At 37.3% G+C, this 142,870-nt stretch overlaps 12 protein-coding genes, 2 long non-coding RNA genes and 3 pseudogenes across 15 annotated transcripts; 8 read left to right on the top strand and 9 right to left on the bottom strand.

The window, feature by feature from the left end:
* The first annotated feature begins 7,231 nt into the window (after positions 1-7,231).
* Positions 7,232-9,594, top strand: LOC126616814 (probable protein phosphatase 2C 24). The gene is made up of 5 exons (XM_050284938.1): positions 7,232-7,338; positions 7,619-8,124; positions 8,217-8,528; positions 8,658-8,763; positions 8,855-9,594. The coding sequence occupies exons 2-5, from the start codon at positions 7,645-7,647 to the stop codon at positions 9,178-9,180; spliced, it is 1,224 nt and encodes a 407-aa protein (XP_050140895.1). The 5' UTR covers positions 7,232-7,338; positions 7,619-7,644; the 3' UTR covers positions 9,181-9,594.
* Positions 9,595-26,697: 17,103 nt separating this feature from the next.
* On the bottom strand, positions 26,698-31,498 carry LOC126616813 (methylsterol monooxygenase 2-2). Its single transcript, XM_050284937.1, has 7 exons — positions 31,312-31,498; positions 29,581-29,718; positions 28,246-28,391; positions 27,957-28,076; positions 27,638-27,850; positions 27,461-27,541; positions 26,698-27,023 (listed from the first exon to the last, which is right to left on the bottom strand). Exons 1-7 carry the CDS (start codon positions 31,339-31,341, stop codon positions 26,942-26,944), a joined length of 810 nt encoding a protein of 269 aa, XP_050140894.1. The 5' UTR covers positions 31,342-31,498; the 3' UTR covers positions 26,698-26,941.
* An 8,062-nt stretch (positions 31,499-39,560) lies between these two features.
* Positions 39,561-41,711, bottom strand: LOC126616812 (uncharacterized). Its single transcript, XM_050284936.1, has 2 exons — positions 41,248-41,711; positions 39,561-40,288 (listed from the first exon to the last, which is right to left on the bottom strand). Exons 1-2 carry the CDS (start codon positions 41,597-41,599, stop codon positions 39,759-39,761), a joined length of 882 nt encoding a protein of 293 aa, XP_050140893.1. The 5' UTR covers positions 41,600-41,711; the 3' UTR covers positions 39,561-39,758.
* An 8,237-nt stretch (positions 41,712-49,948) lies between these two features.
* On the bottom strand, positions 49,949-50,404 carry LOC126616811 (uncharacterized). The gene is made up of 2 exons (XR_007621258.1): positions 50,200-50,404; positions 49,949-50,166 (listed from the first exon to the last, which is right to left on the bottom strand). It is a non-coding gene; the product is annotated as an uncharacterized LOC126616811 (long non-coding RNA).
* Positions 50,405-54,486: 4,082 nt separating this feature from the next.
* LOC126616810 (uncharacterized) lies at positions 54,487-55,705 on the bottom strand. The gene is made up of 2 exons (XR_007621257.1): positions 55,043-55,705; positions 54,487-54,750 (listed from the first exon to the last, which is right to left on the bottom strand). It is a non-coding gene; the product is annotated as an uncharacterized LOC126616810 (long non-coding RNA).
* A 2,235-nt stretch (positions 55,706-57,940) lies between these two features.
* Positions 57,941-60,777, top strand: LOC126616809 (probable inactive 2-oxoglutarate-dependent dioxygenase AOP2). The gene is made up of 3 exons (XM_050284934.1): positions 57,941-58,394; positions 58,938-59,262; positions 60,296-60,777. The coding sequence occupies exons 1-3, from the start codon at positions 58,021-58,023 to the stop codon at positions 60,551-60,553; spliced, it is 957 nt and encodes a 318-aa protein (XP_050140891.1). The 5' UTR covers positions 57,941-58,020; the 3' UTR covers positions 60,554-60,777.
* A 7,033-nt stretch (positions 60,778-67,810) lies between these two features.
* LOC126615514 (uncharacterized) lies at positions 67,811-71,863 on the bottom strand (annotated as a pseudogene).
* A 1,280-nt stretch (positions 71,864-73,143) lies between these two features.
* LOC126616806 (metal tolerance protein B-like) lies at positions 73,144-75,841 on the top strand. 2 transcript variants are annotated; one of them, XM_050284930.1, is made up of 2 exons: positions 73,144-73,312; positions 74,606-75,841. In XM_050284930.1, the coding sequence occupies exon 2, from the start codon at positions 74,606-74,608 to the stop codon at positions 75,770-75,772; it is 1,167 nt and encodes a 388-aa protein (XP_050140887.1). In that variant the 5' UTR covers positions 73,144-73,312; the 3' UTR covers positions 75,773-75,841. The 2 variants fall into 2 exon arrangements, with proteins under 2 accessions (XP_050140887.1, XP_050140888.1); XM_050284931.1 differs by having other exon boundaries at positions 73,172-73,312; positions 74,705-75,841.
* A 557-nt stretch (positions 75,842-76,398) lies between these two features.
* On the bottom strand, positions 76,399-78,742 carry LOC126616807 (ras-related protein Rab2BV). Its single transcript, XM_050284932.1, has 3 exons — positions 78,603-78,742; positions 78,284-78,479; positions 76,399-77,212 (listed from the first exon to the last, which is right to left on the bottom strand). The coding sequence occupies exons 2-3, from the start codon at positions 78,446-78,448 to the stop codon at positions 76,727-76,729; spliced, it is 651 nt and encodes a 216-aa protein (XP_050140889.1). The 5' UTR covers positions 78,449-78,479; positions 78,603-78,742; the 3' UTR covers positions 76,399-76,726.
* A 1,431-nt stretch (positions 78,743-80,173) lies between these two features.
* On the top strand, positions 80,174-82,001 carry LOC126616808 (uncharacterized). The gene is made up of 4 exons (XM_050284933.1): positions 80,174-80,417; positions 80,515-80,620; positions 81,567-81,687; positions 81,808-82,001. Exons 1-3 carry the CDS (start codon positions 80,243-80,245, stop codon positions 81,643-81,645), a joined length of 360 nt encoding a protein of 119 aa, XP_050140890.1. The 5' UTR covers positions 80,174-80,242; the 3' UTR covers positions 81,646-81,687; positions 81,808-82,001.
* A 996-nt stretch (positions 82,002-82,997) lies between these two features.
* LOC126615513 (subtilisin-like protease SBT4.9) lies at positions 82,998-83,736 on the top strand. Its single transcript, XM_050283330.1, has 4 exons — positions 82,998-83,093; positions 83,177-83,268; positions 83,350-83,441; positions 83,532-83,736. Exons 1-4 carry the CDS (start codon positions 82,998-83,000, stop codon positions 83,585-83,587), a joined length of 336 nt encoding a protein of 111 aa, XP_050139287.1. The 3' UTR covers positions 83,588-83,736.
* A 46-nt stretch (positions 83,737-83,782) lies between these two features.
* Positions 83,783-90,539, top strand: LOC126615512 (subtilisin-like protease SBT4.4; annotated as a pseudogene).
* Positions 90,540-92,016: 1,477 nt separating this feature from the next.
* LOC126616805 (peroxidase N1-like) lies at positions 92,017-93,784 on the bottom strand. Its single transcript, XM_050284928.1, has 3 exons — positions 93,325-93,784; positions 92,812-92,974; positions 92,017-92,603 (listed from the first exon to the last, which is right to left on the bottom strand). Exons 1-3 carry the CDS (start codon positions 93,736-93,738, stop codon positions 92,182-92,184), a joined length of 999 nt encoding a protein of 332 aa, XP_050140885.1. The 5' UTR covers positions 93,739-93,784; the 3' UTR covers positions 92,017-92,181.
* A 9,597-nt stretch (positions 93,785-103,381) lies between these two features.
* On the top strand, positions 103,382-111,929 carry LOC126616804 (subtilisin-like protease SBT4.3; annotated as a pseudogene).
* A 4,585-nt stretch (positions 111,930-116,514) lies between these two features.
* On the bottom strand, positions 116,515-117,883 carry LOC126615511 (uncharacterized mitochondrial protein AtMg00810-like). Its single transcript, XM_050283329.1, has 2 exons — positions 117,856-117,883; positions 116,515-117,748 (listed from the first exon to the last, which is right to left on the bottom strand). The coding sequence occupies exons 1-2, from the start codon at positions 117,881-117,883 to the stop codon at positions 116,589-116,591; spliced, it is 1,188 nt and encodes a 395-aa protein (XP_050139286.1). The 3' UTR covers positions 116,515-116,588.
* Positions 117,884-121,333: 3,450 nt separating this feature from the next.
* On the top strand, positions 121,334-124,907 carry LOC126615509 (subtilisin-like protease SBT4.4). The gene is made up of 9 exons (XM_050283328.1): positions 121,334-121,443; positions 121,693-121,784; positions 121,879-122,128; positions 122,821-123,304; positions 123,385-123,482; positions 123,556-123,774; positions 123,858-123,969; positions 124,057-124,267; positions 124,342-124,907. Exons 1-9 carry the CDS (start codon positions 121,334-121,336, stop codon positions 124,905-124,907), a joined length of 2,142 nt encoding a protein of 713 aa, XP_050139285.1.
* A 7,378-nt stretch (positions 124,908-132,285) lies between these two features.
* Positions 132,286-134,598, bottom strand: LOC126615508 (uncharacterized). Its single transcript, XM_050283327.1, has 3 exons — positions 134,594-134,598; positions 132,434-132,851; positions 132,286-132,348 (listed from the first exon to the last, which is right to left on the bottom strand). Exons 1-3 carry the CDS (start codon positions 134,596-134,598, stop codon positions 132,286-132,288), a joined length of 486 nt encoding a protein of 161 aa, XP_050139284.1.
* Positions 134,599-142,870: the final 8,272 nt, after the last annotated feature.

Below are 142,870 nucleotides of genomic sequence, written 5' to 3'. Positions count from 1 at the left end.
TAAATACATATAAATTTCTATTGACTTTATAAACTCCATCTTAAGTCTTGAGACTCTCATAAATTTGTTTAAAATAACGAATATCGCATAAATTTAGCCAAAATAGTCCTAAGATTGTCATAACTGCTCACTTTGGTTCTCGAGATTTAAAATCGATAGAAGTGGTGCACCATCAATCAATTTGGTCATTCTGTTAAAAATCTCCTATAAATAAGACTAAAATTGTGAGAAAAAAAACTTTCAAATTGTGTCAAATCATTTTAGCACATTGTTTGATATTTTTGTCATTTAGGTCCTTATTTAATAGAGATTTTTCATGGATGACCAAAGTAATTGATAGTGGACAAACTATGCAACTACTTCTATTGATTTCAAAATCAAAGACCAAATAGAGAAATTATCTAACCTGAAAAACCATTTTAACTAAAATGCCAACTTCTAAAACCCAATTGAATAGACCCTAAAGCATCTTCTCACCTATTAACAAGGAAAATCTAGCCAACCTATAGGCTTTGCAACTAATTTCGTCTAAAATGTGAAAATCCTATGCCATAGAATCGTTTCAACAGCAACTTACAAAACTATTAAACAAGAACATATAGTAAAATAATTTGATTAAGAATTGTAACCTCACACGCACCATGTACACATACACATACACATACACGTGCACACATATATATACACATACACGTGCACGTACACATACACGTACACATATAAAAACACCAAAAGAACCCAAAGGCATCATCGATCAGCTTGCCTCCGAAGGAACTGAGTCGATATCACATTCTTCTTTTCTTCCAAATCACAGTATTATAATCAATTCAAATTTGTTCTGACCAAACCTAATTGCATGTAATTAACACGCTTCAAACAGAAACGATGCAAGTGTATTTGGTTGTAATAAGTTGTATTATTTTCTTTGGTCAATGTCCTGAAAAATTCTATTGGTCATGATACGTGTATATAAACTATCAAGTGCATGATGGTTCAATATTCTAGTGGATAACGTGTTGAGTTTTCACTCATGCATTTAGAATTTGAAATTCTTCGTCTCTAAAATTATTTAATAATTTCAAATCCTCTTTATTCTCTTAATAATACTAAATATTTTTTTAAAAGAAAAAAAATTAACTATCTAGTGCATCGTATGAATACCAAAGAAACAAAGTAAATAAAATAAAATAAAAACTGCGGCTTGTCTCTAGTCTCTACCTATATATAGTCAATAATTTGATACCAAATATTGACTCTCTGCGTAAGCTTGTAACTGATTTTCAAAGATCTTTTTGTCTTTGGCCTATTACTTATTGTGATATTTAATCAAAACTGAAACAGCAGAGATACGGAGAACACAGAACAACACTAACATTTCCAAAAGGAAACCAAAACCTAAAGCTAACATTTCAAAAATAGAAACCGAAACCCAAAGCTGTCGGAACTGAAATTTAGTGCCAAAATTACAATTTCCAATTTTCCATTCTAGATCCAAATATTCACTTTCTTTTCGTCTATTAGTAATGAATTATTTATCTCACTGCATAGTAATGAAATTTTCTTTCTCAACCAAAATTAGAAGAGAGTTAAAAGATATTTTTGGCTTTTATAAATATAAAATTATGAGCAATAAAGTAATTTTGCACAAATTAAATTTTACAATTTTTCAGAAACATCATCTTTATATGATCTTAACAAATCTCTAATTCAAAAAAAAAAAAAAAAAAAAAACTCATCCACTATTTCCACGTTCTCTCTTTCCCTCCATCTCTCTCCTTCTCATTTAGAAACCAAATAAAAAATTGTCCACACACAAAGTGTAATTTTAAAAACGATAATCCTGATTTAGTTACTCGTATGGGGCTCTGCCAGATAAAAAATTTGAGAGCATTTTTACTCACCATCCTAAGTATATATTCACTATACAATTAATAATTTGTCATGTGTCTTTTTATTTAATCTTGATTAATTTTTTCAAACTTGAAAAAATAACATTTAATGCACCTGGTAGCGATTAAATGTATGATAAGCATAAACTACAAATTTACAATTATAGTGGTGAGCTCCATAGATTTTGAGTTGCCAATGTGTCGAAACCCTCGTTCTTCTGCAGAAACAGAAATGCATGCAGCTGAACCTAAAATCTTCCACCCTTCCTCTCTCTCTCTCTCTCTCCTCTCTCTCTGAGCGCATGACATAAACAGAGCCAAATGTTACGCTTCCCGAGCTCGGAAAACTACACGCCACTTCTCGCAACCCTCCGCGTGTGACTCGTCTTTCCAACCCACTACTCACCCCTCGCAGCCCCCCACGTAACCCAAAAACCCGAGCAAAACTCCTTTACCATCACCGACATACGTGTCCGAACACAGCAGCCACGTACTGAAGCCATTGCATGCATGACGCTCTCTTCCAACCCTCTTTGCGACGTGTCCTACATCCAAACCCCCTACGTAGCAAAAACAAAGACCCTCCGAGTAGGGTTTTGCTTTTTTAGGGTTTCATGACTTCAATGTCGGAAACAGGGTTCTGATTAAGCCGACCGAATCGGATCGGACCGGACCGTCTCCTTTGCATGAAGGAAAGCATCAGCACTAACTAGGGTTAGTTAGTTCAGTTTGGCCTCTTTATCACGTGGCATATTTAGGTACAACTGATTGACAGCGAGGTTTTATACGTGGAGATTAACTTAAAGGGTTGTTAGAAGCTTTTGTCTTGGTCCCCTCCTCAATGGTCCGAACTGCACCCAGACAGCGTTCTCCACGTCATGCTATGGTGCTTGACCATGTGTTAAACAAATCATGTCTGGTGAGTATTATGTGGCTGCCTAACTCAAACTACTATAACTTTCTTTGATTTAATTGTGTTATAGGTGGAGAAATTTTATAGTGTATGCCATTTTTTACGTTATGTTTGGTAAAGAACACCAGAATTCATATTAGATCATTGATAAAATAAAATAAGTTTTATATTCAGTAATTCTACTTTTAACTACATCGAGACTTTTATAATAAAAATCTCACACTTTTCTTGCTATACAGGTGGTACAATGCAAGGTGGGAGACGTACCGATGTTGATGGTATAGAAATTTGTCCGTCACTGTAAAATTTTGACATGTTATTAATCTACGTGTTAGTAAAGATGATTAAGTTTTAATAGTTTTTCGACTTAGGATATATCAATAAATGTCAGTACGTTGTTAAGGAAATTGCTTACAGAGACAAAATATTTTGCGCGACGTTATACTTTCTCTCTCAGGTCTCTCTCTTGAACACTCTGCAACGAACTAGACAAAACAGAACCATCGTTTCCGATCCGGAGGGTTTTCCCCGCCCCTGATCTTTTCTTTAATTTCTTGTTATCTTAGCTTTTCGGAAATAAGGAGTTTTATTCTCTCATCAAAACTGTTTTACGTGTTTAATTCCGGTGTTAATTAGCCGAATTTTATTGCTCGGAAATGAGTCCTCTCTTCACGACTCCATAATATTGTAGATTTTTGAGTTCTCCCAGTTTCAGAAAGTTGATCATCTGATTAGGTGTTGATCCTTTAAGATCTGTGGAATTACACAAAATGCTTGACATTAATTTTAGAATTTTCATTGGGGTTGGTAAGATCTGTTTCTTACAGATCAAGAAGGAGAAGCTGGTGGTATTGTGAGTCTTAGTGCTTTGAACTCGGTGGAGATGGAGTCAATGTTTGGATACTCATCGGAGTGTCGGGAGGAAGCTGAGTGGTATGCCTTCTTTTTGGTGTCGTTGTCTCTCTCTCTCGAATTTGAGGCAAGTTGCCGGCCACTGCCAAGTTCCGAATCTAGCACTATTATTGCGCGCTGAAGATGCTGATCATTTATTCGGCTTCTAATGAGCTGATATTGGTACTGATTTTTTATCACCTTTTCTCCTTTGGATTTTTTTATTTTTTTCATTCTGAATATCTGGTACTCGACTTTTACAAAGCGAAGAGTCAATGCGAAGAGTCTTATTGACTGGAGTTGCATATTCTATATTTGGTATAAACCCTTGTAGTTAGGGTTGTTGTACCTAATATCGAAAGTTTTAAGTACCAAGAATTCCACCATGTTAATCTAATTCAACACGACAAAGATTCCTCTACAATATAATTCTTTTCCATTAGAACAACTGATATTCTTGATACTTAATTAATGTACACGACCTGTTCTAAAAAAATGTACAAATCATTGAAAATTCTGGGATAAAGTTTTATACAATGAATTTTTTACTCTTCGAAACAATTAAGATTTAGTTTGAAAGCGACATTTTTAGATTCCTAAATACACGTAAGTTACTGTCAAAATCCATAAAGAAAAAGATGTAATACTTTATAAACAATATGATAATTAAAGTTTGCAAGCGCCAAAACACTTGAAACGTGTTCCCGGCTTTGGATGAACGATAGATACGAGATTGCGACACGCGCATTGACTATGACACTGTCTCGAGAGATTTTTTCGTGTATTTTTTGAAACACAATCTGGTACACTATATATCTAATATATTATTAGAACACTCAGAAATATGTTTCCGTTTGTATTATGATATATGGTTCGTCATTCTTTTATATTTATTTTTATAAGAACATTTATTTTTATAACAAACAAAAAGAAGAAATGTTAAAAAGATTCTTTTAAGGTGAAATTCCTTATAAGCTCTTTATAATTCTCTATCATTTTACAATTTAAAATTAATTTTTGTGGTAACATTATACATCATTGTGCCTAAATTTGAGTTAATAGATAATTTATAGGGAATTTCATTAGCATTTTTCAGTAGAAAAATCTTTCCTCCCTTAGATATCCAAGAGGGGTCAGCGACGTAGACACCTGGTCCCACCCCTCCATTTATTCTCCTCTACGTAGAGCCATTTGATTGGACCACATGTCCCAACATGCATAGAAGTAAAGGAAAATAAAAAAGAGTAATTGTCGTTTATCACAGTAGGAAAGTAACGAGAGTCTTGTATTCTGGTACAACTTCATTATTACCAGAATATTTAACCATTTAATCCACCTAACGAAATGATTATAAAATACAAAATAATTTTAAGCTTAGCATGTTGAAGTAAATTACGATAAAGTAAAATTAGGATTCAAAATAAATGATTTCACACAAGGCTGATTATATTAACAACCCACAAATTGTTGAATAAACTCCACAAACATAAAACATTCCATATTTACTTTTTCACTTAAAAATTATCTTAATACATCGCACTTACTTTCCCATAATACCCCCACATCCTATATTATCAATATACATCTTATATTTGTACATACACCCCACATTTTTTAAATCTTATAACACTCATTTTTAATTTTCAGGGATTGAATCTAACCATATGAATACTAGAAGTTTAAATAATGCAACAAACGCATGAATAAATAATTATCGATGTCATCAAAATCACTAAAACAATGAAAACTATGAAGTCTTACCTCATGTGAAACTCCTGAAACATCGATTTCGTGTTCCATTCGTCAAAAACATTTTTTCTTAATCAACATGTTTGATAGTTGAGAAAATAAATAATACGCTAAAAGTAATTTGGGGTATATTTACAAATCTTTATTTTTTTTAAACCTAATAAGGTCAAAATTGTCATTGCATAGTAGAGTAAATAAGTCATTTAATACTAAATTTTAATATGAAGTGCATTCAACATTTTATGGGGTGTTAATATAAAAATCATTCACACAATCATACAAGAGTAAGTATCCATTTTAAGAGGAAGTTAATAAAAAAAAAGTACAAACATTTTCGATTAAATTTGAGAGTCGTTCGAACTAAATAAAAACTCCCAACGCAAACAGCAAGACAAAATACACTAATATCAAACATAACATCAGTAACATTAAGTATGACGATTTATTGATATTTTTCTTTCAAAATTTAGATGTCTAAAGTTTAAATTTTGAGATGATGGTCAATTGTTTTCTCTTCTTCAAAATAAGAATAATTTTAGAGAGAATAAATTCATAGATAAAATTTTATAAACTAAATCACATTGAAGTTAATAATTGGATTTATGATTTGAAGTGTTAATAAACATATTCATTCTCAATGAAAAACACATTATCAATTTCCATATCATTTAATCTACAAAATTAATCTCTCTAATATCATTCTGCATATTTAATATATCTAACATTACTCTTAAAATAAAAATATCACTGAATGATTGAAAATATGATGATTTTACGGGAGTAATAACCACGAGAATCAAAGGGTATAAGTACACAAAACTGTGCAAAGGGTGTGGGAAAATTGTTTTATATTAAATCAATGTGACAGTTACTTGTCATCTTTCACAAAATAGATAGAGAAACGTGAAACCAGATTCCATTCAGACACAAAAGAACTGAGCTCAAGAAACAGATGATTCGAGCTATTCAAATTTGATTTAACGACTACAATTATTAATTTTTAGAGAATTTTTCTATTTGTAGTCTTTTGATCAAATTTCAATGATCCGGATCATTTGATTCTTAGGCTTAGATTTTTTGGATCCGGTTTTGAGAAATGTGAAGGAGATTGTTTGGAACTTTTTATCACTTCACATTTTATAGTAAAATTTTATTATGTTATGTCCAGAACATGTATGTCAGAGAGTTTATTATTGATTTTATGGTTAGTTCTCGATATCAATGCTATAAAACATTGGATTGAAAATATGAAGTGGCAAAAAATCTTACAGTTAAAAGAGCCTTCTTAAGATTTATCAAATAAGTATGGCATTATAAGTGATAAAAATACATGATGACTAACTTTGTTTAACAAATGATAGCATTTATATTAAAGGAGAGGAGAGTGGTTTAATAGCTTTATAGTTGATTAACGATAATGTGATTCAAATTTATTTTATTAAGAATTAAAATTAAAATTTATTATGAATACCTTGAGACAATAGTCGTTATGAGTAACTTTAATCATCCCAATTTAATGAAAGCGAGGGACACATGGCTACACCTGGTGAAATTTGGAACGGAAAACGAATTTAAAAAACTCGAAGAGAGACCACGCGCAAGACCACATGCGTGTCAGGAAAGCAAGCACCCTGCTGTCTTGACTGTCAGTTCTTTATTGGCCCACGTATCCCCGCCCTCCGCGTAGTAGGTACACGTGTTTAGTCTTGACGGCCGAGATAACACCTATATAAGAAGATCGACGGTGGAAAAATTTACGAGTCTGTTTGGGCAGAAGAGTACTACGTCACGCACCATTTGTTCCTGCCCGGCCTGCCCCTGACGACATCGGGCAAGAGAGAGAAGCCAGAGTTGAAGGTCCCTACGTAAAAAGCTGGGGTGGGCCCGGTGACTCAGGTAGATAAATATTCATTGTGATTAGAATATAAATGGTATATTACATGTTTTTATATAAATAATAAAAAAAATTAATTATTAAATTTTTAATACATATATATCATCATTCGTATAATAATTTATAATGTATAACCTACGTTCGATCACACTGAAAAATCTCACCTGAAAGGCTCGTGTGCCCTTTATAATCTCCTCCCATGACCGCGCCAGCATTCTCTTCCGATTAATTTTCTCATTTTATTTTTCAAAAAATAAAATAAAAAATTTCCCCATTTTCCAGCTTCATCATGTATTGGCAATTTTGAAATGGCGGAGACTTGCTACGGAGTTGTGAGCGAAAGCGACTCGGCGTCGAATGCCTGCGAGACCAGTTCACGAGCTGCGAGGAGGAGGAGGATGGAGATCCGGCGGTTCAAATTCGTCTCCGGAGTGGCCCCACCGGCGCCGGAGTCACCGGAAGGTTCGGAGAAGCAGAAGAAAGCCGCGTCCCGTACGATGTCGTTGCCTTCTCGGGAGTTGGAAAGCGCCTTGCTGTGCTCCGGTTCTTCGGACGAAGAGAAAATCCCCCCGAGTCGAAAGAAGTCAACGAAGTTCCGAGCGTCCACGTCATCGAACGTTACAGAAGCTTCGAGGGAGATGCTCAGATACGGTGTGTCCTCCGTCTGCGGCCGCCGTCGAGATATGGAGGACGCTGTGTCCGTGCACCCCTCGTTTTGCCGACGCATCCGAGACTCCGCCGCTCAGTTGCATTACTTGGGCGTCTACGACGGCCACGGCTGCTCACATGTACTTAAAACGACTCCATTCTCTTTCTTCCATAAATGACTTTTAATTAATTCTTGTTTGAAATTTATTTGGTCGTTTTGCATTTTTCCCAGGTGGCGACGAAATGCAGAGAGTGGATGCATGAGCTGGTGAAGGACGAAGTGGAGAGCATGGAAGAGTGGAAGACAGCGATGGAGAGGAGCTTTGTGCGGATGGACAAGGAGGTGGTGGCGTGGGGCCGCGAAGGCGGCATCGGAGTGAGCAATTGCCGTTGTGAGCTTCAAACTCCGGAGTCCGAGGCTGCCGGATCCACCGCTGTCGTCGCAGTCATCGCTCCCGATAAGATCGTCGTGGCTAACTGCGGCGACTCGAGAGCCGTGCTCTGTCGCAACGGCAAGGCCTTTCCTCTCTCTGTTGATCACAAGGTCAATTGCCTTCGTGACATTGTTTATTTCCTGTTTGGCTGCTGAGAAAAATGTGGAATAATACATGCGAGTCCACTTTTTTTCGATGGACCTGCGTTAATTATTTTTTAAATTTTGTTACTGTAACAGCCGGATCGCCCCGATGAGTTGAATCGGATCCAGGAGGCGGGTGGGCGGGTCATATACTGGGACGGCCCACGGGTTCTCGGAGTTCTGGCGATGTCAAGAGCCATAGGTACGTAAAAACTATAAAACGTCCCCAGCAAAAAAAACCTTGTGGAGGCGACCTTCATACGAGAGGATAATGGCCATCGTCTTCTTTGCAGGCGACAACTACTTGAAGCCGTACGTGAGCTGCGTTCCAGAGGTGACGATCACGGACAGGACGGTGGAGGACGAGTGTCTGATCCTGGCGAGCGACGGGCTGTGGGACGTGGTGTCGAACGAAACGGCATGCGGGGTGGCGAGAATGTGTCTGAGAGGGAAACGGACGGCTTCCGCGATGGAGCGCGCGGGGGCGGAGGCGGTGGCGAAGGTGGCGTCGGACAGGGCGTGTTCCGACGCGTCGATACTGCTGACGAAGCTGGCATTGGCCAGGCACAGCGCTGACAACGTGAGCGTTATCGTGGTGAACCTCAGACGCAACACGTAGACAGTCTGCGCTGCTAGCTGACATGTGGCAGGGGAACTTTTTATTTTTTTTTTTTATTTTTTTATTTATTTTTATTTTGGAGTCGAAAGTTTAAAGTCTAGCTTTGGGTTAGGTTACTTTAGTTTTTGCTCAAGGTTAGGTAACTTTAGTTAATCCCATTGGGTCCCGGGGGGTTTTTCTTTAAAAAAGGTAAAGAAAGAGGTCTGTCTTGCAAATTAAGGAAAATATGCCGACCGGATCGAAAAGCTTTCTTTGCCTGGTCTCTAGCGTTTTTAACGGAGTCTGTCACTCTGTCTTTCCTAAAATCCCGACACGAGTTAGAAGTTACTTCTAAATTCGGGGTAAACCGGAAAAAAAAACCGGTTTGTAGTCTTATGAAGTATATGTAAATGTTTTCGTTGGTCTTTAGTTTCATTATGTGTTTTGTGTGTGTTGAAATTAATCATTTTGATCGTTCAGTAGAAATCGATAGTGTGTGGAGAGGGTTTCAGGAGAGGGTATTTCGATACTGAACGCCGGTGGCCGGTTCAAAGGGGAGAAGGGATCTGATACTGATTTTGATTTGGTGCAACGATAAATGCTATTAGCCACTTGAACTTTTCAATTCGGAAATGGTTTAATTTGGGTATGTGATTCCAAAAGTAATCGTTGAACTTGTAACTAGACGTTCTATTTTACAAGTGGAGCCAACTTGGGAAGTTAATGATACTATTTTAAAATTTCTTTTGGTACGTGGTACTGACTGCCAAGTTCTAAGTTCACTGTCTAGTTGATGTACTTGAGAGGATCTCCCATTTCCTCTTTATGATTGTTGTCATCTTTTCTGTGTTGTCACCCACATCGATATGTTTGGTGCAATTTTTTTAACAAAAAAGATATTGTACGTTAATCTACATAGAAAGGGTAAAGTTTTGAATCTGAAATGCAGTGTATCGAAGAGGAATGTCCTAACCAACACTAAGGGAATAATTGTTTGGTGCATTTAAATTCCAGAAAATATTGTACTTTGAACGACAAGCAAATTAGGGTTTGCTCTAGAGAGTCACTATGTACGTACCTGCATTTGAGGCTGTGAAAAACTTTTGTGAGATACTGGAAAATTGGGTTGAAGATATATGAAATCGCTTAGAAAAAGGGACATCTCCTGTATTTCGAAAGGCGAAGACAAATACAGTAACTTTGCAAGCGTACATCGACAAAAATTGAGAAGGTAAATAAAATTTGAGCATAATCATCTGATAGAACTGCTTTCGTGGGCAGATCTCCGACTTCCAATTGATGTTTTAAGGCTCATCGTTCAGTATCTCTAGTATTATGATTTTGTTCGTTTTGCCGCGGTCTGCAAGACTTGGCCTGAAGTTGTTCTTGATCATGGCATACTTCCTATGTCGGGCGCTGAATTATACACCATGGCTAGTGACTCGAGGTTACTTCCAACATCTGGGAAAGCTGGTTATTCTTTTGCTCTGTGATCTCTCAACTATGCAAACTTACTCGATCTGTCGGAAAATTCATTGAAGCTGAACACCCACGAACACTTCACGGCTGCTCTGACTACTTCTCCTTCTGAGTGTGATTTTTTCGGTTGGGAAAAATTACAATGATGACTGTACATCACAGTTGTAACCTAAAAAGCAATCAAAAAAATTTACTGACGTTGTATATTACTGCATTAACCGACTTCTTTAATTTTCATGCAAAAACATGTTCCTACTGATATATATAAGGTACCCCCTCCTCTCTCGTTGATTACAAGCAAAGATGGTGTCTCAAATTACAAGATTACTTTTTGGAGAACCGGAGGACCCGAGTTTTCCCGCTCCAACCAATTCCAAGACGCCAAATCAAATTACCATCAGTGGGTGGCCGGAGGGGCAAATTTGATCATATCACAAGGGAGAAAAAGAATAAAGGGGCAACTGCTTCTTTCATATGAAACAGGAAGAATCAAACGTCCATAAAGCTAAATTTCCAAAGATTCCACATAAACACAAGCTCTAATGAGAAATGAACACTCGAATGTGGGTTTATTAACTTTTAAACCTGTCAAACAATCAGCATGAAAGTAAATAGTTAGACCAAAAGGAAAATAAAAGGATTAAAATTTTGAATTCATATAGTTTGATCCATCTACTTTCCCTAAATGTTCAGAGATAATCTTTGCAATCACTATACTATAAGGTAAACATACAAGTGCAACAGACCTGTAAAAATTTCCAAATGCTGTAATTAAGTGGCAAATGCTAAATATTTAACTGTCCACGACTCCATTTAAACCGGAAGTGAGAAAAGATAAATATCCATGGATACCAAGGACTAGCCCTAGTTTAATAGGACCCAATGCTGAAGAATCCTAAGAAAATAGGAAAGTCTTATGAGATTGCGTGAATTATGAAATTATTCTCATTCCTAAATTATCTCTTAATTAGCTTTTAAAATAATTAATTAATATCTGGATTTCTTGTCCTCGTGGATTTAGATTTTCTTGTTGAATTAGGATAGATTTATGGGGTGTAGTCAAACTCGGATTTGGGAGAACTTTAAAATCCTAGTGTAGTCAATTAAAAGATTTTAAAGGATTTTAGAATCCATTCAAATCTACGTGTAGTCAATTAAAAGATTTTAAAATACATCCAAATCTAAGTGTATTAAAAAATTAAGAGTTTGGAGGATTTCAATAAATTGTGGATTTTGTGGGATTTGAGAGCAAAAAGTATATATAACAAGACTAACAAGAATCCAACCTCACCCCCTAGGATTTCAAATCCTTCCACCACAATCCATTCAAATTCTTTAAAATCCATATGAATTTTGTAGGAGTCTTTAATCCTCTTAAATCCTATCAAATCTATCACTTTTAAAATCCTTTAAAATCCTTTAAAAGTGATAGATTTTATAGGATTTAATAGGATTTAAGATGATTAAAGACTCTTACAAAATTCATATGGATTTTAAAGAATTTGAATGGATTGTGGTGGATTGTGGGGGAAGGATTTGAAATCCTAGGGGGTGAGGTTGGATTCTTTTTAGTTTTGGTTATATATAGTTTTTGCTTTCAAATCCCACAAAATCCACAACTTTTTAAAATCCTTTAAAATCTTAATTTTTTTAATACACTTAGATTTGGATGGATTTTAAAATCCTTTAAAATCTTTTAATTAACTACACCTAGATTTGAATGGATTCAAAAATCTTTTAATTGACTACACCTAGATTTTAATAGATTCTAAATCCTTTAAAATCTTTTAATTGACTAACTACACCAGGATTTTAAAAGACTTTAAAATTCTCTCAAATCCAAGTTTGACTACACCCCTTAGTTTGACTACCCTTAAAAGATTTTAAAGGATTTTAAAATTCATCCAAATCTAAGTGTACAACAACAACAACAACAACAAAGCCTTTTCCCACTAAGTGGGGTCGGCTATATGAATCCTAGAACGCCATTGCGCTCGGTTTTGTGTCATGTCCTCCGTTAGATCCAAGTAATCAAGTCTTTTCTTAGGGTCTCTTCCAAAGTTTTCCTAGGTCTTCCTCTACCCCTTCGGCCCTGAACTTCTGTCCCGTAGTCACATTTTCGAACCGGAGCGTCAGTAGGCCTTCTTTGCACATGTCCAAACCACCGGAACCGATTTTCTCTCATATTTCCTTCAATTTTGGCTACTCCTACTTTACCTTGGATATCCTCATTCCCAATCTTATCCTTTCTCGTGTGCCCATACATCCCACGAAGCATCCTCATCTCCGCTACACCCATTTTGTGTACGTGTTGATGCTTCACCACCCAACATTCTGTGCCATACAACATCGTTGGCCTTATTGTCGTCCTATAAAATTTTCCCTTGAGCTTCAGTGGCCTACGACGATCACACAACACGCCGGATACACTCTTACACTTCATCCATCCAGCTTGTATTCTATGGTTGAGATCTCCATCTAATTCTCCGTTCTCTTGCAAGATAGATCCTAGGTAGCGAAAACGGTCACTTTTTGTGATCTTCGCCATATTGCTCCGGTCATTAGTGTGGATAAGTATATAAATGGATAGAGATAGGAAAGCAAACACAAGATGTACGTGGTTCACCCAGATTGGCTACGTCCACGGAATAGAGGAGTTCTCATTAATTGTGAAAGGTTTACACAAGTACATAGGTTCAAGCTCTCCTTTAGGGAGTACAAGTGAATGATTTAGTACAAATGACATTAGGAAATATTGTGGGAGAATGATCTCGTAACCACGAAACTTCTAAGTACCGGAGTGTGGTATCGTCTTGACTTTCCTTATCTGTCTCATAGGTAGATGTGGAATCTTCTCTGGAAGTACTCTTCCTCCATCCAGGGGTGGTATCTGTAACTGGTGGAGATGCACAAGGTAATGTATCAATGTCACTTGAAGCTTACTTGTAGTTTCAGGCTTGGTCAAGCGCGATACAAACCATGTAGTAGGAGTCCCCCAAGTCGTCGAGCTAGGGGATCTGCTGAAATAGGTAACAGACAAGGTAAGCAATCAGAGCTCCGGCTGATTGTTCACATTCTCCCTATCTTGCAGGCAGCATGAAGGATAAAGAGAAGAAAAATGAGAAGAGATGATATGGGATACTTTTGCTTTTGAAGAAGTAACTTTCCACAGGCTTATTCTTGAACTGGGCTGGAGGGTTTTCTGGTTTCCTCCAAAGTATAAGGCCGACTGAAGAATTTGAGGGTCAAAACAAGTCCATCAAATCTAGAGTACGTTCGACCCTGCTGATATGGGATACTTTTGCTTTTGACAGAGTAGTGGATGTATCGGCACGTGTGCTGTTACGCTTGTCTCCACATGCTTCCTTGTATCCTTCTCACTTGCCCTATCTGTTCCTCAGGCAGATGCGGTATCTTCCCTGGAAGCATAAGATGTTGAAGATGAGTACTCGAGAGCAATGCCAGGGTAGGGGGTTCCAGGCAGTCAGTTCCTGGCTGGAAGCTTGATTCCAAGTGCTGACTGATTGCTCTCTTTCTCCTTGTCTTGCAGGTAAGAACAAGGCCAAAGGAAAAGACAGGGAAAAAGCATGATATGGGATACTCTTGCTTTTAACCCTGATGATATGAGATATTCTTGCTCTAGTATAGCTTGTTTACAGAGGTATTATCGGGGGGAAAGAAAGCTGAATATTTCGAAAGGCTTCGTTGGGAGTGCCCTCTCAGATAAGAGGAAGGGTTGAGCATTTTTGCAGGTCTGCCTGTCCGTTGGGGATGGAGGTCGACATATATAGGAGTCTCCCTAACATCAAGTAATAATGCTATTCCTTTACCCTGCTTGGTCATAGCACGGTAGTGGGAGCTGCCAGCTTCACAAGTTTTAACTCTGTCAGAGCACTTTGAAAAAGTGGTCTGTGGTATCTGGAAAGCTGATGTTGCGTGTGAAGATTACAGACAAGCTTTATCCAAGGAGATCCGGCTCTTGAAGTTGGGAAAGTGGTGCCTCTTCGGTTTTCGAACAAGCAATCATGTCGGGGATCTGGCTCTCGAGATTCGGAGAACGATGCCTCTTCGATTTTTGAGAAAGCAATCATGCTGGGGGTGTGGCTCTCGAGATTCGGAGAGCGGTGTCTTCGATTTTTGAGAAAGTAATCATGTTGGGAGTCTGGCTCTCGAGATTCGGAGGGCGGTGCCTCTTCGATTTTGGAGCAAGCAATCTTGTTGGGAGTGTTTTCTCGAATATGAGTAAAGGTTGGGCATGTTTGCTAGTCTACCTTGCCACGAAGCACAGAGGTTGACACACAGGGACTTTCCAATTATCCAACAGTGGTACTGTTCCTTTACCCTCTCTTCGATTTTTGAGAAAGTAATCATGTTAGGAGTCTGGCTCTCGAGATTCGGAGGGCGGTGCCTCTTCGATTTTGGAGCAAGCAATCTTGTTGGGGGTGTTTTCTCGAATGTGAGTAAAGGTTGGGCATGTTTGCTAGTCTACCTTGCCACGAAGCACAGAGGTTGACACACAGGGACTTTCAAATTATCCAGCAGTGGTACTGTTCCTTTACCCTCTCTTCGATTTTTGAGAAAGTAATCATGTTGGGAGTCTGGCTCTCGAGATTCGGAGGGCGATGCCTCTTCGATTTTGGGGCAAGCAATCTTGTTGGGAGTGTTTTCTCGAATGTGAGTAAAGGTTGGGCATGTTTGCTAGTCTACCTTGCCATGAAGCACAGAGGTTGACACACCGAGACTTTCTAATTATCCAGCAGTGGTACTGTTCCTTTACCCTTGTGGGTAATAATATGGTAGCTAGGCCTTCAAAATTTATGTGTCTAAACTTTGTTAGTGTTGTTTCTTTGCTATTCTTTTACCCTTCTTGGTCAGAGCGATGTAGTGAGAGTTGCAAGCTTCACGTGTCTCGACTTTGTCAGAGAACTTTGGCAAAGTTATATGTGGTACCCATGAGCTACTGTTGCGTGTGGGAAGTGGGTGATTGAACAGTACGATTCATGTGCTTTCTACTTCGCCAGAAATCTTCGACAGAATGCCCATAATTTCCGCAAAGCTGAGTGTGCGTGTGACAGGTGCTGACAAGGCTGGAAAAGTAGTCTCAACTTTGTCAGAGAACTTTGGCAAAGTTATATGTGGTACCCATGAGCTACTGTTGCGTGTGGGAAGTAGATGATTGAACAGTACGATTCATGTGCTTTCTACTTCGCCAGAAATCTTCGACAGAATGCCCATAATTTCCGCAAAGCTGAATGTGCGTGTGACAGGTGCTGACAAGGCTGGAAAAGTTGGTGCCTCTTCGATTTCTGAGATCGGCCCTCGTGGTCTCTGAGCAGCCCAGCTTTTGAGAAAGCAAACCTCTTCGATTTCTGAGATCGGCCCTCGTGGTCTCTGGGCAACCCAGCTTTTGAGAAAGCAAACCTCTTCGATTTCTGAGATCGACCTTCGTGGTCTTTGAGCAGCCCAGCTTTTGAGAAAGCAAACGCCTCTTCGATTTCTGAGATCGACCCTCGTGGTCTCTGAGCAGCCCAGCTTTTGAGAAAGCAAACGCCTCTTCGATTTCTGAAGCTTCGTCGAGTGCAGATTTTTATAGAGGCTGACATTAAGTTCCAAAGCACACTTGAATATCCACCAGTAGAAGCTCCATTCTTGCACTTCTAAGATCTTGATTTGTCCGACCTCTTCTCTCTTCAACACCTTTGAAAATGTCTGGCCCCTCCGACCGTCGTTTTGACTTGAACCTTGTTGAAGAGGCAGCCCCGCCTTCTCCAGACAACATATGGCGCCCATCCTTCGTCTCCCCTACTGGTCCTCTTACCGTTGGGGATTCCGTGATGAAGAATGATATGACCGCTGCGGTAGTGGCCAGGAACCTTCTCACTCCCAAAGATAACAGACTACTTTCCAAACGGTCTGATGAGTTGGCTGTTAAGGATTCTCTGGCTCTTAGTGTTCAGTGTGCAGGTTCTGTGTCTAATATGGCCCAACGCCTATTTGCTCGAACCCGCCAAGTTGAATCATTGGCGGCTGAAGTGATGAGTCTCAAACAGGAGATTAGAGGGCTCAAGCATGAGAATAAACAGTTGCACCGGCTCGCACATGACTATGCTACAAACATGAAGAGGAAGCTTGACCAGATGAAGGAATCTGATGGTCAGGTTTTACTTGATCATCAAAGATTTGTGGGTTTGTTCCAAAGGCATTTATTGCCTTCGTCTTCTGGGGCTGTGCCGCGTAATGAAGCTCCAAATGATCAACCTCTGATGCCTCCTCCTTCTAGGGTTCTGTCCAGTATTGAGGCTCCGAATGATCCCCCTCCGGTGCCTTCTCTTTCTGGGGCTCTACCGACTGCCGAGACTTCTCCTAAGCAACCTTTGTGAAGGCTCCCTCTTGTTTGTTTATTTTGACTTAAGTATATGTACATATTTGTAATTTATCGGGGATATCAATAAATAAGCTTTCCTTCATTTCAACGTATTGTGTTAAATCACCAAAGCCTTCTTCGCTAAGTTCTTTGAATTTTCTTTTGTTGAAGCTTGTATGTTGGAGCTTTGTGAGTGGAGCATGTAGGTTGAGGTAGTGTTCCCTTAATTTCCCGAGCGAGGACAACTTCTCGGTTGGAGACTTGGAAAATCCAAGTCACTGAGTGGGATCGGCTATATGAATCTTAGAACGCCATTGTGTTCTGTCCTGTGTCATGTCCTCCGTTAGATCCAAGTACTCTAAGTCTTTTCTTAGGGTCTCTCTCAAAGTTTTCCTGGGTCTTCCTCTACCCCTTCGGCCCTGAACCTCTGTCCCATAGTCGCATCTTCTAATCGGAGCATCAGTAGGCCTTCTTTGCACATGTCCAAACCACCGTAACCGATTTTCTCTCATCTTTCCTTCAATTTCGGCTACTCCTACTTTACCCCAAATATCCTCATTCCTAATCTTATCCTTTCTCGTGTGCCCACACATCCAACGAAGCATCCTCATCTTCTCTACACCCATTTTGTGTACGTGTTGATGCTTCACCGCCCAACATTCTGTGCCATACAGCATCGCCGGCCTTATTGCCGTCCTATAAAATTTTCCCTTGAGCTTCAGTGGCATACGGCGGTCACACAACACGCCGGATGCACTCTTCCACTTCATCCATCCAGCTTGTATTCTATGGTTGAGATCTCCATCTAATTCTCCGTTCTTTTGCAAGATAGATCCTAGGTAACGAAAACGGTCGCTCTTTGGTATTTCTTGATCTCCGATCCTCACCCCTAACTCGTTTTGGCCTCCATTTGCACTGAACTTGCACTCCATATATTCTGTCTTTGATCGGCTTAGGCGAAGACCTTTAGATTCCAACACTTCTCTCCAAAGGTTAAGCTTTGCATTTACCCCTTCTTGAGTTTCATCTATCAACACTATATCGTCTGCGAAAAGCATACACCAAGGAATATCATCTTGAATATGTCCTGTTAACTCATCCATTACCAACGCAAAAAGGTAAGGACTTAAGGATGAGCCTTGATGTAATCCTACAGTTATGGGAAAGCTTTCGGTTTGTCCTTCATGAGTTCTTACAGCAGTCTTTGCTCCTTCATACATATCTTGTATAGCTTGGATATATGCTACTCGTACTCCTTTCTTCTCTAAAATCCTCCAAAGAATGTCTCTTAGGACCCTATCATACGCTTTTTCCAAATCTATAAAGACCATGTGTAAATCTTTTTTCCCATCTCTATATCTTTCCATCAATCTTCGTAAGAGATAGATTGCCTCCATGGTTGAGCGCCCTGGCATGAACCCGAATTGGTTGTCTGAAACCCGTGTCTTTTGCCTCAATCTATGCTCAATGACTCTCTCCCAGAGCTTCATTGTATGACTCATTAGCTTAATACCCCTATAGTTCATGCAATTTTGTACATCGCCCTTATTCTTGTAGATAGGCACCAAAGTGCTCGTTCGCCACTCATTTGGCATCTTCTTCGTTTTCAAAATCCTATTGAAAAGGTCAGTGAGCCATGTTATACCTGTCTCTCCCAAAACTTTCCACACTTCGATTGGTATATCGTCTGGGCCTACTGCTTTTCTATGCTTCATCTTCTTCAAAGCTACAACCACTTCTTCCTTCCGGATTCTACGATAAAAAGAGTAGTTTCTACACTCTTCTGAGTTACTCAACTCCCCTAAAGAAGCACTCATTTCATGTCCTTCATTGAAAAGATTATGAACCAAAGTGCTCGTTCGCCACTCATTTGACATCTTCTTCGTTTTCAAAATCCTATTGAAAAGGTCAGTGAGCCATGTTATACCTGTCTCTCCCAAAACTTTCCACACTTCGATTGGTATATCGTCTGGGCCTACTGTTTTTCTATGCTTCATCTTCTTCAAAGCTACAACCACTTCTTCCTTCCGGATTCTACGATAAAAAGAGTAGTTTCTACACTCTTCTGAGTTACTCAACTCCCCTAAAGAAGCACTCATTTCATGTCCTTCATTGAAAAGATTATGAAAATAACCTTTCCATCTGTCTTTAACCGCGTTCTCTGTAGCAAGAACCTTTCCATCCTCATCCTTGATGCACCTCACTTGGTTTAGGTCTCTTGTCTTCTTTTCCCTTGCTCTAGCTAGTTTATAGATATCCAACTCTCCTTCTTTGGTATCTAGTCGTTTATACATATCGTCATAAGCCGCTAACTTAGCTTCTCTCACAGCTTTCTTCGCCTCTTGCTTCGCTTTTCTATACCTTTCACCATTTTCATCGGTCCTATCCTTGTATAAGGCTTTACAACATTCCTTCTTAGCCTTCACCTTTGTTTGTACCTCCTCATTCCACCACCAAGATTCCTTTTGGTGTGGGGCAAAGCCTTTGGACTCTCCTAATACCTCTTTTGCTACTTTTCGGATACAACTAGCCATGGAATCCCACATTTGGTTAGCTTCCCCCTCTCTATCCCACACACACTGGGTGATTATTTTCTCTTTGAAAATGGCTTGTTTTTCTTCTTTTAGATTACACCATCTAGTCCTTGGGCACTTCCAAGTCTTGTTCTTTTTTCTCACTCTTTTGATATGTACATCCATCACCAACAAGCGATGTTGATTAGCCACGCTCTCTCCTGGTATAACTTTGCAATCCTTACAAGTTATACGATCCCTTTTCCTCATTAGAAGAAAATCTATTTGTGTTTTTGACGACCCACTCTTGTAGGTGATCACATGTTCTTCCCGCTTCTTAAAGAAGGTGTTGGCTAAGAAGAGATCATATGCCATTGCAAAATCCAAGATAGCTTCCCCATCCTCGTTTCTCTCCCCAAAACCATGGCCACCATGAAAACCTCCATAGTTGCCTGTCTCCCTGCCCACGTGTCCATTTAAATCTCCTCCTATAAATAACTTCTCCGTCTGAGCAATTCCTTGCACCAAGTCTCCAAGGTCTTCCCAAAATTTCTCCTTCGAACTCGTATCCAACCTTACTTGAGGTGCGTACGCACTAATCACATTGATAAGTTCTTGTCCTATTACAATCTTGATTGCCATGATTCTATCTCCTACCCTCTTGACATCTACAACATCTTGTGTCAAGGTCTTGTCCACAATGATGCCAACACCGTTTCTCGTTCTATTTGTGCCCGAATACCATAGTTTAAACCCTGAGTTTTCTAGATCCTTTGCCTTACGCCCAACCCACTTAGTTTCTTGTAGGCACATAATATTTATCCTTCTCCTCACCATAACTTCTACTACTTCCATAGATTTTCCCGTCAAGGTTCCTATATTCCACGTTCCTAAACGCATTTTGCTCTCTTGAACTCTACCCTTCTGTCCTAGCTTCTTCACCCTTCCCCGTCTAATAGGATCAAAGTACTTCTTTTGTGTGTCCCATGTAAAGTTGATAGGAGCATATGCTCCCAAACAACTTTGAGTGGAGTCGTTCGAAAAGAAGTTTCTATAGCCCCCTTGCTCATTTAACACTGCATCCGGGTGCCGATGGAGATACAGCGACCCTTGCTCACTTATCACTGTGCTCGGGCCACACAGCGCGCCACTTACGGGTGACGCCCTAGCTTTAGCGCGATTTCGTTCTGGATTCATTTTCATAAGGATTCGACGTGATCATGGAGTGCCGGCTGTCGACTACCTGACGCCCTCCCCCTCCTCCTTTATCCGGGCTTGGGACCGGCAATGTAAGATAAACTTACACGGCGGAGTTCATCCAAATCTAAGTGTATTAAAAAAAAATTAAGATTTTGGAGGATTTCAATAAGTTGTGGATTTTGTAGAATTTGAGAGCAAAAAGTATATATAACCAAGACTAACAAGAATCCAACCTCACCCCCTAGGATTTCAAATCCTTCCACCACAATCCATCACAATCCATTCAAATTCTTTAAAATCCATATGAATTTTGTAGGAGTCTTTAATCCTCTTAAATCCTATAAAATCTATCACTTTTAAAATCCTTTAAAATCTTAGTTTGACTACATCCTCCTTATTTTCTGTTTTGAGTTAGCCTTTCATCTTGTAATCTATACAGACCTCCCATTTGTACAAATCTAACAGATAGTCCTCCGCAATTGGCATATAATAATCTCATAGAATTGTTACAGTGTACTAGGGCAAAGCAGTTCACGGGCTTCCAGATGATGTTTTAAACCTAATCGCTCGATGTTTCTCGTTCTATGATTTTGTTCGCTTTCGTGCAGTCTGCAAGACTTGGCGTGAAGCTGTTCGTGATCATGGGATTCGAGGTCAGCTGCTGAATTATTCAGCATGGGTAGTGACTCAAGCTTGCTCCAAAGTTCGATGTCGAAATTCAAGCATGGGAGATGGTCCATTGTGCTACCGTCCTAAAGAACAAGTCATGCTAGCTGGTCCTACAAACACAACTAAACTATATATTGCAGTCGGTTTTTGGTTAAGGAGTCCTACGGAAAACTCTATTGGTTAATATATTATCGAAGTGCGTCTGATTGGAAGCCAACTTGTGTATGGCATCATGGGCATGTTTTCGAATTTGATGAGTCGCACATGAACTCGGTCGAGATTGAAAATGTGGAAGAAATCTTTGGAGACAAAACATTGTTTCTGGATTGTCCATCATCAATAATAACAGAGGTTCAAAAGGAGAAATTACGTTCTTATCTTTCTTTTTTCAACTCTATTGATTGAAACCTTATTTTTTTTCAATTTTACATATCAGGATAATTAAATTTTATTTCTAAATTATTTATTTAGTGTTAAAAACATTATATTCGATATATTTATTTTTATGGCTAAATTTTGTATCATTTATTTTTATTTTTAGTTTGTACCCATTTTAATTTGCAACATTTTTTTTTAAATTGTGCCAATTTTCTATTCAATTTTAGTTTGTTGTACCCATATATTAATTTCTTTTTGTGTCCATATATTTTCAAACTTTTATTTGTACTCATATTTTTTTGACCTTTTATTTGCACCCATAATTTATTAATAATGTACCCATTTGTCTTTAAAAATGTACCATTTTGTTACATGTAAAATGTACCCAATTTTTTTTTTTTTGTAAGTACCATCTCTTTTGTGTAAAATGTACCCATTGTTTTTTTTATATGAAATGTACCCATTATATAAAACGTATCACCTTTTTTTGTATAAAATGTACCAACTTTTTGTATGTCAAATGTATCGTATAAAATTACCAATTTTTTGTATGTAAGATGTCATTAATATAAGTAATGACAAATCATGGGTTTTATTTAAGTATTTTTTTTAAAATATTTTCAACAAATTATGGATTTTATTTAAAATCTCATTAATATAAATAATTACAAATATCAAATTTTAATTTAAAAATTATAATAACCTACATAGAAATGCATTATTGCATTAATTTCAGGGACTTCAATAAAAAACCGAAAACCAACAAGGTTTCAATCGAAGAACGTTAATAAATAGGAACCGCATCCAAAATCACCCGGTTCAAAATTTGAATCAAATTAGAAGGATGCTCCACAGAAATTTGATGAGGACAATCTTAGTTCAAACATATGACCTCAAGTGCAGCTGTTAACGGACATGTTCCTTGCAATCTACACACGAATAAAAAGGAAAAAAAAAATTAGCTAAAGAACTACAAGCAAGTTGCTTCGGTTTCTTTATTTCGAAGCTCTTTTATGTTAAAGATTGTGGAGGAGTGCTGGGCCAATCTGGGGGTCGGTCCGCTGCCGGGGCAATGGGTTCAGAAACTTAACGCCTGTCGGGTCTCTCTGTCCAGGTGGAGCCGGACTAAATTCCATCAGCGGAGCCAGCAAATTGAGGCGCTCTCTAGGCAGCTTGTGGAGCTTCAAAAGCAATGGGGAAATAATTTTCAGGACATTCTCGAGAAGCAAAAACAAATGGCCGATCTTCAAACGCAGGAGGCTAGCTATTGGCATCAACGGTCCCGCGTTAAATGGTTGCGAGAAGGAGACTCAAATACCAAGTTCTTTCACCATTCCACTTTACAACGTCGACGCCGAAATATGATTCTAAAGCTTAAAGACGATGACGGGCATTGGATTGAGCACCCTAGTCGGATTCGCCAGATGGTAGAGGAACACTTTCAGACTCTCTTTAAGTCTGGGGGATCTAGGAACTGGGGGGATTTATTAGAGTGTGTATCGCCTGGAATCACGGAGGAAATGAATAGGGATTTAATTGCTCCAGTTTCTGATGAGGAGATTCGGACTGCGGTGATGAAGATGGGGAGGCTGCAAGCTCCTGGTCCTGATGGTTTCCAAGGGATTTTTTACCAGACGTTCTGGGACACTTTGAAGACTGATGTTCAGTTGTTGATTCGTGCTTTGATGCATGAGGAGGTTGTGCCTACAACTATTAATTCCACTCATATTGTTCTTATACCCAAGGTGCCCAATCCTGAGTCGGTTTCGCAGTTTCGCCCGATCAGTCTTTGTAATTATTCTTATAAGGTCCTTTCTAAGGTGTTGGCCAATAGATTGAAGGTGGTGATGCCGAATATTATCTCCCCTTCTCAAAATGCTTTTGTGGAGGGGCGACAGATTCATGATAACATTGGCATCGCCCATGAGATGTTTCATTTCTTAAAGGGTAGGAAAGCTAAATCAAAATATGAGTTGGGCATTAAGCTTGATATGCAGAAGGCCTACGATCGTGTGGAGTGGGATTTCCTGGATGCGGTTATGGAAAAGATGGGATTCTGTACCAGATGGAGGCAACTAATCATGGGTTGTGTTTCCTCAGTCCAATCTGCCATTTTCTTAAATGGCCAGCCTGGAAAATGCTTCGCTCCTTCTCGTGGAATTCGGCAGGGGGATCCTCTCTCCCCTTTTCTTTTCTTGTTGGTGGGAGAGGTTTTCTCTTGTTTAATTCAAAACGCGGTGCAGAAAAATCTTCTGGATGGTGTGCAGTTGGGAGCTTCCGGTCTTGTCATTTCCCATATTTTTTTCGCTGATGACACTTTGCTGTTTCTTAAGGCTGATGGTAAAAATTGTCGGAACTTAGTTGACTTGATCAATAAGTATTGTGAGGCTTCGGGGCAATTAGTCAACTTTCAAAAATCAAGTGTGTATTTTGGAGCGAATATTCCTAAGCGGGTCTCCGCTGATTTGGCTCATATCCTTAATGTCAAGGCTGTGGAAGATCCTGGAGCTTACCTGGGTGTCCCTGCTATTTGGGGCAGATCGAAGGTGAAGGGTTTGGCGTTTATTCGGGAGAAAATTTTGGGAAAAGTTCAAGGTTGGAAGCATAAACTTTTATCCTCTGCGGGTCGTGAAGTCTTAATTAAGGCTGTGGTCCAGGCCCTTCCTGCTTACCCCATGTACATGTTTAAATTTCCTGCCTCGGTGTGTCAAGACTTTGATTCTTTAGTTGCCGATTTTTGGTGGGGACGACAGGGGGCTTCGAGGAAAACTCACTGGGTTTCGAAGGAGGTTCTTGGCCTCCCTAAAGATTGGGGTGGTTTGGGGTTTCGAAATTTTGCTGATTTTAATGATGCCTTATTAGCTAAACAATGTTGGCGGTTGCTTTCGGATCCGATGTCTTTGTGGGCACGTGTTGTGAAAGCTCGCTATTTCCCGAATTGCTCCTTTTGGGACGCTACTAAAGGCGGTCGGGCCTCTTGGGCTTGGTCAAGTCTCTTGGTGGGGAGGGAAGTGTTACGTAAGGGGGCGCATTGGCAAATTATGGGAGGGCATGATGTTAGAGTTTGGGTGGATCGCTGGCTCCCCTCCTTACCTCTTGGTCGTCCGGAGCCGCTCGGGGAGGTGGCTGTTTCTCCAAATCTGCGTGTTCACTCTCTGATTAGCCAGGAGTCAAGGATTTGGGACATTGATTTCCTACTGCCGTTTCTCTCGGAGGAGGCCAAACTCGCTATCAATTGTCTGCCTATTGGTGATTCCAGGTACAAGGATAGATTAATTTGGGATGCTAGTAAGAATGGCAGATACTCGGTGAAGTCGGGGTATCGTTGGTTGCAGTTGGGGGCTATTGCTTCTCGTGATCAGCGGCTGCCCAGGACTCGTCTCATTCCTAAAAATCTGTGGAACCAGGTTTGGAATCTGCCTGCTCCGGCAAAAATTCGCTGTTTCTTTTGGCTTTCTCTGCACCGGGGTTTGGCTACTAGAGATACGTTGTTTCGGAGGAGGATTGCTCAATCTCCCTGTTGCCCAATATGTAATAGTCAAGATGAGACAATTGAACATATCTTTCTCCTTTGTCCGTGGGTGAGGGCCATATGGTTTGGTGGCGCCCTTAATTATCGGATTGATGGCGAAAGCATTTCTTCTTGGGCGGACTGGTTGATGGAGGTCCTTGTTCGTTTTCCGGGTGGAGCGGAGGTCAGGAAATGGGTCTGCTCTTATGTGGCGTTTACTGTTTGGTTTATTTGGCGTACCAGGTGCGAGTTTGTTTTTAATCAGGTTCCCATTCTTCCTTTTATGGTCCTGTTGGGGGTGTCTTCGGCTGTCGGGGCTTTCTGGGAAGCCATGGGATGGTCTGGAGGTGGTGCAGCTCGGCCCTCTGCCCGCTGTGGTCCGATTCCTCTATGGATCCCTCCTCCTGATTCTTTTGTTAAAATTAATGTTGATGCTAGTTGGTCCCATGCATCTCGTTCGGGTTTTGCTGGTGTGGTCATTCGTGATGCTTCTGGTCAGTTTGTGGCTGCTGAGCGTTTTGCCTTGTCTACTCCCTCTGTTGCGGTGGCTGAAGCGACGGCTTTGCTGTGTGGCTGTAAGTTGGGGTCCTCGTTGGGCTTTAAATCGGTAATAGTGGAATCGGACTCTAAGGAGTCCATTGATTGGCTTTCTGGAGATGTTGAGGTTGGCAGTTGGAAAGCCTTTCCTGTCCTGACGAGAGTTAAGGTGGAGAGTGATGCTTTTCAGTTCTGTCGCTGGTCTTGGGTGCCAAGATCAGCCAATGGTGCCGCTGACTTTCTGGCGTCGCGGAGTTTTCCGGAGATGGGTTCTCGGGTTTGGGTTCACAGGCCCCCATCTTCTCTGGTCTTTGTTTTGAATAAGGATGGTCTTCCTTGCCCTCCTTAATTTTGTTTTGGTGGTGGTGGGGGTGACGCTCGTTGCTGGTGCGTCTGCTTGGTGTATCCCCTATCTCTTCTTTCTGTGTTGTTTGCCCTTGTGGTGTTAGCCTCCTGGTAGGCTTCCTGTGCTGTTTGTTTGTTTGTTCCTCCTTTCAAAAAAAAAAAAAAAAAAAAAAAGCTCTTTTATGTTAAGGGTGTGCACGGACCAGGCTGAGCTCAAAATTGGAGGGACCAAGCCAGGGGCCATTTCCTCAAAATTTTGAACCCGTCCCACCCTGCTAATTACATGGACCCGCCATGCCCCGTTTTATGTTTAGAATTTTTAGACCCACCCCGAACCACAAGGATCCGGCTGACCGTAGACCCAAGGCCCGTTTGCCTACCCTTAATTTTATGTTTCATTGTACCAATTTTCAAGCCTCCATTGTTACTACTGCAACGTCATCCGGGATTGGTAGAACGCCATGGTCATCCTCGGACCATGTGAATACTTAGACGCCATATCGCTCATATTTCTTGGAGCCTCCGAATTGACCAAAAAGAAGTGAGAGAATAAAAAGGCAGCTTCTTCATTCATGTAAGAAATAGGAGAGCGCACAAATGTCCATGAAGCTTTCCACTGATTCCACATTAACATAAGCTCTAAATCAGAAAGGAACTCACACACAAAAATGCACTTAAATACACGATGAGGCAGGGACGGAGACAGAAACGTCTCCAGTACCGCCCATAAATCAAAGAACCCATTTACTCATGTCCAGCTAGTTTATAAAAATCCTGGCTCCCACGTCACATTTCCTTGCAGTCATCTTCAACCCCGGCTCTCTTCAGTTCTTTCAACTTTCTGTAACCCGTATCGGTTCCAAATATCCTGAAAAAAGTTATAGTAGAGGGAGATGGTTAGCGTACTTTCAGCTGCATTGCGGCCTCTGTTGGTTTATTTTGTGATATAAAACATGACTGACAATTTGGGTGAAAACCAGTCATACTTCATGGTCAGAGACTGGAAGTATGACTGGTACCAAGGTTTAATGGTTCAGTAAGACTTCGCTATAACAAGATCTATCCGCACAATATGAACAGTGAAAACCAAATCAAGAGGCAGTTGATCTTAAAATGAACGAAATTTGGTTTCATGTTAGACTAGCAACACTTATCCTTGTTAAATTACTTATTTCAAATATTGACAATCGGCTGAATGAAAAAAAAAGTGAAGAAATTGCTTCAGTCATTTCACTAAATTGGTTCGGAGATAATCCAGAAATTACTGTAGTTTAAATTCTTTAAGCAGCACATACTAAAAATTACCTGTCCATGTAAACAAAAGTTGATGAATAATTGCCAGACTTGGTGTAAAGCAAACGGTGGTGGTAGTCGTGAAAATCAGCACTGTATGATGAAAGTAGAAACAGTTCAGCAACAAAAGGACCAAATCGACAATATACACATTGCTAAAAATTACCAAGTACAGAAAAATACACTCACCCTCCATACAACGGTAAAAAATTTGAGAGGCTCCATGGGAAATGGTAACCACAATGTGCCTCGACCGTCTCCAGAACTCTAAGTACCATCCATAACCACAGAGTAATCAGATGGGGACCAGTAATTGCAGGACCAATAATGGTGGCAAAGCCAAGAAATAATATCTCAGCCGGATGAGCATATTCAGAAGTCAGCCCAAAAGGTGTAGCATATCTGCACACATGTTTTTACTCGATCAGGAGTTCACTGAAATACAGCTAAAAAATAACCTTAGTAAATACCCTTAGCATCGAGTAAGTTACTCATAACTCTCACTTACTCATGATGGACGCTGTGCACATGCTTGTACAACCATTTTGTATGCAGAACCCTATGTCCCCAGTAGAATACGAAATCCTCTAGGATGAAGTAGAAAATGATCTGAGTGGAAACAACTTTCCTGCCAAACCAAAGGAAGAATTACGGAACTAAGCATTTTAAAAGCCTAAATTGTTCAGAAAGGGAAAAGTTTAGGGTCTTTGTTAATTTTAAATGGGTTCATGATAATGGCATCAAACTCCACAATGTCTGAGAAAATATGCTCTAGCATATAAAGAACCTGAAAATACCAGGACGGCAATGGAAGACTACTGCGCATGCCCATGAATTTGAAGACGGGGTATGAAGCAATCATAACTGGTAGATTGACACAAAAATGATAGAGCAGTAGGCGAGTAATGCATTTCTCCTGAGCGGCAGGGCTGTTATTTTTTGTCTGCACAAAACTAGAATCAAGTCACAGCACTATTTTGATAAGATTTGATTGAAACGCCAAGGGGACAGCACCTACGTACACATTCTGTATGCATGGAAGGTAACAAAGAAACTTTAAATACGTAAAGAGAAGGGAAACTGTTATGACATTAGCAATAGCCCATCTAGTCCATTCAAACATCCTTCTCGACACATCTTCCTTTAACTCCACTATAGGACATCAGTTCTCCATCCACAAAGACAAAATGCACATATTAGATATATCCTACACTCTTATTTTGCTTCGTGTAAAATCAACTATGCGAACCCTATATTAGCTCACCAAACTAGCTATAAACTGAGTCACCCCAATCAAAGAAACAGATAGCCCATTACACCTCGAATCCTTTATCTTAGGGGGGTGTATTCAATTGGGATTTTGAGGGATTTTAATTCTTTTAATGAATTTAGAGGTATTCAATCAGGATTTTAAGTGATTCTCTGAAATTTAAGGTGTACTCAATTAGAATTTTAAGATAGTTTATTAAAATCCTTAGAAATCTAGATGTATTCAATTAGGATTTTAAAGAAGTTTATAACATTTCAGGTGTATTCAATTAGAAATTGATTTTAAGAATTTGAGAAAGTTGAGGAATTAGAGGGAATTGGAAAGATTTCGTAGTGTATTTTAAGCATCCACAAATCTCACCTCTTCCCATGAGATTTCGAGGGAATTAAATCAAAATTTTACATGGAATCTCTACAAATCAATTAAACTCCATAAAAATCCATGGATTTATAAATCCATTAAAATCTCTCAAATTCTCAACTGAATACACCCCCTTAATCACAGATGCACAAATATAGATTGCCAAAAATTTCTTATGACCTGCAACCACTGTATAATAGGCCAGTAAAAAGATTTGATTTCATACTTGTTCCTAAAACATAAGCTCCATCCAACTACACTGTTCCATCGCCCTTAACTTTAACTTCATGCAACCCTGACCATTTCCAGTCATTCAGGCTTACAGTCCAAAAAAAAATTGTCCTTAGAGAAACTAAACGCTTTCTTAAGAAAGATATATTAAACAGAGCTGGAAAACCATGTGTCCTTCCATACTCCACTAGCCAGATGAATGTTAGAGGAAGAAAATAAAATTCCTCATTTGAAAAATTACATTCTAAGAGCTCAGTGAAGAGAGATGAACCTGAATCTTGTACTTGCTCAGCCATCCTGCCCTCTCAAGATATATAAAAGGGAGTCCAGATAAGAAGAAAACACTCTCATGTAGAAAGAAACTTCCTAGACATGCCAGTTGAAAATCGTTGAAATTTGTGATCAGATACTGCATAATCAAAAGAGAAGAATTTCAAAATGGTAAGAAAATATCAGATAACAGTAGAGACCATTAGGTGCATGAAGTAGGAAAAATCAGTTCCGTTATCCTTTCATTTAGGAACATTTAAAGGAATCATGCGCACACCAATAGTTCCAAAAATCAGACATGGCAATAAAATCAAGGAACAACCAAGAAACTACATTTAAACGTTAAGAACTAAAGTAACTAGAGTACAATGACACCTACCTAAGCACTGAGCTGCTCTCAACCTAGACTCAAATCACAATTCATCTGTTCAGGGTTCCAATATAGAATTGAAAAACTATTGAAGTTTGAACTTGCATAACTACAGGTGGACAAGTTTCAATCTGTTATGTAACCTATGTTATGAGAAACAAAAATTAAGGAACTTTAACGAAAAGCTTCTGATACTGTTCACTTTAACAAAAAACCACGTTTTTTCACTAAAAGTCAATCATGGTACTATTCACTTTACCCTTTATTTTGTCCTTATCGTTAAAACTCAAAGTTTTCAAGCCCTTTTCATTAGTTTTTCTCAAAAATTAGGATTGTCTGCTTAAAATGTATCAGCGCCCATGAAAAAATATTCCTTTCTCAATCACTCCCAAAAAAGAAAAGAGAGCCACCACTCACTAACCACAGCAAAAAAGGATGATACAAAATTTTCTGAGTCAGATCTCAAAAGCAGCACATCCCAAGGCTTCTCAGATATAGAAACAGTCTCCATCTGAACGCAATATGTCACCAAAAATTAATTTAAATTCCTAGATTTCCTGCCCATGTATCAATTCTCTATCCACATAACTCCAGGTACAGTAAATTAACCAACTAATGAAATTAAATGACAGTATCACTTCAATCTGTGTGGCTTCACATCCTAACAATTTAACAAAGCGCCTCCAAATCCTTACATAACGTTAATCTTGAACATCTAATGCTGCCGTAATGTCACTACAATGGAAAAAGGACAGAAATTGACAACGAAAAGAGAAAAGAAAAAAACCAAATAACCCGGTAACCCTGAAAACAGTAACGACAATATCCAAACGCACTGGACACATCAAATCATTGTGTTATTCCACAAACATATAATGACACTTCAAGTTAATTACAGGCTTCAGATTCAAGCATCATTTGACCACAAATTACACGAACCGGCTTCTTTTCGAAGAAATATAATGTTAATAAAAAATCTCCAAAATCCTCATCTGAAATCAATTTTTCAACACCTAATGCTGCCCCACGATCCTAATCCATATTACTCAAAAGAAATCGAAGAAAGAACAACCCAGTGACCTCATTACTTAAGTTCAGTAACCATAACACTCAAATGCACCACACAGATCAAATCATTACACTAATCCCACAAGAAAGAAAAACCCATCACAGCAATCATACCCCACACGCCAGCATTATCACCAAATTCACACACATGGTAAAAACGCACACAGTAATTCCAATTCAAAAGCAACCAATGCCCAACAAAAAGATCAAATCTTGGTCCAAAAAACAAATTGAAAAAAACCCAAAAGTAAAATCTTTGAGCTGTAAAACCAAATGGGTATGTAGAAAAAGTACCCTCCAGCCAGATTCAACAATGGAAGCCATGGAATAGCAGCTTCTGGGGGCAGAAGAAGCAGATACCTGAAAACCAAGGAAAATGTGGAGGAAGAAGAAGGAGAGATACAAGAAGCAGCCCACGAGAGGAGACGAGACAGACTGTCTCTCGAAAAAGGAAATCAGGGGGTGTTTGTAGTTTTGGGCCCTGTTGGATTTATATACCACAACTTTAGCAAAGCTGACGAGCGGAGTTCAGAATGTGCACGTCTATCTGCCATTTGGATTTTTGCTTCTTTGATTCTCTCTGTGGTTTACCCAATTTACCCTCTTTGCATATGAAACTTTGATTTTTTTTATATTTTTTGTTTAATTTCAATTTTGTTTCTTTTACTTGGGGAAGGATCAAATGGCATTTTTATATATATTTTTTTGTTTAGTTTCATTTGTGCTTCTTTTACTTGGGGAAGGATCATGTGGCTTGCAGTAATTAGTGGGGCAGGCAGCTTCTCCAATTTTCATAAGATTTTGACAAATGACTTATCTCTTATTCGAGAGATTTTTTAATATGTATGGAATATCGGATGATATATCTTATATTATTATACAAATTGAGGTAAGAAATTATTTTCAAATGTTCATCCACTTGTATAATGACATATGACTTATGTATTCGTGTTTCAGGTACGATGAAAAATCTTTCCAATCAATCAAATGAAATTAACTCATTTTTGATCTAGTGGTATTTTCAAAACATTAGAAAACATAGAAGTCGAGTTTTTCTCTATTAAAATAAAAAGAGTGAACTATGCCAACTTCGTAGTCTTATTTCTCCAACAACGTTATATTTTCATTCACCATAAAAATTTTAAAAAACCAACAATCTCTTCCCACCCACTTATATTCTTAAACTACCCCTAAAATTTATGTTCTAAGTAAAATAAATATAAAGAGTGATTGAGAGATCTTAGGAAAATATAAAAGCCATGAGCATCCCCTCCTAACCTAGCTGAAAGCAACCACAACCAAACACCACATATAACAGCGACAACTCATTTTCTCCTTGCCGCTAGGAAAGTTAGCTTCTTTTCTTTTTCTTCTCATTTCTCTGTTCCTCTTTATCTCTTTCTTTCTCCCCCTATCAAATCTGGATTTTAAATTCATTTTCATATTTATTCTTGAATTCCAATTCAAAATTAAGGGTTTAAAAATAGGAAGATAAGAAGAGACAAAATGTGGGGTGGGTGAGGTGGACAGAAGAGATAGAAGGCGGAGGGGGACGAAAGAGTCAGAAATGGGTGACAGATGAAGAAACAAAATGGGGAGGTTTCATTTTTTTCTCATTTTAATTTTTTTTTCTATTCCTTTTTTTCTTTAACTACAAAGAATATATAAGAGAATTAATTTTTAACGGGGCTTTTGAAGTCTTCTCACATAAGGTTAAATTTTGGTATTAAAATTTTCTTTAATAATGGGAAGGAAAATAAAACTATAGAGTATATCAGCACTAAATAAAAATTGAAAAGAAAATTGATGGATTTTAACTTAATTTTTATCTTATAAAGTTTTGAGAATTGATTTGCCATGTAGCGAATTTTGATTAGATTGTAGTGTTATTCAGCAAAGTCCAGTGGCAAGTAAAACCTCACACAAATTTTTCTCCTTTTTTTTTCATTTACATACTTTGTTGAATTTTGTCCATTGATTTTCTTTATTTTATTTAATCTAACCTTCATAAATAAGCATAGAATGTGTATACAGAGAAAATCCGTGTGTTGGAATCAGTTCCCTAAGATTTTAGGTTCGACCAACATATAGTAGTTCATCAATACACATGTTCTCAATATTAAAAGAGTTCATAAGTTTGAATTCTCTCGTTAATGACATGAAATATTTAGAGTCGAATTCTATAATTTGTGAAAGGAAAATAGGATTAGGAACTGGTTAAATCACCTTTACATAACAGATCAATAATTGAAAGGGGAAATCGTTCACTACAACAAGAATAAAAGGAAGGGTGTAATATCCACACACCTTTTTTTATTTCTTCCACACATTTTTAGTTTTTGGCTATCGGATCGAATGAATTGAAGAAAATTAACTGACATAAATTAACAAGGGGTGTGTAAAAAGTAAAAAGAGGTGTGTGGATAGCACACCCCTAAAATGATGTAGAACTCGAGTTTATAGGTCCACATTTTGCATGATGACCTCTTTTGAGGTCACCTTTTAAGATTTGACGTAGCTTTGATCATTATTGATAAATGTCGGACCAAGAACATGTCTTCAAGGAATTTATTCACTTCTAAAGTTTATCACATTATAGATTACAATTTCGAATTTTCACTAAGGTGGGAACTGCCTCTTATACACGTAAGGCCTTCCACAGTAGATTAAAAAATTGAGTGTGATATAAATAATATAAAAATCAAACTCATACAATAGACCGGAAAATTTAAGTACTATTGAGAATGATTCTTATTTTTTAGTCCAATATGTTGAACTCATCCACACCAAACTCACTATTCTGACAATAGTGTAATATGAATTAAACTTATGGTGCCTAATTCTTACATATAAGTATCACACTCATCTCAAACCATTGTAAAAGGCCTGAGTCTCACCTTCATAAGAGATATGATCGATAATGTGCTAAAAATAATGTGACATGAATTGTTATAGTGAATATTCACATAGCATACCAAAGAAGAATAAAAGAAATACCACTTCATGGTGCATTAATTTAGCTGAAAATATATATGGTGTGTTCTTGATGCAAATCAAACTCTACGAAAAAAAGGAAATGATTTATGCATATTTATTTTCTTCCTCGGCAATTTGGCTTTTTGGATGAAAAAAAAGATTTTTAGCTACAATAGTTTCTGAAACTAACATAACTTCTCACTTTGGTTCTTAAGAGTTTGTCCACTGTCAATTATTTTGGTCATTCCGTGAAAAATCTTCAGTAAATAAGGAAAAAATGACAAAAATACACTCAATTTTTATCAAATCATTTTGGCACATTATTTATTAAATTGAAGCTATTTTTTACATTTTGGTTCTTATTTACTAGAGATTTTTCACAGAATGACCAAAATTATTGACTGTGAACAAACTCAAATACTACTTCTATCAATTTCAGTCTCAAAGACCAAAATTAGGAGTTATATCAATCTTAAAAAATCATTTTAGATAAAATGCCTCAAATAAATCAAAAAAGCTGGTGTACACGAATAATTTTGCAAAGGAAAAGCCCATCATCTAATGTTCAAACGCGAGAGTGCATTTAGAGAGGAAAGTGGCCAAGTTGGAGGCCAAAATTGTAACAACATTTACTTGTCAATCTCACTGGAAAAGGCAGGACGACGCAGTATCGAACAAAGATTCTGAAAATTTTGAACTCAATTTCAGAGAGCATAATCTATATAATAGACATGGATAAAATAATAGTTCCCTGCCCTTATCAGTCACACTTCACTGCTTGACAATTCATAAAGTATTATGGTAGGAGTAGAATATGATTATCTTCCCTCTTTTTTTCCCTCTCATTTCCTTCTCTTTTATTTGAACGGTAACGGTTAAACCACGTTAACATATAATATTAATTTTTTATAGAAAAAGAAAGACAAAATAGAGAATGTGAGAGGAGGGGATGGAAAGAGGAGGGGAGAGAATTCTAATCCATTACACTAACTACATATAACTTTGAGACAGTCAGGAACTCAGCATGTGGAGTAAGCTACAAATAAATAAATGTACGTGTGAACAAAAATACAGAAGAGTCTCATGTTTTAGTCGGTGCTTTACTTTTTTAGAAGAGATTATAATTGAGTTTAAGTTTCATTGCTGAATCAAAAAGAAAAGGTTTTGACGTGCCTACTCTAAATATTTTCCCGTGCAAAAAAACTGGTATTTAAAAGTTAAACAACTCTCGTACTGAATAAGATTAATCACCTTCTCCACATAACGTGGTTGTAGTGCCCCCACTCGAAAATTTCTTTACTAACACATTGATTGGAAGTGAATAGAATAATCCACAGGGCACCAACCACAGCTAGGTGATATGTTCCGGCCAGAGTTAGTAAAGCATATAAAATGTTGCCCACAGCTTTTCTTTTTTCATTTTTCTGATTCCCACAGTGGGAGCAGTGTCCGAGAGGAGCTTTCCCTTTCATTTTACCTCAGAACATCTTCAATTAAAGAGACTAAACACATTCTCGTTCAAAATTATTTTTTTTAATATATACAGTGTCAAGTCATATTTGTAAGTTCCAATTAAAAGGCTAAAAATAGCCCATTCGAAAATTTATTAGTTTTAAGTTTTTTCTTCAAATTTATTGATTAATTTAACTAAACAGTAACTTATGTCATATTAAAATCAGTTATCCATACATAATTTCTAAGTTTCACGTGTCGCTAATTGGGTAAGTATTCAGATTTCTTATGACATAATTTTTTAGTGTCATGTGTCGCTAATTGAGTAAGTATCCAGATTTCTTATCTTTATATAATATCAATAATTTTTTGGGTATGACTTTTGAGTGATACGTGTTGCTAAATGAGTAAGTCTCTAAATGTTTTATCTTTATGTAATCTCAATAATTTTTTGTATAGAATTTTCGAGTGACACGTGTCGAGATATATTTGATTATGCAAATTTCCAATAGGATACTTGTCCATAATTCTTATCTTCAGCTTTCAATAATAATAAATTGGCTGGATGTTGGGGTAAAACTCTCATACCTTCATCTTTGCTCTCTCCAATAAATATTTGGTAGATTCTTCAAACTCAAAACATGGGTACATTCTTCAAAAGCACACCCAAAGAAAATAAATCTTAGGTTTATTAACATTGGTAAATTTCTTTGAACAAACTTGACATAGATACATTTTACTTTAACGAAAAGCTCCATGTACTGTTCACTTTAACGAAAAATCATATTTTTAATCTAAAAAGTCAATCATGGTATTCACTTTACCCTTTATTTTGTCATTTTTGCTAAAACTCAAAGTTTTCAAGCTATTTTCATTAGTTTTTCTATAAAAATAAAAATGTACTCGTATAAGTTTGAAAAATGAATTAGAAAAAAAGAAAGGATTTTACATAAAAAAAGGGCACATTTTCATTTAATAAAATTGGTACATTTTGTGTATAACAAATTGGTATATTTGATACATTTTTATCTCTAATATCACTGATGCATTTTGTGATAAAATTCAAAATGTAGCAATATATGGTTAAGTTGGGACAATATTAGTGATGTTGGTGGTGTACCATGTCGGGCATATAAAGTTTATCATAGTATGAGAGCATAGATGAAAATATCGATAATATTGGCGACGTTTTTTTTCATATAACGATATTTCGCGAGTATTTCTTTAATTATCGTTATAATATCGATATTATCGCGATATTATAGATAATATCGCGAGATGAACCTAAAAATATTTGAAAATTTCTGAAAAGTCTCAAACATGCTAAACTATTTATATATATGGTTTTGTTTTGAATTCTTTTTGCAAGAAACAAATTTGCACATATTCCAAATTTTTTGTGGTATTATATTTTAAATTGTGTCAATTAATTACTTAGTCAATGGCATGTGGTTTTTAATTTTTCTATTTTTTATTTGGTCACTTACATGTATGGTTGGAAAAAATTCCCAAAAATCCCAAACCAAACCGAAAAAGTCCCAAACCAAAACCATCCCGAAAAATACCGAAATTTTCGATATGGGATTGGTTTCCAAATCCCATTTGTTTGGTAATCCCGAAATCCCGAAAAATACCGAAGTATTCGGTTTCCTATTGACTTTTGGGTTTCGGTTCTTGAAAGCCATTGTCATGGTTGCTGACTACTCTTCACAATACACTTACTCTACACATAGAGATGATGAAGATAGTGAAAATTTTGAACCTCATAGGAACTCTATGTGGTACTTAGTCACTCATGTATCTTACCATGCAATGTATAAAGTGTAAAATATTGTACTAATTCATTATATATAAATGATTATGGTGTGTTTAAACTTCTTTCATTAATTACTACATATTTTCTACACTCACAATGTTTGACAGCTCGCTATATAATCAACTTAAATCAGTTAAATCCATCATGCAATGCATTTCATTCCAATTTTTTGTGATAAACTAATAGATAATTGACTAAATAAACATCCTGCAAAGTTTCAATAAAAATTTCCAAGTTTTTCTTACAATTTCCGTGGTTTCCATGTAATTTTTATCGATATCGATATTATCCCGATATTTCCATCGATATTTCCGTGTTTTCGGACTACCGATATTTCCGATATTACCGATATTTTCTTCCTTGTATGAGAGTAAACTATTCTTTTGAACGTCAGGCACCCGATTTACTCGGCTTGAATTTGTCTCCTTAAGTTGGACTCTCGAAAAGTTGCACTAACTCCAGCTTAAGGATATAGAATGAATGACATTTGAAAAGTTGCGTTGACTTTGGTGAATGAATGTTGACCGCACCCTTGAAAACTTACATTAGCACTGGGCCGGTATAATGACTTGATCAGTTCCCAACATGGGAATTGGTTTCCTATGTGACCCTGCGTGGGGCCACACGATCGTTAGAGGGCATGTTGGAGAATAGAATCCAACATTGGGCATATAATAAAATAATATAAAATTAATATATGGAAGTTTTCACTCTTAACATAAGTTTTTTGTGAAAAACTCAAGATCTAGCAATAGATAATTAAGTTAAACAATATCAAAAATGTTAGCGCTGGACCACGACATGCCTATAAAGTTTATCACTTTCTAACTAAAGTATGATCTGCTCATTGGTCAGCTGCAAAACAGAAAAAAAGAAGTTAAAGAATAGATAAGGACAGCAAAACAGATGAAAAACAGATGGTGCATTGAACCAGACAGGTTTAATTTCCATCATATCTTATCTCCCAGGATCCTTGATTATTTTCTCCAATTTTCATAATGCAGTTCACTAATCCGAGCACACATACACACAAAAAAGGGAAGATTACTTAATCAATTAAGTTTGATTTGGGGTTAACTTTGTTTGATTACAGATTTAATCATTGTCAGCAAACTTTTTCTTTTGCATTTAATGATTCAAAATGGGTATGGAGAGAGGGCTAGTTGTGGTAGGTTGATTTGGTATTGCTGTGCTTTAAAAATAAATTATTTTTGCTGTGCTGTGAGAATAAGTTTATTTTTGCTGCTTCACATTTTCAGCATTTTTTTCACCCAAAATTGTGAAAATAAGCTGTTTTTAACTGTTTACCAAATACATTTTTGAGCTCAGCTTTTTTTTATATTTACTTTTTATAAAAGCATATCAGTACCAAACCACGTAGACCACAAAATCTCATGGGTGGTATTTTCTGTTTTTTTTATTTATAATTATTTCAATTCAAGGTTGCAATGAATTTCAATTTTGGATTCCCTTCTGATTCCAACTAGGGTTACTTATCCAATTCTGAATTGAAAGACAAATAAGAGGAATGACAAGAATAAGAGTAGTCAAATGAAGAAGATGAGGCATGGCAAAACACAACCTTTATTGCAGCCCCAACAATCAGTCTAGGTATCTGTCCAAGCTTGGCCAGTCCGATGGCCCCTTAGCCATGTTTTGGCCTGGTGAGCTCCACGATTTTTAGTCCAAGTCCAGTCTTCAGATAAAGATGAGCTTTGTCTAAATTCAGATCATATTTTGGCCTTTTAGCCCTCTCTATTGAAGGAGACCCCACTGGGTCACTTTTAGGCGTGTAGAAAATGACATTGTACCGGTTCCTCCTTCATACTATCCATAATCCATCCTTTGACGTATGATCCAGTCTCAAATTTCTCCTCCACTAATAAGTTCACCTCTCCAGCTCTCATCCTCTTTTGCGATGGAGGACCTCGTACCCTCCGTTTACATGACGATACTTCAGTACAAGGCTGGTGGGCAACCGACCACAGAAGGTTCCTGGTACAGCGAATTGCCTGTGGTGCAATACATAACAATTCAGGCAGATTCTGCAAGCTCCGATCGAACGGAAATCCAACTCCATCCGTCTGAATGTCTCTTGACTTCGGACTCGGCAGTGGGCCCTGAGTCCTCCGCCGAGCTTCCGACCCATTGCCTCTTCTGGGATCCAATTCCCCATTTGTGCTTCTACTTTCCAACACTCATATCCTAACAAGAAACGGTGTTCGTTGCAGCATAAACCTAAGATCTCCAGACACATCTCTAAATCTTTCTATGACAAGCAAAAATTTCAGGCACACAATTTTTAAGGGTATACTGGAAGCAACTCATATTAATTAATCAACCAGTACTCGTACAAGTAAATTTGAATAACCGAAAGGAGCAACAAAATCTTGAACAAAAGCATCTGAACAGAAACATTATAGGGACCAAAATCCTGCAAAACATTCTTAATGCGAATATCTTTAGAAGATTAAGAAAACCAATAGGGGTAAAGGCTCTAATTTGCCCTCGGCGTGGCCCATTCAACCCTGAGGATGAGATTGTCATAACCGTACCCATTCAGTTTGTTGATTGCTCTCTGGGCATCTTCCCTGTTCACAAAGTTGACAAAACCAAATCCTCGGCTAACGGAAGTATTCTTATCAAGAGCAACGTAAACACGGCTAACAGCACCAAAAGGCCGGAAAAGTTCAAGCAAGTCAGGCTCGCGAGTGTCCTCTGAAAGGTTGGTGACACGAACAGAGTTCTCATCATTCCTTCGTCTCATATCACTTCCAACTCTGTCTCCACCTCCTCTCTGGACTGGAGGAACATATTTACCTGTGCTAGGAGCTCCAGGTAATGCTTCTGATGTAGGAGGCTTATCACTAAATACCTCAGGCTGTTGGGCCAGATCCTTATACGGGCAATGTGAAGTCCAGTGATCACCCTTCTTACCACAAGTCCTACAAAGTTTGAGAGCAGCCCCTCCTTTTGTGAGTTGAGACAGAGCGTCTCCTCCAGCCTTTGGTTCTTCTGCTTTGCTACCTGTTCACAGTCATACAGAAAATTATAATCAGAAAACCCAACATACAAGTTACCATGACCAATTGACATCGATCGATAACAAATAAATCTATACTAAATAAAGCAAAAATCAAACAAATCTCAGACAGACATAATAGAGAAGCAGCAACTGCAATGAGATATATTTCCTCCATGTCAACAATGCATCATTCACAAGACAAAATCACATGGCTAGAGAAGGTATCTTCAAAAATCAAACTGATCCAACAAATTTGAACTACATTATATCTGACAAAGTAACCATATAGCAGTAGGACTCTTGACTAAAACAACCCTTAACCTCTCCACAAACCTAATTACAGGATTTGGGAACAAAACCAGATGAAGTTATAAGAGTTAAACTAAACATACTCACGGTATCGGGTTAAAAATCTACATCGTATAACTAGACATGCAAACGTGTCTGTACGAAGTTATAAGATTTAAACCAATCCCATAAACTCTTGAGAACTAATCCAACGAAGAAGCGCCGACCTAGAAAAGACCTATACAGTCTACCGACTCATGTGCCAAGCCAGCATTTGTTCATTTAAACATAGCAATTCCCTCAAACAGACATTTCCATTAAACTAAGATAAAAGCAAGGGAAAGAACAAAAATGCTTAGTAACGGTTAAGTTATTTGAAGCAAGCATTTTAAATTCCACTCTCTCCTTCCTCCAAACAACAAAATAAAACAAATTCCAATTCAATTTTAGCTTCATTTGTTCCAAGTGCAAAAAAATTAATTAGTCAAAATTTAATTCGAGGGGAAATATTCCCAATTCGCCAAATGAAGCAACAAACTGAATTTCACCAAAAACTTAATCTTTATTCTAAGAAGCTATTCCCAATTCCAGATAATCTTCCTCAAAAACCCGAAATTAAAAACACCAATCACCGAAAACAATCCGAAAACCAGAGAACAAGGCAAAGGCATACCAGGAGCCCTGGGGCGCTCGAGGAGGATCTCTTCAGTGGAGACCATGGTGAGCCTAGCACCGACGTCCTCGTGCACGGCGTCGCCGAACTTGGGCCAGGAGCGGCGCTCCACGGCGCGCTTACTGAGCCGGGCGTTGGCGAGTTTCCGAATCCGCGTCGTGGTCGTCATCTTGACCTTATTTCCGTCCTCGTTGAACTTGTATTCGATCACCGTCTTGATCCCGTTCTCGTCGGGCCCAATCTCCTGCATCGGCGGCAGGAGAAAGTCGAGGTCTTCGCCGTCGTCCTCCTCGAGCTCTCCCCATCGGAGTTTAGGGGGTTGGTTCCCCGATGCGGGTCTCACTAGAGCCATCGCTGTGCGCGTGTGGGGGGAGGGAAGGAGACGAAGAGATTTGGGGATTTTGTTAGGGTTAAAGATTAGGGCTTTGAGGTTTGGGGAAGTGAGAGCGATGAAGAAAAAGACAAAAGAATTTTGGTTGGGTTTATGTGTGCGGAATTGTGGATGTATATGTTGTTGGTCGCAGGTGGATTGGGTTTTGTTGGGCCTTCAGTTTCGTTAGTGTTTGTTTTGGGCTTGTGGATGTGGTTATATTTTCTCTAAAACATAGAGGGATTGATGTATATCATAGAATCATCTGGCAGATTTGGATTAAAGAACAAGTTGAAAGGTACAAATTGAGAACTACCCAGTGGTTCAGTGGTTGGGGTCGAATTTTAAGTCCGTATTCTACATGGCATGTCATGAGTTCGATTATTGGCGTTAGTGAATCACATGACGGTGGCCGAAGGAAGGCTGAAATGCTTTTATGAGTTTTTCCGACCCTGGAAGAGTGGACGGTCGTGGCTAAGCCACTATTTGGTCTATTTATTAAGAAAAAAAAGGCACAAATCCAGAATAAGAATAAAGCTTTGTAGATTTGGCTCCGGTGTCAATTTGGGTCCATGATGTATCGTTTTGAAGTAAACAACGACGCACTTTGATGTGATATATGGGTTTTTTTAAAACCAAATTCCATCGTTTATTTTGTTTTATTAGGGTTTTAAGTTTTAAGGCCATCAGGCCGAAAATAGCCCTAAAACCGTCTCCAATCGAGGGCTAGGCCAGAGGGCTCGGGAATCTGGGAGGGCCCCACAAAATTTCAAAGGGGCAAAGGGCCAAAGGGCTGGCTGTTTTCGGCCAGCCAGCCAGCCAACCCCGGGCTAGCTATTTTTTTTTTATAGTTTTCCTATTGCTGTCGGTTATAACCGACAACATTAAAGAGAAATTCTTTTTTTTATATAGTTTTACTATTAGTGTCGATTATAACCGAACTAATAGTTTGAATTTTTTTTTAATATAACGGCTAGCTGAGTCAGCTAGCCGTTGCAGCTAGTCGTTGGGCTTTTTTATTTTATTTTATTTTATTTTAAACATTTCTTTTCTTCTATAAATATGATGAAGTTCTTTCAATTCTTCACTTCATTTGCAATATTTCCTTCTTCAATATTTTTCAATATTTCCTTCAATATATTTCTCAATATTTCCTTCAATATTTCCTTCAATATATTTTCCAATATTTCCTTCATCTATAATATTTGTTTCAATTTTTCAATAATTTCCTTCAATATTTTTTCAATAATTTCCTTCATCTATTATATTTGTTTCAATTTTTCAATATTTCCTTCATCTATAATATTTCTTCACTTCATTTGCAATATTTCCTTCATCTATAATATTTGTTTCAATTTTTCAATAATTTCCTTCAATATTTTTTCAATAATTTCCTTCAATATTTCCTTCATTTTTTTCAAAAAAAAAAAGGCCTTATCTGCAATGAAAGGTAGGGCTTGGACCCGAAAAGAAGATGAAGCTCTTTGCAAGGCTTATAGATGGGTCTCAGAAGATAGTGTGAGGGGGATTTCTCAAACAAGTGAAGGTGTTTGGACTCGTGTATCCAAAAAATACTTAGAGTTCTACGAATGCACCATTCTACCGAATGCCCGAAACCACGAAAGTTGTTCTTCAAGATGGAAGAAACATCTTCATCCAAGTTTGAATAAATGGCATCAAGCACTATTAGCAGCAGCAAGTAGACATGAAAGCGGCGCCAATTACTATGACGAAGTTAGTGTTTTCACAGTTTATTTTAAATTTTTAATTATATTACATTTAATTTTTGTAATTATATGTCATTATATTACATTTAATTTCATTAATTAATTTCCTAAAATTTTTGTAATTACCAAGCGGAGGAATTGTATATGGAGGGCAGCTCAAAACCCTTTCAGTTTCACGGTTGTTGGGAAATTTGTAAAGGGTGGGTGTTATTTGAAGATCCACCTCAACATAGAGTGGATCCTTTGGGAGTTGCATCCCCATCTGTAGATATGAATGAAGATGGATCTCCTACCATTCAACAAACAAGGGTAGAAAATCCGACTCCGTCCGAAAGTTCTTTACCTAGAGTTATGGGACGAAACAAGGCCCGAAGGTTGAGGGAAAAGGGCAAGGCAAATGCTGATTACGCCGCTCAACATGAAGTGGCGGCCTCATTGCGATTACTGGCGGAGCAAAATGCCCTTGAGGCGGAAGAAAGGAAGTGTAGACATGAAGAACGGGTCAAACAAATACAAGAAGAGATGAATGATAAGAATATGGAAATGGACACTTCAATGAGTAAGGCCTATTTTGATAGGGAAAAAAAGGAAATTATGTCTCGGGGGCAATTGTTTACCTCTGACTATACTCCTACAATAGCGGATGATGAAGATGATGTTGATTATGAATATTAAATTTAAGTCGTTGTAATTTTTAAATTTAAGTTAATGTTGTTTTTAAATTTAATTTGTAGTTTTTAAATATAAGTTGTTGTTTTTAAATTTAAGTTGTTGTAGTTTTTAAGTTTAAATAATAAATTATGTTTGGGCCTATGACCCTTTGGCCCTCGGTTGGAGATGGTTTTTTGTGACAGGGCTGAAACGAGCCTTCTGGCACTCTGGCCCTCGATTGGAGACGGAGGCAAATATGGCCCTGTATTGTTCATTAAAATATTAATATCTTGGGGAATCTTGGAGGGCCAGAGGGTTAAAACGAGCTCTCTAACCAGCCCTCGGTTAGAGATGGACGTTTTCATTATTTTGTTAATTGTTCAGTTCTAATCCTATTTGGACTCATAGGGCTTCTGGGTTTAAAAGGTACTGTATATAGAAGGGATTAAGTTTGTTATCTTATCAACTATCAATCAATAAAATTTGAGATCTTTTTATACTTAGGTTCCAAATTTTTTTTATTTTAATCTATTGTGGGGCTTAGTCCATCTTTTCGATTTTAGTATAGATAATATCAGTTATTAAAAAAATGCGTTAAACTTTCCAAATAGATTTATTTTATTTTATTTTGCTCACCACATCATTCTTGCTAGCCATGGCACTATAAAGAACAACAATAAAAAATGGTTTACAGACAGAAAATGAAAATCCATCGATTCAAATGCAAATCAGCACGCTGTAAACAAATCCTAGTACTATAAAATACATATATATATATATATATATATATATATATATATAGTGGACTGTCTTTACTTGCCACGTCATGGAGTCAATACCACATCGTCCACTCTCTCACTCTTCACAACGGCGGAGCAATAACACAACAGAATACCTCCCAAACTCTCCTTTCAAACAAAAAAAGTTGATGTAATTGTACACAGTAATTGGATAGAAATGCACCCCAAAAAAAAAAAATAAATAAATAAACCCACACCAACTTTACAACACACCAAATTTACAGTCGTATTAACCGCCATCGCCGCCATGAGCACTACCACCGTCACCGCCATCCATAGTAGACATGTGGCCAGCAGTCATCAGCACAGCAGCCGCGCCAGCATCATTGCCCCCGGTGGCGGTGGTGGTGCCTCCATCAACCTGACTACCAGGACCTGTTGCAACACGATCATGTCCTCTGCTCTTGCGGCTTTGACGAGAGCTGGAATGAGACTGATCATCCTGAAGCTTCTCTTGATGATCCTTGTGTTTCCGGCCTGCAGGTATGCAGAAACAAATGGTTTTGCTCTTCATGTTACTTTTGGCGAATGAATATTATCAGCATAACATCTTAAATATAAGAGAAATGAAAAGGGCAGTGAAAGCACAGCTGCACATATGTTAGTCGGACAAGATCTTTTCTTATTTAACAAGTTTTATCATGGCATCTAACAAGAACAAGGTAACTACTGTTAACTTTTGCCTTTAGTATTCTTCCATTTTCAAATTGGTTCAAAACTTCTTTTACCTACTTTGATTAAGTTGATTAAGTAATACTTAATGCACATTCAATTGTTTATACACTTAACACGCCCTCTTACGTGTAACTTAAGCTAAACAAACTAAGCTTATGATATTATTCTAACACTAAAGCATCCATTCAAAAACTGACTGACTATAAAAGGAACAAAGACGCGTTTTAGACTATAGTGAAAGCTTTAACTTTTTGGAGGTGCTAATTTAATCAAATGTAAAGTTTATGAACACTATTATGCTTTATCATGAAAGAAAAAGCCTAAGATTCTTTAGAAAGTTGAAATGGACATGTAATATTATTAATTAAGGAAGATTATGGGCCCGTGTACCAAAGGTGAAAATGGATGCCAAGGTGAAAATGGATGCCGTCCGTTGACTGATGGCAGCTAGCTTAGGTTAGGTTATACCGGGGAAATTAGTTGTAGGATAATGTTTGACTATTTAAGAATAAGGAGGAACTTCTACTCAAAATTCATTTTGTTCGAATTACAGAATTTTCGTGTTTATAATTTGAATTGTTCATATTATGAATCCCTCTATAAAAATCGTCTCTGCAAAAAATCAATTAAACTTAAAATCGTTTAGTCAATCTATTATAGACATAGACGGTTCTTACTGCTTTTACCAACTTCGTTCATCTGTTTTTATACAACTTGATGACAAAATGACCTTAATTTTAATATATTTTTTTGCAAAAGCGATTTTATAGAGTGATTTACAATATGAATAGTTCAAATTATAAACATGAAGTTTTATGAATTGACAACTAACAATTTTGCATAGAAACTCTTACTCATTATTTGAGTAGTCAAATATAGAAGAGGATAATCTCCGGATTCATTTTGTGGGCATCCTAGCCTTTCATCATACATCGTGCGGCCAGTTTTCGTTAGATACTATTTGTGTTTAATTTTAAATAAAAAAATCAAATAATTTCTGACCGCACAATGCACGATGAATGATTAAAATGTGAGAATTCCCACAATTTAGATCCGGATGAAATCCAAATCCGCCAAGTATTATTTGAAAATATATGGACATGCTTTTTCATCACTATTGACAGGCTGTCGACAAATGATAGTATGGCATTATTTACTATAAAATCATTTGCCAAATTTTTTTATTAGATGCGCATCCAAAGCCTTTCGGAATTAGGTTTCGTAGTTAGTTGTTAATACTCGCAACGCGATCTTTGATACGTTTTATGAAAAAGCTTTGGAAAGAGCTTCATCTTCCTCTCATCCAATTTTCATACTTCAAATTGGTCATTTTTCAACGATGTGGAGAATATAAAGAGTAAGGGGAAGAAATTTGTAGGAATTTTAGGAAGAATAAAGGACCAAAAAAAAGTGAATAAGTGGAAAATAGGAGAAATTTGAAGGAAATTCTTGAATGAGTGGAAATGTTTGAAGAAATATATACGTTATTTATAGATTTTTTTATTACAAGCTAGCCTTTAGAAAGCTAACTACATATTAACAAAATCTTATTTGTTCACTAAAAGAGGTGAAAAGACCAAATTAACCTTCAACAAAGCTATAAAAATAACCAAAATAAAAGTTATGGACAATATAGTAAATTAAACACAAAATAATTTACTGTTTCTTTTTATCAAAGCTTCACATTCAAGTAACCATATAGTTGCCCTCATTTTCTCTTTCACATTTTTCTTCCAAATAATATAAACTTTTAGCGATGAATTAGTTATCCTAAAATAATGGCTAAAGATATGAATAGCCTTTTTAGCGACAAAAAATTATTTGAAGGTCATCACAAAAAAGCTTTAGGGACCTTTTTGTATTTTCTCTCAAAATTTTATTTTCAAAATTTGAGTAAACACATGCATAGCATGCATGTGTACAGTTGCTAATAATAATAATAATAATAATAATAATCTTATTATCATGGAAAAAAGTGATGATCCAATTATTTTTATCAAGAAAAATAGGGTTAATTACAAATAAGGTTTTTATTCACAACGAAAATTTCTAAATAAAATACCTAAGGTTTTTATTTAGACTGAACAAATTTCGTGCGTTTAGGATATTTTTGTGTGATAATTTATAGTCTGATAGTTTGTACTGTAGTACGCATTTCTGGATTGTCTTTGAACATCTAGAGAGCATTTTTATTTTTGGAAAATGATCGTCTTTGGATCATTTTCACTAAGTCTACCTAGGCAAACAATTTATGTGTTTGAGATTTAATCAAACGGCTATAAATAGAGACTCACTTTAAAAGTTATTATAACTTTAGTCATTAAATTAAATTTTAAAGACTCGAATTATGTACCTGGGTGACTTAGTGAAAAAAAAAATCCAAAGACGATCATTTTCCGATTTTTTTTCACCAGGTTCATAAGTACGTGGGGTACCATATATGAGGAAAATTATAGCACCCACCATTGGACCTTAATTGAACAGCTCGAAAAAGTACAAACGGTTGAAATTAAATGACCACGAAAGTTGTTAATCAAAGTTGTCCAATTTTGAAATCAACGTGGAGCGAAGTGCAGCTTCCTTCGAAACCATGGACTCCTGCAATGGTTTCTATCATTTCTGTTAAAGAAAGACAGAGGACCCTCGTCAGATACTGTTTGTGAGGATATTGAAAATTCTCCAATCATATCCATTTATCGTACATCGTGCAATCAGTTTTCGTCAGATATTGTTTATATTCAATTTTAAATAAACAAAATTTACAATGATTTTTAACCGCACGATTTACAATGAACGGATGTAATTGGATGATTCTTAAAATCCTCGCAAAATAGAATCGATAAGGATCCTCATTCTTAAAAATAATAATAATAATAATAATAAAATCTTTTCAATTGTAAAATATTAATTAATTGGAAGTTGTGTTATTGGCACTCCAAAAATCTTATTTTACACTCATCACAAGTGTATTTTTCTTTCCTAATATAGAAAGTTTGGAGTGTAGAATAAGATTTTTGAAATGCTAATAACAATTCCCTTAAAAAACTCTACCCTTGGAGAAGAGTGTTTTTTCCAACCCAAGAGATTTTTCCACCGAATCATGTTGGATTCAAAAAGAAAATAAGGGGGTTTTGCTCTAAGAAGTCCATGATGTGAAGAAATTTTTCTATGTGACCGGAACACACACATGAAGGGTGGTGTTCCTCATCAATAACCTATGGACACTTGTATCCTTATAGCATAATAATTTAATATAGTTAAATTTTATTAAAAAAATCATAATAAACAAGACCTGCACTGTTCCCAAGACTAGCTTTCTAGTCCCAATCTCCCAAGACGCCCCCATCTCCTCTTGACTTTTCTCCCCCCATTGTTACCGGCAAAATCATAAACGGAGGTCGGTGACGGCAAAATCTTAAACCACCCACCTCCATCATCGACTGTGATTTCACCCGGGACGCTCCATCTCTTCTATCTCTTCCTCTATTTCTTTCTCATATCCTCTCTCGTTCTCTCCCCCTTTTATTTTGACATGGAACCAGAGGGATAGTTGGCCGAACCTTTAGGTTTGCCGTCTATCTCCTCCCTCCCCCATCCTCTTCTGAGCCTTCGTACACTGTGAGCCGCACACGAGCGAGCTCGAATAAAAGATTTTAGAGCTAAATCCAGTGTGGTAGATAAGAAAATCAAAACACAAAAAACATATAAAATTATGAAAATAAATTCGTAATATTAAAAAAAAAGCCATTTTCAGATCCTTCTATATGTTCTTCTCCCCATAAACCTTTCAAATCTGGTCCTTCTCTACCTCCTCCCCTTTATCTCTTGGATTTTAATTAGCATTTTTTTTCTGGGTTTTCCTCTTTTTTTTCTTCTGGGTTTTGTGGCGCATGCAGAGTTAAATTTCTTTTTCTTTTTTCTTTTTTTTTTCTTCTTCAGGGTTTTGTGTTTTTAGTGATTTAGGTTGAAGAGTTTATGCATTTTTCGGGAAATTGAGACTCTGGGCGTTTTTCAAAGCTCGAATTTGGTTGAGAATGGAGGGCTGAGGAAAACCACCTGACATGATGAGCCTCTGAGCGTTTTTCAAAGCTCGAATTTAAATGTATTAAATTGTTATGCTACAAGAATCATGTGTCCATAGGTTATTGGTGAGGAAGACCACATGTCATTCTGAGGTGTGTATTCCAATCACATGAAAACATTTCTCCTTGATGTGGGGCATGGAATATCTTTTGGTTTTTGTTTGTTTTTTACCAGGATAAGGTAAAAGTCACTATGTTGTCCAAAAAATTAAAAAGGGTAGAAGTCACTATGAAACTCGTGGTCATGACAGTCGCCTTGTTTTGGAGAAATTTTTGGGAGTGACGGGAACACCACCTCAACAAAGCTAGGTGGTGTTCCCAACCTATTAAATGTTGACAGCTAGATGTTGTCATTTGTTAACTTAAAAAATACTTGAAAAAGCTGAAAACTCAAAAACCAAAAGATTCCTCATAACTCTGTTAACATCTCCGTTTCTTTGTTTCAAATCAAAAGCTTCTTGCGAACTTCAAGGGAAGTTGCAGACTCAATTCCCTCTTCTTTCTTTGAAAAATAACAACAATTCCCTCCATTTCTCACATACTCAAACCTAGACCAAGGTATTATGGATGGAGACTCAAACCTAGACCAAGGTATTATGGATGGAGACTCAAACCTAGACCAAGGTATTACGGATGAAGACTCAAACCCAGACGAAAGTAGCTTTCTGCAGGTAGACTCAAACCCAAATGAAGGTAGCTTTCTGCAAGTAGACTCAAACTCAGATGAAGGTATTTGATTTTGCCTTTTAATAAGTTGTATGTGTGAGCTCTTAAACATTTTGCATGATTATAGGACACTGCTTTTTTGCTCTTGGCCATGATATTATTTTTTAATAAAATCTGATTATTGTTGATCTCCTAATGAATAATGCAGTCATTGATGTTGAAAGCAATGTAGAAAATATTCAATGCAATGCTCGAGAAAAAACTCCACCTATTGTAAGTCTTAAAGAGAGTTACGCTGGAGATTTGTATGGAAAGATTGTGAAAAATGAGCAAGAAGCTTATGATCTCTATAGATAGTATGCAGTACACATTGGCTTTAGCATTCGAAAGAAACAAAGAAGATTGACAAAAATGGAGATCTTTCAACACTTAATTTTTATTGTTCAAAAGAAGGTTTTCGGCAAGATAGAGACCTTTGTGAAGAGAAAAAGGCTAAGAGATTGGACGAGAGAACATGCCGCCAGGCCAAAATTTGATTTTTACTAGAAATTGGTGAGTGGAAAGTCTCTACCTTTGATCCTGAACACAATCATGAACTTGCAATGCCAGAGGAAAGACAATTTTTAAGATCAAATCGTAAAATTTCAGAAGCTCATATGGGTGTGATTAAAACCATGGCGAATGCAGGTATAAGAACTACAAATACGTACTCGTATATAGCAAAAGAAGTCGGCGGGTCTCAAAATGTTGGGTTTACGAAAACAGATTGCTACAATTTTGTTAGTAGGGAAAAAAGAATTATGCTTAAAGCAGGGGATGCTCAAAGCTTGATCAATCATTTTAAGCGTAAGCAAGGTGAAGGTCCAATGTTCTTCTACACGGTGCAAGTTGATCAAGAAAACCGAATGACTAACTGAGGGATGGAAGACCCATAATTGATTATGAGTGCTTCGAGGACATAGTAGTATTTGATACTACATATCGAACCAATAAGTACAACATGATTTGTGCTCCTTTCGTTGGAGTTAACCATCACTGGAGCAATGTGTTGCTGGGTTATGCCTTTTTGTTGGATGAGAAGACTGCTACATTTGAATGGTTGTTTGAGGCATTCTTAGAATCAATGGGGAATCGAAAGCCTACAACCATTTTCATTGACCAGTGTCAAGCTATGGCAAATGCCATTATGGTGGTGTTTTCTGGGACATGCCATCATTTATGCACATGGCATATATCAACGAATGCTACAAGAAATATACCAACACTTTATGGAATCCCTGAATTCAAGAGGCTATTCAACAAGTGTCTTGATGGATGTCAAACAGAGTTAGAATTTCAGCATACTTGGGATGCAATGATTGAGGAATTTAACGTTGCACAAAACAAATGGCTTAAAGGTCTTTATGCCATTTGTGAGAAGTGGTGTCCAGTGTTTAGCCAAGATGCATTCTCTGTGAGGATAAAATCCACACAAATAAGTGAGAGCATGAATAATGTTTTCCATCGTATGTCTACTAAAACGATGACTCTTACTGAATTTGTGCTTCATTATGAAAAACAAGCAAATGGCATGCGTTCAAAAGAATTAGAAGAAACCTTTCGTTGTAAGCAAGGTTTGCCTTTTACAGCAGTTAAAAATAGTGGTTTTCTTAAACGTGCTGCAAGTGTCTACACGAGAAAAATTTATAAATTTCTTGAGTATGAGTTTGTTAACCACCAATGCACATGCCCGTTTCCCTTCATCTAATGTAGTTGCAAAAGGTTTGAATCCATGGGTTTGTTAACCACCAATGCACAAGACAGTTTATGTTGTCAAATTCAACTCCTCAACTTTCAACATCTCGTGTAGTTGCAAAAGGTTTGAATCCATGGGTTTGTTATGTCGTCATGCTCTACGGGTAATGAATGTAAAAGAAGTTTCTCAAATACCAAATCAATACATATTGAAGCGGTGGACGAAAGACGCAAAGAAAGAATGGAATGAAAATGAGCATGGAGAATTTTTACATGTAAGTGACAATTCGTCAGTGACGTTGCGTCGGAATACTTTGATGCGGATTGCTTATGGTATATTGAGTATGGGAGCTGAGATAGAAAGTTGTCATAGAATTACAATGAAAAAATTGAAAGAAATGGCACAATTGCTTGACAAAGAAATGAAGTCAAATGGGGAAGAAATTGCTAATAAAGAAAGTAATGACGTTTTGAATGATGCTAATGTTCGTGATACTGATGGAGTCAATAACTCATCTGATGAGGCACCGGTGTTGAATCCTCCGAGTGTGAGGCCAAAGGGAATAAGTAATGCTAGATTGAAAAGTCATATGGAGAAACGTAAAAAGAAGACATCAAATGTTACTGGCTTATCAAGTAAGAAACTTGTACATTTTAAATGTTTACATTTGTGTTATTCTTCTGATATATATATATATATATATATATATATATATATATATATATATATATATATATATATATATATTAATAGTAGTTGTTGTTATTTACTTGTTCAGAGAAAACCAAACCACCAAGTAGTGGTGGTCCTTCACATACCGCCAATGCCAATGCTCGTTCCCCTTCAACTAATCAGGTAACTAATTTGTATGTTTGATTTGGTTTTTCTATATACATGTTGTTTACTTATTCATATTCGATATTCGATATCGATCAATTTGTTGTAGTTCTATCCAACTATGACAATGCCAACTGCCAATTCCCATGCTTGTTTCCCTTCACCTAATCATGTAAACTAGTTTATATTTTTGAGCAAGATTTTATAGATTTTGTTCGATTATTCATGTTCCATATCGTATCAATGTTTGTAGCTCTATCCAACACTGAGTTTGCTAACCACCAATGCACATGCTCGTTTCCCTTCATCTAATCAGGTAAACTAGTTCTATGTTTGATTAAGTATATTTTATATATTTTATTTAATTATTTATGTTGGGTCTCGTATCAATGTTTGTAGTTCTATCCAACCACGAGATTGTCAACCACCAATGTCCAGACTAGTTTGCCTTTATCTAATCAGGTAAACCAGTTTATAGGTTTGAAATTTGTGTTGGTGTTCTCAATATTTATATATTACAATTTTCTTTTTTCTTTCAGAGTCCCAACTATAGTTGGTCATGTTCCCCACCAAACTTTACCTTCACCAATGTGCTCCAAAGTCAAAACTGTATGACACATTTGAATTAGGTATTATGTTTTTCCTTCTACCCTTTGCTTTGAATTAGGTATTTGTGTAAATTCATTGTTGAAGTTAAATTCTATGTAATGCAGGATGTCTTTCCTTATGACTTTGAGGAACATCAAGATGCTTGTAACTCCTAATTCTGATAATTTTAGACTTCACATCAAGATTTCAGTGGTTTTGACAAACATCAAGTTCATGAGAGAATGTTTTCTTGTTGTACTATGTCAGACTTGTTATCATAAATCTGAAGCTCCATAATTTGACATTAGAATATGTAGCTTGGAAGTTTGGAATTTGACATTAGAATACATGTAACTTGAAAATGGTTAAATTTGATTTTGGATAAAAATGTGATGGTACAAGGAGTTTGGATTAACCCCAGAAATGAGTTTGGGATTTATCCCTAGATAGTGATGTCTGTTTATGCTTAAATAGAAATGAATTTGGGATTTAACCCCATATAGTGCTTAAAGTGTCAGATTTGCAAAGATAGAATGTAGGACACACACACGGGAAGTCTTGTAACATTACCTTCATTAAATCCTGGGGCGACATTTGTTTAATGGATTGGATCGATATATTCAACCATTTAGTGGAGACTAGAGATGATCAATGAAGTTGATAATGAACCATTGATCATTCAATTTTCTTGCTTAGACCTCTAGATTGCATTTGGTAGCTCCAGTAAAATGGCATAAGGTTTTCTTTTTTTTCAAGTTGTGAACAGGTAATAAATAGAGTTTCAAGTGTTGTATGAGGAAGGAACAGAGCACAGGTTGTGTTCAATGATACTCACATGTGCAAAATGCTAATCCTAGTGTCTAAAGCTAATTGAGTTTTTAAGTGTAAAATCCTTAATTTCACTGCATTTGGATTGATCACAGTTTGTGACTTGTTAAACTTGATATCTCCTTGTACATTTTGGGAACTTGACAGCATAAAGAAGTGCTCATATAAGCAAATTACACAATATCTACTAAAAAACTTAGAGACGGGACTTAGTTCATCAACAAACAGGCGCCTCACACTTAAATATTAAAGAACAAAGAGAGAAAACCAAGCCAAACTCTTCAAAATTCGTTGGCACACATGCTTCATTAGCTTAATTGAATGTCTAATGCATACTTTGATACAACAATTCGAACAACAGCTCAGAAACAGTGCTGAAATTCCATTAGCACTAATCACACACTGCCGGAACAGAGATCCTAGCAAAGCTACACCAATTAAATGACAAAGACTAAAAACCATAAGGATGAGGAAGAAGATGGACTTTAGATTGCTGGCAGCCCTGTTGTGTGAGGCCAAGTCTCCATCCAGGAAAACCCCTAAACTGGAAAAGCAAAAAAATTTAGCAGTAGCCTTGTTGTGATTGCTTGACGGCGCAAGAGCTTTTTAATTGAAATCTGGGTTTGAGTATGAGAAAACAACTTCAACATTTAAGGTTTTCAGACCATTTATTCTACCTATAAAAATCTAACAAAATTAAAAATCATACATGCAGAAAGCTAAATTGGGTTTAGGGCAACTTTACCACAGCTTCCACTGCCACAACAAAAATAACCAACAACAACAACAGAAAGTGCAAGGGCAATGAAGGCCCTGACAACAAGAAGTTCAAGTACCGCGGCGTGCGTTAGCGGAGCTGGGGCAAATAGGTGGCTGAGATCCATGAACTCCAGGGCCCAACTCAACCTCCAGCCTTCTAATTCCTCGTCCCGAACTCCACGCAGGGCTCCTCCTCCACCTCTTCCTCCTCCATCTCTTTGAGTCTACCTGTAGAAAGCTACTTTTGTTTGGGTTTGAGTCTGTGAGAAATGGAGGGAATTGTTGTTATTTTTCAAAGAAAGAAGAGGGAATTGAGTCTGCAACTTCCCTTGAAGTTCGCAAGAAGCTTTTGATTTGCAACAAAGAAACGGAGATGTTAACAAAGTTATGAGGAATCTTTTGGTTTTTGAGTTTGCAGCTTTTTCAAGTATTTTTTTAGTTAACAAATGATAACATCTAGCTGTCAACATTTAATAGGTTGGGAACACCACCTGGCTTTGTTGAGTTGTTGTTCCCGTCACTCCCAAAAATTTCTCCTTGTTTTGGGTCATGTACATAAAAATTTGGAGCAATTTTCGACATGATTGGAGCTCTGGGTTGCATCGGTGTAGTCGAACGTTAGGGTGTGGTCGGGACGGTGCTATGGGTATAGCCGGAATGACGTGATGGATGTAGCTAGAGGCCATTTTGGTTGGTTAGTTTGTCTATTTCTTAATTTCCAGGTTCTACAATTTGGTGCTTGAATTTCTTTTGAGCTGTTTAGTTTGCTAGATCTACCATAAATTGGTGCTCTTGAATTATGCGGTGATTAATTAGGAGTAGGGTAATTAGGAGTAGGGCGTTGTGTTTCTTGCTCCAAAATTATATTGAGAGTTTGATCTCTCACATTATCTCTACTAAGCATTGATTTCATATATTCTATTAGTGAGACATGTATTTCCAACTCATCATTATCTCGCGATTTTATGGTTCAACGTATTGTTTTAGATAGTGTTGCAAGGACCAACTTTAAGCATATTTTTTATGAATATGTATTTTGTAATGCTCTTTTTTTCAATAACATTAGTATTGTATTTTTTTTAAATATATATTGTTAAAGGGAAGTTACAATAAGAAAAGTACAATAAATTCTCTTTTAGTTTCATAAAATCTTAGGTTAAAATTATAAAATCCAACAAAAGGAAAAATGAAAGAGAATTTTGATAGTCCAAATCTTTTCGTCTCTATCTCTTGTCAAATCAAATGTGGTGAACTTGTTTTTCGTGTTTTTGGTCAGAGTTGGCAGACTTGATATTCCAAGCACGAATGTTGAATAGAGAAAATTTTCAATGGGTTCGAAATATTGAGTGATAATCATATGTTATTATACAAGTGAATGAACACTTGAAAAATAAAAATTTCAAATGCTGACCACTCAACCTATCCCTCAAGCCACTGCCCTACATGTAATAATTGTTGAAAGAAAAATATTATTTACACACTCATTTTTATCTCGTATATTCTTGTTAATTTTTAATTATTAATCTTTTTCAATTATTCGACTCAACGGCTTAAAATTGAAAGTTGTGTGTGAAGTAGAAATAGGTGTAGATGAAAAATACTACCCTTGTTTAAATTAATCCTCACCTAAACAAAACGAGAACTTAAATACGAAATAGCAACCACTCATATGTGACTTTGCCAAAGAAAATACAAACACTGAAAATACAAACAAAAAAAAAAATGTTTGTATGTATCTCCACATGCACCATGTGCTTCTTGTTGTTCTTGTGTTTTGGTCTAATATCACATGCTCTTCTACCTAGTTTTGGATGAATTTCATACACATTCGAATAAGTAAAATAAATATATGGCTTATTACATTTTACATTTTAGATTTGAGGTGATTTTTAAAGTAGGTGATGATTAATTTTACACTCTGATGTTTTGAAATTGCATCAATTTGTACCTTTCTTTCTTTTAATGTCTAATCATTCGTTAAAGTTAGGAGGTTTTGTCAATATGATGCATTGTTACTTAGATGTTGTCAATATATGGGTCTCACACTTACCATGTCATATAATTAAGAATCAAACAATCAACTACCCCAGAATAAATTGATAACAGTTTTAATATTTATGGTGCAAAATGATAAATTGAAACGTCATGACCTGTTTTGAAAATCACCCTAAAGTCAATGTGAAAGGGAGAAAGGGAGAGAGAATACGGGAGGGAAGGAGAGGAGAGTTAGTGCGTTTTTTAATTTTGTAATCCACGTGACTCAAACTTGACATCCACATTAGCAAAATGTGAGCACTATATTTGTCACATTATCATTAACGGCTAAATTGATAAAAAAAAATAATGTATATATGATAGGACTAAAACATAAATCATGTCATACATTAATTTATATTTTAAAGAATATATAAGATTACAATTACACTCAAATTTGAAAACGAAAACAGTAATATAAAATAATGCTTGCATCACATTTGATGAGTAAAAAGAAATATATTAATAAGAAGATTCAAAGAAAGCAAGCAGAGAGAGAGGACCAGTAACTGAGCGGCAGGATTAGCCTGTCGATTTTGACCGACAATTGGAAAATCAAGTGATCGAACCCAGTTTTGCTTCTGGACGATACAAGTCACTGACCAACCACATAATTAATTGTGTGCATCATAAGTCAACTGACATACTGTTGTGTGTTTCAGTGTTATACATCTTCCGACCAAAAAAATATTACAACATAAACTATGAGCAATTGGCAAAGTTATATATACGTCGTATTAGACTAATAAAAATTAAATAATTATTATAAAATGTGATTAAGTAAGAATTTCAAAATGATACCGTCTTGTAAACACATAAAGTTAAAAAATAAAAAATGTGACCGGAATATTGACATGCTTGACTTACTTCATTTAATTTTTATTAGTTTTATAGGGAACCCTAATTGCATGAAAAACCACTATAAAAGCAGCATGAAACATCTCACTTTGATACCATCAGTTTCCTCACCAAGTAGAGAGAAAAGTATTGCATAGCATCCCGGTACTAGCTAGTTTAATTAATGGGCTCGTTAACACTTCCAAAGCTTCCTACCATCGACTTCTCCGTCGATGTCTTGAAGCCTGGCTCAAGTTCTTGGCTGTCCACCTCCAAACAAGTCCGGTACGCACTCGAAGAGTACGGTGGTTTCGTGGCGCAGTACGATCAAATTTCTGCACAACTTCTGAACGATATCTTTGGCCATGCCAAAGATTTGTTTGAGGTTCCTTTGGAAAACAAAGTGAAGAACGTTAGTAACGAACCATATCGTGGGTATATTGGACCGAACCACCTCATGCCACTCTATGAAGGTATCGCCATTGATAATGTCACATCTCCAGAAGAAACTCAGAAGTTCAAAAATCTCATGTGGCCCCATGGAAAGAGCAATTTCTGGTAAGTATTTCTAGTTTTCTTTTCATAATTCTATTAGATTTAAATATTACTCTACAGCCAAATTGTCAACTTTCTAAACTATGATTGTGTCTAAGGGAAATGATCATCTTCGGATCTCTTCCTTCTAATCCACTAAATCAGAGAATCCGTGTTATTGAAAGTTGATCTAACGGATGAAGTTATTATAACTTTTAAAGTGATCTTTTGTTTGTAGCCGTTAAGTCAACTTTCAATGACACGAATTCACTGATTTGGTGGATTATGAGGAAGAGATATGAAGAGGATCCCTTTCCGTGACTAAGAATATGTTTATAGGACTGCTAGTTAAAACGTTTCTTTTTTCTTCTCAAAAAAAAAAAAAAAGGTTTAATTTTTTTTAGGCCAGAGCGCTTATGGCTGCATCTCGCAAAAAACTTAAAAATGATTCTAGCTTATAAAAGCGTTTAAAAGTGTGACCGGAATAAACCAAATGTTGAATTTCTTTTATATATATATATACATGTATTATACATACATATCATTTTTTGTCTTGTTTTTCCGCAGTGAAACTACAGATTCATTTGCCCAATTACTATCAGAGTTGGAGCACAAAGTGGAACAAATGCTATTCGAAAGCTATGGAGCAGAAAAGCAGTACGAGTCTGTTGCTAGTGCCAACAGCCACCTTCTTAGATTCCTCAAGTATAATAAACCAGAGGAAGCTGATAGTACAACCTTGAGATTTGCGAGCCATACAGACAAGAACTTCACCACCATCGTCGTTCAGCATGACGTTGGTGGTTTGGAGGTTAAAACCAAGGATGGTGACTGGATTAGCGTTGAGTCGGTACCTTCACAGTTCGTGTTCTTGGCCGGTGATGGATTGCAGGTTTGTCTCATTCCCATATAGTTAAGTACCATCAACTACTTAGTTTTCAATTATCTTACACTAGTACTACTTAGCCGCTGTGGGTTTGCTGTCCCCAAGTTTGTGTCTCCTTCCGATGCAGCACCACCCCAAACGCCCCGCCGCCAGCTGGAACTCCCTCTTCCTTGCCGGCGGGTACTTTTATCAAGGTTCTAAAAAACACTAGGCACTAATCGGACGGTAGGCAAGGGCCTAGGTGAATTTATGTAAATTTATTATATATCTTGTAAATAAGTATCTATTTACACTTAAAATAGAAAATCTATACTTCTATGGATGTTGAAAAAAAAAAAAAAAGAGGAAATTTTAACGAAAAACTCCCGATACTGTTTATTTTAATGAAAAACTACATTTTTACACTAAAAAGTCAATCTTGGTACTATTCACTTTACCCTTTATTTTGTCCTTATCGTTAAAATTCAAAGTTTTCAAACCATTTTCATTAGTTTTTCTTAAAAAAATGATAAAATGTAAAAATAGAAGTAGAAGAATACACAAAATACATCCATCCAACAAGTTCAATATTTAAAAAGCATTAAGCATATAATTATAATGAGGAGTATTCTTGGATAATAGACTAAATTCTTCTTGTTCATGATCTTTGCATTGGATTTGGCATAAACTAAATTATTTAACCTTGTTTTATCTAGTTTATTTCTTTTCTTTGTATGTATCCCCTCAAAATTGCTCCAATTCATTTCACAATTGGATAAATTTGTGGTAAATCCATCATTTGCAAATTAGGTACACCATTTTCATAAGTATACCATCATGAAACTAAAAAAAAAAAAAGCACACAATTAATATTTAAAAAAAAAAAAAAAAAAACCAAACCACCTAGGACTGCCTAGGTGCCGCCTAGCTCCCAGATCGATTTTTTGAAACAATTTGCACTAAATCGCGGGAGGCCTTCACCGTCTAGTGCCTAGGCGCTGCAATTTTTAGAACACTAGAAGTAATGATCTAATTGGTTATTTTGACTTGGTTCGATAAGGTATGGAGCAACGACAGAATAAAAGCTTGTCATCATCGAGTGAAGCATTGTGGAGACAAGACGAGGTACTCACTGGGGTTGTTTACTTTCAACAACGGAATAATACAAGTACCACAAGAACTGGTGGACGAGAGGCACCCACTGCTCTATAACCCACTTGACAGTCTTGAGTATATAAGGTTTCACAGTAGGGGTGAGGCCAGGAACTTAGTCTCTCCTGTCAAAACCTTTTGCGGTGTTACAAATTCTGCAGCTTAATCTGCAGGACTGAGGAGGACTCAAACTTGATGCTGGATAAAAATAATACTGCGGTGTTAATAAATAATAATGTACCATCAGGAGGAATCTTTGTTGTTAATTACTTCATGTCCAGGTGCATTAGCATGTGCTTAAGTTGTGGGATTTCATAGCTGCTTCCTTCCAAACCCAGAACACTCCAACTATCTATGTGTAATAAAGCATTCGACTTTGGTTTTCTTCCATTCCAAGAATTATTGTATGGTTGCGCGTGGTTCCCCGTGACGAGAACACTTCACATGCCCATTTTACTTCTCACATACACTCAAATTTTCAGCTGTCAAATTCAATGAATTGAAGAAGATCAATGACCAAAAAATTAACAAGGGGTTGTGAGAAGTAAAACTGGGTATGTGAATAACACTATCCCAAGCAAAAATACTTTATATATAAGAAATTAGATTTAGTTTGCAAGGACCCTTATTGAAACCGAATTCTTCGTGATTATATCTATAATATCCTTTTTTGAAGGGCAAGGTGTAACATCCCACATCGCTCAGGGGAGTGATCCTTAAATGTATGTTCTCATTCCTACCTAGCACGAGGCCTTTTGGGAGCTCACTGGCTTTGGGTTCCGTAGAAACTCCGAAGTTAAGTGAGAAGGGGGCTAGAGCACTCCCAGGATGGGTGACCCACTGGGAAGTTGCTCGTGAGTTCCCAGAAACAAAACCGTGAGGGCGTGGTCGGGGCCCAAAGCGGACAATCCACCCCGGGCCGGGATGTGACACAATGTCACTCGAAAGAAAGAACAAAATAATTCTATTAGAATTTGGTGTACAATGAAACGACCTGTAAAAGTATGGTTTCTGTTTGAATACATTTGTGTATGATGGGAAACGGAGGCCAAAGTGTTGATCCAACATGCAAAGAGGATATGGTGGAAGAGCTTGAAGAAATAATTGTACCCATGAGAATTCTATTTTGCTTCAAGAAGGGATACGAGTTACAAACTTACAAGTGATCCACCATGAAACTCAAGATATGGATATAAATTAAGTGAAAATTATGATATGAAAAATCCACAACCGATCAATGTGAAATTAAATTTCAAGATTAACTGAACAAGCAAGTTTGGGTTGCAATAGTCGTTAGTCAAGAAAAAATTAAATTATAAAGTTGAATATTCCAATTTTACTTATGATTTTGATTTCATGATTGTAACATCTCGGCACTAAAGAAATTTGAGCTCTTTAAGTTGAAGAATTTATTTGCTGATCAAGCTACTTGTCTGCTTATGGTCAAATTCGATTCAAGGAGAACTCGAGGTCAAGTTCTTTACAAGTGAAGGGGGGAGGAGTGGATTTGGTTCATTTCGGTTCGGTTTTTTGTCACGCCTGAAAATAAAATGAAATTAGCTATTCGGTTTGATTTGTTTTTTTTTTTAATTTTAAATGATAAACCGAATTAATTCGGTTTGGTCCAGTTTGATTTTAATTTTTTTATTCATTCTTTATATTTTAATTTGCTTGCCTAAGGAAAAAAAAAAACTGGAAATTGGATGAGGAAAACAACATCAAAGTCGAATCTTAGGGGGGGGAATCGGAGGAAATGTTGGCTGCTATTTTGTCACAGCACCAAGCTAGCAACAAGAAGACTAAGCCCAAGTGAGTGTTACTGTAATGTAATGTTTCAAACGTGAGGATGTTTTGTGAAAATTCGATAAACTTCAAGGAATATTTATGTTATTAACCCGTTCAAAAAATAATTCCATTAGAATTTGGTGTACAATGAAGCGACTTGTAAAAATATGGTTTCCGTTTGAATACATTAGTATGATTAAGGATGGGAAATGGAGGCTAAAGTGATGATCCAATATGAAGAGGATATGGAGGAAGAGCTTGAAGAAAAATAAGTAATTACACCCATGAGAATTCTATTTTAATTAACATGCAAAGTCGATTCAGTTAATTTCTGTTTGGTTTTTTGCCAAACCCGAAAATAACTGAAATTAGATATTCGGTTTTGATTTGGTTTTCTCAAATTTTAAACGATAAATCGAATTAATTCGGTTCAATTTATTTTAGTTCAATCTGGAGGAAATGTTGCATGCTCTTCGTCACAGCATCAAGCTAGCAACAAGACTAAGTGAGTGTTATTGTAATGTCTCAAATGTGAGAATTCGATAAACTTTGAAGAATATTTATGTGAGACCCCATCCCAAATTATGTGTATTTTCATATTAACGGATTTATGAAATTACCATTTTGCCCCCTTATCCCCTCACCCTACCCGGGTCTCCCTTTTTTCCCTTTTGGGATTTTCCTTATCCCTTTTTATTATTTTTATAACACTCTATCCTCTTCTCCCTTCTCTCCCCCGAGTTCTCTCTCTCTTGCACCAATCCCCTCTCATTCTCCCCGATCTACACACACCCATACACCCAAATCGAGACAAACGACGGCGACGACGGCACCACCACTCCCACCGTGTTGGGTCTCTCTCTTTCTCTTCTCTTCTGTGAAGCACAAAGAATCCAGGAAGCTTTTACAGTGAGTCTCATGGCTTTTGAGCCAAACTTCGGCTAGCTCCGACCACCACACAGTGTGTTTTAGGTATGAATCTCTTCCTTGCATCCTAAACTTCAATTTGGTAGTTAGATCGCATCTTAGGGTTCAGTAGCGGAGTCGATTGGAGCTCGGTAAGCTTTGGTCTTCTCCCTTGTCAAAACCGGGTCAGACCCGACCCGAGATCCTAAGACCCGGATTGAAATCCAACCCAAACCCAAAGCCTTGGGCCGAGCTACTAGCCCCAAACCCTTTAACCTAAAACCCAGGGCCTTCAGCCCACTGAGCCCAACTCAAATCAAATCCCTTGTGTTGGGTTACAAGCCCAAAACCTTTAAGCCCAAACTCTAGGCCCAAACGTTGTTAATAAACGCACCCAAGCCCCAAACCCAATTGAAACCAAGCCCAACCCAGAAACCAGGCCGCGTGTGGGTGCCCCCTTGCGGCGGCGCTTGGGGGTACCCGAGGTCCCCCTTATGCTTTTCGACGTCCTAAATTCGTTTATGACGTCCGTTTTCCAAAATTCAATCATTATGGTAGAGTTTTATTAATTGGACCCTTTATGTGCTTAGGTGTGTTTATTAACAACGTTTCCATCCTTCCTATTTCGCACGGCTCATCAACAACAGAGTATCTATGAGTGGACCTCTTCCAAAATGCATAATTTTGCTATTAGAAATGCATACATGAAAAGCATGATTTAATAGTTACGTTTTATGAGTAAATTAGATTTTACTTTTTATGAGATATCATGCTTTACTGAGAATATTTTGGAATACCATGCTTTATCGATTTCATGTTCTTTGTAGTATATATGATGAATGACCATATATTATGAAGATGTATTGAGATATGATGTTTGAGCTATTGAGCTCCGTTGAGATATATGTACTTATGTTGGAAAGATTATATACAATGTTTTTGTGCTTATCTATTGGTTACTATTCTGCCTACGGGTGTATGTTCTGCCTACATGCGTATGTTCTTCCAACATGCGTATGTTCTGCCTACGGGCGTATGTCCTGCCTTCAGGCAAGTATGATACCACTATTTATCACACTATATATGATATATGCTTTATGAAAGGTTTTATGGCATGCTAGGGTTTTCGGAAAACCTATCACATATTATGCTATTAGTTTTCATAAACTTTGGGGGTTATTATGTTGTGGAATAACTATGTCTGTACTACTTATATATCAACTTAGTTCACTCATGTTTGTTTTGCGTCCCCTCAGGACATAGGAACGAGGCATACGATCAGAGCTACGAGGCATTCCCCTACCAGTGATATCGCGTCATCCTCTCTGCTTTTGACATCACTTGTAATAACACTTTCTGTTACACCTTCCGCTTGTATTTTGAATTAGATATATGCTCTTAATATGTTATGCATTATCACTATCATTTTATTGACGGTTGAATATTATTATATTTTTTTGGGGAAGGTTTGTATATGAAAATGTCTTTGTGTAGTTAGCATGAAATTTATATGCATGTTTCACATATTCTCGGCATATGCATTCATTAAAAGGCTTACGTCACCCTCGGGTGTCGGTCAGCATGTGGCCATCCCGCTGTCCCCTGGACATCGGGATAAAGGCTTGTCAATTTATGTAATAAACCTGTTAAAAAAATATTATGAAATATTTACGCACTCATTGCAAAGTTGCCTATGACAATGAAAAAGTCTTAAAATAAGTTAGAATCAACTAAATATAAAATGAGAAATTTTTTAAAGTGTTATATGAACTTATACAACTATTTCATTTTATCATATAAACTAAAAGGGTAAATTATATTTTACCCCCTCAGGTTTGGGGTCGATTTCAATTTCTTACAATATCTTTAAAACATTTTAATTTCATACATTTAGTTATCATTTTATTTCAATTTCATACATTCATGAGAATATCTGTTAAGTAAACTGTTAAGTGATGACGTGGCTGCCCAATTGGTGCCACGTGGCAATTTTTTTTTTATGCATTTAAAATATCATAATATTACCCATAAACCATTCCCCCTGACCCACACTCTCTCCTCCACCCCACCCCACCCCCACCCCCACCCCCACCCCCACCTCCCCCACAACCCCCATCCCACCTTCTCCCTCTCCTTCACTTTCTTATTCTTCAGAGAGGATGCCGGGTTTAGTCTCCGTCCATTGTGCACCGTCTAGGCTCACCTCGCTTCGCCGTCCACCGCTCATCGCTCGAGCGACTTGGATTCCCAAACTGCATACTCCAACGCCTTGTTCGGACCCTCGTCAGAGGCGATTGTGTCCTAGGCCAGCTTAAGCAGAAACGGGTCGAAATTCAGGTTGTCTAAGGAGTCATCAACAAGAATAGAATCTGGGGAAGCGGGTTGGGGCTTTTTGGATCAGGCAGGCGAGGGTTTGGATCGGGACAGGGACTGGGATAGTGGTTTGTTGGTGTGGGGGAAAAGGGTTCTAGAAACCGGGGTGGGTTTGGGTTGCTGGGGCTGGGGATTCGGGACCACGATTCGGGGGGGGGGGGGGGGAGGGGGGGAGTCGGGTGGGGGATGGGGGGAGGGGGTTGCGGGGGAGGTAGGGGTGAGGTGGGGGTTTGGGTTGCAGGGAAGGGGAAGGGTCGGGGAAGGAATTTTTTTTTTAAATAGGGTAAATTATTATAATATTTTAAATGCATAAAAAATTATTTTTTGCAACGTGGCACAAATGTGGCAACCATGTCAGCCCTTAACGAACCGATGGATGAAAAATATAATGGATGTATTATATTGAAATAAAATAGTATTTGAGATAAGAAAGTGAAATTTTTTGAAGATGTTGTATGAGGTTACAATAGACTTCAAACCTGAGGTGGTAAAATGTAATTTACCCAAACTAAAATTTTAAACGAAATGTCATATCAACTTTCCAAAATTAATAATTTGCCATTTTACTCTTAACTAAGTTATTTGTCTAAAATTAAGTCATGTTGTTCAAGATATTTTAAACTTTTGACCTTTTAATTTCATTTCATTGCTCGTCACGAGCATTCAATTAGAAAATCAATTCCGAGCTTGAAATTTACCATTGTTCTAGAGTTCATCAGTTGTAAGGATCTAAATCTATAGCACCCTATATAAGAACATATGTTATAGTTTACGAGAACTATATTGTTCAGCACGTCGTTGTCTTATGTTTAATGATGCCATGGTGCCCGGCATGTCATCAGTTATTAGTCACCAACACGAGTTCCCACTTTGACAATTTATTTCAATATATTCAAAAATGTCTATTCTGTTGTGACCTAAATCTAATCGAAGAAAATTTAACTAAAATGATAGAATTACAATTTTTTTTTATAATACCTCAAAGTATAGAATACTCTTGAGTTTTAACCGTTAAATATTAAAAAAATATATATAAAATCTTAAAATCTAACGATTAAAAAATTTGGAGTACTCTACTCTGAGCATCATAATTTTTTTTGTCAAATTGGTTATTCATGTTTCTAACTAATTGGAACGATTTATATTTGTGTTAAGACTATAATGTTCAGCACAAACCTAACGTACAATGACAAGTTCGCGTCAAGTAATGTTCACCACAAACCTAACGTATAATGACCGAAATGTGCTGCAGATGAGGATTGTTTGGCAGATGAGGATTGTTTGACAAAAACGATAATCTTAGGCTTCTCACGGTAGGCCAAAAAAAGTAAGTACGATACTAATATATTGTCATTATAGGAATCACACTTCTACAGTACGATGAAACATTTGAGTGTGATATCAATATATTAAACTTATGAACATGATATCAATATATTGTCCTCACACTTGCATAAGAGTAGATAAATATCAAACTCAGGTAGTCTAATCCATATATTTAGTTTTCACACTCACTCAAACTATTGTAGAAAGCCTCATCACAATTTGCATACCACCTTTTTAACAAAGGTAAAACCTGCTTGTATTGGTGAGATCTATATCTATTAAAAAGGTGATACAAATGTGATAAGTGCAGTATTACTCAAATGAGTCACGTTTTCTTCCAACAAAACTATAATTTATACGAATGCAAGACTCCACAGCCGTGTACAAGTTATGTGTAGAAGTATGTTTTTAGCATATGTTTTTTATTCGAGCCTTCTGAGATTATCTATTTCTATTATACTCTTATGCGGAAATGAAAGCGAATTCCAACAAAGTACTAAATATCAACGTTGTAGGTGAAAACGAAAAAGTAAACAATCTCAAAATAAGAACATGAGATTTAACGTGGTTCGGTTAAAGCCTACGTTCATGGGCAAAGCACGACCATGAATTTCACTAAATAAACGGAAATTACAAAAAAGTGTTAAAACTCTCACAACCGAAATCCCACAATTACAACCATAAACAAAACAAGTAGAGAACCCAATAACAAACAAAAAAGATTCTTGCAAATTGTAATTGCCAAACGAATGAGCCATAAATTTGCCACACTCATGACCTTAAACGGTGACCTCCACCCAAAACTCAACGAGAGAAAACTCTCTAAACTAATGGTGAAGACACATAAAATAAACTAACTCTAAGCTCCTACTTAGAATGCATAGGACTTAGCTTACAGTGAGAATTCTAATTCTAATTGAAAATAAATTCAAATCCTAATCAAATAGGTGATTGACAAAATCTCTCCACCAAGCAAGGAATCCAACCTAAAAAGTCAAATCCAAACCCAAATAGGACACCAAAAGGAAATAGGTAACATAAACCCAATTTTTGCATAATCCTAATTTTGAGCCGTAAATCACAAAAGTTTCCACACGAACTACACTCTTTTTTTCCTTTACTTATTGAACATTTTGATACATGAAGAATGCCGAGCATATGGGTTTCAGACTTTACAAATAAAAAGGTGCTACTTTAACCAAGTTTAGTATAAAGGGGGGGTTGAGCTGATTTGCCTTTGCATTCACCGCAGTCACGGGGCCGTCTTGTTTCATCTTGATGAGACTGCTCTCAATGTTTCGCAACACTGGTTTATTGCTGCAACGCGTCGGATGAAATTGATGTTAGCACGAAACTTATAAGAAAATGGAGGGAGGGTAAGAGGGAGTGGGAGCTTACAGGCGTGCAAGCCCATTGAATGCTTGGGTGGCTTGTTGCAGTCGTGCAGAGAGCTGCAATACTTCAGCTGATAATGCCTCTGCTCTGCTCTGTTCTTTCGCGAGTTGATCCTACAAACAAAAACACAAAGGAAATTCAAAAAACGATGCCAATTAATGAAAGCTAAATAATCCCCGTCCTGAATCTTTAACAAAACAAAGCACCATGGAAAGTTTCAAACAACTAATGTTTTTTCATACCAAAGAACGAAACAATGAAATAAATGTTTTTTCCTGCTAACAGACTAACCAGTGTCATTAACCTTGATGGAGAGAACTTCAGTTGTATATGCAGCTGAACCAAGGTCATTAGCCCTGCCATCATGGGATTCTGACAATCCCTTGGCCTGGTCTGTTCTCAACTTATCCAAAGTTCCACGGAGCTCTTCGTTATGCTTAAGACAGTCTTTCACCTGCAAATTCACATGCAAAAAAATTAGACGTTTTACGAAGAGAAAAAAGCATAGTAAAGCGTACTCTCCATGTCCTGTTGGCAATTGTTTCAGTCTATCTAAGAGAATAAAAGAAAGACATTATTACAAATATGAATACTGGATAAGTGTACGGATAGCCAACATTCTGTTAATCTTCATCAACTAAGCCATTGACAACTACCTGATTCTCCCAGTGCGCTGATATGCTCACTGTTTGCGACAAGAATTTGAGATATTAGAATTTTCCTCGAAAAGCCTCTCTATCTCTGAAGATTGGGAATCAATCTGCCAACATGTACAAAAAGTGAGTTTGCTGTCAAAAGAGAAAACTACCACCAAAACAAAGTTTCCAATTGGAGTTATCAAAGAGAAGGTGTTGCAAGGATAACCTCTATCAAAAGTTTTTGTCTACTGCTATCCAATTTCTAAATGCATTAACCCGTAAATAAATTTATGAAGGAACAACAAGAAACAAAGGAGGTAGAACTAATGAGCCGCACTCATACTATGTAATAGTACAGTGCCTCCTGGGAGGAACTCATTACGTTCCTGCCTCCTTGTTTTCCTCCCTATTTTCTTTGGCATATACATTATAATCATGCACCCGACAACGATAAAATTTCTTAAACAAGGTCATCAAGAAATTAACTTGCGAGAGAAAATTCCTTGCCAGCCACTTTCTCCGAGACTTCTGCAGTGCACGAACCAGGGGTAACAACATGGGATCAACATTCATAAGATCTAACTGTTTTGTAAAATGCATATGCAGGAATAAAAACATGAAAGGCCAATACAACAAAAGTATGAACAGAAGCATAGAAGGGAACTGGGGAATAGTAACACGGTTGAAGGCATCAGAATAAACATATCTACTTGAAACTGAAATTGCAAAAGGGGTTCCAATTGCAACTCCAAGTACCCTGAGCCCGTGAACCACCAAGGGATACAGTTTATAGATCTAAACATGGTTATAGAGGAAGTATGCATATTGCGATGAATATGAAAATGAGAAGAAAATCTATGATGGAAGCTGTTTTGGAATCCCTGTCCCGTGAGAGGAAAAAGTCAAGCCAACAACTGCCAATTCGTTTACTTTTCTTGACCAGCAATGTTTTAGGTACGATTATTCCTTTTGTACCTACGTGCACCCCAAGATTTATAAAAGGCTTCCTAAAGTCCTCACCCTTTTGTAACTTGAATTCTGAAAAGAGTTTCTCTGAAATTCCTTATGTTGTTGAAATGTATATTTGGTAGATTTGGTACCTGAAGCCTTTCTAGACATAGCTGCAAGTTTTTCTTCCAGTCCTTGCTTTTCAGATGTAAGCATGGATGCCCCGGCTTGCTCCTCTGCTAGTTGTTGTGGCTCTTGTTGCCTCAAGTGCGACTCTTGCTACAATAAATTTACCACAGTTAGACACCTATAAACAAGCACCAGATGTGAAACTACAAAAATTCCAATAAACAAATCATCACCTGTAACGCAGATTTTAAGCTAGCTAACTCCTTTTCTAGCATTTGTATCTGATCTGGTGAATTAGAAATTGAGTTCATTGCACCAAGTGAACCACTCATTGCTTGTTGCTGTAACATATTCAGTTCTGCTCTCAAAGCGACTGCGTCTTCCTCAGCCTGTTGCAAGACAATGAGTGAGAAAACCATACAAATCTGTCGTTCCAGAGAGATCCAATAGAGAAACTAACTACGTACTTGATACTGTTCTTCCTCTGCATCCTTTAACCGTTTCTTGAGCATACGAAGCTGGGCTGAAAGATCCTCCTACACTAAGAAATCAAATTTTGAGAGTGAAACAAAATAGAAAGAACCAAGTGAGATGAAACACCAACTAGCAGATAGATGGTCAGTACCCGTGCAACAACTGCGGCATCTTTCTCCATTGCATTTCTCCTGCAATTTACAGCAAAGCGTAGATGAGACCAGGCTGAAAAAGTTAACAAGTAAGGCTCTTTTCTTTCCAATAGTTGTACATTCATTGTGAATCAATATCTCTAACAAATAACAGAATTACTGGCAGCGAAAAATTTGTACGGACTCTGAAATGAAAACAAGACATAAAATATGGAAGATAGAGCGACAATACATTCGACATAAAAAGACATAATCTTTACTGAAAAAAAATGTAAAAATATTTAAAAGGTGCTACATCTACCAGATCATTCAGGCGTTTCTGCAGCACATTGCCCCCGGCTTACTTTGTTTCAAGCTGAAACATCAAGTGGGAAAAATAACCATCCACCATAAAATTGATCATCACCGAAAGCTAACAGCTTCGTAAAATGCGAACTAAGAATCAAACAAACAAACCACAGAATCAAAAGTCCTACCATGGAAGCCAAGTTTTTGTTTTGCTCCTTCAATTCCGCATTCTTCTTCTCCAAGTCCTTTATCTGAGCAACCAAAACACTGACGTCGCTCTGCACCAGCAATGACATTTACATGAGAATTTAAACTGAAATTTTCTCAGCAACCAAACATAAAACTCAAAAAAACAAATTTCAGACAAAATTATTTTGTCAACAGATAAGCAGAAATCAGCTCCTACCTCAGAGAGCCGATTCGCGCTCTCCGATTTTCGCATTCCTACATTATCTGCGCAAACAAACACTTCAGCAAAAGCACAAAAATATCAAATTTAACCGAAAAATAGATGACGAACCGATAGGGATGGAGGCTTTGCTGAGATCGGGTCCGGACGAAGTTTTGCTCAACTTTTCTGCAGCTCGCTTTTGCCGAATTTCTTCCAACTGATAAAAATTTAAATGAAATGAACAAAATTGAAGGAGAATATGTATTTTCGGATTCAAATATTCAATGAGAAATGGAAGGTAGACAGTGGCGATGAGACCTGTACCGTTCGTCGGCCGAGCGTTGCGTGGCGGGAGTCCATGGCGGCGTGAAGGCGAGGTAAGGACGGTGATTTCCGTCTCGGTCGCACTCGCTGCAGCCTCTGCACGGCGGTTTCTCTCTGTGATGGTTTGGATAGAAAGCGGTGGCCGTGAAGATCGTTTCCAACGGTCAGTAGGCCCAAATGAATTAAATCATTTTCATTAGTTTTTTTAATAATTAATTGATAGTTAAAAATTAAAACTACTTTTTTAACGATGACACCTAATTCTTCAAGAACAGTGTATTTATATTAGGAAAATTTTATTTGAACTCACACAACCTCTTTATACATCTAATTTAAACTTTAAATGTGAATTGTCTTTCTTACTCTATTGTATAATTACCCTCAAGTACATGATAAGATTAACAATTAAATTAAAATTTATCAATAAATCCATTCCTAATAATTAAACCCTAGTTTTACACAATGTTTGTCATATGTTCATTCCAGCTAAAACCCTAAGAGCTCTTTTACAGAAACAAGCTCTCTTTTTTTATCAATGGATGGTGATTTTGAAGTTTTAAATCCGCCAACTAAAGTATGAATTGATTTATGCAATTTTTTTTTTTGATTTCAATTTATTTTAGAGTTGAGAATATGAGTTTTTAAGTTTCAATCACAACCATCAACGTTGAAAGTTGAAAAGATGAGTTATTGCATTTTGTTGTGTAAATGGTGACGAAGTCTCCCCTACCAATTTGGTTTCCTCGAATCCACTCCATCACCATGGTTGAAAATCTAGAGCTAACCTAAAGAAACAAGGGTTTGCTACCACTTACCATAGATCATGGAATAACTGAAAAATTGGTTCATTAGGAGGCAGCAGGTACCACAACAAAGAGACCAAAATACAAACAAATTAGCTAGCAATAATAGCGATGGGAGCCATAGAGCAGTGGGGCACATCATCTTAAGAAATTCTATTATTCTCTACACAGAATAATGATGTACCATCAATTACGACGTATACTGTATTACATTAACGAAAGCACGCCAAACGACTTTATGATTATGCAGTTTGGGATTAAAGAGATATTAATTCTTTAATAAAAATTATTCGATTGAAATTTTATTTTTTAAATAGATGTAAGGATAAATTTACATGTTGAATTGAGTTTGTGAGGGTAGATTAAGTAATAAACTTGGATTTAAAGAGATATTAGTATTTTACTTAAAAATAATATGGATGTAGAGAGTAAATTAAATGTAAAAAGATGTTATAAGGGTTCAAATAAAATTTCCCTTTATATTATTCATTTTTCCTTATGCACTTTTATTAATTTTTAATTATTTAATTATTTAATTCATAAAATACTAGGGTGGAAATTTGATAGAAAATTTGAGGAATAATCAATCAAAATCAGACTTCAACTTCAGTGTTTCCGTCACACGAAGTGGTACACCATGTGTCCTTATATAAATGATGGGTTATTTGTGTTAAAAGGTTAATAACTTAAAAATTAAATTTTTTTCACCACTTGCATAAAAACACGTGATAAATCATTCGTGTTTTTGTTACAGCTCAAAATTTTCCCTTGTTTTGAAGTTGTCTTCAACGGGAGCTAAATGCCGTTGCCCCCAATGATACGTGTGTGACTTGGACCGCAAATGACGACTGAGTTTTCATGTAGGTAAAAACCCTAATTATTTAATTTCTCAAATCTCTCCCTATTGATTTCAATGACCATTTCTAAAGCTTGAGATCCCTAGAGAGAGGGAGCCCCGTCATCAAAAGCTCTACTTTTCTCTCGGATTCTCAGGTAGTCCTCCGTCGTTCCCAATTGATCTCTCTTCCTTCGTTTTGTTTTTCGATATTTTTATTGGGTTTTTTGGATTCTTTGATTTGCTTTTTCAAGTGGGTATTATGATCTTTGTGTTCATTTTTGTTATATGATTGTATCGGGTAGTGGTAGTATATGGAATTTGAAATTTTGGGTCTGTTAGTTTAATTGGGTGTGTTGCAAAGTTGGATGCTTGGTGTTCAACTGGGGTTGAGATGATTGATTCTTCTCGAATCAGAAACCGGCCCGAATTTCGGGTTTTTGGGTTCTTGGTGCAGCACATAGAGGCATTAGATTGTAGAAAAAAAAATAGGTATTACCATTTTTCGGGGTCCAACACGATGGAAGGGTTAGGGAAGTTTTAAGGTGGCTCTTGATGAAATTCCAAGATATCTAAATTTTCTACATAGAATGGAAGGATTAGACTGTTCTTCCTTCATCCAATAACTAAATGCGTAACTCTCATACACATGGTCGCACACACAGTGAAACCAAGCTAACTGAACCCGAGAAATTTCCATCTAAGCTAAACAATTCTGTTCTAGTAACTAAACTCAGAGAATTTAACTAAAGCTTTAATTAAAGTTGTTGCATCAGTTATACCGGTCGACCAATGCCAATCAGCTTCTGCTGATGTGGTCTTTGAGCTGGAATATGACTTGGCTCTGAGCAGCTTTGGGCCAGCTCAATATTCTGCGTGCTCGCTTGCGCAGCTGCTTTGTTTTGGTGTAAGTTGACGTCGCACTCTATTATCCTGAGCTGGCTAGATATGTAAGTAGGCCTCGATTTAGCTATAAAACTGAAATGCGTCATTTGCTTTTAAAATCGATGACTGCACATTAAACAGAGGAAAAGACGCTATCTAACACAATCTTATAATGTGCAATGAAAACCATTTGGGAGTGGTGCAATGTTATTGAGTGAACTACATGGACAAGGGGAATGTAAAACAGATACGGCGGTGAGTTGATGCACAGTTGTAGCCTGAGATGGATTTGGATAGTCAAGTAATCCTTGGAGCTGATGCTAATAATTTAGTATTTGAAACTAACTACTAATAGTTTCGTATTTGAAACCAACAATTTTTTCTGAATCTCAAGTTCCGAATGTCTAAAAGATCAATTTTTTTTTTTTACTTTATGTAAACTTCATACCATAACATATGACTTATCATCTCTGAATGAACGTGATTAATCAATCATATTACTGAATCTCTTCATCAGATTTTCTTTTCATTTTAAAGAAATTAACACCATCACTTTTCTGAAGCAGATGGAACATGAGAAGGTACCCTTTACGAGAATAGAGTCTCAGGAAATTGAGATCCCAATAGTCTCTGAAGGTATTGATGATCTTCCTGTGCCACCACAGGTGCCTCGCTCCTTGTGTGTCTGTGTTTTCTCCAAAAACGAGCACTGTAGTTTGGATTCAAAACAGCGGTCAAAGTCAGCTACAAAACTTTCTGTACTCGTTGTCGCATCTCTCATGTTTATGGTTGTTGAAATGATTGGTGGTGTCAAAGCCAACAGCCTTGCAGTACTCACAGATGCAGCCCACTTGCTTACTGATGTTGTTGGATTCTCCATTGCTCTTTTCACAGTATTGGCTTCAGGTTGGGAGGCAACATCGTACCAGTCTTTCGGATATCACCGTCTTGAGGTTTTGAGTGCCCTTTTCTCTGTGCAGCTCATATGGCTGGTCTCTGGGATCTTGATCTATGAAGCAGTTGACAGGATCGTTCACACTAAGGAAAAGGTGAACGGGTTACTCATGTTTTCAGTTGCAGCACTTGGATTTCTTGTCAACTTAATCATGGTCTTGTGGCTTGGTCACGACCACACCCATCATGCATGTGGAGGCTTAGGTCACGATCATCATCATGTTCATACTCACGATCATCATCATGGTCATAATCATGGTCATGATTATCAGGAGGAAGAAAGTGCAATAATGGAGGACGATAAAACGAGTCTGGTGTCATCAACATCTCCAGAAAAGACTAAAATATTAAACATAAATATCCAAGGAGCTTACTTGCATGTCATCGCCGATATGATTCAGTCCGTTGGGGTGATGGTCGCTGGAGGCATCATATGGGCAAGGCCAGATTGGTTAGTAGTTGATCTCATCTGCACACTCATATTTTCTGTTTTTGCTGTCAGCACAACTATATCGATGCTTAAAAATATATATGGCATATTGATGGAGAGAACACCAAGCGAGATTGATATCGCCGGACTAGAAAAAGGCATCAAGCGCATCAAAGGAGTTCGGGATGTTCACGACCTACACGTTTGGGCGCTAACGGTTGGAAAAATCGTGTTGTCTTGCCATGTAACGTCCGAGCCTGCCGTAAGCTCTAGTCAGATAATTGACAAGATTAGGGATTACTGTGAAAGTACTTACAGAATACATCATGTAACCATACAGATTGAATAGTACACTGCAGATTCAGAACATCATTTTGTTTGATATTATTAAATCCTACCCTTCGCCCTTTAAAGTTTACCACTAATCATGTTGACTTCTTGAGCAAGCGATTAAAATTTACGCATCCGGGTGTCCCAAAGAATTCAATACTTTTACCGTAGTGGCGGAAAAACAATCATGCTTATGCACCCTGATGTTGGTTCGATTCCCACTGATTTCCCTCCCGCCTAACAAAAAACCCTAATCCTAATCCTTATCGATTCAACGTTCCAGGCCTAGTTCATGAACTGTGCAATCCCAAAAAAAATCCATGCACGGTGAAATTGCTACCACCAGGAGAAACCACAAGCGATCCTAAGAGTGAAGGCAACAGAAAGAAAAGGGAAGGCTGCAGAAATGGGTCTAGAACGATATGACAAAGCGGGTATTGAAGCTTTTAATAAAATGAACTTTAACGAAAAACTCTTTAAGTACTGTTCAATTTAACGAAAAACCACATTTTTACACTAAAAAAATCAATCATGATACTATTCACTTTACTTTTTATTTTGTCCTTATCGTTAAAACTCAAAGTTTTCAAACAATTTTCATTAATTTTCCTTTAATTAAAATGGAAGAAACGAAACCCAAAAATCCAACTCCGAACAAACAAGGCTTCTTCTGTTCCATCGATTCTTTAATTTGAGATGCCAAGTTCCACCAGACATCCCAAATTTCAGTTGTTACACTTGATAACAAGCAAACATATAACAAATGGTGCATCAGAAGTAAAAGCGGGCACTCGAAATGTATCAATACTACTGTCATTTTAATTTTCACAAAGCTTCCTTATCACAACTCGACGATTTAAACCTGTATTCTACATGCCTCCCTGTCACCCGAAAAAAAGAAACTAAAAAGAGAAAAATCAAAAGGGCTGGCATCCAGCAAATAATTTCCCCAACTCTCCCTAGGTGTCATCTTTTATGTCGAGCAGCAACCTCTCTTGTTCGTATTCCCAGAAGCATCACCAACGCTGATGGTGGTTCCTTGACCAGGTAGGGTAGTTGAGACTGCTTCTTGGGCTGCCAGTGCTTTTTTGCTGACGATATGGTAGATCTCAGTTAGAATAGTTTGAAACGCTTTCTCAATGTTGGTTGCTTCCAGTGCGGATGTCTCGAGAAATGAGAGACCTTCCCTCTCAGCCAACGACTGACCATCGTCCTCTGAAACAGCTCTGAGATGGTTCAAGTCAGACTTGTTTCCTGTCATCATGATAACAATGTTCGAATCTGCATGGTCCCTCAACTCACGGAGCCACCTTTGGACATTCTCAAAAGTTGGTCGCTTAGTTATGTCATAAACAAGGAAAGCACCCACTGCCCCTCTATAGTAAGCACTGGTGATAGCACGGTATCGCTCCTGACCTGCCGTATCCCAGATCTGTGCCTTCACAGTCTTTCCCTCAACCTGTAATTTCAGAAAAGGAAGAGTGTAAGCATTACATCAGATTGTAAGCCATAATTCGCAAACCCACTTGTTATAAACAGACTTATTTCTACTCATCAACATGTTGAACGGTATGCTACAATGACAAGTGACAACTGTATGTTTGAAACTCGTAAACATGCTATGGGACCAGTGGTCCAGTCGACACCTTTCATATATACAACCGGGGAAGAAAATCTAGATCTTTCTTCAACCATGTCATATTCATATAGTTGAGTAACTTATCTGGCAAAAACACATTCATACAGTTGCCTACATATACAAAATTCAATCAATAGGCAGTACGACACACATAAGAAATCTAACTAACCAACGGTCTTTAAAAACGATAATATTGGGCAGTTAGTTAATACAACAACAACAACAAAGCCTTTTCCCACTAAGTGGGGTCGGCTATATGAATCATAGAACGCCATTGCCCTCAGTTCTGTGTTGCGCGGGCAGTTAGTTAGTAGTTGCGTTTAATTAAGAATCAAACTTAAGCATCAACATGTAAGTGCTCATTAATCAACTCCTCTTTCTTGAACTCTGCAATCCACCCTTAGTGTGTTATATAAACTTAAAGATCAATAACAGCAAAATGATCAAACTCCTGGAGACAGAATCTACCAGCCAATTTTAGTGTAAAGTAAATCTCCTGTTCCGTCAAACAAAAAGACGACTGTTTATCCCAACGGTTCATCATGCTTATTTAGCCATTGATAACCATATAAAAACAAAGTACTAAAAAAGAGAATTCGAGCCCGCTCACCAGTCTATTAGTAACAAAATTTTCGATGTACTCCAATTAAACAACGTAAATCCCTAAACAAAATCCAAACAATCATCACAATATCCAGGCCACCAAACAAAACTTCAACCAAAATAATTCAAACTCTGAAACAACACCCCCCCCCCCCCCCCCCGGGGAAATTTAAACTGCATAGGATCCAATCCATCACAAACAAATACCGCATACACTGCGAACAAAATCAAACAATTGAAATACAAATCAACTCTCACACCAAGATTAAATTCAGTAAGCGAACTTGCCTGGAGAGTTCGGGTGGCGAACTCGACTCCGATAGTGGATTTGGACTCCAAGCAGAACTCATTCCTGGTAAATCTGGAGAGAATGTTAGATTTGCCCACACCAGAGTCACCGATCAACACGATCTTGAACAGGTAGTCGTATTCGTGGTCTACTCTACTCGCCATGCCGCCCTCTCTCCTCTCCGATCTCCACAACCTATACAAACATACACACACACACAAAAATTCAAATCCATAAAAAATCACACAAATACACATCTATCTCTCTCTCACTGTAACCTATGCATACACAACAGTTATATCTATAGATCTCGCTTACCCGGAGGCGAATCGACCGAGGAGAGAACACGATCGGAGCGTTCGATCGGAGGAAGCGAAGGAATTGGAGATGGAAGAGAAAATGGGAAGAAACGGAGACAACGATGAGCGGACGAGAAGACGGGGGCTTTTGAAAGTTGAAACGGCAAATAAATAGATTCTGTTTTTTTGGTGGGCGAAACGATGGCGTTTTGGTGACAACTGGGGATTATTGATTCGTCTAGAGTGACACAGTAGGCAGCCTGGCCTGGCGGGCCGGTGCCAGAGGGATAATTTTAATTTTAAAATTTTAAAATTTAAATTTTTTTTAGTGTTTTCCCACGCCGTAATTAATTAATTGGTTAATTTGGATTTGTTTGCGGTTCGGACAGCCGCCAGAGGTAGAGTGGACGGCTGATTATTTCCAAATATGCGCATAAATTGTGCGTTGACGACTTACACTAGTTATTTATCTTTTGTTTTCTTAATAATGATGATGACGTTGACAAAGCATGAATTAGTGTTGGTGGATGTCCGATTTTGTTTGATTAGGCATCAAATTGCACATTAATGTGTGTAACATCTTGATTCTGATTAATTCATTTTAAGCTCAAGTTATACAAATTAGCTCTTTTCCTAGCCTTGCCTGCACTACCGGGTTTTATACCTTACTTTATTTCGATATTGATGATCGATGTGAAATTAATTGCTTTTGTTGTCTACAATGTACGATGTAGCTAAATATGATATATAAGTGTAGATTTGTTTTAGGGAAGAATGCATAGCTTAGGCTTTATTTGAGTGTGTGTAAAGTAAAGAAAACCGTGAATGATGTTTTGAATCATTCCAATAATTTAGTTACGTTTCATCATTGGATGTGTGAGTGAGTAATCATACACTCATGTCAGGTCAAAAATGTAATAATAAAACCGTACAATTATTTAGGTCCCTACTAATCAATTTTCTGAATATTGCCACAAAAATCATCACGTTGACTTGTGTATACATCAATATCTTAATGATTTGGGTGGTAAACCAGTATTTCTCTATACAAAATGAGTATGTAGTTTGACTGGTTAAGAGCGTTTACTTTTGTATTTTGAACTTCGAGCTCATGCTTTCAAAATTCGAGTTCCTCATCTCAACACTGCTTATGACCGAAAGTGTTGTTTTTTTATTTGAACAAACGACATTATCAATATTACGGGTGAGGGAGGGGATGGGCTAAACCTTACAATGTGCTAGCAATAATGTGGTTCAAATTTACCTTTGGCGATAATCAAACTTAAGATCTCTCATTTAAAAGTGAAGAGGAATATCACTAGACCGTAATATTAAGTGGTAAAAAAAAAAGTGTTAACGTACAAATAATTCAGATAAATGCTAGTGAGACTCTTTTGAAACTAAAACTCTCTATAGACTTTTTGCTACCTCATTTGCACAATATTTTATAATATTGACACAAAAATTAACTGTGAATGATAAAAAATTCATGAAGAGTTCTAATTTGAGAGAGAATCTCCTTAGCATTTCTCAATAATCCATCCAAAATGCAGTCCACTAACACAAATTGAGGATCAAAGTGGAACAACCACTAAAAGTGAGGGGCACAAATTGTAATTAGCTAAGATCCTATTTGGAACCGATGCCTGGCACATATTGATGTTACCCTCCTACGTTGCTTGCCGCTCCCAGAAAATCCATCTCTCAGCTTCTACAGCAAAGATGAAGAAGGAAGACACAGTGAAGCTGATCAGCGCCGAGGGGTTCGAGTTCGTGATCCACAAAGACGCCGCCATGGTCTCTCAGACCATCCGCAACATGCTCACTTCTCCAGGTATTAAGGTTTGAAATTGATTTTAGTTGGAGCAGCAAGTTGGGGGATTAGGGTTTGAAATTGCAAGGTGAAATCTTTTTTTGTTTTTTGTTGGTAGGGAGTTTTTCTGAAACGGAGCACGGCGAGGTGACGTTCCCGGAGATCAGCACCACCATTCTTGAGAAGATCTGCAAGTACTTTTACTGGAACCTTCAATATGCCAGGTTCAGATTCTCCCTCTTAATTTATTTTTTTGTTTAATTATTTAAATTTTAAATTTATTCGCTTTTGTTATAATATTTGAGGTATTTACATGTCAATGCTTAGAAGATTGATGGGTTTCTTCTGAATTGGAATTTATATTGATCAATGTGTAAAGTTAGTGGGGATGATGTTCTCTAGACTGTCTTGTTGCTAGGCTGTCATTGTAGACCTTACATTCGAACAAAAACGCAGTCAGCCAATCAATCGTTTTTCGATCAGCCGCCCAATCAAGGGTTAAAGATTAATAATTTGACATGGTTTGTTGTATAGCATATTAGGTTCCTAGACAGTTTGCATATATATTTGCCCTCATTCCTCAGTTTGCATAATATGGGACAGTCTACTAAATACGGGATCGGTCTAGCATAACAGGGGGCAGTCTACCATAGTGCTAAAGAGGGTGTAGCATGTTATCTCATCAGCACACTTGTGCCTACTTACTAAATTTCATGTTTTTCGTTCCTTTGCTTTATTTTGTGTCGTTTAAGATCTTTCTTAGAACTTGATTTCTTATTGGTAATACTGGATAATTATTAAATCAAATGCGGAGGTCTTGTGACATGACTCAGGGAACATAAAATGCCCAAAACAGAGGAGAAAAGATGGTATAAGAAGTAGATTTTCTAGGTTCCCATACCTTTTCTTTTGGTATCAGGTCTACGTACTTGTTTTATTGGTTTTTGTTTGTTCAATAATGGACTTGGAGACGGTACAATCAGAATATTTTGTGTAATGTCTGTTGCAGCATTTTCTATTGTGGGCTTTCTTATCAAGATATCGATAGAAGTTTGAATTAACCATGGTTGTTTGTTGGAACTAATCAAATCCAAGTGCTTGATCGGAAGGCCAGTTTTCATTTACTCTCGTTTCCCCTATTATTGACTTGTAATTCTACTCTTTTGACAGCGGGAAGCAGACCGAGTTTCCTATTGAACCTGAATTGGTTCTGGAGTTGATGATGGCAGCCAATTATCTCCATACATGATTGCAACATTTCTCTCTCGGGCAACCAGATCGTATTTGACATGTAAGAATACTTCTTGGAATCTCTTCCTGACACACACGTGCATGTTTAAATCTTTATTGATCATTTTTCAGTTTGGTTTAAATCACATTTGTTTCTGTTCATGTAATCGGTCGCCTCTAGTGATTGCCGAGGAGGATGTGCGAGGATGATAGTACCCGAGATTCTGAAAGGGCTTGAAGAGCATACGAAATCTGCATTGGTGTCAAGCTCTGGAATCTGCAAATGTAGAATATATATGTGACACTGTTGTAGCCAAATTCTTGCAGTTATAAGATATTGTAATATCAAAAAAGCGGCATAGCAATTAGAGAAAACCCCCGAGCCGAATAGTTTTTACAAGTCTTTTCTGTGTTTACCGTATTCTCAGAGCTGATGTAAGTTAGTTGTGCTTATTGATGAATGGCATATCAATCCGCTTCTTCTCGAACAACACCCAGTCATCATATTTCACTATTGCAAGGGCCTTTGGTGGACTGCAAGGGCCTCGGAAAGATAGGGAAGTGATAATCGCACAACCTTTGGTCGACTTCAAGGGACCAAAACAAGGGGAAAGCGTGAAGGAGAAATTACGAGTATGAAAATCACTACCGAAAAGAATCCCTAGTGCGTGTATGCCTTCCCAAGCGAGAAAATCACTCCCAAACGACCTCTATTCGTAAAAACGTGTGTACTTAACTTAGTTGAAGTATGTGAAGAAAAGTACGAACTTAAGTAGTAGAGAAAGATTAACGATAAAGAAGATGAACGACAGGTTTTCAAGTAATATGTCATCTTTTGTCCTTTCACACAATTAAAAAAAATTAAAGAGTAATTAAACTTAAGTTGTGAGGTGAACTTGAAAGAAATATCGTAGTTCACAACCCAAAAAATATAATTTAATGTTGCCTGAATTGTGGCAAACTTTACTGGGGTCTAATTAGTGATATATTTTTACCACGATGACTTTCGTAGAGAGAGTTACGTCCCTGGTTACATTTAAGACTCTCACTTTAATTGTGTGCACACTTCTTATTCCATAGAATGAAGAATTAGATTGTGCAGAAAACACGTAGCTTATACTAAAGCTCAGCTGCACATGATATATAATTGGTTTGGTGCAGTAAGTGCTGGTTGATTGCCGTTACTGAGTCCCTCTCTGCATGTCTTCCAGGTTATCCAAAACCAAGCCTTCAGTTGCAACAACTTCTAAATTTATCTGGTGCCTTAATTCAAGAAAAGCCGAATGCATTGATTGAGAGAACAATCTGTCATTAAATGGTCCCAGTATATATTAAGTCCTCGTCGGCCATGAAGTTTTCGAGCACAGAAAAATGGCGAAAAATGGAGCTGTTCTATTGTATTGTGCTTTAGCGGTTTTTATGCTGGACATGAGCTTGTTATGTAAGGCAACTGATGAGGATAGAAAGGTAAGAATCGTCAGTAAGATTTCAATGGTTCTTTGTTTAAAAAGTAAGTTTTTACTTGGAAAGCGATGACGATGATGATTCAGGTTCATATTGTGTACATGGGGTCCCTTCCAGATGGGCAGTCATCGCCAGTATCTCACCACCTAAGTATTCTGCAGAGAGTTGTCCAGGGAAGGTAGTCGGTCTAGATCTTTAACTTACATTTTTTTGGTCTTTTTAGCCAAAACCTAGTTCTTATCCTCTCTCACTCTCTCAGTTCGCCGGAAAGTTTACTGGTACGAAGTTACAAAAGGAGTTTCAATGGGTTTGCAGCAAAACTCACTGACAAGGAAAGGGAAAAACTTGCTGGTGAGCACTCTGATCTAATTTATTATATCACTACAAAAGAGTAAAATGGTGTGTCTTGAAAACTTTTTATTCTTACAAACTGTGTTGCAGATATGAAGGAAGTAGTCTCCATCTTTCCAAGCAGATCATTCCAACTGCAGATATGAAGTGATATAATTGTTGGGGTGATTGACACTGGAATTTGGCCAGAATCTGAGAGCTTTAAAGACGAAGGTTTCAATTGGATCTGGTTTTGTGACTAGTTTTGATGAGGACCCTTTCACAATTGGTGCTTTTCATGCAATGAAAAGGGGATACTGACCATACAGCCTGCAGGCAATGAAGGGCCTCAAATCGCTACTATGTCATGCGTAGCACCATGGATATTGATAGTTGCAGCAAGTGCCATAGATTGCCATATCATTGACAAAGTTGTTCTGGCAAATGGAAAGACACTTGTTGTATGTATCATGTACTTTCTGTCTCCCCGAAATTTATTTATACTTGTTTATTTGATTCAGATATTCCGTTATTATTGATGTTTACATTTTTGCACAAACAGGGGAATTTTATCAACACTTTCAGATTAAATGGAACTGTTAGTAAGTAGCTGAAGTACTGTCTTGTTGCATGTCAGATTTTGTAAATGTGGTTGCCTGTACAGCGATTCTGTTAAGGGAAAGATAGTGGTATGTGATGCCGGATACGGAGATACAACAGCATATGATTCCGGTGCACTTGGTTCAATTTTACATAATGACAACACAGACGATCTTAGTCAAGTTCCCATATTACCTACAACAATGTTAATGATGGAAAAGCATAATGTGGTCAAATCCTTCATAAACTCCACCAGGTATAGATTTTTTCTGGATAATCACAAGGCAATTATAGAAATTATGGCTTTAATTTGTAATGTATTTCATGAGTTTAATGTACAAGGGGTCCATATATACATGAGAATAAAGAGGGGGAAGAAAGAGAAGCTAGCCTAATCTACACCTTACAAAAAACAACTTGCACCAATCAATCACATCCCTTAAATCAAGGAAAGAAGACTAATTACTCTAGTGCCTAGAGCTATCCCTAGAGAACATGGTAGCTCACCAATCAATCACATGCCTTAAATCAAGGAAAGAAGACTAATTACTCTAGTGCCTAGAGCTATCCCTAGAGAACATGATAGCTGACTCTAGAGGCCAAAATACACTTCAACACTTCAACACTCCCCCTCAAGTTGGATCGAGGAGGTTATCTGAGTCAAGCTTGCCTAATAATCGTTGGAACTGAGTGGATGCTAATGCCTTTGTAAAGAGATCTGCCAATTGATCATGGCTTCGTGTGAACATAGTCCGGATGATTTAAGTTTGAACTTGAGCTCTGATGAAATGACAATCCACTTCAATATGTTTGGTTCTTTCATGGAACACAGGGTTGGCAGCAATATGCATGGCTGCCTGATTATCACACATAAGTGACATGTGAGTATAACTAGAAAACCCTACGTTTGAAAGAAGCCATTTAAGCTAAATGAGTTCACAAGCAGTGGCTACCATGGCTCGATACTCAGCCTCTGTGCTAGAACGAGCAATTACCTGTTACTTCTTGCTCTTCCATGTGGCAAGGTTTCCACCAACAAATGTATAATAGCCTGTGGTTGATTTCCTATCAATTGCATTACCTGCCCAATCTGCATCTGTGTAGCCATTAATGACAGTGGATTGATTGTTGTGCATTGTAATTCCTTTCCCTATTGAACCCTTGAGATAACGAAGGATTCTCTTAACAATGTTAAGGTGATCAACAGTGGGAGAGTGCATAAACTGACTAGCCAAGCTCATTGTATAAGTGATATCTGGACGAGTGATGGTGAGGTATATGAGCTTGCCTACTAATCATTGATAGTAGGTTACATCATGCATGGCTTTTCCATTTATGTTGAGGTTCAGTTTACAATCAACGGGAGTGATAGCAGGCTTGTAGTCAAGCATTTTTGCTTCTTGAAGAAGGTCCAATACATATTTCCATTGATGTAGAAACAATCATTTTGAAGATGTTGCCATTTCGATCCCCAAAAAATACTTTAACCTCCCCAAATCTTTGATAACGAAAGTTTGATGTAGTGAGAGTTTTAGTGCCTCAATCTCCATGGTACTATCTCCAGTGATGATATGATGTAGTGACAGTTTTAGTGCCTCAATCTCCACGGTACTATCTCCAGTGATGATAAGATCATCAATGTAGATGAGGACCACCAACTTCCCACTGGTGCCAGTTCTGACAAATAATGAAGAATCAGTATTACTTTGCACGAATCCAGCCTTTTCCAGAACATAACTGAGCTTGGCATACCAAGCTCTTGGTGATTGTTTCAATCCGTATATGGCCTTGTGCAATTTGCAAACCATGTTGCCTTTGATACCATTATAGCTTGGAGGAGGTTGCATATACACTTCTTCTTGCAACTCTCCGTGAAGGAAAGCATTCTTCATGTCCATTTGGTAGAGTGACCACCCACAATTGATTGCAATTGAAAGTAAAACCCTGACTGAGTTCATCTTGGCCACCGGTGCAAATGTTTCCTTATAATCTACTCCAAAGGTTTGGGTGAAACCTCGAGCAACAAGTATAGCCTTGTGTCTCTCGATAGATCCATCAGCTTTGAATTTTGTCTTGTAGATCCAACGACTTCCAACAGCCTTTTTTCCTAGTGGTAGTTGAATTATACTCCAGGTGTGATACTCTTCCAGTGCACGAAACTCTTATGTCATGGCTTGTTTCCATTGTGGGAGAAGAGAAGCTTCTTGAAAGCTTCTTGGTTCACAGTGCTTATCAATTTCACTAAGAAATGTAGCATGAGATGTTGAGAACTTACTAAAGCTGATACATTCAGTGATAGGATGCCGTGAGGCATATGTAACATAGTCTTGCAACCTAGCTGGATGTTTTCTGATTCGAAGAGGGTTTATCTTAATCACCTAAGACTTTGTAGTGGATTGAGAATGATCAGAGTAGGGCTCTTCTTCACTCTCACTGGCAATAATTTGATCAGTTTGTACCTTTTCACAATCTGGACTCACAGTGACTAATCTTTCTTCCAACATCAGATGATTAAAGTTTTGAGGGAGTGGGAACATGTCAACTAAATCCTCCCCCAGACTTGTAAAATAGGGACAGTCTTCTTCGAACTTCACATCTCTTGAAACTGTGCACTTCTTAGTGACTGGATTGAAGCACTTGTATCCCTTTTAGGTGGCCGAGTATCCCATAATCACACATTTGGTTGCCATAACATCTAGTTTGTCATGATTCAAGGTTTGGATGTGAACAAAACAAACACAACCAAACACCTTGAGGTGTGTTAAATCTATTTCCTCCCCTTGAGAACTTCATAGGGAGATTTAAACCCTAGCACACGACTTGGAAGTCGATTGATGAGATAAATGGTAGTAAGGATGGCAAATGACCAAAATTTCTTTGGAACATGCATGTGAATCATGAGAGCATGAGTCTTCTCCAAGAGATCTCTATTTTTCCTCTCGGCTACTCCATTTTGTTGAGGAGTCCCTACACAGCTGGTTTGATGTATGATACCCTGAGAACTTATGTATTGAAACATGTTGTTGGATAGAAATTTAGTGCCATTATCTAACCTTAAAACCTTAATGTTTGATTGAAATTGTGTTTTAACATGCATGTGAAAATCTTTGAAAATGGTTGGGACTTCACTCTTTGATTTCATAAGATATAGAAAACTTGTTCGAGAGAAATCATCAACAAATAGAACAAAGTACTTAAACCCTTCCATTGATTCAGTTGCAGGTCCTCATACATCGGTATGTACCATTTCAAAAGGTTTACTTGTCCTAGACATTGAATTACCAAAAGGTAGCCTAGTAAACTTAGAAAATTGACAAGTATCACAAGTAGGATAAGGGTTACAAAAATTTTGAAACAGTTTAGACAAGACAACTTCAGAGGGGTGAGCTAATCTCCTATGCCAAAGTTGGTTTTCATCTATGGACTTCGATTGAGCTTGAAGAGCTTGAGTGAAACAGGCATTCTTGCACAAGTAGTAAAGTTCATTTATGAAAACCCCTTCACCAATCATCTTCATGGTGAGAACACCCTGAAACATCACATTATTTGGTGAGAAAATAGCACGGCAGTTTAGAGTGTTGGTGATCTTTCCAATTGACAAAAGTTGGAAAGGAAAGGTTGGTACATATAGGGCAGCGGAAGGTATTTTTTGAGAGAGTAAGTTTATTTCTCATTTTCCCAAAACTAAGACATTTTTTCCATTTGCAACAAACACATGCGAGGGGCTTGAAATTTTTTTAAAATGATGTAAATTTGTAACTTTGTCATATGATATGTGGCGCCTGAATCAATTATCCAACAATCAGTTTTAGTACTAGTTAATAGGGTAGTAGTGAAGGCTTTGAGTATACATGATGCTTCTCCCTTTGGAACTTTCTCATTTCTAGCAAGAAAGCTGGCAAATTGTCCCAACATAGCTGTGTGACTACCCTCTTCATTGCCTTGACCATGTGAGCCTCCTCCGTGTCCCTTACTTTGTAGGTAAGCTGCAAATTCATTGATCAATGACAATGGATTGGCAGTGAACTCCATGGATCCTTGTGAAATAGTAGGAGGGTGAGCATTATCAAGTTGTGCCTCAAAATGGGGTTGCAATTGCTGTGAGGACCTTGGTATCATCTTTCCATCTTTGCTGAACTTAGGCTTAAGTTCAGGATGAAGTTCCCAACTTGTCTTCCACATGACCAACACCATTGCAATATTTGCATTTTAGATGTGTGTTTCTTCCCTTGTATACCTTGGCTTCTAAATTCTTGTAATTTGATGCATATGCCCGAGTCTCAGTCAATCTGGGGCTGTGATAAGCATTCATAACCTTCTTCCTTGCTTCTTCTCGTTGGATAGTTGCACAAACATTGTTGAAGGTAGGTAGGTCTTGACTCATCAAGATGTGACTCCTTAGGTCCTCGTACTTAGAGCTCAAACTCCCTAACATCTGATAAATTTTGTCTTCCTCAGCTCGTTTTAAAAGAATGGTAGGATATGTAGTATGTGGGAGATATACATCCAACTCATTCCACATGGCTTTGAGACTCTCAAGGTGTTGAACAAATGCTTTCCTTTCTTGTTGAGCATTGGCAATGTCCTTCTTTAATTGGAAGACCCGCGCATAATTGTTTTGATTTCCATACATATCCTGCAAAGCTTTCCAAAGATCATGTGCGGAATTGGAGTAGCTAAAAATTTCAGCAACATGTTTCTCCATGGTGTTAAGCAGCAAGGACATGACAAGTTGATCTTTGCAGAGCTATGCATCATATGTAGGGGAAGAATGGTCTGGAGCTTCCACGCTTCCATTTACAAACCCTAACTTCCCTTTGCCTTCAAGAGCTAGTGAAACAGCTCGGGACCAAGGAAGATAATTGAACTTGTTTAAGAGAACTGAACATAAACGTTGATTGGTGTTAACCTCAACGTCTAAGAAGTTTAGAGAGAGAATTTGCTGGGTTTCCTCATCATGGTTCACAAAACTTTCTTCAGCCATGACTTAGACTTTGAAAGAAAAAATTCGCAGCAACAAGAATGGTAGAGACATGTTACAAAAGAACATGCTCTGATACTATATAGAAATTATGGCTTTAATTTGTAATGTATTTCGTGAGTTTAATGTACAAGGGGTCCATATATATATGAGAATAAAGAGGGGGAAGAAAGAGAAGAGAAGCTAGCCTAATCTACACCTTACAAAAAACAACTTGCACCAATCAATCACATCCCTTAAATCAAGGAAAGAAGACTAATTACTCTAGTGCCTAGAGCTATCCCTAGAGAACATGGTAGCTCACCAATCAATCACATGCCTTAAATCAAGGAAAGAAGACTAATTACTCTAGTGCCTAAAACTATCCCTAGAGAACATGGTAGCTGACTTTAGAGGCTAAAATACACTTCAACACTTCAACATCAATTGCCTTATTGTGAATGTTGTATTTACATGATTGTGTGTTTCTCTTAATTTATAGTGACCCTCGAGTGAAAATACTTAAAAGTGAGGCCGTAAAAGATCCTTCTGCACCTGCTGTCACTTCCTTCTCCTCTCGTGGACCAAATCTAATTTTGCCTAATATTATAAAGGTATAGGTTTCTTGCCACATTCTGGTAAATCTTTCATAAAAATTTCATAGATACGGATAATTGTTGTCTGAAGTTTCGCAGCCGGATATTAGTGCCCCAGAGGCTGAAATTTTGGCTACATATTCACCTAACGCTTTGATCACACAATTGGAAGAAGACAAGAGGCGTGTAAAATGCAATATGTTATCTGGAACCTCTGTATCTTGCCCTCATGCTGCTGGTGCAGCTACATATGTTAAAGCATTCCACCTTGATTGGTCTCCCGCCGCCATCAAATCATCTCTTATGATGACTGGTATATATATTGCCATGATAACAGAAATTGCTTCATTTTGCACATTATGAATGATAAAATTGTGACATTATCTATTGAATTTTTTGTGTGCATGTAGCTTGGCTAATGAATGATACCAGCAACAACATTTCCACTGGTGCATTTGCTTATGGATCAGGACACGACTTGTGTATGAAGCTTGTGAAGAAGATTACATAACGTTGCTATCCATAATGTATGATGAAGGCAAAGTTAGACTCATATCAGGAGATAAACAGCACATGCCCTAAAGGATCTGAGAAAGGATATCCAAAGGATCTTAATCACCCTTTAATGGGAGTTAAAGTTGCAGAAAAGGAACCTTTTACAGTTAAATTTCACAGAAGAGTTAAAAATGTTAGCTTTCCATACTCGACCTACAAGGCCAAAATATCGTCGGATTCCAGAGTTGACAACTTGACATCAAAGTTGTTCCCAAAGTTCTGGCATTCGAGTCTCTGAATGAAGAGAAGACTTTTGATGTCACTGTTGTTGGAAACGATTTGCCAGATCGATCAAAAGTGTCTGGATCGCTGGTTTGGTCTGATGGTGTCCACAACGTTAGAAGTCCAATTGTTGTTTGTGTATTCAATGTTAGTTGATGTAAACTTTTCTCCTCAAAGAAAAATAAATTGCACAAGTGCAAACACAGTCGTCCAAAACTGTATGAAAAAAGGGAAGCTCACCTATTCGTATTCTTGAGGTAATGAGGGATTTCCAGGTGGCCTTGTCGATATTTCCTTTTTCTTTTCTTCTAATTCTAAATAGGGCCTTGGAATATCTGTCTGATGCGTGTAGGATTAAACCATTAGCTTTGATGAAAGTTGCCTTGCCACAATCTTCTTCTTGTTGGAATTTCTAAGTCTGGACATCCGCCTCCAGTGTTTTCTACCCCAAAGCCAGCAAAACTGTTTGGGGGTGGAAATTATAACGTTTATGATGAAATTGAGGTTCCACCATAAAACCAATTGGCAATATGGGGAGTAGCCCATGACCATATAAGCACATAGCAAACCTTGTCCCTCAATCGATGTGGGACAACTCTCAACACGCCCCCGCACGTGTGGCAGATTTTCAAGCCTACACGTGGACAACAACTGGGTGACGTGGAGCACGTGTGGCCGTTTGACTTCACACTAGGATAACCCGCTCTGATACCATGATGAAATTGAGGTTCCACCATTAAACCAATTGGCAATATGGGGAGTAGCCCAAGACCATAAAAGCACATAGCAAACCTTGTCCCTCACCGATGTGGGACAACTCTCAACACGCCCCCACACGTGTGGCAGATTTTCAAGCCTACACATAGACAACAACTGGGTGACGTGGAGCACGTGTGGCCGTTTAGCTTCACACGAGGACAACCCGCTCTGATACCATGATGAAATTGAGGTTCCACCATAAAACCAATTGGCGGTATGGGGAATAGCCCAAGACCATATAAGCACATAGCAAACCTTGTCCCTCACCGATGTGGGACAACTCTCAACACGCCCCCGCACATGTGACAGATTTTCAAGCCTACACATGGACAACAACTGGATGACGTGGAGCACGTGTGGCCGTTTGGCTTCACACGAGGACAACCCGCTCTAATTCCATGATGAAATTGAGGTTCCACCATAAAACCAATTGGCAATATGGGGAATAGCCCAAGACCATATAAGCACATAGCAAACCCTGTCCCTTACCAATGTGGGACAACTTTCAACAGTTTCTCCCCGATTTATTAATAACAATGCTTCTTTCAGGTGATTTGCATTATCCGATCCGCTCATCCTTACAATTTGGTGCATATATTATTATGCTTTGTCTACCCTCATCTTCACAATGAACTTACTATGCCAGGGTCTTGAAGCAAGGCCACTTATGACGATAGGAAGTTAAATCGTTGGTTTATTACGTACTGAGGATCAGTGTGGTTTCTGGTTCCCGGTTAACCAACCCAAACTTCACTTATTCAATGTCTAGTCTTAGAAAAAAAAAGGTTTTCCAAAATTTTCAGAGAAGAATTAGTTTTGTATGAGTTGTATTTGAAATTAATGGAATATTAAACACGATATGTATACGACAAATGATGCGAAATGAGAATTGAGGGGTTTGACAGTTCATCCCTAATTGATATATTATTGAGATATCATGCATGTTCAGATTACTAGTATCAAATATTTGTTTTTCATATGTCATGAAAAGGTACACAACCAGATGATAAACGAGAAAGGTTTTACAACAGCTTTTGCATACTGTATTATTTATGTGACGGTTTTCATATCAGTTTATCGCAGAACATACTTTTCGAATTTGACCTTGTGTGCCGGTTTTCACATCAATGTTACTCATCTTCACCATGGACTTTCCGAACTCCATATAGAAGTTCAATCCAGAAGGGCCTTTACCACCTAGAAAACGTTGGACGAAGGGTTTTGTTGTAGCATCAGTCCATAACATCTGATCGGACTCGAGAATTCCTCTGCCTTTTCTTAAATTTGCAAAAAAAGATACATCAAATTTGTCGGCACTGCCTGTGTCTAATCCAATGCGCCTCGTACCATCAGAATTTTGCGGGCAGAGAGCTTGTAGCTGAGGAACAAACGATGGGTCAAGTGCAGGATCCGCACCATTTCCAGTAGTTGTGAAATTGAATATTCTGTAACTGAAGAACTGGCAAGCCGATGTTCCTATTGTATGTGCTCCTATATATAGTAGGAAAAAAAATCAACATAGAATCACCTGGAATATGCTCAAGAAAAGTAATTAATTTTTAGAGAACTTCTGTGAATATTCCAGTAGTTTTATTTCTTGTTTCATTTCAATTTCTAACAATGAGTTTTTTTCTTTGTATTTTAACAGGAAGTTGACATATATGAGATATTTGAACATTTACAAATTATTAAAGCTTACCAAGAAGGGCAACAAGATCCTGCGTGTTTAGCCCCTTGTCTGCAAACTTTTGTTTTTGCGAATCCATTGATTCAGTAAAGCCTGGCAAGTTGGCTGTATCAGATGCTAATGAAACCATCCCATCCCTGCGTCCTGTAGGCACTGGCCAACTTTGTCCGTTGGTCTGTACCGATCGATAGATTTATACATGCATCGAACACATGTTTTCAAATATTAGTATTTATTAGAAGGAAGGTAATACAACTAGACACTAGTACTAATACTGCACACTGATTAGGCTCAGATACTTACAACTAGCTAGCTAGTAGTCTATACTAGTACTAAACCCTAAACCTTAGACTTGTACTAGTTAGTTTTTACTGTCACTGTTGAGGATCGATTTTGATGATTTTGACACCCTAACACTAGTACTGTAGCGAAAAGGGTATATGTTTATAACCCTATATTGTCCACATATTATGTTGACAATATGTTAGCTATACATACAAACATATTCAATCATCGTGTACGTACCAGAACCACAGAATCACGTGCAGCTAGGGCTAGAATATCTGCGCAAGAGACAATCCCTGGGCATGCGGCTTCAATCTGTGCCTTGGCATCATCAATCACTTCATATCCTCTTAAATTGAGGTTTGGAGGGGCGGTTTTCTCGGCTGTTGGACCATCGATGAGGATGGAAGCATCACAGCCATTGACGAAGCAATCATGAAAATGCATCCTCAGCAGGCCAGAGGCAATGGTAGGATCAGATTGGAAATGAGCTGTAACGGTTGACCTCACGATGAACTCAGCTCGAGGACAAGTATAAGAGTAGAACCCTACTCTTGTGCCTTGCCCTCTCACTGACTCTGAGGTTGCAGCCAACATCAACAACATCAACAAGTAACTTAATGTTCGAGTGGCAGTTAAACCTGAACCCTCCATTATTAATTTAATTAACGTTGAGCTTAATAATCGAGATGATTTAGGATGTTGCCCTAGGCTCTTAATTACTAACTATGAAAAGAAGGCAACATGTATTAGGTATTTATAGGCATGCTCGATTTATCCCAATGAGAAATAAGAAAATGTACATACTAGAAAGTGGAGAGAAAAAAGCACGTGCATATTACATGTTAGATAAAAGAAAAATGCAGCCTAAAATAAGTGGAGGATGCTGCATGCGGATGCATCATGCAGGTATAGTTGGCTTCCTCTTTCTCCCACTGCACGATCTATTCTAAAAGCGATTAATTTAAACAAATCCGTAAGTGTGTCAAGTTAGTATATATTCCACTCAATTACTATAAATATACGTTAAAGTAACATGATGTTTAATTAGAGAATTTATTAACAAATACAACAAAACCAGCACCAGCACCAGCAGCACTTGCATGCATCATCAAAGTGAGGTTGTCATTCTAATTTGAGTACTGCTAGGTAAACCAAATTTGTAGATTAATTTATAAACGAAATGATGTGTCATCGATAAAGAATTAGCACTTTAATCAACACTTAAATAATAATGTAGTCATTAACTTCCTAGTCATTTGGTTAACAAAATTTAGTCTACAAATTTGATATCTTTAAACATAAGGAAAATTGACAAAAAATCTAAAAATACTTAAGTTTTAATGAAAAATGACAAATAAAGGTGTGTAGTGAATAGTACCAGAAAAAGGTAAAAATGTGGATTTTTGTTAAAAATAAACAGTACCGGAAGTGTTTCGTTAAAGCTCCCTTCAATATATATAGGTATATTAGGCTATCCATACATGCAGCAGATATATGCTTTCTTATTGCAGAAAAGCACATACAGAAATACAAAATATTCTAATTTATTTGAGTAATTTTATCATCTTAGAGTGAAATATCAGAACACCCTATAATGGGTTTTGACATAATTATGATGGCTGCATGACTAATCGATTAGATCAAAACGAAGTGCTGTTTTAATGATGTTACGGCATACAAACTAGAGTCAAATTGAGGCTTTTCCGCTGAGTCTTATTTCAAAGAGAACAGTCTCACGAACAAAACTCGATGTTTTGCCTTATCATTAGGCATTTGTGACCAAACATATATCTAACTTTTGAAGGTATTTTTGATATTTTGGTATTTTGTTTCCTATCATCATTCCAAGCAAGCCTAGGGTTGTAATTCGATCCCTGAGATGTAAAACTTTTATACTTCTGCCACTCTGTGGTATGATTCGGTTGATGTGCAATTCCAACCTTCCTGGTCTCCTCTCTGAGGCACATGTTTTGTACTAGTCCAATCCGACACCAAAAGTGATCTTGGTGGACTTCTCTAGCATTATCTTGTCCTTCATGGCTAAATCTTGATAGAGTTTTACTACTTTCTTTACATTTCCAATCCATTTACATTTCAAGTTATGTAGCTCTGCCCATCTTGACTCCACCATGAAATGTTTACATTATGTTTCTCATTTTTTGGTTTCTATTTCGCTATGATTTACTTTTCAGGCAAGCATATTGCACTAAATTTTAAGTCCTCGTTCACTCGAGGCACAAAATAGAACGTAACAGAACCAACGTCCCACTTAGTGCATTGTCATTTGGTTAATTAAGAAGCCAGATTAACGTGCAACTTTCATACACATTCAAACACCACGTGTTGGCAGCATCCAACAGTGGCACTCCTATTCTCTCTTTCTCTCAAGCCATCTCGTGGCACTGAGACTAAAAGCAACACTCAAAGCAAGTACATGCTGAACTCAGTCCAGACTATGCCCGACTTTTGACACCAACATATGTAATTTGTAATATTCATCGAGGATTACAACGAAGAAATCATGTGAATATTGTTGAATGGTGGCCAAGTGGCCATTACCTTTTGGCTAATAAACAAATCAAAAGAAAAAAAAAAGGACAACATGATTATGTTTCTTCCTTGTTTTGGGGGAAAAAAAAGGGCACTTTGTCTAAAGTTTTTTTTCTTTGGTCCATGTGAGAAGTCACGGGACTCCTAGGGTTTTTAACTAGCAGCAACAGCTGCCTTTTGTTGTGAGAGAAAGGCAGTCGCATAGGAGAAGAAAATAGGAGGGAGCAGCAGAAAGAAGAAGAGAGGTACGCAACTCCCATATAAGAAAGAAAGGTGATTTTCTTTCTTGGTTAGTTCTCACTCAATCAAAGTTGTATTTGTGTATTAGCTTTGAGCTTCGTATAGAGAAGAAATTATTCATTATTTCTCTCTATTTGTTTCTTTGGTGTGTGTGAGCTATTGGTTGTATTGGGGTTTTGGGTTGTGAGCTTGCCAACACTTTGTAAACTTCCATTTGGTTGATAATGGATTATTGGGTGAGCTTCTACTGCTCCGAGGACGTACTCCAGTTACACTGACTGTTGAGGAACCTCGTTAAAATCTTGGTCTCTTTAATATTTTGTTCTTGCATTTCATTTGATATATTTTCTGTGGGTTAGCTTGAGTTGGTTCCTAAAAGGTTTGGTGATGTCCTAGCACAACAATTGGTATCAGAGCACTAGCTGCTCTTGGGTACTGTCTAGTTTCCAAAGATGTCAAACGGGCAAGATGAGAATCCTTTTGGAAGCAGCTCCGGGTTTGCAAGAACTACGGTGCAAAATGCAAAGTTCGAAGTGGAAAAGTTTGATGGCACAAACAACTTCGGGATGTGGCAATGTGAGGTCAAAGATGTGTTGGCTCAACAAGATCTACTTGCCGCTTTGGGAGAGAAACCGGAAGCTCTGTCGAAGCCGGAATGGGAGAAATTAAATTTGTGGGCTTGCTCTTCAATTCGGTTGTGCCTTGCAAAAACTCAGAAGTATTTTGTGATGCGGGAGACATTAGCAAGTGTGTTGTGGTAAAAATTAGAAGACAAGTATATGACGAAGAGTGCAGAGAATCGACTACACTTGAAGAAAAAGCTCTACCGCTTCCAATACAAAGAAGGTAAAAAAATGATTAGACACCTTGATGCTTTTAATAAGTTGATTACCGACTGATTAAATTTAGATGAGGATATTAAGGATGAAGATAAGGCCTTAATATTGTTGAATTCCTTGCCGGACTCTTATGAGTATTTTGTTACCACTATTATGCATAATAAAGAAACTGTGAAATTTGAAGATGTGTCAAATGCCTTGATGAATTATGAAATGAGGCATAGAGATAAAAACCATGATAGTACCTCTGAAGCTTTATTTGTTAGAGGTAGATCATCGAAGAGAAGATCATCTTCTAGTAGGAAAAAATCACAGTCTCGACCCAGAGGAAACTCTAAAGGTAGAAAACCTTTGGAAAGGGATGAATGTGCCTTTTGTCGTAATAAGGGCCATTGGAAGAAAGACTGTCCTAGATTGAAGACCAAAGGCAAAGAAAGTTCTGAACCTAATGTTGCTGAGGTTGAAACAGATTTTTCTGATTTTGCTTTAACCACTTCCTCATCATTTGATTGTGCTACTAAGTGGGTGTTGGATACGGGTTGTACTCATCATATGGCTCCTCACAAGGATTGGTTTTCAAGCTTGAAAGAGTTTGATGGTGGCGTTGTGTTCATGGGAGATGACAATCCTTGCACAACAAAAGGGATTGGTACAGTTCGTTTGAAGTTGCAAGATGGCATGGTTAAAGAGTTGACAGGTGTTCGGTATGTACCGAATTTGAAGAAAAATCTTATTTCTTTGGGTACTTTGGAATCCAAGGGCTTCAGGTTTCATTTAGATGGACATACATTGAAAGTTACTTATGGTGCACTTATTATGATGAAAGCTCCTCGATGTGGCCATTTGTATTTATTGCAAGGAAGCACTGTGACAGGTGAAGCATCTGTAGTCTCAGAAAATATGGGCACATCCGATTCTGATACTACTAGACTGTGGCATATGAGATTAGGCCATGTTGGTGAGAAAGCTTTACAAGGGCTTGTGAAACAAGGTCTTCTAAAAGGTGCCACGACTTGTAAGCTTGATTTCTGCGAGCATTGTGTCTTGGGGAAGCAAACTAGAGTGAAATTTGGTACTGCTGTACATCAGACGAAGGACATTCTTGATTATGTGCATTTGGATGTTTGGGGTTCTACCAAGACTCCCTCTTTGAGTGGTAGACATTGGTTCGTGACATTTGTTGATGATTATTCAAGAAGGTCTTGGGTCTACACTATGAAGCACAAGAGTGAAGTATTAAGCATTTTCTTGGGTTGGAAGAAAATGGTTGAGAACCAGACTGGGAGAAAAATTAAGATTTTGAGATCGGATAATGGTGGTGAATACACATCCGACCCTTTTTTGAAAGTTTGCAAAGAAGAAGGGATTGTAAGACATTTCAGTGTCAAGGGAACTCCACAACAAAATGGAGTTGCAGAAAGATTGAATCGAACCTTGCTTGAGAAGGTTAGATGTATGTTGTCTCAGTCGGGTTTAAACAAGTCATTTTGGGCAGAGGCAGTTAATTATGCATGTCACTTCATCAACCAGTTACCCTCAGCTGCTGTTCAGGGTAAGACACCAATGGAGGTATGGACTGGAAAACCTTCTTCTGATTATGACTATATCCATATTTTTGGTTCACCTGCTTATTTCCATGTGACTGAAAATAAACTTGATCCTAGAGCCAAAAAGGCTATCTTTCTTGGTTTTAGTAGTGGTGCCAAAGGTTACAGGTTGTGGTGCCCAGAGATGAAAAAACTTGTAATTCAGCAGAGATGTGACATTTGATGAAGAAAGTTTGTACAAAGTCTCTGAGAAGAATGTGAAAGATGTCCAACATGTGGAGCTTGAGAAAGTTGCCTCTGGTACTTCAAATCCTATTTCCGCTGATGTTAAAGCCACTACAAGTGAAGAAGTTGGAGACCATGAGAATGTTGAAGAAGTTGAACTTGAAGATTCTATTCAAGTTGAAGAGCAAGTTTCACCTCAAGAGTCTATTGCAAAGAACAGAGGAAAGAGACAAATTACCAAGCCAGCTCGGTATAGTGACTATGTTGTTTTTGCTCTTCCTATTATCATTGATGAGATTCCATCCAATTTTGAGGAAGCCATTGAGAGTGAGGAAAAGGAGAAGTGGTGCAATGCCATGGTGATGAGATGAATTCTCTTTTGAAGAACAAGACTTGGGAGTTAGCTAAATTACCTAAGGGTAAGAAAGCTATTGGTTGCAAATGGGTGTATGCTAAGAAGGAAAATGCTGATGAGAAAAGTAATGTGAGATTCAAAGCAAGATTAGTTGCTAAAGGGTATGCACAAAAGGAGGGCATTGACTACAACAAAATCTTTTCTCAGGTTGTGAAACACTCCTCAATTCGCATTATGTTAGCTTTTGTTGCACATTATGATCTTGAGCTTATGCAACTTGATGTGAAGACGGCTTTCCTACATGGTGATTTGAATGAAGAGATCTATATGTGTCAACCGGATGGGTATACAGTGAAAGGGAAGGAAAATTTGTTTTGCAAATTGAAGAAATCACTTTATGGCTTGAAGCAATCTCCAAGGCAATGGTATTTGAGGTTTGATAAATTTATGAGAGGCCAAAATTATTCTAGAAGTCAATATGATCATTGTGTGTACTTCAAGAAGTTGCAAGATGGGTCTTTCATTTATTTGTTGATATATGTTGATGATATGTTGATTGCCTCAAAGAATGTTGAAGAGATTGAAAAATTGAAGAAGCAAATGAAGAATGAGTTTGAGATGAAGGATCTTGGTGAAGCGAAAAAGATCCTTGGCATGGAGATCACTAGAGATAGAGAGAAGGGTTTGGTCAATTTGAATCAAAGACAATACCTTAAGAAGTTGATTCGGAAGTTTGGAGTTCATGATTCAACCAAACCGGTTAGTACCCCTTTGGCTCCTCATTTTAAATTAAGTTCTCTACAATGTCCTAAAACTGATAAAGACAAGTTGCAAATGAAAAATATACCATATGAAAATTTGGTTGGTAGTTTGATGTATGCAATGGTATGCTCTAGACTGGATATTGCTCATGCAGTTGGCATTGTGAGTCGATATATGCATAATCCAGGTAAAGAACATTGGCAAGCAGCTAAGTGGATATTGAGGTATCTCCATGGTACTCGAGATGTTGGTTTATGTTTTGAGAGAGATGACTCTGGTATTGGTCATTTTGCAGTTGGTTATGTTGATTCAGATTATGCAGGTGATCTGGATGGAAGGAAGTCTACTATAGGCTATGTGTTTATTATGGCTAAAATGCCAGTTTGTTGGAGGTCTATTTTGCAGTCGTCTGTTGCTTTGTCTACTACAGAGACTGAATATATGGCAGTTGCTGAAGCTATAAATGAGGCCATTTGGATACATGGGCTAATTAGAGATTTGGGGGTTGATCAGAAGTAGGTGGAGGTACATTGTGATAGTCAGAGTGCCATTTATTTGGCTAAGTATCAGGTTCATCATGCGAGGACCAAGCACATAGATGTGCGTTATCACTTTGTTCGTGAAATTATTGGTGAAGGGGAAATCATTCTCCAGAAGATTCCAACTAAAGACAACCCCGCTGATATGTTGACTAAGGTTGTTGGTGTAGCCAAGTTTGTTCATTGCTTGAACTTGGCTCACATTTTGCCTATATAAAGAAGGCGTTGAGCAGTAAGAGTTTTGGAGCATTTGGCTCGGCATGAGTTGTTCTCTTGCTAGTGTTTGGGAGTGATTTTTTGGGTCAATTGTGTTGGTTGGCTTATCATGGCGTTTTCGGAACTTGGTCAAGGTGGAGATTGTTGAATGGTGGCCAAGTGGCCATTACCTTTTGGCTAATAAACAAATCAAAAGAAAAAAAAAAGGACAACATGATTATGTTTCTTCCTTGTTTTGGGGAAAAAAAGGGCACTTTGTCTAAAGTTTTTTTTCTTTGGTCCATGTGAGAAGTCACGGGACTCCTAGGGTTTTTAACTAGTAGCAATAGCTGCCTTTTGTTGTGAGAGAAAGGCAGTCGCATAGGAGAAGAAAATAAGAGGGAGCAGCAGAAAGAAGAAGAGAGGTACGCAGCTCCCATATAAGAAAGAAAGGTGATTTTCTTTCTTGGTTAGTTCTCACTCAATCAAAGTTGTATTTGTGTATTAGCTTTGAGCTTCGTATAGAGAAGAAATTATTCATTATATTTCTCTCTATTTGTTTCTTTGGTGTGTGAGAGCTATTGGTTGTATTGGGGTTTTGGGTTGTGAGCTTGCCAACACTTTGTAAACTTTCATTTGGTTGATAGTGGATTATTGGGTGAGCTCCTACTGCTCCGAGGACGTACTCCAGTTACACTGACTGTTGAGGAACCTCGTTAAAATCTTAGTGTCTTTAATATTTTGTTCTTGCATTTCATTTGATATATTTCATGTGGGTTAGCTTGAGTTGGTTCCAAAAAGGTTTGGTGTTGTCCTAGCACAACAAATATGAAATTGTCCTGATGCATATGATAAACTTGTTATTGATTGGATTCATAGGTAGTCAACTTTCTGGTCTTTAGTGTATGCTAACTTTTACAGTGAACTGTCCAAATTCTAGTTGAGCTGCCAAAAGACTCAAGATTCAAAACCATTTGACCTTTTGGTGGTTACTGTAAGTTTATACTCTGAATCTTATCATAAACTATATTCTTTGCCCAAGCAAAGATTTATTACTCGTATGACTGGCTACGTAACTGGCTTTTGCACGTAAGAAATCATAAAAGTCTATCAATTGCTGAGCATATGCAGGACCAAAGTGGAGACTGGAAATAGCACAGCGGGATAGGCAGTTCCTACTGAAAGTTATCTATTAGTAGTTGAAGGAATTTTTATTCTTTACATGCAAAGAAGTAATGCACAAATGGGAACAAAGGATTAGAAAACGCGTTGTTGAAAGTAAAGGTATTTATTTGTATTTCAATGGAGTGTGCTGTTTTGTCCAACACCCGATATACTTACCTGAAAGCATTAGCGTGATAGTCATTATAGGTATTTATTTGTTTTCTAAGAATAATTGTTGAATTTCATCTCATTGTGAGTCTAATACTCTTTTAATTATGGCAGTTCCAAGGAAAGGATAATACACTCGTGAGAGCAGTTGGTGTCATACAAATAATTTGTGAAGTTATGAATGGAAATTAAATTGAAGGAAATGTGTCCTCTGAACTGGCTTTCGAAGAGACCAGTTATTTTTTTTAATTATAATTCAAGCTTTCAAGGACTGTTAAAAACTATCCAGTATGAGTATATAGAACTATTATTAACAGTCCTATTTCTAAACTTTAAGTGTCTTTTAAAAATCCTGGAGTAGACGGCATGGACTATAGGACCCTTAAAAAACTGTCCAGTAAAATTGGAGAGGACAGTTTTGGCTGGCCTCTATCACCTTGTTTGTAGTAGTGTAACAATGGAGGTAATGGCCTAACTCCTTATAAACTTTTGCTAAGTTTATTGATTCCTCACACACTCTTTCATGCATGGTGAACTTTTGAGCCTAACACATGGACAGTTCTAATTGGCTGAATTAGAACACATGTCGGCAAACCTATCTCTAATATCATGAATAAAGTTAAGGTTCAATCCAAAAACCAATTGGCCAATATATTGTGTCATAACATGTCACATCCCAGCTCGACTCTGCCGTAACACAATATTGTCCGTTTTGGACCACACCCTCACGGTTTTGTTTTTGGGTTTCGGCACGAGAACTTCCCAGGGGGTCACCTATCCTAGGACCGCTTTCGCCCAAACTCGCTTAACTACGGAGTTCTTATGGGATCCGTAGCCAGTGAGTCCCCACAAGGCCTCGTGCTATAGGGAAGGGGACTATGTACATATAAGGCACACCACCTCCTCTCCGTTGGTCGATGTGAGATCTTACATAACAACACCGAAAAACAAATGGAACAAGCCTTAATTTTGCAAACTTGTTTTTTTTTTTTTTAGTAAATTGGAGCAATGATTTATGAACTTTAGTCAAACTGGAGCTTTGGTCCTTGAACTAAAAAATTGTGGGTAGTGGCCTTGAACTTATTACAACGTGCAATGGTCTTTTTGGGTAACTATGTTAGAATTTTCGTCTATTTTTTCACCCTTTGAATCCTATATTTTAAATGAGATTTCTAACAATGATACTCAAAAAGACTTGCTCCATATTGTGACAAGTTCATGGACCAATACTCATGAATTTTTAGATTGTCTAGATGCTATTAATAATGGTACATGGATACTTTCTTATTGCTGTAATTTCTATTTGACTGCCGTTACTGAATCCCTCTCTGTATTTCTCTGCGTGTCTTACAGTTTACCATAATCCAGGCTTTCAGTTGCAACAACTTTTGATTTATCTGGTGTTTGAATTAATGGAATTCCCAATCTGTCTTGAAGAAATTTAAAAAAAAAATCTGGATGCATTAAGAGATAATAGTCAGTCATTAATTAGTCTGACTATATAAACAAATTACTCTTCCTTTCTTCAGCAATGAAGTTTTTGAGCAATGAGCAATGGCAAAGAAAGGGGTTGTTGCGTTTTATTCTGTTTTCTCCATTTTTATTCTGAGCATAAGCTTATTATGCAAGGCCACCGATGAAGATAGAAAGGTATGAATCATTTGTATAAGAAAACAATCGGCTTCAATTTTGCTTGATTACATTAATGCTCTTTCTTTTTAACTGATAAAAAAAATTAAACGCAACAATAACGATGATGCAGGTCTATATTGTGTACATGGGGTCCCTTCCTGATGGAGATCCGGCGTACTCACCGTTGGCTCACCACCTTAGTATTCTACAGAGTGTTGTTCAGGATGGATAGTCTATCTAGATCTTTACCTTCTCATTTCGATTGTCGTTATAACTTATAAGCTAGTTTTCATGACCTCTCTCTCTGTCTCAGTTCTCCAGAAAATTTATTGATAAGAAGTTACAAAAGGAGTTTCAATGGATTTGCTGCCAGACTCACCCACCAGGAAAGTGAGAAAATTGCGAGTGCGTGCTCTGAGATACTTGTTTTAGCATTTGAAAAGAATAATATGGTTTGATTTGAGAATTTATCATGTTATTTAACTGTGGATTGTAGACATGAAGGAAGTAGTCTCTGTCTTTCCAAGCCGAATGTTCCAACGTCAAACAACAAGATCTTGGGACTTTATGGGTTTAACTGAAATAGCCAGTCGAAATTCTTCCCAACTTCAGAGTGATGTTATTGTTGCTTTGTTTGACTCTGGAGTCTGGCCTGAATCTGAGAGCATTAAAGATGAAGGTCTAGGTCTTGCTCCAAAGCATTGGAAAGGTGTTTGTGACGGCGGAAAAAATTTCACTTGCAATAAGTATGATCTCTTATGTATCATCACTTACATTTAGAATCTTTTGTAGGTACTTCGTTGTGCATCAGGCAACTGATAGTTTCTTTCAGCTTATTCCTGACAGAAAGAGTAAACAGATAGAAACAAAATTATTTGGGAATCAATCCTGTCCAAGGGCACTACCAAATAAAGGCTGGGTTTGGTACATTAACTGTACTAAAACCCCCATAGCAATTACCATACCAAACGTTTGGTATGGCAAAATTTGTTACCATTACCATGCTAAAATACCAAATAATTCGGTTAATATGATGTGGTATTGGCACTACCACTTTGGTGGGCTATTTTTGTAACTAATTTAAGAACTCTGGGGACTCCAAACTTTTTTTTTTTTTTTTTTTGGTTTTTTTTGCTAACTAATTTTTAAAGGAATTAAAACAAAATAACAAGTTGAAGACTTTTTATTTTTATTTTTTATAATAATGGTTTTAGCTTTGTAGTTACGAAGATGACATCAATATTATGAAGTACTTATTTTGCAGCAAGCTCATTGGAGCTTAATATTACACATCAGAGTCTGCAAGGGATGATATAGGTCATGGAACTCACACTTCGTCCACAGTGGCAGGCAGTGCTGTTAAGGATGTAACCTTTTATGGACTAGCACTGCAAGAGGAGGCGTTCCTGCTGCGAGACTTGTTGCATATAAAGTCTGTAATCCATGCACAGATCACAATATACTGGCTGCTTACGATGATGCTATTGCTGATGGAGTCAACATTATTTCTATTTCACTTTCATCCGACTGGCTAAATTTGATTCATCAGGACGTTGTTGCAATTGGTGCCTTTCATGCGATGAAAAAAGGGATACTGGTTTCGCAGGCTGGAGGCAACTTGTGTTGAATAGTAATCTTGTCTTAGGCCCAAGACAAGTGATCCAACCCAAAGCCAATGTGTGCAAATGCTAGAAAATTCTAGCAATCTGTGTAAGTAATAGTAGCTGGAAAATTCCAGCTATGTAAGTTGGTGGGATGTGCATGAATCATGCACTTGAAAGTTCTAGAAAATTATGAGGACATTATGAAAAACAATGTCGGTGTGCATGCTAGAAATGTCTAGCTGATTGTAAACTTGTGTGTGTATAATAATATGCTAGAAAAATCTAGCATCATTGAAGTCGGCAAAGTATGCCTATAAGTATAGGTATGTGTGTGTGTTGTGAAGTAAGAACTAAGAAGAAGTGAGAGCAAGTAAGAGAGCAATAAGTGTGAGAGTGTTTGAGTGTTTCCTCTTGTACTAAGTTTGTGTGAGAATAAAATTTTTGTATAACACTTTGAGTGTTCTTTCTCTTGCCTATCAATTCCGCTGCATTTCATTCTTCTTTGTGAGATAAACATCTCCAAAGTAGTGAAGCCCTTTTAAGTCCCAACAAAATTGGTACCAGAGCTATGGCTAGCAACGCTATGGCAGCCTTCCAAGTTCCAGTGCTCGACAACAACAATTTCGATAATTGGAGTATCAAAATGAAGGCCCTTTTGGGAGCACATGATGTCTGGGAAGTCGTGGAGAAAGGCTACACTGAGCCAGAAGATGAAGCTACTATGTCCCAACCCCAGAAGGAGAGTTTGAAAGATTCAAGAAAGAGAGACAAGAAGGCTCTCTACCTCATCTACCAAGCAGTAAATGACAATGGCTTTGAGAAAGTCTCGAGTGCAACCTCTGCCAAGCAAGCATGGGAGAAGCTTCAAACCTCTTACAAAGGAGCCGAACAAGTGAAAAAGGTTCGTCTTCAAGTACTAAGAGGTGAGTTCGAATCTCTACAAATGAAAGGGTCTGAATCAATCTCTGATTATTTTTCAAGAGTCTTAGCCGTTTCCAATCAATTAAAAAGAAACGGAGAAAAGTTAGAAGATGTTAGAATTATGGAGAAGATACTACGCTCGTTGGACCCCAAGTTCGAGCACATTGTCGTGACGATTGAAGAAACAAAGAACTTGGAAGAAATTAGTATAGAGCAATTAATGGATTCGCTACAAGCATATGAAGAGAAACATAAGAAGAGGCAAGGGAATGATGAGCAGCTCCTCAAGACACATGTTCAGCCAAAGAAGAAAGAAGGAAGCTTCGACAACGAGAGAAGCCAATACGAAAGAAGTCGTGGCCAAGGTCGCGGACGTGGGCGTGGATATGGACGTGGACGTGGTTGGAACTTCAACAACCAAAGCAACTACGATAGAGGAGAAAGCTCAACAAAAGGTCGTGGAAGAGGGCACTCAAACTTAAGGTATGAAAAATCTCAAGTTCAATGCTACAACTGTCAAAAGTTTGGGCATTATGCTTGGGAATGTAGAGCTCCAAGCAACATGCCTGATGAGAAGGTCAATTATGTGAAAAAAGAGAAAGAAGATAATGGCGTTGTGCTACTAGCATACCAGAACAATGATGGAGACCAAGACTATACATGGTATCTTGACACCGGCGCCAGCAACCACATGTGTGGAAGAAGAAGCGTGTTCGTAGAGCTCAATGAATCAGTGAGTGGCAACGTTTCTTTTGGAGACGAATCCAAAATACCTGTAAAAGGAAAAGGTAACATCATTATTCCCTTGAAAAATGGCGGTCACCAATTAATTTCAAATGTCTACTATGTGCCCAATATGAAAAGCAACATTTTGAGTTTGGGTCAACTCTTAGAAAAAGGTTATGATTTTCATAAGAAAAATTATATCATTTTTCTTAGAGATGACAAAGGAAGATTAATTGCCAAGGCGAAAATGTCAAAGAATAGGATGTTTCCCATGAACATTCAAAACAATGTTGCAAAGTGTCTCAAGATATGTTACAAAGACATATCTTGGCTTTGGCATCTTCGTTTTGGGCATCTTAACTTTGGGGGATTGGAGTTATTATCTAAGAAGGAGATGGTGAGAGGCTTACCGTGCATCAGCCACCCTGATCAAGTTTGTGAAGGATGTTTACTTGGGAAACAGTTCAGGAAAAGCTTTCCAAAGGAGTCGACCACAAGAGCCCAGAAGCCACTTGAGCTCATTCACACCGATGTGTGTGGCCCAATAAAACCAAGCTCTTTGGGTAAAAATAATTATTTCCTTCTCTTCATTGATGATTTTTCAAGGAAAACCTGGGTGTATTTCTTGAAGCAGAAATCAGAAGTCTTTGGAGCATTCAAGAAGTTCAAAGCTACTGTAGAAAAAGAAAGTGGTTGCAAGATCAAAGCCATGAGATCTGATCGAGGAGGAGAATTCACTTTGAAGGAATTTCAAGAGTTTTGTGAAGCAAATGGAATTCGTCGACCTTTGACAGTTTCAAGATCCCCTCAACAAAATGGTGTGGCGGAAAGAAAAAATTGAACTATCCTCGACATGGCTCGAAGTATGCTCAAAAGTAAGAGATTGCCTAAAGAGTTATGGGCAGAAGCTGTAGCATGTGCTGTCTACCTATCCAATCGGTCTCCAGCAAGAAGTGTGTGGGGGAAAGACTCCACAAGAAGCATGGAGTGGAAGAAAGCCAGGTATCTCCCATCTAAGAGTTTTTGGAAGCATAGCCCATGTACATGTACCAGACGAAAAGAGAACCAAACTCGACGACAAAAGTGAGAAGTTCATCTTCATCGGCTATGACTCAAATTCAAAAGGCTACAAGTTGTATAATCCAAACAATGGGAAGACGGTGATCAGTCGAGACGTGACGTTCGACGAAGAAGGAGAATGGGATTTTAGTTCTCATGCAAGTGATCTCAGCTTCTTTCCTCAATTTGAAGAAGAGAATGAACAAGGGACGATGGAGCAAGCAAGAGAGGTTCAACAAGAATCCACTACTCCACCTGCTTCACCAACATCAACCAATCATGGTAATTCACCAGCATCAGCATCATCAAGTGGGAGTCTAAATGAAAGAGAAGTACCACGCACAAGAAGTCTACGAGATCTCTATGAGGTAGCTGAAAGACTCGATAATCCTACATTTTTATGTCTCTTTGCTGATTGTGAACCAGTTGACTTCCAAAAAGCAGTGCAAGATACAAAGTGGAGGAAAGCAATGGATGAAGAAATTGAAGCAATCCAGAAGAATGATACATGGGAACTCGCTATTCTTCCGAAAGGACACAAAGCCATCGGAGTCAAGTGGGTGTACAAGACAAAGAAAAATGCCAATGGAGAGGTCGAAAGATACAAGGCGAGATTAGTGGCGAAGGGCTATAGTTAAAGAGCCAGAATCGACTATGATAAGGTATTTGCACCTGTTGCTCGGTTGGAAACTATACGATTACTAATTTCGTTGGCAGCTCAAAACAAATGGAAGATTCAACAAATGGATGTGAAGTCCGCTTTCCTAAATGGAGTCCTTGAAGAAGAAGTCTACATTCAGCAACCATCAGGCTATGAAATCAAAGGGCATGAAGACAAAGTTCTAAAGTTGAAGAAAGCCCTCTATGGGTTAAAACAAGCGCCACGAGCATGGAATAGTCGCATCGACAAGTACTTTCAGGAGAACAACTTCATCAAGTGCCCTCATGAACATGCTCTCTACGTCAAAGTCAAAGATGAAGATATTCTGATTGTGTGCTTATATGTGGATGATCTAATCTTCACCGGAAGTAATCCAAGTATGTATGAAGAGTTCAAGAGAGTGATGACCAAAGAATTCGAGATGACCGACATCGGGTTGATGGCATACTACCTAGGCATTGAAGTCAAGCAGAACGAAGAAGGTATTTTCATCTCCCAAGAAAGCTACACAAAGGAGATACTGAAAAAGTTCAAAATGGACAACTGCAAGCCCATAAGCATGCCAGTGGAGTGCGGAGTCAAACTAACCAAGCATGACGAAGGAGAAAGTGTAGATCCAACATTTTTCAAGAGTTTAGTTGGAAGCTTGCGTTACTTGACTTGCACAAGACCAGATATTCTCTATGCCGTCGGATTAGTCAGTCGCTACATGGAGAATCCCACAACTACACATCTGAAGACAGCCAAAAGAATTCTTCGATACCTTAAAGGTACTGTTAACTTTGGCTTGTTCTATTCAAGTTCTGATAACTACAAACTTGCTGGATATAGCGACAGTGATTGGGCAGGAGATTCCGATGATAGAAAAAGCACTACTGGATTTGTGTTCTTCATGGGAGACACTGCATTCACATGGATGTCGAAGAAGCAACCGATTGTCACTCTCTCTACCTGCGAAGCTGAATACGTAGCTGCTACCTCATGTGTCTGCCATGCAATTTGGCTGAGAAACTTGCTAAAAGAATTAAGCATGCCACAAGAAGAACCAACAGAGATCTATGTCGACAAAAAGTCTGCAATAGCCCTAGCAAAGAATCCAGTATTCCATGACAGAAGCAAGCACATAGATACTCGTTATCACTACATAAGAGAGTGCATTGCAAGAAAGGATGTGCAAGTGGAATACGTGAAGTCACAAGACCAAGTCGCCGACATATTTACCAAACCACTCAGGCAAGAAGACTTTGTCAGACTGAGAAACTCAATCGGCGTCACAAGACAAGATTAAGGGGGGATGTTGAATAGTAATCTTGTCTTAGGCCCAAGACAAGTGATCCAACCCAAAGCCAATGTGTGCAAATGCTAGAAAATTCTAGCAATCTGTGTAGGTAATAGTAGCTGGAAAATTCCAGCTATGTAAGTCGGTGGGATGTGCATGAATCATGCACTTGAAAGTTCTAGAAAATTATGAGGACATTATGAAAAACAATGTCGGTGTGCATGCTAGAAATGTCTAGCTGATTGTAAACTTGTGTGTGTATAATAATATGCTAGAAAATTCTAGCATCATTGAAGTCGGCAAAGTATGCCTATAAATATAGGTATGTGTGTGTGTTGTGAAGTAAGAACTAAGAAGAAGTGAGAGCAAGTAAGAGAGCAATAAGTGTGAGAGTGTTTGAGTGTTTCCTCTTGTACTAAGTTTGTGCGAGAATAAAAAATTTTGTATAACACTTTGAGTGTTATTTCTCTTGCCTATCAATTCCGCTGCATTTCATTCTTCTTTGTGAGATAAACATCTCCAAAGTAGTGAAGCCCTTTTAAGTCCCAACAACTTGGGCCCATCTGTTGCTTCTGTGACCAGTGTAGCACCATGGATATTGACAGTGGCAGCAAGTAGCATTGATCGGCTTTTTGTGGACAAGGTTGTTATTGGCAATGGAAAGACAGTAGCTGTATGTCATCAACAACGTCATGTATCCTCGAAATAAAACAGAAGCCTTGTGTACTGGGTACGACCTTTTGTTATATTTTTTTAATTGTCTTCACTCTAACAGGGGGATGACTGGATTAACATGTTCACATTAAATGGAACAAGTTTTCCTCTGATATACGGAAAAGATGCTGCAACGAAAAATTGCACCAAAGATGACGCTAGGTGATTCTTGTGTCATTTCTTCTTAAATTAAAATGACGTAAATGAATTGTTAAGCAACTACTGACTTCTTGTTGCATTTCAGACAATGTAAAGAGGGTTGCCTGGTAGATGATTTAGTTAAGGGAAAGATAGTGGTATGCGATAACGTCACTGGAGTTATAGGGGCAAACACGGCTGGTGCGCTTGGTTCAATTTTATTTAATCCATTTGAAGTTAATATTGCCATTATTCCCACATTAGCCTCAGCACCTTTAAAGAAAGAAGAGTATAATGTTGTCAGATCCTACATGAATTCCACCAGGTACAGATTCTTTTGGATACCGAACAAGCAACCGTCTTGTCATATTTGCTCTCTTTCAATGATTGAGTGCTTCTGTTATTTTATAGAGATCCTCAAGGAAACATACTTAAAAGTGAAGCCACAAAAGATCCTGCTGCACCTACAGTCCTGTTCTTCTCATCACGTGGACCTAATGGAATATTACCCGATTTAGTCAAGGTATATGTTTTGTGTCACCTTCTGTTTTATATCATAAATATCTCATAAATTATAAATATAGTATTAAAAATTACAGCGCCCTAATGTGTTTCAGCCGGATATAAGTGCCCCGGGGTATGAAATTTTGGCTGCGTTTCCACCTGTTCTTCCTATCACCGACTTTCCGGGTGATAAGAGGCATGCAAAATACAATCTAGCATCTGGTACCTCCATGGCTTGCCCCCACGCTGCAGGGGTAGCCGCATATGTTAAAGCATTCCACCCTGATTGGTCTGCTGCAGCAATCAAATAATCTATTATGACAACTGGTAATGTCTTCATAATTTCTTTTGCTTCATAATAAGTCTCATTTTGAATTCTTAACTACGGTATTAAATCCTTTATTATGCATGTAGCTTGGCCCATGAACGATACCGACAACGATATTTCAAATGGTGCATTTGCTTATGGATCCGGACATATAAATCCTGTAAATGCTATTAACCCGGGGCTAGTCTATGATGCTTCTGAAGAAGATTACATAAAGTTGCTGTGCACAATCTATGATGAAGGCACAGTTAGAAAAATATCTGGAAATAACAGCACATGCCCAACTGCTAAAGGATTTGTAAAGGACCACAACTACCCTTCAATGGGAGCTCAAGTTGAACTATTGAAACCTTTTTCGATTAATTTTCACAGAAGAGTTAAAAATGTTGGTCTCGCAAACTCCACTTACGAGGCCAAAATCCTCTCGGATTCGAAAGTGGATATCAAAGTAGTGCCTGAGGTTCTATCATTCGACTCCTTGAATGAGGAGAAGGATTTTGATGTAACCATTGTTGGAAGCGGCGTGCGAAATCAATCACAGGTATCTGGATCACTGGTTTGGTCAGATGGTATTTGCAGTGTTAGAAGTCCAATTGTTGTTTATGCATATGTTCATAACTTGGGATGATCAGAAGTGTCTGCATATGTTCAGAACATGGTACATGAGTAATAATAAAGATTTAGATTTTTAATGGGTTTTGAGGAATAAAAAGCAATGAAAATCCATTTCTTATCTTCCTTTTTTTTTTACTTTTTTCTATTAATTAAAACTAGCTCAAAATTAAGAAATAAGAAGAGAGTGACATTAACAATCAAACTACAAGTATTTTGGATCTGTTTAACACAACTAGGGATGATCAACTCGAAAAAGATAACAATAGTGATTCTGGTTTGAATTGAAGATAAATGCTTTTGTCTCCTTTATATATATATATATATATATATATATATATATATAAATGCTTTTGTCTCAACTCAAGTCAATCTGCATGACTAGAAAATGACCCACGAAAACCTGTTTATGAAATGGACCATTTGGAGAACAATTTTTTTTTTCAACACTTTGTGTTAATTAAACAGGTTAAATCGTTAAACGAGTTTAACAAATTAACAGTTTTATTTAGCAAGAAAACCAATTAACAACCCGTGTAATAAGAAGGTTCTGCCGGCCTTGTCCTGTTATTCATTCACCCCTTATTTAAGCACCTCTCTGTAACTTAAGGTAGTTTAGATTCTCGTTTTGTCCCAAAAAAAAAAAAAAAAAAAAAAAGACCTTAATTCACCCGAGCTGCACGCCCAACACATGACCATACTACCAAAAATTGCACTTTCTTGACATCAGGTTTAGAGTTCGCTAGATCAAGTGTTACACTCAGAAATGGTTGTGTATGGAACTCATTCAAATAATGAAAATTCAGGCTTCTGATAAAAAGATTAAAACTCTTGTTTTCTACTACGAGTTATTGTAGTTAATTATTCTAGGTTTGGCAAGGACCCAAAACTCCTATGCTAAACTCTTGTCCATTTTTGAACTATTAACTTCAAAACCCAGCAGAATTGTGCGCACTTACATTTTCCTTTGCGAAATATAAATAGGTTTTGTAATTTTTTTTTTTCGATACAAACCGTATTAGGGAGGGCTGATTTGGCATCTTCCTCCCTATTCATGGATTAAGGTGAACACATGATAGTCTTGCTAAGGGTAATCTAGGTCTAGCAGTGTATGGTGGGGTCTTCCAAGATTCTTCTAGTTATTTTCTTGGCGACTTTTTTTTTTAGGGTTTTGGACACCATACTTCTTTCTAGGGTATTTACACACTCATTTTTACTTTTCGCACACTCTTTTAATTTTTGACCGTCGAATCAGATGAATTGAAGAAGATCAAATGACAAAAATTAACAAGAGGTGTGAGAGAAGTAAAAATGGATGTGTGGATAGCACACCATCTCTTTCTATGCATGCTTAATGCTGTCATCCTCGTTGTTGAGTTGGCATGTGCGCGGAGTTGGAAAAATCTGTGGCTTCAAAGTGATTCTTCCAACATGATTGCTTGTTTTATTTCAAGGGGTTTTTTGCCCTCTTTGTCCGCTACAGATTCGCTGGAAAATTTGTCTTTCTCTTCTACAGAATATGGTTTTTCGTTTGCTCTCATATTTTTCAGGAAGGGAATGTTATTGCTGGTCGATTAGCTAACATAGGGCCACTCTCCTCGACAATCGTTTGGCATCGCACACCGCCCTTGCCAATTATTCCATGTCTGTAGTCAAATTTTTTAGGAATCCCGGCTTACAATTTTGTATCACCTTCTTGATTTTGGTTTTGTTTTCCTAATCATTTGCTTTTGGTGTTTTGCACTACAGGTTCTTACCTATTAGTTAGGCTTTGTTTGAGAGGGGGTTAGGTTTCAGATTCCCCTTGCTTGTATGTTTTGTTTCTTTTCAAGAGTGTGGTTAAGTTTATGCCCCCAACTCTATGTTTGATTTTTTTCTATCTTTTATGAGGGGTAAAATTTATATCCCCCTACTAGGTGTAACTTCTTTTGGATATTTCAATAAAATCATCCACGTATCATCAAGGTTTTAAATAAATAAAAGGGGTGTGATATCCATACATCTTGTTTTACTTCTCACACACCTTTTTAATTTTCGGTTGTCAAATCGGATGAATTGAAGAAAATTAACAGACAGAAATTATCAAGGGTTGTGTAAGAAGTAAAATGGGGTGTGTGGATAGCACATCCCAAATAAATAAGGGAAGGAGGATTTGAACACATGATGTGAGAGTGCAAAGTTAAACACTTGTGCTACAAGCTCATTGCAATTACATTGTGTAATTGCGTACAAACTTGTCTATTGCTTGTTTATTGCAAATCGAAGCCAAATTTTCCGGATTAGCCAAATCCAGCCTTCATAATGGTTGCCTGCTGTCATTAAACCCACCTGCTTTCCAGATTAGCCAAATCCAGGCTTTTGAAAGAATATCTGGCCCGAATTAATGCCAATTTATGTATAGAATGAAATAAAATCTGGATTATTTAATACAGTTGACACACAAATTGGCATTAATTCAGGCCAGATATTGTTTCAAAAGCCTGGATTCTGGAAGGCTGGTGGACAGGGCCGGTCCAGAGATTTTTGAGGCTCGGGACGACGTAAAAAAAAGTGCCCTAATTTCATGTGAGAAAATTATTTATTTTCACACATAAGACATCGAAAAAATTATACTTAGAAAAACACTTCAAACTCAATAATTTAAAAAAACAGAAAGACGAATTTATTTTGTATTGAGAGAGGGAAACAAAAAAACTTCGGACTTACAAGTAGATAGATGATGAGTTTTGTTTTCCATCTGAACTTTGAATGTGTTTTTGAATAAATCATGAGATGTTTTTTTCTTATTTACTAACCTTGTCAATATGGGACAAAAAAATAATGATGTTTTCAAGTCTTTAATTGATATGTATTATTAATGAATGGGCACTAAATTAAACATTTTGATGACACGTCATATAATTTGCAAATTTGGTCTACGTATTATTCTTTGTTGAATATTAGACTTGAATTAAAACGAATATTTAAAAATAACAACCCACATAGCTACTAAATAGTAACTAAAAATAAATTAACAACCAAACAAAAATTTGTAAAAATTGAATAAATAAACATGCACATAGCATTTCAAACTTAGGACCTCTTGTTAATTTTAAACAACAAAAATCATTGTTTCTAATTAAACTTCTTGATCCTTTAACCAAATTTTATAAATTTATACTCTTATAAAAAGAAATTTGTAAAAAATGGAAAGTAAATAAGCACACATGGTGTTTTGAACCTAAGACCTCTTCATTATTTTCAAATGACAAACCACCACTTCTAGTTAAATTTTTGTATCTTTAAACCAAATTTTATAAATTTATACTCTTATAAAAACATATATAAATAAACCACCTTAATAATTTTGGTGCCCCTAATTTTTGTGGGCCCTGGACGGTTGCCCTGCCTGCACTGGGCCTAGGCCGGCCTTGCTGGTGGATTCCATGGAGACATGGTCAAGCATAGAGTTATTCTGTTGCACTATGCTTTCTCCAATTTTATTCTGAGCTTGAACTTATTATGCATGGCCATTGGCCACTGATGAGGATAGAAAGATGCGAGTCGGTTGTTTTGCAAAACAGTTGTCTTCTCTTTTTTTTTTCTTTTTTTTTCTTTCTTGGTTCAAAACAATTGTATCTAATTTGCTATAGTCTATAGATGATAAAAACATGAAATTTTTAATGTAGAAAACACCCTAACTTTTCGTCCGGTAAACCCGGCCTAAGTGTTCGTCAGGCAAAGTTTGCCTAAAACAATTTAATTTTGATGAAAAACGATGGGAAATAAACTTTACTTTATAGTTACGAATCCTGATATGAATCTAGATCATTAGTAAGATCAGAATTTCTTGTAAAATAGAATTTGCCCGACGAAATCTGGAATATTTCGTCTGGTAAACTTTAATTCTGGTGGCAAATTTGATTTTTTGGCATTAAAATTAAATACGAATCCTGATACTTTCTTATTACTATAATTTCTATTTTGACTGCCGTTACTGAATCCTTCTCTGCATGTCTTCCAGATTACCATAATCCAGGCTTTCAGTTGCAACAACTTTTGATTTATCTGGTGTTTGAATTAATGCAATTCTCAATCAGTCTTAAACAAAATTAATAAAAATCTGGATGCATTAAAAGAGACAATAGTCAGTCATTAATTAGTCTCACTATATAAACAAATTACTCTTCCTTTCCAGCCATGAAGTTTTTGAGCATTGAACAATGGCAAAGAATGGAGCTGTTGCGTTTTATTATGTTTTCTCTGTTGGGGCTTAAATAGACTTCACTACTTTGGAGATATTTATCTCACAAAGAAGAATGTAATGCAGCGGAATTGATAGGCAAGAGAAAGAAAGAATACTCAAAGTACTACACAAGATTTTTATTCACTCACAAACTTAGTACAAGAGGAAACACTCAAACACTCTTAGAAGCTTTGTTGCTTCTTCTCACTTCTCACTACTTGCTCTCTTGATTGTTGCAAATGGTGTGGATGCCTTCTCCTTTGATAGGCATGGATAGAACCTTGGAGAAGCATGAAAGCATCATGCTAGAGATATCTAGATAATTCCACTACCTTCCTAAGCTAGAATTATCTACAATAATATTGTATGTTGGTGGAATCCTCACCATTCTTCTAGACTCTTCCACCAACTTGAACTTTGCTAGAATTCTCTAGCATATGCATGGATCTTTCTTTGTGTATGGGCCGGATCAATTGTCTTGGGCCAAGACAAGATTACATTTCAACATCCCCCCTTAATGTTGTCTTGTGACGCTGATTGATTTTCTCAATCTAACAAAGTCTTCTTGTTTAAGTGGCTTGGTGAATATGTCGGCGACTTGGTCTTGAGACTTCACATATTCCACTTGCACATCCTTTCTTGCAATACACTCTCTTATGTAATGATAGCGGGTATCTATGCGTTTGCTCCTGTCATGGAATACTGGATTATTTGCTAGAGCTATTGCAGACTTGTTGTCGACATAGATCTCTGTTGGCTCTTCTTGTGGCATGTTTAATTCTTTCAACAAGTTTCTCAGCCAGATTGCATGACAGACACATGAGGTAGCAACTACGTATTCAGCTTCGCAAGTAGAAAGAGTGACAATCAGTTGCTTCTTGGACATCCATGTGAATGCAGTGTCTCCTATGAAGAACACAAATCCAGTAGTGCTTTTTCTATTGTCGGAATTTCCTGCCCAATCACTGTCGCTATATTCAACAAGTTTGTAGTTATCAGAACTTGAATAGAACAAGCCAAAGTTAACAGTACCTTTAAGGTATCGAAGAATTCTTTTGGCAGTCTTCAAGTGTGTAGTTGTGGGATTCTCCATGTAGCGATTGACTAATCTGACGGCATTGAGAATGTCTGGTCTTGTGCATGTCAAGTAGCGCAAGCTTCCAACTAAACTCTTGTAAAATGTTGGATCTACACTTTCTCCTTCATCATGCTTGGTTAGTTTAACTCCGCACTCCACTGGTGTGCTTATGGGCTTGCATTCTTCCATTTTGAACTTTTTTAGTATCTCTTTTGTGTAGCTTTCTTGGGAGATGAAAATGCCTTCTTCGTTCTGCTTGACTTCAATGCCTAGGTAGTATGCCATCAGCCCGATGTCGGTCATCTCGAATTCTTTGATCATCACTCTCTTGAACTCTTCATACATGCTTGGATTACTTCCGGTCAAGATTAGATCATCCACATATAAGCACACAATCAGAATATCTTCATCCTTGACTTTGACGTAGAGAGTATGTTCATGAGGGCACTTGATGAAGTTGTTTTCTTGGAAGTACTTGTCGATGCGACTATTCCATGCTCGTGGCGCTTGTTTTAACCCATAGAGGGCTTTCTTCAACTTCAGAACTTTGTCTTCATGCCTTTTGATTTCATAGCCTGACGGTTGTTGAATGTAGACTTATTCTTCAAGGACTCCATTTAGGAAAGCGGACTTCACATCCATTTGTTGAATCTTCCATTTGTTTTGAGCTGCCAAAGAAATTAGTAATCGTATAGTTTCCAACCAAGCAACGGGTGCAAATACCTCATCATAGTTGATTCCGACTCTTTGACTATAGCCCTTCGCCACTAGTCTCGCCTTGTATCTTTCGACCTCTTCGTTGGTATTTTTCTTTGTCTTGTACACTCACTTGACTCCGATGGCTTTGTGTCCTTTTGGAAGAATAGCGAGTTCCCATGTATCGTTCTTCTGGATTGCTTCAATTTCTTCATCCATTGCTTTCCCCCACTTAGTATCTTGCACTGCTTCTTGGAAGTCAACTGCTTCACAATCAGCAAAGAGACAGAAAAATGTAGGATTATCGAGTCTTTCAGCTACCTCATAGAGATCTCGTAGACTTCTTGTGCGTGGTACTTCTCTTTCATTTAGGTTCCCACTTGAAGATGCTGATATTGGTGAATTGCCATGATTGGTTGATGTTGGTGAAGCAGGCGGAGTAGTGGATTCTTGTTGAACCTCTCTTGCTTGCTCCATCATCCCTTGTTCATTCTCTTCTTCAAACTGAGGAAAGAAGTGAAGATCACCTGCATGAAAGCCAAAATCTCATTCTCCTTCTTCATCGAACATCACGTCTCGACTAATCACCATTTTCCCATTGTTTGGATTATATAGCTTATAGCCTTTTGAATTTGAGTCGTAACCGATGAAGATGAACTTCTCACTTTTGTCGTCGAGTTTCGTCCTTCTCTCGTCTGGTACATGTACATGGGCTATGCTTCCAAAAACTCTTAGATGAGATATACATGGCTTTCTTCCACTCCATGCTTCTTACGGAGTCTTTCCCCACACACTTCTTGTTGGAGACCTATTGGATAAGTAGACAGCACATGCTACAGCTTATACCCATAACTCCTTAGGCAATCTCTTGCTTTTGAGCATGGTTCGAGCCATGTCGAGGATGGTTCGATTTTTTCTTTCCGCCACACCATTTTGCTGAAGGGATCTTGGAACTGTCAAAGGTTGAAAAATTCCATTAGCTTCACAGAATTCTTGAAATTCCTTTGAAGTGAATTCTCCTCCTCGATCAGATCTCATGGCTTTGATCTTGCAACCACTTTCTTTTTCTACAGCGGCTTTGAACTTCTTGAATGCTCCAAAGACTTCTGATTTCTGCTTTAAGAAATAAACCTAGGTTTTCCTTGAAAAATCATCAATAAAGAGAAGGAAATAATTATTTTTACCCAAAGAGCTTGGTTTTATTGGACCGCACGCATCGGTGTGAATAAGCTCGAGTGGCTTATGGGCTCTTGTGGTTGACTCCTTTGGAAAGCTTTTCCTGAACTGTTTCCCAAGTACATCCTTCGCAAGCTTGATCATGGCGATTGATGCACGGTAAGCCTTTCACCATCTCCTTCTTGGATAATAACTCTAGTCCCCCAAAGTTAAGATGCCAAAAACGAAGATGCCAAAGCCATGATGTGTCTTTGTAACATGTTTTGAGGCACTTTGCAACATCATTTTGAATATTCATAGGAAACATCTTATTCTTTGACATTTTCACCTTGGCAATTAATCTTCCCTTGTCATCTCTAAGAAAAAGGCTATAATTTTTCATGTGAATATCATAACCTTTGTCTAAGAGTTGTCCCAAGCTCAAAATGTTGCTTTTCATATTGGGCACGTAGTAGACATTTGAAATTAATTGGTGACTACCATTTTTCAGGGGAATTAGGATGTTACCTTTTCCTTTTACAGGTATTTTGGATTCGTCTCCAAAAGAAACGTTGCCACTCACCGATTCATTGAGCTCTACGAATATGCTTCTTCTTCCGCACATGTGGTTGCTGGCACCGGTGTCAAGATACCATGTATAGTCTTGGTCTCCATCATTGTTCTGGCATGCTAGTAGCACAACACCATTATCTTTTTTCTCTTCTTTCACATAATTAACCTTCTCATCAGGCATGTTGCTTGGAGCTTTACATTCCCAAGCATAATGCCCAAACTTTTGACAATTGTAGCATTGAACTTGAGATTTTGCATACCTCAAGTTTGAGCGCCCTCTTTCACGACCTTTTGTTGAGCTTCCTCCTCTTTCGTAGTTGCTATGGTTGTTGAAGTTCCAACCACGTCCACGTCCATGTCCACATCCGCGACCTCGACCACGACTTCTTTCGTACTGGCTTCTCTCGTTGTCCAAGCTTTCTTCTTTCTTCTTTGGCTGGACATGCGTCTTGAGGAGCTGCTCATCATTCCCTTGCCTCTTCTTATGTTTCTCTTCATATGCTTGTAGCGAACCCATTAATTGCTCTATACTAATTTCTTCCAAGTTTTTAGTTTCTTTAATCTTCACAACAATGTGCTCGAACTTGGGGTCCAACGAGCGTAGTATCTTCTCCATAATTCTAACATCTTCCAACTTTTCACCGTTTCTTTTTAATTGATTAGAAACAGCCAAGACTCTTGAGAAATAATCAGAGATTGATTCAGACCCTTTCATTTGTAGAGATTCGAACTCACCTCTTAATACTTGAAGACGAACCTTTTTCACTTGTTTGGCTCCTTTGTAAGAGGTTTGAAGCTTATCCCATGCTTGCTTGGCAGAGGTTGCACTCGAGACCTTCTCAAAGCCATTGTCATCTAATGCTTGGTAGATGAGGTAGAGAGCCTTCTTGTCTATCTTTCTTGAATCTTTCAAATTCTCATTCTGGGGTTGGGATAGAGTAGCTTCATCTTCTGGCTCAGTGTAGCCTTTCTCCACGACTTCCCATACATCATGTGCTCCCAAAAGGGCTTTCATTTTGATACTCCAATTATCGAAGTTGTTGTTGTCGAGTACTGGAACTTGGAAGGCTGCCATAGCGTTACTAGCCATAGCTCTGGTACCACTTTGTTGGGGCTTAAATAGACTTCACTACTTTGGAGATATTTATCTCACAAAGAAGAATGTAATGCAGCGGAATTGATAGGCAAGAGAAAGAAAGAATACTCAAAGTATTACACAAGATTTTTATTCACTCACAAATTTAGTACAAGAGGAAACACTCAAACACTCTTAGAAGCTTTGTTGCTTCTTCTCACTTCTCACTACTTGCTCTCTTGATTGTTGCAAATGGTGTGGATGCCTTCTCCTTTTATAAGCATGGATGGAACCTTGGAGAAGCATGAAAGCATCATGCTAGAGATATATAGATAATTCCACTACCTTCCTAAGCTAGAATTATCTACAATAATATTGTATGTTGGTGAAATCCTCACCATTCTTCTAGACTCTTCCACCAACTTGAACTTTGTTAGAATTCTCTAGCATATGCATGGATCTTTCTTTGTGTATGGGCCGGATCAATTGTCTTGGGCCAAGACAAGGTTACATTTCAACATTCTCCATTTTTATTCTTAGCATGAGCTTATTGTGCAAGGCCACCGATGAAGAAAGAAAGGTATGAATCATTTGTATAAAAAACAATAGGCTTCAATTTGCTTGATTACGTTGATGCTCTGTTTTTTTTTAACTTGATAAAAATTTAAACGCGACGACAAGGATGATGCAGGTCTATATAGTGTACATGGGTTCCCTTCCTGATGGAGATCCGGCGTACTCACCGTTGGCTCACCACCTTAGTATTCTACACAGTGTCGTTGAGGATAGATAGTCTTTCTAGATCTTTACCTTTTCATTTCGATTGTTGCTGTAACTTATAAGCTAGTTCTCATGCTCTCTCTCTCTCCCTCCCCCCCCCCCCTCCCCCTCCTCTCTCTCTCCCTCCCCCCCCCCTCCCCCTCCTCTCTCTCTCCCTCCCCCCCCCCCTCCCCCTCCTCTCTCTCTCCCTCCCCCCCCCCCCTCCCCCTCCTCTCTCTCTCTCTCTCTCTCTCTCTCTCTCTCTCTCTCTCTCTCTCTCAGTTCACCGGAAAATTTATTGGTAAGGAGTTACAAAAGGAGTTTCAACGGATTTGCTGCCAACCTCACTGACATGGAAAAAGATAAACTTGCGAGTATGTGCTCTTTGATTCTTTATTATTGCATTAAAAAGAGCATATAATATGGTTTTCTTTGAGAATGACAGGTTTGTAAACCGCGAATTTGCAGATATGAAGGAAGTAGTCTCTATCTTTCCAAGCAGAACGCTTCAACTTCAAACAACAAGATCGTGGGACTTCATGGGTTTAACTGAGGAAATCAGTCGAAATTCTTCAATTGTTGAGAGTGATATTATTGTCGGTGTGTTTGACACTGGCATTTGGCCTGAATCTGATAGCTTTAAGGACGAAGGTCTCGGTCCTCCTCCTAAGGGATGGAAAGGTGTTTGTGACGGTGGCAAAAATTTCACTTGCAACAAGTATGTTCCCTCAATTATCATCGCTTATTTAGTAATAGTACAGGCTCATTCAAACCACCTCATTTTTTAGATTTGTTGCTTTAAAGTGTAGTGAAAATTCCTCCAAAAAGAATGATGAAACTATACATAAATTGAGAAAATGAAAAGTCCCGTACAAAAATATGGCATAGTTGTTTGGGCCACAAATAAAAACAAGGCCTGTTATGTGGTATTTCCATTTTTATATACGCAAAAGTCGTATGACTTCGGCCCACCAACTTTGAAGCACAAAATCAAGGCTTGGACGATCATCTCATTTTACTCTAAAACTTGCTAAAACTTTATTGCTTTTTAACATTTCTAGTCAATTTACATTACAAGTTATGTAGCTCGGTCTAGATTTTGCTTTTGTGAATGATTATAATCTTGACTTCATCTGAAATAGTAGAAACAGGTTTAGTAGCTCGGTCTAGATTTTACTTTTGTGAACGTTTATAATCTTGACTTCATCTGAAATAATTACACTTCGTTTCTTGTTTTAGTTTCTATTTCGCTTTCATTTACTTTATAGGCAAGCATACACGTCTACTTTCTCTTTCTCTTGAGCCATCTTGTGGCATTGAGACAAAAAGCTACACTCGGGACAAATACGCATTGAACTCAGTCTAGATTCCGTTCGAGTTTTGACACCGAAATTAATGCTTATTTTTCAGCAAGCTCATTGGAGCTCGACATTATGGATACGAGTCTGCAAGGGATGAAATCGGTCATGGAACTCACACTGCCTCAACTGTGGCAGGCAATGCTGTTAAGGATGTAAATTTTTATGGACTAGCAAACGGTACTGCAAGAGGAGGCGTTCCTGCTGCGAAAATTGCAGCACATCAAGTCTGTATTCCATGCTGCCAAGATCACACTTTACTGGCTGCTTTTGATGATGCTATTGCTGATGGAGTTAACATCATTACAATTTCACTTGGACAATTAGATCCGATTAATTTGGATGAGGATGTCATTGCAATTGGTGATTTTCATGCAATGAAGAAAGGGATACTGACTTCACAGGCTCTAGGCAATTTGGGTCTTGGTATTGCTTCTGTGTCAAGTGTAGCACCATGGATATTGACAGTTGCGGCAAGTAACACAGATCGCTACTTTGTTGACAAGATTGTTCTTGCAAGTGGAACCACCCTTGTCGTACGTCTCTTCAACTTCCTTTATCCTCAGAAATTAATTTATTTTTTATTTTAGTGCGTTTTAATCATCTTATAAAACAGGGTAATTCAACTAACACTTTCGTATTAAATGGAACAAGTTTTCCTCTGATATATGGAAAAGATGCTGGAACGAAAAATTGCACTGCAGAAGATGCACGGTAATTCTTGTGTCCGTTTCTTTTTAATTGCAGAAATTATAACCTGAATTGTTAACATAAAATTGCTTTACAGAAATTGTGAAGAAGGATGCTTGGATAGTGATTTGGTTAAGGGAAAGATAGTGGTATGCGATGAGATACAAGGAGATAGAGCGGCTTACAAATCTGGAGCACTTGGTTCAGTTACACTTAATGAAGTTGGATATAACGTTTCTCTTGTTCCCTTATTGGCCTCAACAACGTTAATGAAGGAAGAGTATAATTTGGTCAGGTCCTACATGAACTCCACTAGGTATAGATTCTTTTCGATACTCATAAGGGGATTGTCTCAACAAATTTTCTCTTTAAGTTTACTTATGCTTGTATTATTTACAGGGATCCTCAAGCAAACATATTTAAAAGTGAAGTCATAAAAGAACCTGGTGCACCTACAGTCGCTTACTTCTCTTCGCGTGGACCGAATCTAATTTTACCTGATATAATTAAGGTAATGTTTCATGCCACCTTTCATTATCTGTCATAAAATTTCAGTGATGCATGTGGTAATAACAATTACATTCCACTGTGGTTTCAGCCAGATATAACTGCCCCAGGGGTAGATATCTTGACTACGTATCCACCTGAACTTCCTATTACAGTCCCACAAGACAAGAGGCGTGCAAACTACAATATACTATACGGAACCTCCATGTCTTGCCCCCACGCTGCTGGTGCATCTGCATATGTTAAAGCATTCCACCCTGAATGGTCTCCAGCGGCCATCAAATCATCTCTTCTGACTACCGGTATTATCCGCAAAACAGCTGCTAATTGATTAGTCACACATTTTCTTTCGCTAACTTTTTTTGGTCTCATGTAGCTTGGTCCAAGAACCATACCAACAACAACATTTCTACTGGTGCATTTGCTTATGGATCGGGGCATATAAATCCTGTAAATGCTATAAACCCAGGGCTCGTGTATGAAGCTTCTGAAGAAGATTACATAAACTTGTTATGCACAATCTATGATGAAGGCAAAGTTAGACAAATATCAGGAGATAAAAACAGCACATGCCCTATAGGTTCTGCTAAAGGATCTGCAAAGGATCACAATTACCCTTCAATGAGAGCTAAAGTTGAACCAACCAATCCCTTTTCAGTTAATTTTCATAGAAGGGTTAAAAATGTAGGCCTTGCAAACTCCACTTACAAGGCCAAAATCTTCTTGAATTCGAAAGTAGATATCAAAGTAGTGCCTGAACTTCTTTCGTTCAAGTCCTTAAATGAGGAGAAGGATTTTGACGTGACCGTTGTTGGAAGCGGCTTGCCAGATCAATCACAAGTATCTGGATCACTGGTTTGGTCTGACGGGGTTCACAGTGTTAGAAGTCCGATTGTTGTATATGCATATATTCAACAGAAGCAACAGAACATGGTTTCATGAGCAATGATATATTTACATTTTGAAAGGGTTTTAGATGAATGGAAATAAAAGAAACTAAATTTACTGAAGTCCGTTTGCATTTTTTACCCTTTTGTGCTCTCAACATTGGATTCTACAAGAATATATAGTATCGAGGATGAACAAATCGTCATATATAATGATTATGAGGAGAAAATGTAACATTTCGGGATACTTTCAGACCATTAACTTCGGTGGCCTTGAAAAATATTAATTGTGTTATGCAGTTACTTTCATTATATATGACGATTTGTTCATCCTCGATACTATATATTCTTGTAGAATCCAATGTTGAGAGCACAAAAAATGAAGAAAAAAAAAAGGGTGTCTAAGGTAATAAAATGGACCATCAAATATAAGAGAAATTGGCTGCGAACATCAAGGACTTCGGCATACTACTGCCGAACATTTTATGTAGGCCACCACCCATAGTTTCTCATAGGGGTGGGAAAAAATACCGAAAATCCCGAACCGTACCGAAAAAAATCCCTAACCAAAAATCCCGAAAATTTTGGTACTGATCCCGACCTTTTCGGTATGGGAATCAGTCTCACAATCTAATTTTTTCGGTAATCCCAAACCAAACAGAAGTTAAAATATATATAGTTTTAGATATTATAAACCATTGGATTGGTAGAGAATTAATCTTAGCCATTCATTCAAAATGAAACTCAACCTCACCTTCCCCTTCACTCTCTGACCTCTCCGCCAAACTCTCTGACCTCACCTCACCTTCACTTCCTTCCCTACCGACTCCTGTACTCCTTTTAGTTCAAACCCACAAATCTCTCTCTCTCTCTCTCTCTTTCTCTCTCTCTCCCCCTTACCTTCACACTACATCCAGACTCCAGTCTTCCATTTTCTTTTTGCATTTGACAACTTCCTCTGCATTCAATAATCAATACAACCACCTCCGCTTCCTTCTACTTCTCTCTTCATTAAGATAATATTCTTGTCTTCATCTGGTAATCTTGATGTGGTAAAGTCTGTTTGTGGCTTCAATTCGTTTTTAATTTGGGAATTTGAATTCTAGGGTTTTGGATTTGGGGGTTTTCAATTTCATTTGAATTCTAGGGTTTTGTGTTTCCCACAACATTGCTAGCAAGGCAAGTTCAAAGAAATTCATTTTTTTTTTATCAATTCACGATATTAATTTTTGGAATTTTTAACCACGAAGTCTTCATAAAACTGGATTAGATTTGTTTTATTGGCAAGATACCATCCATATTTGAATTCTATGTTTCTTACAGTCCTCTCTCTTTCTTTACAGGCATGAGAGAAAATTTAGGCCAGTGATTTTGGTTTCTTGCCTTGGAGATTCTGGGGGAGGATAGTTTTCTTTATTTTTCAATGAATGTTGTAATAGCATAATGTTTTGCCAAGACTTTCTCTGAATTCGTGTGTGTATTTGCTACTTTAGCTAAACTGTTTAGCTGTAAGCCAAGTTTCTACGATTGTTTTGACACATGAGCCCAAAACTATTTCGGGATTCCGATTTGTCCCGAAATCCTGAAATTATTTTGGGATTTCCGAAAATTGGGATTTCAAAAAATTTGGTTTGGAATTGGTCTTGAAATTGGGATTCTTGAAAACTTCGGTTTGAGAATCGGAATAAGGATTTCGGTTTGGTATTCCATACCGAACTAGCCCTAGTTTCTCTCATCCAACAAAACTCATTATTTTTCAATTTTTTCAGCCCAAATGCTACATAATACTTTCAAATGTTTAATCCAAAACCAAAGAGTGTGGACTTCAATTAGGTTTATTATTAAAGGGATAATTTTGGAGGAATGGCTAGGTGAGGAGAAATAATAGTTCCAATTCTAAAATTTTGTTGGCGGAAAGAGATTGTTAGGTGGGAAGAGATAAAAGTTGGGCGCGAGTATAAATGACACGCCCCGATCCCGATATTCCCCGAATATCAGGATAGGCACGTGCTGGCCGACATCCGAGGGTGACAAAAGCCATTTATTGAGTGCAATGCGGAAAACAAGGAATAGATAAAACTTATAATTGTAAAAGAATAAGGAATATGCATTTAAGGAACGTGTTCAGAGCATATGACTAATTAGAACACCGAAAGAAATAATATAAAATTGAATGAAACAAAGGATGGATCCTACACCGAAAGGACTCGAAGATACCGATGCGGAAGTGCCTGGATGCCGGGATCGTATGCCTCGATTCTAAGTTCTGAAGGGGGCGCAAAACAAACATGAGTGGACCAAGTTGATATAGATATAATAAAATAGTTATCAACATACTAACCCCCAGGGTTTATGAAAACACATATATATCATGATAAACATAGGTTTTTAGAAACCTAGCATGCCGTGCAATATCTCAAATCATAACTTTTATATATAATAATCACTAGTGATTTGTCCGATAACCCCCAGGCCCCATGCCGGCTCCCCGTCTCTGAGCAGACAGTCAGAGGAAAATACACTTCAGGCCTCATGCCGGCTCCCTGTCCCTGTGCTAAATAGCCAGAGGAAACACACTCCAGGCCCTATGCCAACACCAAACCGTTGTCCGGGACGGACCGGAATCTATCCCTACGTCCCATAGCGGAAATGACCACTAGGTAAGTACAAAACCATTGAACATATATATATTGAAAAACAACTTCATAGTATAAAGTCATCCATCATCTATATTATAAAGAGGTGTTCGAAACATGTTCTAAATATCATATCGTCATCCATCGGATATTCTATAAGAACATGGGTTATAGGAAAAATAGTAATAATTCAAACTAACTTTAGTAAGCATGTTATCTCAAAGCGTTTCATAAAACGTAATCATTAAATCATGCCTTTCATGTATGCATTTCTACTATTAAAACATGCATTTTTAGAAGGGATCAACTCACAGATACTTAGCAACCGAAGAGCCATGCAAACTAGCAATCACGAAAACGTCACAAATATTGCCCCTAAGCACATAAAGGGTCCAATTAATAAAACTATATAATAGCAATTGAATTTGGGAAAACGAATGTCGGAAACGGATTCAGAACATCGAATTACCCTAAGAAGGGTCCCGGTTAAATTTCATAAAAGCTAATAGAATATTCCGTAACGAAATATTCCACAAAAGGATTTGAGCCGGCTAGGGTTTAGGGTTGGAAGGGTTAAAGGGTTTAAGCTTAGACTTTTAGGTGAGTTGAGTTTAGGTTTCTAAACTAAAAGAGTTTAGGACTTTAACATATAAGGCCCAATGGCCTTTAAAACCAAAATAAATAAAACAAAAAACAAAAAAAGGTTGGAGGATTCTAGGCCCAAAGGCCTAAATAAAAACAAGGGTTTGGGGTTTAAAAAGCACGGGCCCTAGGCCCTCACAGTAATGGCCCAAAGGCCTATAATTAAACAAAATAAAGATAAATGGGTTTGGGTTTAAACGGGCCTAAGCCCTGGGTTTGGCACGACCCAAAGGCCCTGGGTAAAAATGGTTGGGTAACCCGGCCCAAAGGCCTGGGTTGAGGGTGGTTTTCAGGCCACCCTTTGGCTGGTTTGGTAGTTGATTTTCCACGGCTCATAACTTCTTTGTTACTCATCCAAATCAAGTGATCCAAACATGAAAGGTTGTAGTACTCAATGAGATGAAGAGATTGATACTCTGCACGCCGGCCAACTCGTCGTTGTTTGGCCGGAAAACGCCTCGAAAGGGGCGGTGCTTGTCGGAAAACTGGATTTTGGCTGGAGGTTTTGGGAATTTTCAAAGCTTCATAACTTCTTCGTTACCTAACCAAATTGAGTGATTCAAAAGCCAAAATGTAACTAGAAATGTGGAGAAGAGAATCATACCAAGTGGGGATCGAGTGATGACCGGAGTTGGCTGAAAAATGACCTGAAAGATGGCCAAACGACCACCGTTTATCACCGGAATCTGAGGAAGTCTCCCCAACGTTTTTCTTCGTAGTTTCGATGACCAAACACATAGATACAATCAGAAATGAATTATGAGGATAAAAAGAGGGAGGTTTAGAGTGTTATCAGAGCTTACCCACGTCGGACGTGATACAAACTCGCCGAAGTTTGTTTAGGGACGAAGATGCATAGTGGCAGTGCCACTGTTGGAGCATCACACCTTCAGGTCCTGATTTCAACGTCTCTATGCTCAGGTGGTACGGGTTGTGGTTGGTGACTGGGTGTGTGTGCGTGTTCGACGGGAAGATGAGAGAATAAAGAGAGAGACTCGGGGGAAAAAAAAGAGGAAAAAGGAAGAGAGAGTGAGGGAGGGAAGGAGTGAGACCGAGAGAGAGAAATGAAGGGCTTGGACCCGGGGGACAACAAACAAAGGCGGGCCCTTTGGCACACCTATTAAGATCCAAAAATAATTTTAAAAGCAAGATAAACTCAAACTTAGTGAAATTACAATTTAAATTAGGGGTGGATGTAACAATAAACTTCTCATTTTTTTTAGTTAAATGATAGTATTAATGGATTAAATAATTTACTATTAGGGGGAGCAGAATCGGTGAGAATTGAATTCACAACCAAGATGCATATGTATGATTTCTTTCTGCCACTAGAAAAGCACCATCTACATAAACTCCCCAGTTTGACAATATATATATATATATATATATATATATATATATATATATATATATATATATATAAACTCCCCATTTTTTCATCCATTCTGGCTCACAATAAGTAAGAAAATTGATTTTTTTTTTTTTTGAAAATAGACAAAAGTAACCCTATCGGTTTTTTTTTTAATTTTATTTGTTTGAGTAAACGATATTATTTAAACTAAATAGGTGGAAGAATGAGCTAAGGCTCATATTGGGTTAGCCATAATAATATGGTCTGAATTCGTATTTGGTGAGAATCTAATATAAGACATCTCAATTACAAGTGAAGATGAATATCACTAGATCGTAGTACTAAGTGGCAAAGTAACCCTTTTGTTTTTATCAAATAAAAGTAACCCTATATCGTTTCTAGCTAATAACACCATTTGGCGGTGCGATGATCATATCAAAAGTTCAAAACTTTCTCACTACAAGGTTTCAAACCCTTCCTCCTTTAATCATTGTTTCTTCGCATGTATTTCAATGTTGAAATAGGGCTTACTAGGTTTTAAGGAGGCACCCATTCTAGGTTGATCATATCCTTATGAGCTCTTCTACTTGCGTTCAAAAGACGTATAGTTTTGACTTAATGCAACTTCTCACTTTTCCCCTTGACTATGGGGTTTTCTCCCACCTTGGGTTTTACCATAGCAAGGTTTTGTGAGTTTTACTTTTTATGCATTCTTCCGCTGATTTGAGAATCGCATTCGCTCATTGTGTCGACGACTTCATCAACTATACTTGCTTCATCACTAAAGACCTGATCCGCCATTTACTTGAGTATTTACACACTCAAGGGGGAATGTTGCAGTCCTATTAGATTAGGAATATGATTGTGTAAATCCTAGTATATCTTGGAATATCTCTTATATTCCTATTAGGAGTAGATTACCTATTAAATGTTGTAATCCTAAAGGAAAAAGTTTTCACCCATCCTACTACTATAAATAAAGGCACAATGGGGTGGAATAGAACACATCCACAATTACACATCTCTCTCATTCTCTCTACCTATTGCCGCACCCCTCTTTCTATGGCATCCATAGTTGTTCAGTAAATTATGCGTACAACAATATATAGTTTTTGTTCCAATTTGTTGTGTATTGGGAAGGACACTAATGTAATTATCATTACTTATTGGTTTTGAATTTGGGTGTTCAAAGAACTTAATATTTGTTTTAGTTTGTGTAAAGAACAGAGGCCTAATGGCATGTTGTTGGTTGAATGCTATATGAGAATACAAGCCAAACCTTTGGGGTTATTTTAAGTAATAAAAATGTTGATGCATCAAATACATTTAATGCACACTCCTAAATGCAGTCTTCATGTTGGACAAGGATTGTCTGTCCTCCACTTCTGGTGCCCTCCCCGTGCCCTCCTGTTTTGTGTGGTCACGGTTAAGCCACGTCAACATTTTTATATTATTTTTTTATATATATAATACGACAAAAATGAATAGTAATATAAAATGTTAACATGGCTTAATCGTGATCACACAAACAAGAGGGCACGATGAGGGCACCAGAAGTGGAGGGCAGACAATCCTTGTCCCTTCATGTTTCCATCGAAACACTATGCATCTAAATCCTATACTCAATTCATAAAGGTAGCCCCATTAATTAATGGAATATAATTGCAACATGCATAATTAGTTGATATCAACCATGTATATCTCACACAACTAAGAATGCAGGGCCAAAACCATAGTACACTTACATAGGTGTTATTTCCTATTTGCATTTTGATAAGTCTCATGTTTTAACAATCATCCAGCATCCCACTCATGGCATGATTGTTTGTGGGATAAAACAACCCATGACACAACTGAAGACTAATTCTACAGAACCCATGACACAAAACAATCTAAAATTAACATATTGCAGTAACAACATTCCAACAAAAGTAAGAAGACCAGAAAAATGATCTATTAAAGTAATTTAGTTCCATCATGCATAAATCAAGGTAGTCACATAAGGCTGGTATGTACGGTAATCCAACACACACTACTACAAAAAGAGATATCAGTGGCGCTATAAAAGCAACAAAAAACACCAATTAATGTCGAATTTTTGGTAAAAATCCGACATTAAGTCGTGCAATGTCGCATAGTGAAAGTGACGCCAATACTACCGTCACAAAAGGGTATTGGCGTCGCTTATCCCCCTTAATCCGCCACCAAGAAGGAAAGTATTATAAAATAAAAAAGAACAACAACGTCGCTTAAAAGCGACATCGGTACTTACGTCGCTTAAAAGCGACATCTAAATCTGATATGATAGCGGTCAAAACTGACATTAACTAACAAAAAAATAATTAAAATATCACACTTATTGTCGGTCCAAACCGACATCACCTCATTTAAATAAATAAAATAATCTAGCTACTGTCAGTTGTAACCGACATTAGCTTCAATCTCAATAAATAAAATACTTAGCTGATGTCACCCATAAGCGACACCAAATATATTAATAATAAAAAAATATTTTTCGTTTTTAATTAATAATTATTAGTCCAAAAGTAATTTTGTAGTTAAATGTTTGTTAATTAAAGGATAAACACTTTTGGACTCAAGCCTGACAGCCTGGGATTACCATCATGTGTACAAAATCAAAAACCCAAATGGTAAATAATAAAAACAAATAAACCTGCAATTCACATCCTCACTGAAAGTCCTTGTGTTCATTCCCTTCTACTCGATTATAACCAAAAAAAAAAACACACACACACACACGCACACAAACAAACAGATTAACCCCCAAAAAATGGGTTAGCAAATCAGGAAGGAGAAGAGGAAAAACTGAAAAGTTTGTTAAAATTTCTACTGGAAATCCTTCTCAGCTGCATTTAAGAACACACAATGTTATAATACACAGCTCCAAGCAAACCCATATCTTAGAAATTAATGCACTATAACACCAGATACCATCTTATCATAGCCTTCAATCAACTTGGAATGATCAGCACTGCTTCTATTCCTCTCCTTCCCCACTTTACCTTTGCTTCTATCTGAACCTTTCTCCCTCGGTAACGAGCTCCGACTTTTCCTCCGCTCCTTTCTCCGATCCCGAGGCGACGGACTCCGACTCCGGCTTCTCCATCTCCGTCGTCTACCTCCATCGGAATCGCTCTCAGACCTCATCATCCTCCTCTCTCTATCCCTATCCCTATATCTTTCTCTATACTTCTCTCTACTCCTACTTCTCCGCCTCGAATGCCTCTCTCTGCTCCTGCTCTGCTTCCTCGAATGCCTATTCTCTCTCTCCGAAACCCTAGCCGGTTGCCTATTCTCCCTTTCCTCCGCAGTGTCGGCCTTCTTCCACTTCAACTTGTTATGCTTGCTACTGGATTTTGAACGTTACTGTCAGAACGTTCGTATTGAAGTTTCTCATAAAATTTCTAAAAGATTTGGTGAAGGAGAAGAAATGGACGATCGGATGAAATGGGGAAGGAGAAGAAGAAAGATTGAAATTGGGGGAGAAATGAAAGCACGGACGAAATGGGAAAGAAAGGTGTTTAAATATGGGTATTTAGTTGGCGTCGGTTTAAACCGACATGGATTGACTGACATCGAATTAAAAATTACTGGTGTCAAATTAAATGTACATGGCGTCGGTTAAAACCGACGCCAACCTGACACACTTTTCTACCCAGTCAACTTTCTGACACTATTTAATAAAAGTACTGCGTTGGTTTAAATAAATGTTGGTGTCGGTCTTAACCGACACCAACTTCTGACATACTTCACATAACGTCGGTTGAACGAAACTTTTGTCGCATTAAATATGATAGTGTCGGTTAAAACCGACACTAAGTTTACCAAGCAGGAAACTTCTCGCCTAATATTTCATCGAATTCGTCCTTTCCCGCCTAATATTTCATTGAATTCGTCCTTTCCCGCCTAGAGTTTCCCACCTAATATTTCATCCAATTCATCCATTTCCCGCCTAATATTTAACCCAAAGAAAAAAAATAACCAGCTTTTTCTTTTTTGTGTTATCTCATATAACATTTTAAAATTTTAATAAATAAAATTTAACTTCAATAAAATATGTAATAAAAAACATAAATATAATTTTATTATAAAATATCATCACATGCTAATTGAAACATAGTCTAATTAATAATTACAATATATAAAATAATTAATATATTTATTCCAAGTCATCATTTGAATCGAATTCATTAAGTATAACATAAGATTTGTGGTATCCATTAGTGTAAATATTTTAAATTGAAGATCGAATCTTTCATTGTATTCATATAGGGTCAAGGAGTGTAGCTATAAAAAATCATCAAAATCGGAGTTAAAATAACCGTTAAATCGTGGTTTTTCTTTTATAACCGTCGAAAAGTTTTGTCCTGTTACTTAACCTCTGAATGTTTGTTTTTTGCGATTTTTGGCGTATGCGATCTCGAAGCATATACAAATAAGTTTGGCGGTTGGATCATTGAAATTAGTTTCATAGGATGCGTACCTCATCAAAACGATAGATTCACTAACACTTAGAGTTTATTTATACTTTCATTAAGTATAACCAAGGTTTTAAATATCGATAATATCGACGATATTTCGTCGATATTATCGGATTTTTGCTTTACCGATATTTTAATAGGTATCCAAGAAGTTTTCGTTAAAATATCGCGATATTATCGATAATATCGCGATATTACCGATAATACCACGAAATACTTCAAAAATACTTATAATACTGAAAATATTAAACTATCAATAACAGATACCACATCAGATCTTAGCCAAAAGACTGAGAAAAGAGCGCCTTGGAATGTGGGTTTTATAGAGCAGTTTGCTTGCTCACTTCCAGTGCACAGCCGATGTGGGATGCAAACTACCTTTTATAGGATTGTTTGCTTGCTCAATTCTATGCACAGCCGATGTGGGACAGTCAGTCAAAAGGGTTTTGAATTGTTGCGGTGTGGGTGAGATAAAAAGTTCTCATCTTTCTATTATATAACTTCTGCAACCCCTTTTTTTTTTTTTTAAATAACATTATTTATATTATAAAGATAGAAAATAAGCTAAACGGTAACTACTAGAAGCAAAGTTCTTTTTTCCTCATCTTACTGCATGGATGTAAGAAAAGTTTCAAATCGGAGAGTTAATTAAGAAATTCCTCACAAAGTTTATTAGGAGTTGTGTCATAACCCTTATTGCCAATTAATTTTGGGGTTGAAACCTTAGTTTTCTTCATGGATCTGGAGCATATATGCTTGCATATTAAAGGAAGTTGAGGTTCCACTATAAAAAGTTATTACAAATAGTTACCGCACCCAATACTACATGTATGTTTGGGTGAGAGACTCCCAAACTACAAGGCATGCATTTTAGGCAAATGAAGAAGAAATCTGTCTCACAAAGTTAAATAGGAGGAATTAGAAATGTATCACATGAACATTACAAAGATATGTAAAAGAAATTTGTTAATGACTCATTTTAAGCAATCATTTGCAAATCCCTCTTGCATTTCTAATCTCGCATATCTATCTTTTTGTGATTCATTTCTTCATGACTATGTCTAAATTCTCCTAAAATGCATAGTCATTTCTTCATGACTATATTTAAATCATGCTCTCCAATATGATTAAAATGAGGGGGGTAACCATGTCTAAATTGAACACATTGAACGGGGGGTAACCATTTCTAAATTAATAAAGAAATGAATCACATTGAGGGGAATTTTACATTGAGACGTGGTTACATCCCTCACTCATGTCTAAATTAATAAAGAAATGAATCACATTGAACAAAATGAGGGGGGTAACCATGCTCTCCAATAATTCGCATATCTATCTTTTTGTTTTAGAGCGTTCAATGTGATTCATTTTTTTTGTTTCTCACTCACTCATGTTTAAATCTTGTCGAGTTGCATATATTTAGTTGTACAAATGAGCATTAAATTGTTAATATCATGCAATGTATAAAGTGTAAAATATTGTACTAATTCATTATATATAAATGATTATGGTGTGTTTAAACTTCTTTTATTAATTACTACATATTTTCTACACTCACAATGTTTGTCAGCTCGCTATATAATCAACTTGATAATGTTAAATCCATCATGCAATGCATTTCCTTCCAATTTTTTTTGATAAACTAATAGATATTTGACTAAATAAACATCCTGCAAAGTTTCAATAAAAATTTCCAAGTTTTTCTTACAATTTCCGTGGTTTCCATGTAATTTTTATCGATATCGATATTATCCCGATATTTCCATCGATATTTCCGTGTTTTCGGACTACCGATATTTCCGATATTACCGATATTTTCTTCCTTGAGTATAACATAAGATTTGTGGTATCCACTAGTGCAAATATTTTAAATTTAAGATCAAGTTCATTCATTGTATTGATATAAGGTCAAGTAGTGTGGCTGTAAAAAATCATCAAAATCGGAGTTAAAATAACCGTTAAATCGTGATTTTTCGTTTATAACCATTCAAAAGTTTTGTCCCGTTACTTGATCTCTGAATTTTTTTTTTTTACGATTTTTGGCGTATGCGATCTCGAAGAATATACAAACAAGTTTGACGGTTGGATCGTTGAAACTAGTTTTGTAGAATGCATATCCCATTAAAACAATAGATTTATTAACACTTACAAGTTTATTCATACTTTCATTAAGTATAACATAAGATTTTGTGGTATCCACTAGTGTAAATATTTTAAATTGAAGATCGAGTTCATTCATTATATTCATATAGGTTCAAGGAGTGTAGCTGTAAAAAATTATCAAAATTGAAGTTAAAATAACCGTTAAATCGTGATTTTTCTTTTATAACAGTCGAAAAGTTTTGTCCTGTTACTTGATCTCTGAATGTTTTTTTTTTTTGCGATTTTTGGCGTATGAGATCTCGAAGCATATACAAACAAGTTTGGCGGTTGGATCATTGAAATTAGTTTCATAGGATGCGTATCTCATCAAAACGATAGATGCACTAACACTTAGAGTTTATTTATACTTTCATTAAGTATAACATAAGATTTGTGGTATCCACTAGTGTAAATATTTCAAATTTAAGATCAAGTTCATTCATTGTATTGATATAAGGTCAAGTAGTGTGGCTGTAAAAAATCATCAAAATCGGAGTTAAAATAACCGTTAAATCGTGATTTTTCGTTTATAACCGTTCAAAAGTTTTGTCCCGTTACTTGATCTCTGAATTTTTTTTTTTTACGATTTTTTGCGTATGCGATCTCGAAGAATATTCAAACAAGTTTGACGGTTGGATCGTTGAAACTAGTTTTGTAGAATGCATATCCCATTAAAACAATAGATTTATTAACACTTACAAGTTTATTCATACTTTCATTAAGTATAACATAAGATTTTGTGGTATCCACTAGTGTAAATATTTTAAATTGAAGATCGAGTTCATTCATTATGTTCATATAGGGTCAAGGAGTGTAGCTGTAAAAAATTATCAAAATCGGAGTTAAAACAACCGTTAAATCGTGATTTTTCGTTGATAACCGTCGAAAAGTTTTGTCCCATTTTTTTATCTCTGAATGTGTTTTTTTCCGATTTTTGGCGTATGCGATCTTGAAGCATATACAAACAAGTTTGACGGTTGGATCATTGAAACTTGTTTTGTAGAATGCATATCCCATTAAAACAATAGATTTATTAACACTTAGACTTTATTTGTACTTTCATTAAGTATAACATAAAATTTTATGGTATCCACTAGCGTAAATATTTTAAATTGAAGATCGAATTCATTCATTGTATTCATATAGGGTCAAGGAATGTAGCTGTAAAAAATCATCAAAATCAGAGTTAAAATAATCGTTAAATCGTGATTTTTCGTTTATAACCGTCGAAAAGTTTTATCCCGGTACTTGATCTCTGAATGTTTGTTTTTTGCAATTTTCGGCATATGCGATCTCGAAGTATATACAAACATGTTTGACGGTTGGATCGTTGAAACTAGTTTCGTATAATGTGTATCCCATCAAAACAATAGATTCACTGATACTTAAGAGTTTATTCATACTTTCATTAAATATAACATAAGATTTATTGGTATCCACTAGTGTAAATATTTTCAAATTGAAGATCGAGTTCATTCATTGTATTCATATAGGGTCAAGGAGTGTAGTTGTAAAAAATCATCAAAATCGGAGTTAAAATAACCGTTAAATCGTGATTTTTCGTTGATAACCGTCGAAAAGTTTTGTCCCGGTACTTGATCTCTGAATGTTTGTTTTTTGCGATTCTTTGATGATGCGATCTCAAAGCATATACAAACAAGTTTGACAGTTGGATCGTTGAAATTAGTTTCGTAGAATTCGTTTCCCATCAAGTTCAATGGTGTGTGTGTATATATATATTTATTAAGTAGATTTAAATTTATTTATTTTGTACATATAAAACTTAAGAAATTGAATGATATGTACATTTAAGCCGATCCAATGCTCACCAATTGTTAATATTTAATTTAATATATATAATTATTATAGTTTTTAGGGGTATAAAATTGTTAAATTAATATATATAATTATTATAGTATTTTTTTAGGGTTTAAAATATTTAAAAACAATAAGTAGTGTCGCCTAGAAGCGACACCAATACTTTATGTCCCTTAAAAGCGATATTGTTTTGTTTAAAGCGACGCCAGTATTTAAAATATTAAACTATATGTCGGTTATAAGCGACATTAAATGTTTACGTCGGTTTAAAAGCGACGTAGACATTTTATGACGCTTATAAGTGACAGTAAATCCGACGTCATGTTCAATTAGTGTCGCAACTGTCTTATGCGCCACTACGTTATATTAAACCGACACCACTCACTGACACTATAAGTCCCTTTTGTAGTAGTGACAGTAACATAATGCATCCAAATACAGACTCAAAATTACAAAACACATGAAAATTCACATTCCAACGTGTTATCCAATCACCAATTTCAAATCCACCAAAACCAAAACCCAAAATCAAAAGAAGGTGATCAAATGTTTGATTTTGCTAAATCTTACAAAATAAAATAAATAAAAATATGTACAAATCAGCATGCATACCTTGTAGCAGTGCAGGGAACAGTAGCGTAAGTTGCATCGAGGGCATGTGTACTGGGAAAATTGCTTCTTTTAGAACATGTTACAAGTTTAGAGCAGTGTTGAACTGCTCACTGTACAAAATATTCTAGGTACATGTGTGTGTATATATACATATATATATACACACACACACACACACACAAATCAGCACTTCAGAGCTTCCTTCTTCTTTCTTCTCATATGTATGCTTCCTTGATACAAATTGGAAAAATGAAAGTTGTTAATGTAAATAAATGACAATTTTAGTGAAAATGAGAGAACACAACTTATTTATTGAGAACAAAGCGATTTTCCTAATTGCCAAAAAATTAAATATTTTCTTCAATTATTTCTCAAATGCACTTAGGGCTGGTTGGGTATTGCTGTGCTTTGAAAAAAAACAGCTGTGAGAATAAGTGGTTGTGCTGTAAGAATAAGCGGCTGTGAAATAAATCAGCAGAGTGTTTGGTAAACTTTTTTGTAAAAGTGCTTTTGGAAAAAAAAAAAGCAATATGATAGTGGGTCTTTTCATTAAAGGAGCACTGTAACTCTGTGTGCTTTGAAAAAAAAAACCAGTTTTCCAAAGCTACAAATAGCAGCTTCAGCTTTTTCCTTTGATTTCAGCTTATTCTCACAGCAGCTTCCAAAATAAGCTTTTTTTTTTCAGTTTACCAAACACCTAAAACCCTCACAGCTTTTTTTCATGGGTGCTTTTTTTTTAAGCACCTCACTCCCAAACCACCCCTTAGTATGATCTTACTCTCAAAAGGGTATCCTCCATCACTCAAAATCTCCACTCCAAAATTGAACATTTCACTGCTTTCAAACAACAAACAAAAAAAAGCTACCAAGATGCTAAACAATTGTGCATAACCTGAGCAACGATTATTAATGCACAATACTAAAGCCATTTTCATTGGTTAACCATTAAAACCAAAAACCTGTATTTGCATACAACACACATACTTTTAAACTACATAACTACATATGTTTTAGAAGTTAGATTTTTTTCTAATCTATAATGTTTGAAATCTTGATCTGAAATGTTTAACTGAGAATGAAATCACAAATTTTATAGGCAAACAGCATATATAAAAATAAAAAAGTGCAAAAACTTTTATTTCCATTTAGTTCTATTGTGATAAGTATACCTGAAACCATGGCTAAAAACTAATGGCCTGTTTGGTATCCTATTTGAAATTTTTTATCATTTCTCAAAACATTTCTTAAAAACATTTCTTGAAAACAATTTTCTTTAAGACTAAAAAACTTGATTGGTTTACGATTTAAATTTTTTAAATCTTATGACTTAAACTAGACAAAGAGATCTATAAAAAGGGGGTCACAGGAGAGAGAGAGAGAGAAGAGAGAATGAAAGAAATTAAGAGATATTGAAGGAAAGAAAAAGAAGAGAGAGGATCGGACCAGGTAGAGAGGAAGATGAGTGAGAGAAAGAACCGAGAGATTGAAGAGACGGATTGGAGAAGAGACTAAAAAGGTTAAAATAAAAAAATTAAAAAAAATAAAAAAGAGGAGAGGGAAAGAAGGAAAGAGAGATAGATTTGGAGTGAGAAGGGAGGAGAGAGAGAAAAGAAATGAGTGAGTTTAAATTTAAAAACTCTAAAAACTCACTTTTTATGTTTTTAGAGAACAAACTATATTTTTGAGTTAGTCTTGAATTCAGTTTTTGAAAATAGTCCTATCAAACAAGTTTTTAAGGCCTACAACTTGAAACCTATCAAACAAGTTTTTAAGGCCTACAACTTGAAAATTGTTTTTGAGTTTAAAAAATTGAATTCAAGTAGAGTACCAAACAAGCCCTAAGCTTTCATTCATTTTGTTCAAAGAAACATTCTCAAGCAATAGAGAAAAAAAAAAGTAACCTCTTCGACTGACCGAAATCATCTAATTCCTTAATCCTTTCAACTTTGACAGACTGAAGTCATCTTATGAACTATTCTGCTAACAATTTGCAGCACAAATTATGCTCCCACCTATTTCAAAAAACCATAAAGTCTCAACATCACATTTAACATGAAAAAACTAAAATTGATTAAACAAACTTTAAATTGGCTAGACACAAAGCATATACAAACAAAGGCAATGTTGCTGTCCACAAAAGAAAAGGAAAGGAAAAAAAAAAACCATACAACACTGTGAAACACCATTAATCACATATACTAACTACCAACATCACAACCTTGTTATTTTTTGGCTGATTCAAAACATTGTCTTTATAAAGATTGGCACAACCCCATTACAAAAAAGATTGACACTTTTTTTCAGGCTCTGCTTAGTTTGAAAGCCCACGTCTATAAAGACTGGGATCACATATAAACACTGGGACAAAAACCTGGCAGCAACGAATGCAAAATCATTCACAACACAGAACAGAAAACATTAACTCACACAAAATGATACAAAATCCTATCATACTGATTAATACAACATTATAATCCACCATCCCATTTGTCAACATAATTCACCTCTCTGACTATCTTCCCCCTCTCTCTCACCAAACAAAAATTTCATCTTCCTCTTTTGAAAGCTGCAATTATATAGTTGAAAACAATATATAATAAAAATAGAAAAGAGTGAACTCAAGATTAATAAAGGCAAACCAAAATTTAAATGTTCGAATCAGCAATGAAAATGTGGAGAATCAAATAACAAAGTTTTTTTAATTTCTTCTTGTAGCAATAGACGATCACCAAGCATTACACTCTAACTTTCAGTCAAGCTTAAACGGAGATCCTATCTTTCTATTAGTTTTTGTTTCTACATTTAAACAAAAATGGTAGCATGAAAAATTCATTTTGCCAAGTTAACAACCATCAACAAATAGCTTCTAGAAAAGGTCAAAGTGAATAAGATCATTTCAACCTTTAGCTCAAGAACAATTCATAAAAATCTACCCAAATATGAAAATTCCTGCACCATTCTTTGTGATATTGGAACACAACATTAAGTTGTTTGATTTCAGGCAACCCTACTTTACCTCTACTCTATACATGGAAATGGTCCTATTTATGCTGCATTACACGTTAGCAAAACCATATTAATTGAAAAGATGATCATCAAACCTAGCTAGCTAGTTGAATTATTTGTTAATTAAACATACTTGTGGCTTGCAAATTGGCAGGCCATGCCAGAGGGAGAGAAGATGATCATGAGAGCAACTTCAGCATCGTAGAGGATAGAGAGGTCAAAAGCCTTCTTCAAAAGTCCATTTATACGTTTGGAGAAGGTAACCTCTTAAGTCTCACAAAAAAATAAGACTTTTTCGTTAGCGAAATCTCTTTGTGTAACAAATAAATAATCTGAATCGTTCTAGCATCCTATTTTTTCACCACATAAACAACAAATCACAAATTTAACACTTGCAATGGTATACGAAACCAACAGTAAACGAAAAAGAGAATGTTGAGAAAATAACCCAGATGAAGGCAGCTTTGAAGAGTTTAGAATCCAAGTATGGTATCAACGGCCAAGATATGTCCTTGCAATATCCTTTTATAGATCCCAAAACAAATACAATCTGCACAATCAAATTTCTTGTTATAGTCAAAAGAGAACAATAGTCGGCAAGGTAGTGCATCTCAAACATTAAATGAATAATTCAGATAAAATGAAATCACAAAAGAACACAGAAATTTAAAGAAAAATTCTTTATAAATTAGCATCCTGACCGCTTTGGATCCAAAAACTTTTAGCACAGACAGTGCATTGCAATTTATCTAAAATAAAACCCTAAACCTATGAAGGCAGCATCTGTGATTTTTCTTTACTGAGTTATGATAAATAATAAAATCTAGCAATGAAGTTCCACATGCATGTGTCTCTGTGTTACAGTCTTCTTCTCGCTACTTCTTCTTTATTAGAATTATGTGTTGGTTGTTGCCCGAACAGAAATTTCAATTGTTTAGCTTTGAGGGCTGGAAATAATATTTTCCGAGCAAGAAAACAGAGGCAAATAAATAAAACTGTCGATCGAGTGCAAGTTGTATACTAAGAAATTCTTAAGCCAATGTAATTGGCTTCAAAATTCTTGGTTCTCTTCAAATAAATTTTTGGTTATTGTTTCTCTCTTTCGTGCAAGCTTACACCACTAAAGGAAGCCAGAGATTTTTACCCTTTTATGACGGGAGGATAACCGCGGTTATTTACCCATAACCGTTTATGTTCATACGTTCATACCCGCATAACCGTTTATCCGTTGGATAATTGCATAAACGGTTATACCCATACCCATAACCGTTTATAAATGGTTAACCATACCCATAGCCGTGTACCCATT

This window comes from Malus sylvestris, chromosome 3 (assembly GCF_916048215.2).
Source record: "Malus sylvestris chromosome 3, drMalSylv7.2, whole genome shotgun sequence".
Lineage (NCBI taxonomy): Eukaryota > Viridiplantae > Streptophyta > Magnoliopsida > Rosales > Rosaceae > Malus > Malus sylvestris.
This window is presented reverse-complemented; position numbering and strand designations above follow the sequence as displayed.

Bases quoted from the DNA above. Each gene is read 5' to 3' on its own strand.
- LOC126616805 (XM_050284928.1), bottom strand. From the start codon at position 93,738: ATGGAGGGTTCAGGTTTAACTGCCACTCGAACATTAAGTTACTTGTTG. The intron at 92,975-93,324 runs GTACGTACACGA...CGATCGGTACAG, and splicing joins CACGTGATTCTGTGGTTCTG to ACCAACGGACAAAGTTGGCC. The intron at 92,604-92,811 runs GTAAGCTTTAAT...TACTATATATAG, and splicing joins GGATCTTGTTGCCCTTCTTG to GAGCACATACAATAGGAACA.
- LOC126615511 (XM_050283329.1), bottom strand. From the start codon at position 117,883: ATGATGAGGTATTTGCACCCGTTGCTTG. The intron at 117,749-117,855 runs GTTGGAAACTAT...TTGAAGAATAAG, and splicing joins GTATTTGCACCCGTTGCTTG to TCTACATTCAACAACCGTCA.
- LOC126615513 (XM_050283330.1), top strand. From the start codon at position 82,998: ATGGCGAAAAATGGAGCTGTTCTATTGTATTGTGCTTTAGCGGTTTTT. The intron at 83,094-83,176 runs GTAAGAATCGTC...ATGATGATTCAG, and splicing joins CAACTGATGAGGATAGAAAG to GTTCATATTGTGTACATGGG. The intron at 83,442-83,531 runs GTGAGCACTCTG...ACTGTGTTGCAG, and splicing joins GGAAAGGGAAAAACTTGCTG to ATATGAAGGAAGTAGTCTCC.
- LOC126616806 (XM_050284930.1), top strand. From the start codon at position 74,606: ATGGAACATGAGAAGGTACCCTTTACGAGAATAGAGTCTCAGGAAATT.
- LOC126616813 (XM_050284937.1), bottom strand. From the start codon at position 31,341: ATGGCTTCCATTGTTGAATCTGGCTGGAGG. The intron at 29,719-31,311 runs GTACTTTTTCTA...TTGATTATGCAG, and splicing joins TTGTTGAATCTGGCTGGAGG to TATCTGATCACAAATTTCAA. The intron at 27,542-27,637 runs GTGAGTGTATTT...TTCATCATACAG, and splicing joins TTTTTACCGTTGTATGGAGG to TGCTGATTTTCACGACTACC.
- LOC126615509 (XM_050283328.1), top strand. From the start codon at position 121,334: ATGATGCAGGTCTATATAGTGTACATGGGTTCCCTTCCTGATGGAGAT. The intron at 123,775-123,857 runs GTATAGATTCTT...TATTATTTACAG, and splicing joins TCCTACATGAACTCCACTAG to GGATCCTCAAGCAAACATAT. The intron at 123,970-124,056 runs GTAATGTTTCAT...CTGTGGTTTCAG, and splicing joins TTTTACCTGATATAATTAAG to CCAGATATAACTGCCCCAGG.
- LOC126616812 (XM_050284936.1), bottom strand. From the start codon at position 41,599: ATGGCTCTAGTGAGACCCGCATCGGGGAACCAACCCCCTAAACTCCGA. The intron at 40,289-41,247 runs GTATGCCTTTGC...GACTGTGAACAG, and splicing joins CGAGCGCCCCAGGGCTCCTG to GTAGCAAAGCAGAAGAACCA.
- LOC126615508 (XM_050283327.1), bottom strand. The intron at 132,349-132,433 runs GTATCTGGTGTT...TCTTAAATGCAG, and splicing joins TTGAAGGCTATGATAAGATG to CTGAGAAGGATTTCCAGTAG.
- LOC126616809 (XM_050284934.1), top strand. From the start codon at position 58,021: ATGGGCTCGTTAACACTTCCAAAGCTTCCTACCATCGACTTCTCCGTC. The intron at 58,395-58,937 runs GTAAGTATTTCT...GTTTTTCCGCAG, and splicing joins CATGGAAAGAGCAATTTCTG to TGAAACTACAGATTCATTTG. The intron at 59,263-60,295 runs GTTTGTCTCATT...TGGTTCGATAAG, and splicing joins TGGCCGGTGATGGATTGCAG to GTATGGAGCAACGACAGAAT.
- LOC126616808 (XM_050284933.1), top strand. From the start codon at position 80,243: ATGTTACCCTCCTACGTTGCTTGCCGCTCCCAGAAAATCCATCTCTCA. The intron at 80,418-80,514 runs GTATTAAGGTTT...TTTTGTTGGTAG, and splicing joins CAACATGCTCACTTCTCCAG to GGAGTTTTTCTGAAACGGAG. The intron at 80,621-81,566 runs GTTCAGATTCTC...CTCTTTTGACAG, and splicing joins TGGAACCTTCAATATGCCAG to CGGGAAGCAGACCGAGTTTC.
- LOC126616814 (XM_050284938.1), top strand. From the start codon at position 7,645: ATGGCGGAGACTTGCTACGGAGTTGTGAGCGAAAGCGACTCGGCGTCG. The intron at 8,529-8,657 runs GTCAATTGCCTT...TTACTGTAACAG, and splicing joins CTCTCTCTGTTGATCACAAG to CCGGATCGCCCCGATGAGTT. The intron at 8,764-8,854 runs GTACGTAAAAAC...TCTTCTTTGCAG, and splicing joins GGCGATGTCAAGAGCCATAG to GCGACAACTACTTGAAGCCG.
- LOC126616807 (XM_050284932.1), bottom strand. From the start codon at position 78,448: ATGGCGAGTAGAGTAGACCACGAATACGACTACCTGTTCAAGATCGTG. The intron at 77,213-78,283 runs GCAAGTTCGCTT...CTGAAATTACAG, and splicing joins TCGCCACCCGAACTCTCCAG to GTTGAGGGAAAGACTGTGAA.